The sequence below is a fragment of the Tachyglossus aculeatus genome, chromosome 1 (assembly GCF_015852505.1).
Source record: "Tachyglossus aculeatus isolate mTacAcu1 chromosome 1, mTacAcu1.pri, whole genome shotgun sequence".
Lineage (NCBI taxonomy): Eukaryota > Metazoa > Chordata > Mammalia > Monotremata > Tachyglossidae > Tachyglossus > Tachyglossus aculeatus.
In genome coordinates this window covers 10,510,475-10,654,653 of record NC_052066.1, presented here as the reverse complement: position 1 = coordinate 10,654,653, position 144,179 = coordinate 10,510,475, and the positions used below count along the sequence as shown (strand labels likewise).

Sequence of the window (144,179 nt, the reverse complement as noted above, 5' to 3'; positions counted from 1 at the left end):
GTAAGTGCTTTAAAAATACCATAGTTATTATTATTCAGTCAGTCAGTCAGTCAGTTGTATTTATTGAGCGCTTACTGTGTGCAGAGCAATGTACTAAGCGCTTGGAAAGTACAATTCGGCAACATATAGAGACGGTCCCTACCCAACAATGGGGTCAAAGTCTGGGCATCTTACTCCCCTCCTCAAAAATCTCCAGTGGCTGCATGTCAATCAATCAATCGTATTTATTGAGCGCTTACTATGTGCAGAGCACTGTACTGTGCTGCATTGGCTGCATGTCAACCTATTCATGTCAACCTATGAATCAAGCAAAAACTCCTCACCCTCGGCTTCAAGGCTGTCCATCCCCTCGCCCCCTCCTACTTCACCTCCCATCTCTCCTTCTCCATCCCAGCCTGCACCCTCCGCTCCTCTGCCACCATTCACCTCCTCACCGTGCCTCGTTCTTGCCTGTCCCGCCGTCAACCCCTGGCACACATCCTTCCCCTGGCCTGGAATGCCCTCCCTCTGCCCATCCACCAAGCTCGCTCTCTTCCTCCCTTCAAAGCCCTACTGAGAGCTCACCTCCTCCAGGAGGCCTTCCCAGACTGAGCCCCCTCCTTCCTCTCCCCCTCCTCCCCCTCCCCACCCCCCCCCCGCCTTACCTCCTTCCCCTCCCCACAGCACCTGTATATATGTATATATGTTTGTACATATTTATTACTCTATTTATTTATTTATTTTACTTGTACATATGTATTCTATTTATTTTATTTGGTTTATATGCTTTGTTTTGTTGTCTGTCTCCCCCTTCTAGACTGTGAGCCCGCTGTTGGGTAGGGACCGTCTCTATATGTTGCCAACTTGTACTTCCCAAGCGCTTAGTACAGTGCTCTGCACACAGTAAGTGCTCAATAAATACGATTGAATGAATGAATGAATGAATGGAAAGAGCCCGGGCTTGGGAGTCAGAGGTCGTGGGTTCTAATCCCAGCTCTGCCACTTATCAGCTGTGTGACTTTGGACAAGTCACTTCACTTCTCTGTGCCTCAGTGACCTTAAGACTGTGAGCCCCATGTGGGACACCCTAATTACATTGTATCTACCGCAGCGCTTAGAACACTGCTTGACACATAGTAAACACTTAACAGATACCATTATTATTATATGAATAAATAAATAAAATGAATTAGATATGTACAGTCTCGGGCTGTATCTACTAGGTCACGCTGCTCTCCTCCGTGATTCGTATCGTTGTTGAGAGCTCTGCTGGGAAGCCCTGCGAGAGGAGAGGAAGTGACAGGGTCAGGGTCACCGAGAAGCTTGGGAGGGCACAGTTTTGCTTTGAGGTCACGCTCTTGGCTGATGGGAAGGAGTTTCCTTTTGATGAGGTAAGAGATAATAATAATAATAATAATAATAATGGCATTTATTAAGCGCTTACTATGTGCAAAGCACTGCTCTAAGCGCTGGACTGGAGGTCTGTGAGGAGGGGGAAGACTTGGTCAATGACTCGTTTGCTGTGTGACCTCGGGTAGGTCACTTCACTTATCTGTGCCTCAGTTACCAAGTGAATAGAGCCCCAGGCCTGGGAGTCAGAAGGGCCTGGATTCTTATCCTGGTTTCACCACTTCTGTGTGACCTTGGGCAAGTCACTTTTCTGTGCCTCAGTTCCCTCATCTGTAAAATGGGGATTAAGACTGTGAGCCCCATGTGGGACAGGGACTGTATCCAACCTCATTAGCTTGTATCTAACCCAGTGCTTAGAACAGTGCTTGACACATAGTAAGGGCAAACAAATACCATCCTTATTCCCCCATCTGTAAAATGGGGATTAAGACTGTGAGCCCAACATGGGACAGGGTCAGTGTTCAACAGACTTACCTTGCATTTACCCCAGTGCTTAGTACAGTGCCTGGACCATCAGAAGTGCTTAACAAATGCCATTAGAAACAAAAAGGATAATGTTTTAGAAAAGTGACACAGGCAGAAGAGTGAAGTATAGACTAAAGTGGGGAGAGAAAGGAGGCAGGGTGGTCAGCGAGGAAGTTATTGCAGTAGAGAGGCAGTGTGGCCTAGTGGAAAGAGCACAAATCTGGGAGTCAAAGGACCTGGGCTCTAATCCCAGCTCTGCCAAGTATCTGCTGTGTGACCTTGGGCAACTCACTTCACTCCTCTGGACCTCAGTTACCTCATCTGTAAAATGGGGATTGAGGCTGTAATCCCCAGCAGGGACAGGGACCGTATCCCACCCGATTTGCTGGTATCCATCCCAGCACTTATTGCAGCGCTTGGCACATAGTAAGCTGAGGCTCAGTCACTTTACTTCTCTGGGCCTCAGTTCCGTCACCTGTAAAATGGGGAATGATACTATGAGCCCCACCTGGAACAGGGACTGTATCCAACCTGATTTGCTCATATCTACCCCAGTGCTTATGTAGCGTGGCTCAGTGGAAAGGGCCCAGGCTTTGGAGTCAGAGGTCATGGGTCCAAATCCCGGCTCCGCCACATGTCAGTAGTGTGACTTTGGCCAAGTCACTTAACTTCTCTGGGCCTCAGTTCCCTCATCTGTGAAACGGGGACAAAAGACTGTGAGCCCCCTCCCCCCCCCCCCCCGCCCCGTGGGACAACCTCATCACCTTGTAACCTCCCCAGTGCTTAGAACAGTGCTTTGCACAAAGTAAGGGCTTAATAAATGGCATCATTATTGTTATTATAAAAAGCACTTAACAAATGCCATAATTATTATTACTATTATTATTCTAGTCACACCCCTCTTTTCCTCTTTTTCCACTGCCTTCTCCATCACCCTGACCTGCTCCCTTGGTTCTTCCCCGCCTCCCAGCCCCACGGCACTGATGTCCAGATCCGTCATTTATTTACTTGTGTTGATATCTGTCTCCTCCCATCTAGACTGTAAGCTCATTGTGGGCAGGGAATGTGCTTGTTTATTATTGTGCTGTGCTCTCCCAAGTGCTTAGTACAGTGCTCCGCACCCAGTAAGCACTCAATAAATCCCATTGAATGAATGAATGAACAATGAACTGTCTGTCTCAGACAAACACTGAATTTTCATGAGACGCTGGTTTGGTACCTGCAACTTAAACTTTGTTAACATCGACATGAACATAAACTTCATGGAAGAAACTTCCCTTTTGGAAGGAATACACTTCTTTAGCTATTCGCATGCAGCAACTAGAACTTCCCTTTCTGGAGGGCTAAACTTATTCAGTGCAGAGAATTGAACTTTCCTCTCAGGAGGAATGCATTTAGCCCCACAGTGATCTCACCATTCTTCCTCTGCGTCTTGCCTCTGTCAGTACCCCAAGCTGTGCAATGCATTTGTGAGAAGTGAGAAAAGGGCAACCTTCTAGTTCCCCTTCTACTTCTTCCTGAGGGCAACTTCACCCCAGATGGTGAATTCATCTATCAAGCCAGTAGGATGGTTCCAATTTCGTTCAAACCAGTTGGCATCCCACCTAGGGGAATGGAGTCAGAAGGCCATGGGTTCTAATCCTGACTTTGCCACTTTCATTCATTCAATCGGATTTATTGAGCGCTTTACTGTGTGCAGAGCATTCATTCCTTCAATCATATTTATTGGGTGCTTACTGTATGCAGAGCACTGTATTAAGCACTTAGGAAAGTACAACAAAACAAAACAACAAAAACAGTGAGATTCCCTGCCCACAACAAGGTCACAGTCTAGAGGGGAGGAGACAGACCAATACAAATAAGTAAAATGACAGATATATACATACATGCTGTGGGGCTGGGATGGGGGGAAGAGGAAAGGGAGCAAGTCAGGGCTATGCAGAAGGGAGCAGGAGATGAGGAAAAGGGGGGCTTAGTTTGGGAAAGCCTCTTGAAGAAGATGGGCCTTCAATAAGGCTTTGAAGAGGGGGAAGAGTCATTGCCTGTGGGATTTGAGGAGGGAGGGTTTTCCAGGCCAGAGGTAGGACGTGGGCCAGGGGTCGTCGGCAGTGAGACAGGCGAGTTAGCACTAGAGGAGTGACGTGTGCGGGCTGTGTTGTAGAAGGAGAGGAGCAAGGTGAGGTAAGAGGGGCAAGGTGATGGAGGGCTTTAAAGCCAACTGTTGGGAGTTTTTGTTTGACTCAGAGGTGGAAATTTTTGAGGAGGGGGTGACTTCATGAACGTTTTTGTAAAAAGATGATCGAGGTGGCAAAGTGAAATATGGACTGGATTGGGGAGAGACAGGAGGTTGGAAGATCAGCAAGGAGGCTGATACGTCACCCAGGTGGGATAGGATGAGTGATCAGCCTCCTCTCCAATCTCCCATCCTCCTGTCTCTCCCCACTTCAATCCATACTTCATGCAGCTGCCTGGATTGTATCTGTGCAGAAACGCACTGGGCATGTTACTCCCCTTCTCAAAAATCTCCAGTGGCTACCAATCAACCACGCATCAGGCAAAAACTCCTCATCCTCGGCTTCAAGGCTGCCCATCACCTCGCCCCCTCCTACCTCACCTCCCTTCTCTCCTTCTCCAGCCCAGCCTGCACCCTCCACTCCTCTGCCACTAATCTCCTCACTGTGCCTCGTTCTCACCTGTCCCGCCGTCGACCCCCGGCCCACATCATCCCCCTGGCCTGGAATGCCCTCCCTCTGCACATCCGCCAAGCTAGCTCTCTTCCTCCTTTCAAAGCCCTACGGAGAGTTCACCTCCTCCAGGAGGCCTTCCCCGACTGAGCCCCTTCTTTCCTCTCCCCCACCTCCCCCTCCCCATCCCCCCGCCTTACCTCCTTCCCCTCCCCCCAGCACCTGTATATATGTATATATGTTTGTACGTATTTATTACTCTATTTATTTATTTTATTTGTACATATTTATTCTATTTATTTTATTTTGTTAATATATTTTGTTTTGTTGTCTGTCTCCCTCTTCTAGACTGTGAGCCCACTGTTGGGTAGGGACTGTCTCTATATGTTGCCAACTTGTACTTCCCAAGCGCTTAGTACAGTGCTCTGCACACAGTAAGTGCTCAATAAATACGATTGAATGAATGAATGAATGATTGTATTAACCTGGTAGAAATTTGGATGGAGAGAAAAGGGTGAATTTTAGCGATGTTGTGAAGGTTGGACCGACAGGATTTGGTGACGGATTGAATATGTGGGTTGAATGAGAGAAAGGAGTCAAGGATAATGCCAAGGTTACGGGCTTGTGAGATGGAAAGGATGGTGGGGCCGTCAACAGTGATGTGAAAGTCAAGGGGAGGGCAGGGTTTGGGTGGGATGATAAGGAGCTCTGTTTTGGACATGTTAAGTTTGAGGTGCTAGGAGGACAACCAAGGAGAGATGTCTTGAAGGCAGGAGATGTGAGACTGCAGGAGAAAGATCGGGGTGGAGATGTAGTATTGGTTATCATCTACATAGAGGTGGTAGTTGAAGCCAAAGGAGAGAATGAGTTCTCCAAGAGAGTGAGTGTAGATGGGGAATAGCAGGGGCCCAAGAACTGAACCATGAGGGATCCCCATAGTTATGGGGTGGGAGGCTGAGGAGGACCCTCCCTTCAAGGCCCTACTGAGAGCTCACCTCCTCCAGGAGGCCTTCCCAGACTGAGCCCCCTCCTTCCTCTCCCCCTCCTCCCCCGTCCATCCCTCCTGCCTTACCTCCTTCCCTTCCCCACATCACCTGTATATATATATATACACATATATATATATATGTGTGTGTGTGTGTGTGTGTGTGTACGTATTTATTACTCTATTTATTTATTTATTTTACTTGTACATACCTATTCTATTTATTTTATTTTGTTAATATGTTTTGTTTTGTTCTCTGTCACCCCCTTCTAGACTGTGAGCCCACTGTTGGGTAGGAACTGTCTCTATGTGTTGCCAAATTGTACTTCCCAAGCACTTAGTACAGTGCTCTGCACACAGTAAGCACTCAATAAATACGATTGATTGATTGATTGATTGATTGACCCCATGAAAGAGACTGAGAATGGGCAGCCAGAGTGATAGGAGGTGAACCAGGAGAGGACAGTGTCAGTGAAGCCGAGGTTGGATAATGTTTCCAGGAGAAGGCGGTGGTCCGTAGTGTCGAAGGCAGCTGAGAGGTGGAGGAGGATTAAGATGAGTAGAGGCCATTGGATTTGGCAAGAAGGAGATCATTGGTGACCTTTGACGGTCAACCAAACGGTTGCTGCCATTTCAGTACCTTCCCAGTGCCTGCTCTCCTTTCTTTATTCCCGGGTCATGATTAATCACTGATCCAGAACCATGGGAGACGTGGCTGTTCCTCCACAAAACCCCTGTAAGGCACTCTTCCCGGGGTCCACCTCTTGGGGTGGACAGTTCAAAATCGGCAGGGTCCCAGTTCCAGTCTCGTCAATCCGAAAGAAATTTGATTTAATTCCCACCTCATGAGAACAGAATGTTGGATCGGGAAACTTTTGTAAGAAGGAGAGGGGCAATAACTGGAGGGAGCCATGGAATCAAGGGAAGACTTTTGTGGACTAGGGGAGGGAGACATGAACATGTTTGAAAGCAGTGGGGAAGAAGCCATTGGAGAGCAAAGAGGTGAAGGTGATGGTCAGGGAAGGAAGAAGGGAGGGGGCAAATGTTGGAGAAGCAGCATGGCTTAGTGGAAAGAGCCCAGACTTGGGATTCAGAGGTCATGGGTTCCAATTCTGCCTCCACCACTTCTCAGCTGTGTGACTTTGGGCAAGTCACTTAACTTCCCTGTGCATCAGTTCCCTCATCTGCAAAATGGGGATGAAGACTGTGAGCCCCAAGTGGGACAACCTGATACCTTGTATCTCCCCCAGAGCTTAGAACAGTGCATGGCACATAGTAAGCGCTTAACAAATACCGTCATCACTATTATTATTATTTTGATGAGGTACAAAGGGATGGGGTATGATGTGCAGGTGGAGGGATTGGATTTTGAGAAAAGGCAGGAGATCTCTTCTCCTGAGATACTGCTGGGAAGGACGGGAGAGTTGAAGAAGGTTGGGGGAGGGTCTGGAGTGGGGCAGGGGAGATTTTACTTCCTGTCCCACATGGGGCTCACAGTCTCATTTTCCAGATGAGGTCACTGAGGCCCAGAGAAGTGAGGTGATGTGCCCAAAATCACACAGCAGGCAAGTGGCAGAGCTGGGTTTAGAACCCATGATCTTCTGACTCTGAATATTCACTACACCATACTGTTTCTCCAGTGTCAGTCACGGTGGCATCTCGATATTCATGCCCCGATTAGCATAGGGAGACCCAAGCATAGCTGCAGGGGGAGAGCACAAAGGGTGCTCAGCATCACCAGAAATAAGGGGCCTCCACAGCAAGCGGGAAGCAGCCTATTTTTCTAAAATGTGCTGGTTTCATGCACGGCATTAGAGGAAAATGTTCAGGCCATGTCTCCCCCTCCTCAAGACCCGCCAGTGGTTGCCCATCCACCTCCGCATCTAACAAAAACTCCTCACCATCTGCTTTAAAGCCGTCCATCCCCTCGCCCCCTCCTACCTCACCTTGCTGCTCTCCTCTTCCAACCCATCCCGCACATCTTGTCTATCTTGATCTTGTCTATCTTGTTGTGAGCTCGTTGTGAGGAGAGAATGTGTCTTATTGTTGCATTGTACTCTCCCAATGGCTTAGTACAGTGCTCTGCCCACGGTAAGCGCTCAATACATATGACTGAATGAATGAATGAAGGGAGGCTATGGGTGAGTCTTTGGGAAGTCTTCTCATTCATTCATTCATTCAGTCTTATTTATTGAGCGCTTACTGTGTGCAAAGCACGGTACTAAGCGCTTGGGAAGTACAAGTAAAAGTTGGCAATGTATAGACAGGCTCACAATCTAGAAGGGGGAGACAGACAACAAAACAAAACAAGTAAACAGGTGTCAAGTCATGAGAATAAATAGAAGTAAAGCTAGATGCACATCATGAACACTGTCATAATGGACTCCTCCAAGCATTTAGTACAGTGCTCTGCACATTAAGTGCTCAGTAAATACCACTCACTGATTTGCTTTAAGCTTCCTGGAAATCAGGACCAGCCCTCCCAACTACTTCGTCAGACTCTTGGTGTTACGCAGAAGTTAGGAAAGGGGTGAGAAAAAGAAAATCCATCCTCTTCAGAGACACAAAAAGGGCCAAAATTCTCCCAACCAAGTTCGGCATTTCCCCACAGTCCAGACTTCTGTGTTGGTTCTAGCTCTAGGAGATGTGAGCTTGTTGTGGGCAAGGAATGTGTCTGTTTGTGGTTGTGTGGTAATAATAATAATAATAATGACATTTATTAAGTGCTTACTATGTGCAAAGCACTGTTCTAAGGGCTGGGGAGGTTACAAAGTGATCAGGTTGTCCCACGGGGGGGCTCACAGTCTTCATCCCCATTTTACAGATGAGGTAACTGAGACACAGAGAATAATAATAATAATAATAATAATAATAATAATTGCATTTATTAAGCACTTACTATGCGCAAAGCACTGTTCTAAGCGCTAGGGAGGTTACAAGGTGATCAGGTTGTCCCATGGGGGGCTCACAGTCTTAATCCCCATTTTACAGATGAGGGAACTGGAGTACAGAGAAGTGAAGTGACTTGCCCAAAATCACACAGCTGACAATTGACAGAACCGGGATTTGAACCTATGACCTCTGACTCCAAAGCCCATGCTTAGCACAGTGGTCTGCACACAGTAAATGCTCAATAAATACGACTGAATGAATAAGATAAGGGCAAGATTCCTGGAGTTTGGTCAGTCTTCACCGGGGGCATTGCTTAATGGCTAAAGCCCGGGCCTGAGAGTCAGAAAGACATGGGTTCTAATCCCAGCGCACCACATGGCTGCTGGGTGACCTTGGGTGACTCACTTCACTTCTCTGGGCCTCAGTTACCTCATCTGTAAATTGGGGATTAAGACTATGAGCCCCTTGTGGGACAGGGACCGCGTTCCACCCGATTTACTTGTATCTACTCCGGCGCTTAGAACAGTGTTTGGCACATAGTAAGCACTTAACAAGTACCATTATTATCATTACTATTATTATTCCTTATCGATGGCCTTTCTCCTCCCAGGAACACAAATCAGGAGATCTTCGCATGCTAGATTGGTTATGTGCCACTGAGAACCCTCCTCGTTATTCTTCCACAACATTCCCCTTAGAAGTCCACCTCCTTCGTTCTTGCGCACGGATCATGAAGCATTGCTGGCGTAAATCCAAGATATCCGGCTGACCTCGTCCACTTCAAGTTCATCCTTGCAGGTTTTAACTCTGTCCTCTTCTCTCCACGGCAAAATTATTTCTCCATCCTTTTTGACACCCATTCCCACTGCTATGGAAAGTTGTTCCAGAAGTTTAACTTCCTCCACAAATCCCGTCCCCCCGTTTCCCTCATCCCTATGCCCCAGTGTACTGAGCAACTACTTTATTGAGAAAATTGAAACCATCAGCCCTGTTAGAGGAGCAGTATGGCATAGTGCATAGAGCCCTGACCTGGGAGTCAAAAGGTCATGGGTTCTAATCCTGGCTCCGCCACTTGTCTGCTGTGTGACCTTGGGTAAGTCATTTCACTTCTCTGGACCTCAGTTCCCTCATCTGGAAAAAGGGGTTGGAGACTGTGAGCCCCATATGGGACAGCGACTGTGTCCAATCATATCTGTTTGTATCCACTTAGTAAAGTGCCTGGCACTTAGTTAAGTGCATAACAAATACCATTATTATTATTATTATTATTATTATTATCATCATCATCATCATCATCTCCCTAAAATCTCCCCTGCTCCTTCCCAGCCCTCCCCCACCCTACCCCTCCTTCAGCTCTCCCATCTTTCCCAAAAATACCTCTAGAGGAAATCCCCTGCCTTCTCTCAAAATCCACCCCCTTCACCTGCACATCCAACTCCATCCCTTCACACCTTACCAAAACACGTGCCCACTCCCTTCTTCTCTCCCTGACCACCATCTTCAACTGTTCTCTCTCCAATGGCTCCTCCCTCACTGTTGGCAAATATGCCCATGTCTCCCCTAACCTAAAAAAAACCCTCATTTAACCCCAAGGCTCCCTCCAGTTATCATCCATCTCCCTCCTAACGTTCCTCTCCAACCCCTAGAGTGAGTTGTGTACACACACCATCTCAGGATCCTCTCCTCCAATTCTCTCCTTGATGCCCCTCCAATCTGCCTTCCATCCCCTTCACTTCACAGAAACCACCCTCTCAAAGGTCACCATTGATCTCCTTCGTGGCAAATCTAACGGCCTCTACTCCATCCTGATCCTCCTTGACCTCTCAACTGCCCTCGACACTGTGGACTGCCCCCTTCTCCTGGAAACATTATCCAACCTTGGCTTCCCTGACACGGTCCCCTCCTGATTCTCCTCCTATCTCTCTGGCCCTTCATTCTCAGTCTCCTTCATGGGCTCCTCCTCTGCCTCCCACCCCCTAATTGTGGGGGTCCCTCAAGATTCAGTTCTGGGTCTCCTTCTAGTCTCCATCTACACCAATTCCCTTGGAGAACTCATTCGCTCCCATGACTTCAACTACAACTCCTATGCAGATGATTCCCAAATCTCCATCTCCAGCCCTGATCTCTCTCCCTCTCTTCAGTTTCTCATTTTCTCCTTCCTTCAAGACATCTCTACTTGGATGTTCCACCATCACCTCAAATTTAACATGTCCAAAACTGAACTCTTTATCATCCCACCCAAACTTTGTCCTCCCCTGACTTTCCCATCACTGTAGACGGCACTACCATCCTTCCTGTCTCAAAAGCCCATAACCTTGACATTATCCTTGACTCCTCTCTCTCATTTAACCTACATATTCAATCCATCACTAAATCTTGTCAGTTCAATCTTCACAACATCAATAAAATCCACCCTCTCCTCTCCATCCCAACTGCTACCATGTTAATCTAAGTACTTATCCTATCCTGCCTCAAATAATATATCAGCCTCCTTGCTGAACACCCAGCATTCCATTTCTCCCCACTCCAGTCCATACTGCTGCCCAGATCATTTTTCTACAGAAATGATCCGGCCATGTTTCCCAGCTTCCATCTTCAACTGCTCACTTTCCACTGGTTCCTTCCCCTCTGCCTTCAAACATGCCCACGTCTCTCCCATCCTAAAAAAACCCTCTCTTGACCCCACCTCACCTTCTACTTATTGCCCTATCTCCCTCCTACCATTACTTTCCAAACTCCTTGAACGAGTCATCTACACGCGCTGCTTCGAATTCCTCAACGCCAACTCTCTCCTCGACCCCCTCCAGTCTGGCTTCCAACCCCTACATTCCACGGAAACTGCCCTCTCAAAGGTCACCAGTGACCTCCTGCTTGCCAAATACAACGGCTCATACTCTATCCTAATCCTCCTCGACCTCTCAGCTGCCTTTGACACTGTGGACCACCCCCTTCTCCTCAACACGCTATCTTCTCCTCTTATCTCTCCAGCCATTCATTCTCGGTCTCTTTTGCAGGCTCCTCCTCCCCCCCCCCCCATCCCCTTACTTTAGGGGTTCCTCAAGGTTCAGTTCTTGGTCCCCTTCTGTTCTCGATCTATACTCACTCCCTTGGTGACCTCATTCGCTCCCACGGCTTCAACTATCATCTCTATGCTGATGACACCAAAATCTACATCTCTGCCCCCTGCTCTCGCTCCCTCCCTCCAGGCTTGCATCTCCTTCTGCCTTCAAGACATCTCCATCTGGATGTCTGCCCGCCACCTAAAACTCAACACATCCAAGACTGAACTCCTTGTCTTCCCTCCCAAACCCTGCCCTCTCCCTGTCTTTCCCATCACTGTTGACGACACTACCATCCTTCCCATCTCACAAGCCCGCAACCTTGGTGTCATCCTCGACTCCGCTCTCTCGTTCACCCCTCACATCCGAGCTGTCACCAAAACCTGCTGGTCTCACCTCCGCAACATTGCCAAGATCCACCCTTTCCTCTCCATCCAAACCGTTACCCTGCTTGTTCAAACTCTCATCCTATCCCGTCTGGATTAATGTATCAGCCTCCTCTCCGATCTCCCATCCTCCTGTCTCTCCCCACTTCAAACCATACTTCACGCCGCTGCCCGGATTGTCTTTGTTCAGAAACGCTCTGGGCTTGTTACTCCCCTCCTCAAAAATCTCCAGTGGCTACCAATCAACCTACGCATCAGGCAGAAACTCCTCACCCTGGGCTTCAAGGCTGTCCATCACCTCGCCCCCTCCTACCTCACTTCCCTTCTCTCCTTCTCCAGCCCAGCCTGCACCCTCCGCTCCTTTGCCATTAATCTCCTCACCGTGCCTCATTCTTGACTGTCCCACCGTCGTCCCCCAGCCCACGTCATCCCCCTGGCCTGTATTGCCCTCCCTCTGCCCATCCGCCAAGCTAGCTCTCTTCCTCCCTTCAAGGCCCTACTGAGAGCTCACCTCCTCCAGGAGGCATTCCCAGACTGAGCCTCCTCCTGCCTCTCCCCCTCGCCCCCCCTCTCCATCCCCCCATCTTACTTCCTTCCCTTCCCCACAGCACCTATATATATGTACATATGTTTATACATATTTATTACTCTATTTATTTATTTTACTTGTACATATCTATTCTATTTATTTTATTTTGTTAATATGTTTGGCTTTGTTCTCTGTCTCCCCCTTCTAGACTGTGAGCCCACTGTTGGGTAGGGACTGTCTCTATATGTTGCCAACTTGTACTTCCCAAGCGCTTAGTCCAGTGCTCTGCACACAGTAAGCTCTCAATAAATATGATTGATTGACTGATTGATTGATCCTGCCTCGATTAATGTATCAGCCTCCTTGTTGAACTCCCAGCTTTCCATTTCTCCCCCCTCCAGTCCATACTGCTGCCCAGATCATTTTTCTACAGAAACGATCAGTCCGTGTTTCCCAACTCCTTAGGAATCTCCACTGGTTGTCCATCCACCACTACATCAAACAGAAACTCCTCACCATCGGCTTTTAAGCCGTCCACCACCTTGCCCCCTCCTACCTCACCTCGCTACTCTCCTACTACAAGCCAGCTCCCACACTTTGCCTCTCTAATGCCAGCCTTCTTCCTGTCCCTCCATTTCATCTATCTCACTGCCGACCTCTTGCTCATGTCCTGACTCTGGTCTGGAGTGTCCTCCCTCTTCATATAATAATAATAATGGTATTTGTTAAGTGCTTACTATGTGCCAAGCACTGTTCTAAGCACTGGGGTAGATACAAGGAAATCAGGTTGTCCCACGTGGGGCTCACAGTCTTAATCCCCATTTTACAGATGAGGAGGTCACTGAGGCCCAGAGAAGTGAAGTGATTTGCCCAAAGTCACACAGCAGACAAGTGATGGAGTTGGGATTAGAACCCACATCCTCTGAGTCCCAAGCCCATCCTCTAGCCACTGGGCCAGGCTGCTTCTGACAGACAATAACTGTCCCCCCTCCTTCAAAGCCTTACCGAAGGCCCATCTCCCCCAAGAAGCCTTCCCTGACTAAGCCCTCCTTTCCTCTTCTCCCACTCCCTTCTGCATCACCTTAACTTGCTCTCTTTATTTGTCCCCACTCCCGGCCCCACAGCATTTATGTCGCTTTCTGTAATTTTATTTATTGATTTTGATGTCTGTCTCCTCCTCTAAACTGTAAGCTCATCGTGGGCAGGGAATGAGTTGTATTGTTATATCGTACTCTCCCAAGCCCTTAGTAGAGTGCTCTGCACACAGTAAGTGCTCAATAAATATGATTGACTGACCCACTGACTGATAAGTGGGAAACTACTACTACTAATAATAATAATCATGTTGGTACGATGGTCAGAACGATCATCAGAACCATCAGAACGATGGTCAGCCTCCTGTGGCGTGGCCAACAATTGAGCCTAATTGGAACTTAAATGTGCAAAGTCCTACAAATTGCTAGTTGATATGGGTGCAACCTATTCAGCGCTCCCTTCCTTTCCTCCTGGCGCCTGAGGAAAGGAAAGGATACGTATAGTAGGGGTAGGAGGGAAAGTTCAAACTGTTTCTAGAACACAGCCCCTACAGTGCTGGTTACAGGGGATTTACATTCAGCACCCGCTTCTAATCATTCCTTCCACTCCATCTCCTTTAATGGGACGAGATCTATTATGCCGTTTGAATGTGACTTTGGTTTGTGATGATCAGGAAGGAATTGGCTTGACTCTAGGAAGCCTCCTGGGTAAACCTGATCCAGTGCACACTCCACCTGAACAGCTGAGTTCCCTCGTGGGACTCCTGGATGCGTCTCCCTGCACAGATGATCCCACTCTAAGGACATTGCCCCGACACTGTGGAGTCGTGGTCCGTCAGATGTAGGTTTTCTTCATGGGGCAGAGCCAGTTACAGTCACAGTCCGAGAGGACCGGGCACCTCCCCAAGTCAGACAGTATCCAATGTCTGCAGAAGGTAAAGCGGGTTTAAAGCCTTTGATATCTGCCTTTTCGCATGAGGGAATTTTGGCTGAATGTCGGTCTCCTTGTAATACTCCTGTGTTGCCTGTGCGAAAACCAGGCTCCCCTCCATCCTATCGGTTAGTCCAGGACTTGTGTGCAATTAACTCTTACGTTTTGCCTATGCATGCTGTGGTTCCTGGTCCCACGGCAGTAGTTAGCTCCGTGAGTCCCAAAGCAACCTGTTTTACTTGTATTGATCTAACTGGTGCTTTCTTTACTATTATTACTCTATTTATTTATTTATTTATTTTACCTGTACACATCTATTCTATTTATTTTATTTTGTTAGTATGTTTGGTTTTGTTCTCTGTCTCCCCCTTTTAGACTGTGAGCCCACTGTTGAGTAGGGACTGTCTCTATATGTTGCCAATTTGTACTTCCCAAGCGCTTAGTACAGTGCTCTGCACATAGTAAGAGCTCAATAAATACGATTGATGATGATGATATTCCGGTGTCCTGTGAGAGCCAGTACCTTTTTGCCTTTACCTGGGAAGGTCGTCAACTAACCTGGACGAGGCTTCCCCAGGGTTTTGTTCACTCCCCAACTACCTTTTCGAGAGAATTGTGCAGAGCCCTATCTCCCCTCAAATTACCCGAAGGGATCAGTATGTTCCAGTACGTGGATGACATCCTTATTGTTGGGGGCACCGAGGATCTGTGTGGGTCAGGTTCCCTCCAGGTCCTAGCTTGTTTGCATCAGCTTGGTCTTAAAGTTAGTCGCGAGAAACTGCAGTGGTGTCAGCCCCAGGTAAAATATCTTGGGTTCATGTTGCGGGCGGGAGGAAGAGCAATCGCCCCAAGCGAGCGAGCCTGATTCAACGCATGAGGTTTTCCTGGTGTGGCTGGGTTTTGTCGAGCCTGGATTCCAGAATTTGGGTTGTTAACCAGACCCCTTTTTGAGCTCCCACTATTGGGTAGGGACTGTCTCTATATGTTGCCAAATTGTACTTCCCAAGCGCTTAGTACAGTGCTCTGCACACAGTAAGCTCTCAATAAATACGACTGATGATGACGATGATGATGACCTCCCCAGAGCCCCTGGTTATTTTATTTTATTAATATGTTTGGTTTTCTTCTCTGTCTCCCCCTTCTAGACTGTGAGCCCACTGTTGGGTAGGGACTGTCTCTATATGTTGCCAACTTGTACTTCCCAAGCACCTAGTACAGTGCTCTGCACACAGTAAGCGCTCAATAAATACGATTGATTGATTGATTGATCGATTGGTATTTGTTAAGCTCTTATTATGTGCCAAGCACAGTTCTAAGCGCTGGGGTAGATACACAGTAATCAGGTTGTCCCACATGGGGCTCACAGGCTTCATCCCCATTTAACAGATGAGGTAACCGAGGCACAGAGAAGTTAAGTGACTTGCCCAAAGTCACACAGATGACAAGTGGCACAAGTGACATTAGAACCCACGACCTCTGACTCCCAAGCCCGTGCTCTTTCCACTAAGCCACACTGCTTCTCAGAGAAGGAGCGAGGGTGGGGTCATGTTTTTAAAATGCGTCCTCCGGTCCCCTGACTTTGATTTTCTAATTTCCATTCTCCACACACCAGTGGTTTGGGTCTACAGCTGCTCTTGACTCTCGTCCTCCAATCAGTGGCATCCACTGAGCATTTGCTGTGTGCAGAGCACTGTACTAAACTCTTGGAAGAGTATAATACAACAGAATTGGTAGAGGCATTCCCTGCCCACAGTGAACTTCCAGTCCAGTGGGGCGGGGAAATAGTAGAGAATGAGGAGATGGACTGTGAGCCCGCTGTTGGGTAGGGACTGTCTCTATATGTTGCCGACTTGTACTTCCCAAGCGCTTAGTACAGTGCTCTGCACACAATAAGCGCTCAATAAATATGATTGAATGAATGAAAAGTGCTGTGGGACTGGGGTGAAGATCAAAGAATTTAAGGGGTCCTCAGCTAGGGAGGAAACATTGCAGAGGGGAGGGTGGATAATAATAATAGTAATAATAATAATTATTATGGTATTTGTTAGAGAAGCAACGTGGCTCTGTGGAAAAGAGCCCGGGCTTTGGAGTCAGAGGTCATGGGTTCAAATCCCGGCTCCGCCACTTGTCAGCTGGGTGACTTTGGGCAAGTCACTTCACTTCTCTGTGCCTCAGTTCCCTCACCTGTAAAATGGGGGTGAAGACTGTGAGCCCCCCGTGGGACAACCTGATCACCTTGTAACCTCCCCAGTGCTTAGAACAGTGCTTTGCACATAGTAAGCGCTTAATAAATGCCATCATCATTTGTTAAGCACTTACTCTGTGCCAGGCACTGTTCTAAGCACTGGGATAGATACAAGATAATGGAGTTGGACACAGTCCCTGTCCCACATAGGGCTCACAGTCTTCATCCCCATTTTACAGATGAGGGAGCTGAGGCCTAGAGAAGGCAAGCATGAGTGACAACCAGGGGTGCAGGACAGACACAGAGAGAGAGAGAGAGAGATTGATTCATACTGATACTATTGATGCCTGTTCACTTGTTTTAATAATGATAATAATAATAATAATAATGGTATTTATTAAGTGCTACATGCAAAGTACTGTTTAAAGCGCTGGAAGAGATACAAGGTTATCAGGTTGTTCCACTTGGGGCTCACAGTCTCGATCCCCATTTTCCAGATGAGGTCACTGAGGCCCAGAGAAGTGAAGGGACTTGCCCAGAGTCACACAGCTGACAAGTAGCAGAGCTGGGATTAGAACCCACGACCTCTGATTCCCAAGCCCGGGCTCTTGCCACTAAGCTGTGCTGCTTCTCTTTTGGTGCCTGTCTCCCCCCTTCTAGACTGTGAGCCTGTTATGGGCAGGATTCGTGTCTATTCGTTGCTGAATTGTACTTCCCAAGCGTTTAGTCCAGTGCTCTGCAGACAGTAAGCGCTCAATAAATACGATTGAGTGAATGAATGAATCCCCATTTTGTAGATGAGGTAACTGAGTCACAGAGAAGTGAAGTGACTTGACCAAGGTCACACAGCAGACAAGTGGCAGAGCCGGGATTAGAACCGATGACCTTCTGACTCCCAAGCCTGGGCTCTAGCCATTAGGCCACGCATTCCAGAACTTGGCCATCCATGATGCAATTTTGCCGTTGGGTGTCGAGTCTGGTCTGTCAGCGAGACCGGCGGGAGCCGGACTTGAATGAATTAATTATTATTAATTGTCAAGGCCCTACTGAGAGCTCACCTCCTCCAGGAGGCCTTCCCAGACTGAGCCCCCTCCTTCCTCTCCCCCTCCTCCCCATCTCCATCCCCCCTCCTTACCTCCTTCCCTTCCCCACAGCACCTGTATATATGTCTATATGTTTGTACGTATTTATTACCCTATTTATTGATTTATTTTACTTGTACATATCTATTCTATTAATTTTATTTTGTTAATATGTTTGGTTGTGTTCTCTGTCTCCCCCTTCTAGACTGCGAGCCCACTGTTGGGTAGGGACCGTCTCTATGTGTTGCCAACTTGTACTTGCCAAGCGCTTAGTACAGTGCTCTGCACTCAGTAAGCGCTCAATAAATATGATTGATTGATTGATTGATTGATTGAGTATTATTAGAGTCTTCTGACTCCCAGGGCCTGTGTTCTATCCACTAGGCCATGTTGTTTCCCTGCTGGCCCACGGCCTACCTCTGGCCTCCTCTGCAGCTTGGTTTAGTGAAAAGAGCCTGGGATTGGGAGTCAGGGGTCATGGGTTCTCATCCAGGCTCTGCCAGTTATCAGCTGTGTGACTTTGGGCAAGTCATTTAACTTCTCTGTGCTTCACCTGTAAAATGGGGATTAAGACTTTGAGCCCCACGTGGGACAACCTGATCACCTCATATCTACCACAGTGAAAAAACAGGATAGAAAGAACAGCTATTCTGTTGAAATGTAGTGCTGGAGAAGGCTTTTGCCAATACCATGGACTGCCCGAAAGACAAACAAATGGATTTTAGAGCAAATTAAACCAAAGTGGTCTTTGGAAGGCCAAATGACTCAACTTAGATTAGCATATTTTCGGACACATCATCAGGAGGGCTAACTCTCTGGGGAAGACACTCATGTTAGGAAAAATCCAGGGAAAACGTGGAAGATGCAGACCAGCAGCTAGGTGGATAAAGAACATAACAATGATAATGGAAGAACCGTTAGAATCAATCAATCAATCGTATTTATTGAGTGCTTACTGTGTGCAGAGCACTGTACTAAGCGCTTGGGAAGTACAAGTTGGCAACACATAGAGACAGTCCCTACCCAACAGTGGGCTCACAGTCTAGAAGGGGGAGACAGACAACAAAAGAAAATATATTAACAAAATAAAATAGAATAGATATGTACAAGTAAAATAAATAGAGTAATAAATATGTACAAACATATATACATATATGCAGGTGCTGTGGGGAAGGGAAGGAGGTAAGGTGAGGGGGATGGAGAGGGGGACGAGGGGGAGAGGAAGGAAGGGGCTCAGTCTGGGAAGGCCTCCTGGAGGAGGTGAGCTCTCAGCAGGGCCTTGAAGGGAGGAAGAGAGCTAGCTTGGCGGATGGGCAGAGGGAGGGCATTCCAGGCCCCGGGGGATGACGTGGGCCGGGGGTCGATGGCGGGACAGGCGAGAACGAGGCACGGAGAGGAGATTAGCGGCAGAGGAGCGGAGGGTGCGGGCTGGGCTGGAGAAGGAGAGAAGGGAGGTGAAGTAGGAGGGGGCCAGGGGATGGACAGCCTTGAAGCCCAAGGTGAGGAGTTTCTGCCTGATGCGCAGATTGATTGGTAGCCACTGGAGATTTTTGAGGAGGGGAGTAACATGCCCAGAGCGTTTCTGGACAAAGACAATCCGGGCAACAGCATGAAGTATGGATTGAAGTGGGGAGAGACACGAGGATGGGAGATCAGAGAGAAGGCTGGTGCAGTAGTCCAGACGGGATAGGATGAGAGCTTGAACGAGCAGGGTAGCGGTTGGGATGGAGAGGAAAGGGCGGAGCTTGGCAAGGTTGCGGAGCTGAGACCGGCAGGTTTTGGTGACGGCTTGGATGTGTGGGGTGAATGAGAGAGCGGAGTCGAGGATGACACCAAGGTTGCGGGCTTGTGAGACGGGAAGGATGGTAGTGCCGTCAACAGAGATGGGAAAGTCAGGGAGAGGACAAGGTTTGGGAGGGAAGACAAGGAGTTCAGTCTTGGACGTGTTGAGTTTTAGGTGGCGGGCAGACATCCAGATGGAGACATTCTGAAGGCAGGAGGAGATACGAGCCTGGAGGGAGGGGGAGAGAGCAGGGGCAGAGATGTAGATCTGGGTGTCGTCAGCGTAGAGATGATAGTTGAAGCCGTGGGAGGGAATGAGGTCACCAAGGGAGTGAGTGTAGATCGAGAACAGAAGGGGACCAAGAACTGAATCTTGGGGAACCCCCACAGTGAGAGAATGGGAGGGGGAGGAGGAGCCTGCAAAAGAGACTGAGAATGAACGACCAGAGTGATAAGAGGAGAACCAGAAGAGGACGGAGTCTGTGAAGCTAAGGTCGGATAGTGTGTTGAGGAGAAGGGGGTGGTCCACAGTGTTGAAGGCAGCTGAGAGGTCGAGGAGGATTAGGATGGAGTATGAGCCGTTGGATTTGGCAAGCAGGAGGTCATTGGTGACCTTTGAGAGGGCAGTTTCCATGGAATGTAGGGGACGGAAGCCAGACTGGAGGGTGTCGAAAGTTTAGAAAGGTTGCAGATAATGGTAGAGGACAGCACGTTCTGAAGAAAATATATCCACAGAGTTACTATGAATCGGAAATGACTCGATAGCACATAATAATAATAATAATAATAATAATAATAATAATAATAATAATAAACCCCTTCACTTGGAATAGTGCTCGGCACATATTAAGTGCTTAACAAATACCATCATTATGAACCGTGCTTGGCGCATAGTAAGAGCTTAACAAATACCATTATTATTATTATTTTGGAGTCTCCTACAGGGACATTGTAGGAGTGACGAGTGACAGGCACCTCCTCCAGGAGGCCTTCCCAGACTGAGCCCCCTCCTTCCTCTCCCCGTCCTCCCGCTCCCCAGCCCCCCACCCTACCTCCTTCACCTCCCCACAGCGCCTGTATATACGTTTGTTCAGATTACTCTATTTATTTTACTTGTACACATTTACTATTCTATTTATTTTATTTTGTTAATATGTGTTTTGTTGTCTGTCTCCCCCTTCTAGACTGTGAGCCCGCTATTGGGTAGAAACCGTCTCTATATGCTACCAACTTGTACTTCCCAAGCGCTTAGTACAGTGCTCTGCACACAGTAAGCGCTCAATAAATACGACTGAATGAATGAATGAATGAATGAATGAATGAATGAATGAATGAATGAATGAATGAATGACATTGATCCTGGGTCTGCAGTGGCAACAGCTCTCCAGCAGGGGGCACCGATCCTGGCTGTGCAGTGGCAGCAGCTCTCCAGCAGGGGGCACCGATCCTGGGTGTGCAGTGGCAGCAGCTCTCCAGCAGGGGGCACCGATCCCACGTCTGCAGTGGCAGCAGCTCTCCAGCAGGGGGCACCGATCCTCCGTCTGCAGTGGCAGCAGCTCTCCAGCAGGGGGCACCGATCCTGAGTCTGACGTCACCGTGCTTCTAGATACGCTGATCTCAGATCTGCAGTGACCCTAGCTCGCCTGTAAGGGGCAGCAGTGTTAATAAAAATAATAATGATGCTATTTGTTAAGCGCTTCTTATGGGCCAAGCACTGTTCTAAGCGCTGGGGTAGAGAAAAGGTAGTCAGGTTATCTGTTACCAACAAGTAGGGTGCAAAATAAGTTAACCCGTGTAAATCAGCCGCAGGGTTCAAGAATCCAAGGTGGTGACGTAGGAAAAATGACTCAGAGACATGAGTTCAGATAGAGTAGTAAAGGAGGAAGGTGGCTACCTGCCCATTCACCTCCCGAGAGAAAGGTACGAGTGACAAGCAGCGTCATCCCGTTCCCACTGTTTCTTCCTCTTATCTCTCCGGCTGTTCTTTCTCAGTCTCTTTTGCAGGCTCCTCCTCCCCCTCCCATCCCCTTACTGTGAGGTTTCCCCAAGGTTCAGTGCTTGGTCCCCTTCTGTTCTCTATCTACACGCACTCCCTTGGTGACCTCATTCGCTCCCACGGCTTCAACTATCACCTCTACGCTGATGACACCCAGATCTCCATCTCTGCCCCTGCTCTCTCCCCCTCCCTCCGGGCTCGCATCTCCTCCTGCCTTCAGGACATCTCCATCTGGATGTCCGCCCGCCACCTAAAGCTCAACATGTCGAAGACTGAGCTCCTTGTCTTCCCTCCCAAACCTGTGGGACAACCTGATCACCTTGTATCCCCCCCAGCGCTTAGAACAGTGCTTTGCACATAGTAAGCGCTTAACAAATACCATTATTATTATTATTATTATTATTCAGTTTCTTATTTAGATTATTCTGATTTTGATTTTATTTTGATAGCAGTCCATAGGTCTGTGGTTTGACCAGCCTGCCCTGATACATTTCATTTTTAAGGACATTTATTAATCAGTCAGTCAATCCTATTTATTGAACATTTACTATGTGCGGAGCGCTTTACTTGGGAGAGGACAATACAACAGTAAACAGACACATTCCCTGCCCACGATGAGCTTACAGTCTAGAGAGGGAGACAGGCATTAATAGAAATGAATAAATGACAGATCTGGACCCAAGTGGTGTGGGGCCAGAAGCGGGGGAGAATTAAGGGAGCGAAGTTGGGGTGATGCAGAAGCGAGTGGGAGATGAGGAAAAGTGGGGATTAATCAGGGAAGGCCTCTCGGAGGAAATGCCTCTTAGAGAAGCAGCGTGGCTCAGTGGAAAGAGCCCGGGCTTTGGAGTCAGAGGTCATGGGTTCGAATCCCGGCTCTACACATTGTCAGCTGTGTGACGTTGGGCAAGCCACTTAACTTCTCTGTGCCTCAGTTACCTCATCTGTAAAATGGGGATTAAAACTGCGAGCCCCACGTGGGACAACCTGATCACCTTGTATCCCCCCCAGCGCTTAGAACAGTGCTTTGCACATAGTAAGCGCTTAACAAATGCCATTATTATTATTATTATGGGTTCAAATCCTGGCTCTGCACATTGTCAGCTGTGTGGCGTTGGGCAAGCCACTTAACTTCTCTGTGCCTCAGTTACCTCATCTGTAAAACAGGGATGAAGACTGTGAGCCCCCCATGGGACAACCTGATCACCTTGTAACCTCCCCAGTGCTTAGAACAGTGCTTTGCACATAGTAAGTGCTTAACAAATACTATTATTATTATTATTATTATTATTATTATTATTATTATTATTATGGGTTCAAATCCTGGCTCTGCACATTGTCAGCTGTGTGACATTGGGCAAGCCACTTAACTTCTCTGTGCCTCAGTTACCTCATCTGTAAAACTGGGATGAAGACTGTGAGCCCCCCATGGGACAACCTGATCACCTTGTAACCTCCCCAGTGCTTAGGACAGTGCTTTGCACATAGTAAGCGCTTAATAAATGCCATTATTATTATTATTATTATTATTATTATTATTATTATTATGGGTTCAAATCCTGGCTCTGCACATTGTCAGCTGTGTGACATTGGGCAAGCCACTTAACTTCTCTGTGCCTCAGTTACCTCATCTGTAAAACTGGGATGAAGACTGTGAGCCCCCCATGGGACAACCTGATCACCTTGTAACCTCCCCAGTGCTTAGGACAGTGCTTTGCACATAGTAAGCGCTTAATAAATGCCATTATTATTATTATTATTATAAATGGGCCCACAATAAGGCTTTGAAGGCGGAGAGAGTCATTGCCTGTGAGATACGAAAAGGGAGGGGATTCCAGTCCAGAGCACTGTTCCCAAGACCGTACTAAGCCCTGGGGTAAATACAGGTGAATCAGGTTGAACACAGTCCGTGTCCTGTCAGGAGCAGAATGTTTTCTTTCCTTTTGTAAAAATCTTCCAGAGGTAGGAGAATTCTAAACCTCTATCAGTAGCCTGCTCCATTGTTTAATCACCCTTAAGGTTAGGAAACTTGCATTTGGATCATTTGGTAAAATGGTATTTATTAAGCCCTTATTAGGTACCAAACCCCGGGGTAAATACAAGATAATCAGGTTGGATGCGGTCCGTGTCCCATGAGGGGCTCACCATCTACATCAGAAGGAGGAAGTTTTAATCTCCATTTTACAGATGAGGCAACTGAGGCCTAGAGAAGTGAAGTGACTTGTCCAGGGTCACACAGCAGACAAGTGGCGGAGCTGGGATTAGAAGCCAGGTCCTTCTGACTTCTAAGCCCTTGTTCTATCCACTAGACCACATTGTTTCCCTATAAATAGCTCTCTTCTGTCGACCCGTCTCCCCCTTTTAGACCGTGAGCCCACTGTTGGGTAGGGACCGTCTCTATATGGTGCCAATTTGTACTTCCCAAGCGCTTAGTACAGTGCTCTGCACCCAGTAAGCGCTCAATAAATACGATTGATGATGATGATGATGATTCTCCTTAAGCTTCATTCTGGCTTCATCTCGCCTCTCCTCAGAAACCTCTACCCTACACACTGAGCAAGAAATCCTGAGCAATGGTTTTGAGCCTCAGTGGTATTTATGGAGCACTCACTATGTGCAGAGCACTCTAGGAAGTGCTTGGGAATCATGGCTCAGTGGAAAAAGCATGGGCTTTGGAGTCAGAGGGCATGGGTTCAAAACCCGGCTCTGCCACTTGTCAGCTGTGTGACTTTGGGCAAGTCACTTAACTTCTCTGGGCCTCATCTGTCAAATGGGGTTGAAGACTGTGAGCCCCACATTGGACAACCTGATCACCTTGTAACCTCCCCAGTGCTTAGAGCAGTGCTTTGCACATAGTAAGTGCTTAACAAATACCACCATTATTATTATTATTACCATACAACCTTTTAGACTGTGAGCCCACTGTTGGGTAGGGACCGTCTCTATATGTTGCCAACTTGTACTTCCCAAGCGCTTAGTCCAGTGCTCTGCACACAGTAAGCGCTCAATAAATGCGATTGATGATGATACAACAGAATTAGCAGAAACGTTTCCTGCCCTTACAGCCTGATTATCCATTCTCCTCGCCTGCTCATAATAATAACTGCGGTATTTATTAAGCACTTACTGTGTGCCAGACGCTGTACTAAGCTCTGTGGTGGATACAAGCAAATCGAGTCGGACACAGTCCGTGTCTCAGTGGAGCTCCCAGTCTCAATCCCCATTTGACAGATGAGGGAACTGAGGCCCAGAGAAGTGAAGTGACTTACCCAAGGCACACAGCAGACAGGTGGTGGAGCCGTGATTAGAACCCATGGCCTTCTAACTCCCAGGCCTGGGCTCCATCCACTGCACCTAAATAAATAAATTACAGATATGTACACTGATATAATTATTGACAAGTTCAATCAATCAATAGTCTCTATCGGGCAGAGCTCTTCGCTTGGGAGAATACACTAGAAGAAGAACTCGATGACCACAAACAGGGAATTTACAATCTACGGGGGAAATCCATTACTTAATTTACAAACAGGAGGAAGTGTTCAAATAGCAGGGTCTGTAAAGTGAGATGTACTGAAGTGTAAGGAGAAGTAAGCCAAATTGCTGAGGTAATAACAGGAAGGATGTGAACTGGGGGGAGGAGAAATTTTAATGAGAGAAATTTCCCTGGAGGAGAAGCAGCTTGGCGAAGTGACTAGAGCCCAAGCCCGGAAGTCAGAAGGTCATGGATTCTAATCCCAGCTCCGCCAGTTGCTTGCTGTGGGGCCTTGGGCAAGTCACTTTACTTCTCTGTGCCTCAGTTCCCTCATCTGTAAAATGGGATTGAGACTGTGAGCCCCACATAAGAATAAGAATAATAATAATAATGGCATTGGTTAAGCGCTTACTATGTGCAAAGCACTGTTCTAAGCGCTGGGGGGATACAAGGTGATCAAGTTGTCCCAAGTGGGACTCACAGTCTTGTCTGCTGTGTGACCTTGGGACAGTCGCTTCACTTCTCTGGGCCTCAGTTTCCTCATCTGCAAAATGGGGACTAGACCGTGAGTCCCATGTGGGACAGGGACTGTGTCCAACTTGATTAGCCTTAGTACAGCCTTAGCCTTCGCCTGATTAAGTGCTTAGTACAGTGCTCTGCACACAGTAAGCGCTCAATAAATACAATTGATTGATTGATCGATTGATAAGCCTGTATTTAACTCAGTGGTTGGCACAATGCCCGGCTCCCAGTAAGCACTTTAACACTTTACAAACAAAACAAAAACCCAATCGTTTCCTTCTGTCGCTTTCAATGTCACATAGGACAGGGATTGGGTCCAACCTGGTTTACTTGTGTCCACCCCAGCACTTAGTTCAGTGCCTGGCACATAATGCCACTATTATTTGGGAAGCAGCATGGCCAAGTGGCTAGAGCACAGGTCTGGGAAGCAGAAGGTCATGGGTTCTAATCCTGGATCTGACGCTTGTCTATTGTGTGACCTTAGGCAAGTCACTTCACTTCTCTGGGCCTCAGTTCCCCCATCTGGAAAATGGGGATTAAGGCTGTGAGCCCCATGTGGGACAGGGATTTGTGTCCCATCAGTTACTACAGTGCTCTGCACACAGTAAGCGCTCAATAAATATGATTGAATGAACTACCTTGTATCTACCCCAGCACTTAGAACAGTACCTGGCACTTAGTAAGCACTTAACAAATACCATAATAGTTAATATTATGCTGCTGTCTGTCTCCTCCTTCTAGACTGTGAGCCCATTGTTGGGTAGGGACTGTCTCTATCTGTCTCCGAATTGTACTTTCCAAGCACTTAGTACAGTGCTCTGCACACAGTAAGCGCTCAATAAATATGATTGAATGAATAATAATTATTATTATTTTTATTAAGAGAAGAGGGATGAGTAGGGGAGAGAGAGAGAGAGAGAGAGAGAGAGAGAGAGAGAGAGAGAGAGAGAGCTAATGGAGTATCTTTTTAAAAAATGGTATTTGTTAGGTGCTTACTATGAGCCAGGCACTATACTAAGTGCTGGGGTAGATAGATGCTAGTTAAATTGGACACAGTCCCTGTCCCAAATGGAGCTCACAGTCTTAATCCCCATTGTAAAGATCATCATCATCATCAATCGTATTTATTGAGCGCTTACTGTGTGCAGAGCACTGTACTAAGCGCTTGGGAAGTACAAAAGATGACATAACTTTGTAAAGATGTAAAGATGACCTAGAGAAGCAGCATGGCTCAGTGGAGAAGAGCATGGGCTTTGGAGTCAGAGGTCATGGGTTCAAATCGTGGCTCCTCCAATTGTCAGCTGTGTGACTTTGGGCAAATCACTTAACTTCTCTGTGCCTCAGTTCCCTCATCTGGAAAATGGGGATAAAGACTGTGAGCCCCCTGTGGGACAACCTGATCACCGTGTAACCTCCCCAGCGCCTAGAACAGTGCTTTGCACATAGTAAGCGCTTAATAAATGCCATTATTATTATTATTATTATAACTGAGGCACAGATAAATTAAGTGGCTTGCCCCAAGTCACCCAGCAGATCGTGGCAGAGCAGGGATTAGAACCCATGACTTTGTGATTCCCAGGACCGTGCTCTATCCTCCTTGCCACGCTGCCTCTCTAAGTAGCAGGGAGAGTGCTGAGTGGGCGGGCATGAGGCGGAGTTAGAATTAGAACCCAGGACCTCTGATTCCCAGGCCCGAGCTCTTTCCACTAGACCACACTGCTTTTCATTAATAATTGATTTATTCTTGTCCTGCAACACTGTAGAGCCAAGGGAGCAGTGCAGCTTAGTGGCCCAGGCTCCAGGAATTCAGAGGACCTGGGTTCTAATCCGAGCTCCTCTGCTTGTTTGCTGTGTGAACTTATTAATAATAATAACAATCATAATCATAATTGTGATACTTGTTAAGCACTTACTATGTACCAGACACTGTACTAAGCGCTGGGGTGGATGCAAGCAAATCAGGATGGACAGAGTCCCTGTCCCACATGGGGCTCACAGTCTTAAATCCCCACTGAGCTTAGGTCAGTCATTCATTCAATCATATTTATTGAGCATTCCTATGTGCAGAGCACTGGACTAAGTGTTTGGGAGAGGACAATACAACAATATCCAGACACATTCCCTGCCCACAGTGAGCTTACAATCTAGAGGCACTTCACTTCCCCGGGCCTCAGTTTCCGCACCTGTAAAATGGGGGTTAAGTACCTGTCCTCCCTTCTCCTTTAACTGTGAGCCCCATGTGGGAGAGGGGACTGTGTCCAAACTGACTTTCTTGCTTCTCCCCCAGCACTTAGTATATAGTGTTTGGCAGCCCACTGTTGGGTAGGGACTGTCTCTATATGTTGCCAATTTGTACTTCCCAAGCGCTTAGTACAGTGCTCTGCACATAGTAACAGCTCAATAAATACGATTGATGATGATGATGAATTCATATTCCATCATATTTATTGAGCACTTATTGTATATAAAGCACTGCAGTAGGTGCTTTGCACTCTATTAAGCTCTTAGTACTGTATGTAGTAATTATTATTATTATAATGGTATTTGTTAAGCACTTACTATGTGCCAGGCACTGTGCTAAATCCCACTGTCTCAAATTCCTCTCCTCCAACTCTCTCGGACCCTCTCCAATCTGACTTCTGTCCCCTTCACTCCACTGAAATTGCCCTCTCAAAGGTCACCAGTGACCTTCTCCTTGCCAAAGCCAGTGGCTTCTACTCCATCCTGAACCTCCTCCACCTCTCAGCTGCCTTTGACACTGTGCACCTTTCATTCATTCATTCAATCGTATTTATTGAGCGCTTACTGTGTGCAAAGCACTGTACTAAGCACTTGGGAAGTACAAGTTGGCAACATAGAGAGACGGTCCCTACCCAACAGCGGGCTCACAGTCTAGAAGGGGGAGACAGACGACAAAACAAAGCATATTAGCAAAATAAAATAAATAGCATAACTATGTACAAATAAATAAATAAATAGAGTAATAAATACATACAAACATATATACAGGTGGTGTGGGGAAGGGAAGGAGGTAAGGCGGGGGGATGGGGAGGGGGAGGAGGGGGAGAGGAAGGAGGGGGCTTAGTTGCTCAGTCTGGGAAGGCCTCCTGGAGGAGGTGAGCTCTCAGGTGAGCTTTGAAGGGAGGAAGAGAGCTAGCTTGGCGGATGTGCGGAGGGAGGGCATTCCAGGCCAGGGGGATGACGTGGTCTGGGGGTCGACGGCAGGACAGGCGAGAATGAGGCACGGTGAGGAGATTAGCGGCAGAGGAGCAGAGGGTGCCGGCTGGGCTGGAGAAGGACAGAAGGGAGGTGAGGTAGGAGGGGGCCAGGGGATGGACAGCCTTGATGTTATCCAACCTTGGCTTCACTGACTCTGTCCTCTCCGGTTCTCCTCTTCTCTCTGCGGCCACTCATTCTCAGTCTCCTTCGTGGGCTCCTCCTCCCCCTCCCATCTCCTAACTGCAGGGGTTCCTCAAGGGTCAGTTCTGGGTCGCCTACTACTCTCCATCTACAGCCACTCCTGTGAGAACTCATTCGCTCCCCTGGCTTCAACTCCCACCTCCAGACCCCCAAATCTACATCACCAACCCTAATCTGTCTCCCTCCCTCCAGGCTGGCATCTCCTCCTGCCTTCAAGACATCTCTACTTGGATGTCCTCCCATCACCTCAAATGTAAAATATCCATAACAGAACTTCTTATCTTCCCACCCAAACGCTGTCCTTGCCCTGACTTTCCCGTCACTGTAGACGGCCCCAACATCCTTCCCGTCTCACAGGCCCGTAACCTCGGTGTCATCCTTGACTCCTCTCTGTCATTCAACCCACATATTCAATCTGTCACCAAATCCTGTCAGTCCCACCTTCGCAACATCGCTACAATCCTCCCTTTCCTCTCCATCCAAACTGCTACCACGTTAATCCGATCATTCATCCTACCCCACCTGGATTAGTGTATCAGCCTCCCCTGGTGCCGCTCACCTCCTCACTGGGCCTCGTTCTCACCTGTCTCACTGCCGACCCCTGGCCCACATCCTGCCTCTGGCCTGGAATGTCATCCCTGTTACTCTATTTATCTATTTATTTTATTTGTACATGTTTATTCTAGTTATTTTATTTTGTTCATATGTTTTGTTTTGTTCTCTGTCTCCCCCTTCTAGACTGTGAGCCCACTGTTGGGTAGGGGCTGTCTCTATATGTTGCCGACTGGTACTTCCCAAGCGCTTAGTACAGTGCTCTGCACACAGTAAGCGCTCAATAAATACGATTGAATGAATGAATGAATGAATATCCGACAATGACTCTCCCTCTCTTCCGTCAAAGCCTTACTGAAGGCCCATCTCCTCCAAAAGGCCTTCCCAGATTAAGCCCCCCTTTTCCTCAGCTCTCCCTCCCTTCCACCTCACCACTACTTGCTCCCTTTGGTCTTCCCACCTCTTCCTGCCCCATAGCACTTATATCCATAGCTGTCATTTTATTTATTTTATTGGGATTATTTATATAATATATTTATATATATTTATGTATTTATATTTGGATTATATATTTATTTATATTGATGTCTGTGTACTTGTATTGATGTCTGTCTCCCATCCTCTAGACTGCGAGCTCACTGTGGGCAGGTATTATCACTCTTTATTGCTGAATTAGACTTTCCCAAGCACTTGGTGCTCTGCACACAGTAAGCACTCAATAAATACGAATGAATGAATGAATAAATGAATGAATACTAAGCTCTGGGGTGGCTACAAGCGGCGTGGCTCAGTGGAAAGAGCACGGGCTTTGGAGTCACTGGTCATGGGTTCAAATCCCGGCTCTGACAATTGTCAGCTGTGTGACTTTGGGCAAGTCACTTAACTTCTCTGTGCCTCAGTTACCTCATCTGTAAAATGGGGATTGACTGTGAGCCCCCTGTGGGACAACCTGATCACCTTGTAACCTCCCCAGCGCTTAGAACAGTGCTTTGAATATAGTAAGCTCTTAATAAATGCCATCATTATTATTATTATTATTACAAGCAATAATGGGGCTCCCAGGCTCCATCCCCATTTTCCAAAGGAGGAAACGGAGGCCCAGAGAAGTGAAGTGACTTTCCCAAGGTCTGACAAGGTCAGACAAGTGGCGCGGAGGCTGGAATAGAACCCATGACCACCTGACTGAAGTAGGGAGGGGTTGGCTATAAGAAGCAGCATGGCTTAGTGGAATGAGCCCGGGCTGGGAGTCAAAGGATGTGGGTTCTAATCCCACCTCCGCCACTTGTCTGCTGTGTGACCTTGGGCAAGTCACTTCACTTCTCTGTGCCTCAATTCACTCATCTGTCAAATGAGGATTAAAAATGTGAGCCCCATGTGGGACAACCTGATTACCCTGTATCTACCCCGGTGCTTAGAACAGTGCCTGGCACATAGTAAGCGCTTAACAGTAATAATAATGGTAATTATTATTATTTCCTCTATCTGTTGCTGAATTGTACTACTACTAATAATAATAATGTTGGTATTTATTAAGCTCCTACTGTGTGCAGAGCACTGGACTCCTCCCCCCGCCCCCTCCCCATCCCCCTCGCCTTACCTCTTTCCCCTCCCCACAGCACCTGTATATCTATCTATATATATATGTATATATGTTTGTACATATTTATTACTCCATTTTGCTTGTACTTATTTATTCTATTTATTTTATAGAATGAATGATCATTCTGAATGATTGAATGAATGAATGAGTGAGTGAATGAGTGAGTGAATGAATGAATAATAATAATAATGATGGCATTTATTAAGCACTTACTACGTGCAAAGCACCATTCTAAGCGCTGGGGAGGTTACAAGGTGATCAGGTTGTCCCATGGGGGGCTCACCGTCTTCATCCCCATTTTCCAGATGAGGGAACTGAGGCCCAGAGAAGTTGTGACTTGCCCAAAGTCACACAGCTGGCAAGTGGCGGGGTCAGGATTTGACCCCATGACCTCTGACTCCAAAGCCCGGGCTCTTTGCACTGAGTGAATGAATGAATGAATGAATGAATGAATGAAGACTGTGAGCCCACTCTTCTAGACTGTGAGCCCACTGTTGGGTAGGGACCGTCTCTATATGTTGCCAACTTGGATTTCCCAAGCGCTTAGTCCAGTGCTCTGCACACAGTAAGCGTTCAATAAATACGATTGATTGATTGATTGATTGATTGAATGAATGAATGAATGAATGAATGAATGAATGGAGTTAGGGTGGGGGGAGGGGGGTCACGAAGACGTCACGGCTGGGGGGGGGGAGTACGAAGGCGCCTGCAGGGCCCCGCCCCGCCCTCTAGAGGGCGCGGCAGCGCCGGGAGGGGGAAGGGGGCGTGGCCTGGGCGCGCGCGGGGCGGGAGGCGGTGCCTGCAGGGCCCCCTCCGCCCTCTAGGGGGCGCGGCAGCGCAGGGGGGCGTGGCCTGGGCGCGAGCGGGGCGGAAGCGGCCTTGGACGGGGGGGGGGGGAGGTTCCTGCAGGGCCCCGCCCCGTCCTGTAGGGGGCGCGGCAGCGCCGGGGTGTGGGGGAGAAGGGGGCGTGTCCTGGGCGCGCGCAGGCCGGAAGCGGCCTTGGACGGGGGGGGGGAGGAGGTTCCTGTAGGGCCCCGCCCCGCCCTCTAGGGGGCGCGGCAGCGCCGGAGGGTGGGGGAGAAGGGGGCGTGTCCTGGGCGCGCGCAGGGCGGAAGCGGCCTTCGAGGCGGGAAGGGGGGAGGAGGTTCCTGCAGGGACCAGCCCCGTCCTGTAGGGGGGCGCGGCAGCGCCGGGGTGTGGGGGAGAAGGGGGCGTGTCCTGGGCGCGCGCAGGGCGGAAGCGGCCTTCGAGGCGGGAAGGGGCGAGGGCAGGGCTTCTAATCCCAACTCTGCCAGTTCATTCATTCATTCCATCCTATTTATTGAGCGCTTACTATTCATTCATTCATTCAATCGTATTTATTGAGCGCTTACTGTGTGCAGAGCACTGGACTAAGCGCTTGGGAAGTCCAAGCTGGCCACACACAGGGACGGTCCCTACCCAACAGCGGGCTCACAGTCTAGAAGGGGGAGACAGACAACAAAACAAACATATTAACAAAATAAAATCGATAGAATAAATATGTACAAGTAAAATAAATAAATAGAGTAATAAATATGTACAAACATTCATTCATATTTATTGAGCGCTTACTGTGTGCAGAGCACTGGACTAAGCACTTGGGAAGTACAAGTTGGCAACATAGACGGTCCCTACACAACAGTGGGCTCACAGTCTAGAAGAGGGAGACAGAGAACAAAACAAAACATATTAACAAAATAAAATGAATAGAATAAATACATACAAGTAAAATAAATAGAGTAATAAATATGTACAAACATATTCATTCATTCATTCACTCCCCCTCGTCCCCCTCTCCATCCCCCCATCTTACCTCCTTCCCTTCCCCACAGCACCTGTATACATGTATATATGTTTGTACACATTTATTACTCTATTTATTTTACTTGTACATATCTAGTCTATATATTTTATTTTGTTAGTATGTTTGGTTTTGTTCTCTGTCTCCCCCTTTTAGACTGTGAGCCCACTGTTGGGTAGGGACTGTCTCTAGATGTTGCCAACTTGTACTTCCCAAGCGCTTAGTCCAGTGCTCTGCACACCGTAAGCGCTTAATAAATGCGATTGATTGATTGATTGATTCATATTTATTGAGCGCTTACTGTGTGCAGAGTACTGGACTAAGCACTTGGGAAGTCCAAGTTGGCAACATCTAGAGACGGTCCCTACCCAACAGCGGGCTCACAGTCTAGAAGGGGGAGACGGACAACAAAACAAACATATTAACAAAATAAAATCAATAGAATGAATATGTACAAGTAAAATAAATAGAGTAATAAATATGTACAAACATATTCATTCATTCATATTTATTGAGGGCTTACTGTGTGCAGAGCACTGGACTAAGCGCTTGGGAAGTCCAAGTCGGCAACACACTGGGATGGTCCCTACCCAACAGCGGGCTCACAGTCTAGAAGGGGGAGACAGACAACAAAACAAACATATTAACAAAGAAAATAAATACAATAAATATGTACAAATGAAAAAAATAGAGTAATAAATATGTACAAACATATTCATTCATTCATTCATTCATTCACTCCCCCTCGTCCCCCTCTCCATCCCCCCATCTTACCTCCTTCCCTTCCCCACAGCACCTGTATATATGTATATATGTTTGTACGTATTTATTACTCTATTTATTTTACTTGTACATACCTATTCTATTTATTTTATTTTGTTAGTATGTTTGGTTTTGTTCTCTGTCTCCCCCTTCTAGACGGTGAGCCGACTGTTGGGTAGGGACTGTCTCTGTATGCTATATGTTGCCAACTTGTACTTCCCAAGCGCTTAGTACAGTGCTCTGCACACAATAAGTGCTCAATAAATACGATTGAATGAATGAATAACTATATACATACACACACATATACAGGTGCTGTGGGGAGGGGAAGGAGGTAAGGTGGAGGGGGAGAGGAAGTAGGGGGCTCGGTCTGGGAAGCCAATTGTCAGCTGTGTGACTTTGGGCAAGTCACTTAAACTTCTCTGGGCCTCATTGACCTCATCTGTAAAATGGGGATGAAGACTGTGAGCCCCCCGCGGGACAACCTGATCACCTTTTTAAAATAGCGTAGCTCAGTGGAAAGAGCCTGGGCGTTGGAGTCAGAGGTCATAGGTTCATTCATTCATTCATTCAATAGTATTTATTGAGCAATTTACTCAATTGCTCAATTGAGTAACTGACACACATGCCCATTGCCCCCGCCAGCTCTTCCGTACATTCAACTCCTGTCTCAGGCCCCTGGTTCCTCCCCCTTCTCCTTCCCTCACCCCCAACGATCTGGCCTCCTACTTCATTGACAAAATTAAATCCATCAGGTCCGACCTCCCCAAAGTCACTTCCCCCCCTTCTCCAACCCCCCGGCTCTCAACACTCTCTGCTACTCTCCCATCCTCTCCCATCCTACTCTCCCTAGAGAAGCAGCGTGGCTCAGTGGAAAAAGCCCGGGCTTTGGAGTCAGAGATCATGGGTTCAAATCCCGACTCCACCACTGTCAGCTGTGTGACTTTGGGCAAGTCACTTCACTTCTCTGGGCCTCAGTTCCCTCATCTGTAAAATGGGGATGAAGACTGTGAGCCCCACGTGGGACAACCTGATCACCTTGTAAATTCCCCAGCGCTTAGAACAGTGCTCTGCACATAGTAAGCGCTTAATAATTGCCATCATTATTATTATTATTATTATTATTATTATCCTTCCCAGCAGTATCCTCAGAGGAGCTCTCATCCCTCCTCTCAAGTGCTACTCCGGCCACCTGTGCTTCTGACCCCATTCCCTCTCATCTCATGAAATCTCTCGCTCCATCCCTTCTCCCCTCCTTAACTTCCATCTTCAACCGCTCACTCTCCACTGGTTCCTTCCCCTCTGCCTTCAAACATGCCCATGTCTCTCCCATCCTAAAAAAACCCTCTCTTGACCCCACCTCACCTTCTAGTGATCGCCCCATATCCCTCCTACCATTCCTTTCCAAACTCCTTGAACGAGTTGTCTACACGCGCTGCCTCGAATTCCTCAACAACAACACTCTCCTGGACCCCCTCCAGTCTGGCTTCCGTCCCCTACATTCCACAGAAACTGCCCTCTCAAAGGTCACCAATGACCTCCTGCTTGCAAAATCCAACGTCTCATACTCTATACTAATCCTCCGCGACCTCTCAGCTGCCTTCGACACTGTGGACCACCCCCTTCTCCTCAACACGCTATCTGACCTTGGCTTCACAGACTCCATCCTCTCCTGGTTCTCCTCTTATCCCTCCAGTCGTTCATTCTCAGTCTCTTTTGCGGGCTCCCCCTCCCCCTCCCATCCCCTTACTGTGGGGGTTCCCCAAGGTTCAGTGCCTTGTCCCCTTCTGTTCTCTATCTACACGCACTCCCTTGGTGACCTCATTCGCTCCCACGGCTTCAACTATCATCTCTATGCTGATGACACCCAGATCTACATCTCTGCCCCTGCTCTCTCCCCCTCTCTCCAGGCTCGCATCTCCTCCTGCCTTCAGGCCATCTCCATCTGGATGTCTGCCCGCCACCTAAAACTCAACATGTCCAAGACTGAACTTGTCTTCCCTCCCAAACCCTGCCCTCTCCCTGACTTTCCCATCTCTGTTGACGGCACTACCATCCTTCCCGTCTCAAGAGCCCGCAAACTTGGTGTCTCGTTCACCCCTCACATCCAAGCCGTCACCAAAACCTGCCGGTCTCAGCTCCGCAACATTGCCAAGATCCGCCCTTTCCTCTCCATCCACACCGCTACCCTTCTCGTTCAAGCTCTCATCCTATCCCGTCTGGACTACTGCATCAGCCTTCTCTCTGATCTCCCATCCTCGTGTCTCTCCCCACTTCAATCCATAGTTCATGCTGCTGCCCGGATCGTCTTTGTCCAGAAACGCTCTGGGCATGTTACTCCCCTCCTCAAAAATCTCCAGTGGCTACCAATCAATCTGCGCATCAGGCAGAAACTCCTCACCCTGGGCTTCAAGGCTGTCCATCACCTCACCCCCTCCTACCTCACCTCCCTTCTCTCCTTCTCCAGCCCCCCCACACCCTCCGCTCCTCTGCCGCAAATCTCCTCACCGTACTTCATTCTCGCCTGTCCCGCCATTGACCCCCGGCCCACGTCCTCTCCCGGGCCTGGAATGCCCTCCCTCTGCCCATCCGCCGAGCTAACTCTCTTCCTCCCTTCAAGGCCCTACTGAGAGCTCACCTCCTCCAGGAGACCTTCCCAGACTGAGCCCCTTCCTTCCTCTCCCCCTCGTGCTCCTCTCCATCTCCCCGCATCTTACCTCCTTCCCTACCCCTCAGCACCTGTATATATGTATATATGTTTGTACATATTTATTACTCTATTTATTTATTTATTTTACTTGTACATATCTATTCTATTTATTTTATTTTGTTAGTATGTTTGGTTTTGTTCTCTGTCTCCCCCTTTTAGACTGTGAGCCCACTGTTGGGTAGGGACTGTCTCTATATGTTGCCAACTTGTACTTCCCAAGTGCTTAGTACAGTGCTCTGCACACAGTAAGCACTCAATAAATGCGATTGATGATGATGACGATGATCACCTTGTAACCTCCCCAGCGCTTAGAATGGTGCTTTGCACATAGTAAGCGCTTAATAAAAGCCATCATTATCATCATTAGAACACCCATAGTAAGCACTTAGAGAAGCAGTGTTTCTCAGTGGAAAAGAGCCCGGACTTTGGAGTCAGAGGTCATGGGTTCAAATCCCGGCTCAGCCAATTGTCAACTATGTGACTTTGGGCAAGTCGCTTTACTTCTCCGGGCCTCAGTTCCTTCATCTGTAAAATGGGGATGAAGACTGTGAGCCCCCAGTGGGACAATCTGATCACCTTGTAACCTCCCCAGCGCTCAGAACAGTGCTTTGCACATAATAAGCACTTAGTAAAAGCCATCAGTATTTTTATTAGAACACCCATAGTAAGCACTTAGAGAAGCAGTGTGGCTCAGTGGAAAAGAGCCCGGACTTTGGAGTCAGAGGTCATGGGTTCAAATCCTGCTCCGCCAATTGCCAGCTATGTGACTTTGGGCAAGTCCCTTCACTTCTCTGTGCCTCAGTTACCTCCTCTGTAAAATGGGGATGAAGACTGTGAGGCCCCAGTGGGACAACCGGATCACCTTGTAACCTCCCCAGCGCTCAGGACGGTGCTTTGCACATAGTAAGCCCTTAATAAATGCTATTATTATTATTAATATTAATATAAATATTGATCAATGTCATGATTGTGGGGGAGGAGGGGGCGTGGCCTGGGCGCGGCGCGGGGTGTGGAGAGGAGGGAGGAGGCGCCTGCAGGGCCCCGGCCCGCCCTCTAGGGGGCGTGGGGGGAGGAAGGGGGCGTGGCCGGGGCGCGCGCGGGGCGGAAGCGGCCTTCGGGCGGGGCCGGCCGCGGGCGCGCGCGCACGCACGCTCTTGCCGGCGAGGGCGCCCGCGGGCACGCGCGCGCACGCACGCTCTTGCCGGCGAGGGCGTCCGCGGGCACGAGCGGAAGTGAGGCAGTGAGGGAGCGGGCGGGCGGGCGGCGGCCGGCTGAGGAGGCGGTGAGGCGAGGCGAGGCGAGGCGAGGCGGCCAGCACAGCGGCGGGCAGTGTGAGAGCCGGCCGGCCGGCCGGGCGGGACCCGGGCCTCCTCCTCCTCCTCCTCCTCCTCCTCCTTCCTCCTTCCTCCTCGGGCCTCCTCGGGCCTCCTCCGCCCCCGCCGCCGCCATGATCCTGCTGGAGGTGAACAACCGCATCATCGAGGAGACCCTGGCCCTCAAGTTCGACAACGCCGCCGCAGGGTGAGTGAGGCCCGACGCCACGGCCTCACGGGCTCGGACGGACGGACGGGCGGAGGGAGGGCGGCAGGCCGGGGGACCGAGGGGCAGGGGGAGGGGAGGCCCGGGACCGGCCACACAAACACCCCCCCCCCCCGACCCGCTGAGAGAAAAACTGCCCTCACCTCCTCCCCCCCGACCTCCAGCCTGACTTTCTCCCTGACCTCTCTCCTGCCCTCCTCCCTCCTGCTCATTCTGCCCTCCTCCCTTCCCTCCTGCCCTCCGCCCCTCCTGCCCCTCCTGCCCTCCTCCACCCTCTCTCCTGCCCTCCTCCACCCTCTCTCCTCCCATTCTGCCCTCCTCCCTCCCCTCCTGCCCTCCTCCCTCCTCCCCATCCTGCCCTCCTCCGTCCTCCCTCCTCCCTTCCTCCCTCCTGCCCATTCTGCCCTCCTCCCTCCCCTCCTGCCCTCTGCCCTCCTGCCCCTCCTGCCCTCCTCCACCCTCTCTCCTCCCCATTCTGCCCTCCTCCCTCCCCTCCTGCCCTCCTCCCTCCTGCCCATCCTGCCTTCCTCCCTCCTGCCCATCCTGCCCCTCCTGCTCTCTTCCATCCTCCCTCCTGCCCATCCTGCTCCTCCTGCCCTCTTCCATTCTTCCTCCTGCCCTTCCTGCCCTCCTCCCTCCTGCCCTTCCTGCTCTCCTCTCCCCTGCCCCTCCTGCCCTCCTCCGCCCTCCCTCCTCTGCCCTCCTCCCTCCTGCCCATTCTGCCCTCCTCCCTTCTCCCTTCCCCTTTCCCTCCTCCCCTCCTCCCCATGCTGCCCTCCTCCTTCCTGCCCTCCTCTGTCCTCCCTCGTGCCTTCCCTCCTTCTGCCCATCCTGCCCTCCCCCCCTTGCCCTTCCCCCTCCTGCCCTTCCTGCCATCCTGCCCTCCTCCCTTCTGCCCTCCATCCTGTCCCTCCTGTCCTCCTGCCCTCCATCCATCCCGCTTCCCCCGCCAAACCCTCCACCCAGGGAGGACCAGAGGGTCAGACCCTCCCCCCCCCCCCCCCGTTGTCCTCTCCCAAGTCCTCAATCAGTCCTGTTTACTGAGTACTTACTATGTGCAGGACACTGCTAAGCACTTGGGAGAGGACAGTGTAGTAGACTTGGGGGACACATTCTAACTCGCCCCCCCTCCCCAACGCTTTCCAAACAGGAAAAACTCTACCCATCTTGGGGTGCATTTCCTCTCCCAAGGGCTCTTCCCTGCCCCACTCCCCAGGTTTCCCCCCCCTTATTCGCCCCCCACCACCCATTCGATCGTTCAGTCGCATTTATTGAGCACTTACCCTGTGCTGAGCACCAGACTAGGCGCTTGAAATGTACAATTCAGCAAGAGAGAGAGAGACAGTCCCTGCCCACAACGGGCTCACAGTCTAAAAGCGGGGAGACAGACATCGAACCAAGTCATCAGGCTTTTGTTGACTAGCATCAGTGTCAATAAATAACTCCCCTCCTACAGCTCGGAGTCAATAGCATCAGTATCAATAAATAACTCCTCTCCTACAGCTCCAGGCACCCACTTCTAATAATGGTGGTATTTGTTAAACGCCTGCTCCGTGCCAGGCCCTGTACTGAACGCTGGGGTGGATACAGCTTCTGGTCAGCCACTAGACTGTGCACTCGTTGTGGGCAGGGGATGTGTCTGTTGTGGTTGTATTGTACTCTCCCGAGCGCTTAGTACAGGGCCGCTTGGTGCACAGTAAGCGCTCAACAAATATGATCGAATGAAGGAATGTATCTGCTAACTCTGCTGTATTGGACTCAACCAAGCGCTTAGTACTGTGTTGTGCGCACAGTAGGCGCTCAGTAAATATCACTGGTTGATCAGTTGATTGATTGGGGGTTTTTAGGACCCCGTCGCATCCCCCTCAGCTGGGAGTCCCTGTACCCGGAGTCTGTCAGGTTTCTGGGTGTCACGTTCCCATCTGGGGGACAGGAATCGAGACTAATCTCCTGCTTTTTCTTGGCCTGAGTGGTCACGTACACCTCGATTTTTCTTGTATCCACCCCCGTGGTTAGTACGGTGCTTAGCACATAGCGCTTAACAAATGCCCCAATGACTATTATAATTATTGGGTCACTTTCTGGGCAAATAGAGTGGGTGACCATCACGGCCTAGTGACGGGGCCATCAGAAGGACCTAGGTTCTAGTCCCAGCTCCGTCACCTGTTCTGCTTTGGGACCTTGGGTCACCTCATCTGTCAAATGGGGATGAAGACTTTATTGGCCTGCGTCTACCCCGGCGCTTAGTACAGCGCCTGGAGCATAGGAAGCATCGAACACATATCAAAAACACCAATTTCCAGACCTTTGCGGCCTTTGTCAAGATGCTGTGAGCACCTCCCTCCTTCTGCTCTAAGTCCAGGGCCTTGCCTTACCTTCCCCGGATGAGGAAATGGATGTGGGAAACACCCCGCCTCCCCTCCTCCCCACACAGCAGTCAATCACTGGTAATTTTTTTTTTTTTTGGCTGTTTCATTTTGCTTTCTGTGATATTTAAGCGCTTCCTATGTGCCAGGCGCTGTACTGAGCACTGAGGTAGATCCCAGCTAATCAGAACGGACCCAGCCCCCGTCCCACGTGGGACTCCCGATCTCCCCGTTTCCCAGATGAGGGAGCTGAGGAAGTAAAGGGACCCATCCAAGGTCCCCCAGCAGAGCCGGGAGTAGAGCCCAGGTCCTTCCGACCCCCAGGCCCGGGGTCTATCCACTAGCCCACACTGCTTCCCTGAGTTATTTATTGAGCTCTTACTGTGTGCAGCGCCCTGTGTGTGCTTTGAGATCCCCCAGGAGGCTTTCTGTCTAGCCGGAGTGCAGCCCGTGGCGTTGGTGACCAGCAAATAGGGTAGTTATACCCTATTTATACCCATGCAAATAGGTCACAATCCCGTGGCTTAGCGGCAAGAGCCCGGGCTCGGGAGTCGGAGGTCATGGGTTCTAATCCCGGCTCCACCGCTTGTCAGCTGGGTGACTTCGGGCGGGTCACTTCACTTCACTGGGCCTCAGTTCCCTCATCTGGAAAATGCAGGTGAAGACCGTAAGCCCCACGTAGGACAACCTGATGACCTTGTATCTCCCACAGTGCTTGGCACATAGTAAGTGCTTAACAAACACCTTCATCATCATCATCAATCGTATTTATTGAGCGCTTACTAAATACGGTTGAATGAGTGATTGAATATTTTTAGGACGTGGCTTTAGTCCGCCCAAAGCACCGTGCACGGTGACCCTAGGAGAAGGCCACTTCTTTCCCCCCAAGCCTCTCTCCCGGGCAAGTCACTTCACTTTTCTGGTCCTCGGTTCCCTCATCTGGAAAATGGGGATGGAGACGGTGAGCCCCACGGGGGACAGGGATCGTGTCCAACCCGCCGAACTTGTATCCACCCGGGCGCTCAGGGCAGCGCTTGACACACTGCAAGCACTTAGCGGGTACCCTAATGCCTCCCCCGCATTTCACCGATTCAAGAAGCGGATCGGCCCGAGTTCTTTCGCCTTGTTCGTGTCTGTGGTGTTCGTGAAGCGATGAACGTGCCGCACGCTGTTCTAAGCGCTGGGGTAGATCCAGTTCGTCCGTCGGTCCGACCCAGGGCCCTGTCCCACGTGGAGGAGGAGGGAGAACGGGTGTCGCGTCCCCATTTTACAGTCGAGGCAGCCGAGGAACGGAGAAGCGAAGCCACCTGCCCGCGGTCACCCGGCAGGCAAGCGGCGGAGCCGGGATTCGAACCCGGCGCTCGCTCCGGGTGACCGCTGGATCCCGGAGCTAGCCGGCCCCTGGGAGGAAGTCGGCCTGCGACTTCTGCATTTTTATCCCCGTGTGGTGTGGTGGCCGGGGCTGCCTCGGTTGCCGGGGGGGTGGGGCGGCCTCCTCTCCGCTCCGGCTGCCGGGACGGCCGCGTGGGAGGGGATTTGCATCCGATCGGCTGCTGTTCCCCCCAGGATTTCCAAATGGGTCCCCATCATGCCAACTCCAGCTGACTCGCCTCCTCCCGGAAAGCCACAGCCTAGTGCGGAGTGTTCCTGGCTGGAGCCCCGGGAGAGTCGGGCCCTTGCGGAAGGTTGCGGGGGGCTGGGGGCGGTGGGGACGGGGGACAGAGGGGGCACCACGTGAGCCCCTCCTTCCCTTCCCCACAGCACCTGTATATATGTTGGTACATATTTATTACTCTTTATTTATTTTACTTGTACATATCTATTCTGTTTTATTTTGTTAGTATGTTTGGTTTTGTTCTCTGTCTCCCCCTTTTAGACTGTGAGCCCACTGTTGGGTAGGGACTGTCTCTATATGTTGCCAATTTGTACTTCCCAAGCGCTTAGTACAGTGCTCTGCACATAGTAAGCGCTCAATAAATACGATTAATAATAGTAGTAATAATAATAATCCCCCCCAGCGAGCCCACTGTTGGGTAGGGACCGTCTCTATATGCTTCTTATGAGAAGCAGCGTGGCTCAGTGGAAAGAGCACGGGCTTTGGAGTCAAAGGTCATGGGTTCAAATCCAGGCTCCACCAATTGTCAGCCGTGTGACCTTGGGCAAGTCACTTCACTTCTCTGGGCCTCGGTTACCTCATCTGGAAAATGGGGATTAAGACTGTGAGCCCCCCGTGGGACAACCTGATCACCTTGTAACCTCCCCGGCGCTTAGAACGGTGCTTTGCACATAGTAAACGCTTAAGAAATGCCATCATTATTATTATGTTGCCAACTTGTACTTCCCTAGCGCTTAGTATAGTGCTCTGCACACAGTAAGCGCTCAATAAATACGATTGATTGGTTGATTGAGCCTGACACAAGCTAGTGGTTCTGGTCTGGGCAGGAGGACTCAGCCTGGCCCCCTCGGGGTGAGGCGGAGGCGGGTTGACGGGAGCTGAATCCCGGAGGCTTCTGGAAAACCGGTTGGCTCATCGGTTAGGGTGGAGGAGGACGAGGCCCAGCCCCGGGCGAGGCCGCCCGCCCGTGGGGGAGACATATGAGATGTCTCGCTACCCCTGAACCTGAGACCAGGGTATGATCCCCCCCCACACACACACACACAAAAAAAAACCCCACCGGAGACATGGGCCGGGCTGTTGGGTGCTGCCCAGCCTGTCGTCTGAGGGGAGCCCATTGTTGGGTAATAATAATAATAATAATGATAGCATGTATTAAGCGCTTACTACGTGCAAAGCACTGTTCTAAGGTCCGGGGAGGTTGCAGGGCAATCAGGTTGTCCCACAGGGGGCTCACAGTCTTAATCCCCATTTTACAGATGAGGGAACTGAGGCCCAGAGAAGTTGCTGCCCAGCCTGTCGTCTGAGGGGAGCCCGTTGTTGGGTGATAATAATAATAATGATAGCGTTTATTAAGCGCTTACTACGTGCAAAGCACTGTTCTAAGGTCCGGGGAGGTTACAGGGCAATCAGGTGGTCCCACAGGGGGCTCACAGTCTTAATCCCCATTTTACAGATGAGGGAACTGAGGCACAGAGAAGTTGCTGCCCGGCCTGTCATCTGAGGGGAGCCTGTTGTTGGGTAATAATAATAATAATGATAGCATTTATTAAGCGCTTACTACATGCAAAGCACTGGTCTAAGGTCTGGGGAGGTTACAGGGCAATCAGGTGGTCCCACAGGGGGCTCACAGTCTTAATCCCCGTTTTACAGATGAGGGAACTGAGGCACAGAGAAGTTGCTGCCCGGCCTGTCATCTGAGGGGAGCCTGTTGTTGGGTAATAATAATAATAATGATAGCATTTATTAAGCGCTTACTACATGCAAAGCACTGGTCTAAGGTCTGGGGAGGTTACAGGGCAATCAGGTGGTCCCACAGGGGGCTCACAGTCTTAATCCCCATTTTACAGATGAGGGAACTGAGGCACAGAGAAGTTGCTGCCCAGCCTGTCGTCTGAGGGGAGCCCGTTGTTGGGTAATAATACTAATAATGATAGCATTTATTAAGCGCTTACTACGTGCAAAGCACTGTTCTAAGGTCTGGGGAGGTTGCAGGGCAATCAGGTGGTCCCACAGGGGGGCTCACAGTCTTAATCCCCGTTTTACAGATGAGGGAACTGAGGCACAGAGAAGTTGCTGCCCAGCCTGTCGTCTGAGGGGAGCCCGTTGTTGTGTAATAATAATAATAATAATGATAGCATGTATTAAGCGCTTACTACGTGCAAAGCACTGTTCTAAGGTCTGGGGAGGTTACAGGGCAATCAGGTTGTCCCACAGGGGGCTCACAGTCTTAATCCCCATTTTACAGATGAGGGAACTGAGGCCCAGAGAAGTGAAGTGACTTGCCCAAAGTCACACAGCTGACAAGTGGCGGAGTCAGGATTCGAACCCATGACCTCCGACTCCGTGCTCTTTCCACTGAGCTACGCTGCTTCTCTATCTGTAGGGACCGTCTCTATCTGTTGCCGAATTGTACTTTCCAAGCGCTTAGTACAGTGCTCCGCACGCAGTAAGCGCTCAGTAAATATGATTGAATGAATGAGGGTAAAGTGGTCCCAAGATTTCCCATCAGCACTGATAATCAGCCAGTCAGTGGTATTTATTGAGCGCATACTATGCGCAGAGCACTGGACTAAGCGCTTGGGAGAGGACAACAGAACAATAGACTAGACACGATTCCTGCCCACAATGAGAAGCGGCAGAGCTTAGGGGATAGAACCGGGTCCTGGGAGTCAGAAGGTCGTGGGTTCTAATTCCGGCCCCGCCACTTGTCTGCCTCGTGACCTTGGGCAAGTCACGTTATTTCTCCGGGCCTCAGTTCCTTCATCTGTAAAATGGGGATTGAGACTGTGAGCCCCACGTGGGACAAGGGCTGCGTCCAACCTGATTGGCTTGGATCCACCCCAGCTCTTAGCACAGTGCCTGGAACATAGTAAGCGCTTAACAAATATCATTATTATTATTATTATTACTATTATTATTATTACGAGGTTACAGTCTAGAGGAGAAAATATAGAGCTCCAGCTGCATGCTCAGCTCCCCGCCCCCTCCCCGCAAAGAACAGGTGGGCAAGGAGCGTGGCTCAGTGGAAAGAGCCCGGGCTTTGGAGTCGGAGGTCATGGGTTCGAATCCCGGCTCCACCACGGGTCTGCTGTGTGACCTTGGGCAAGTCACTTAACTTATCTGAGCCTCAGTTACCTCATCTGTAAAATGGGGATTAAGACTGTGAGCCCCCCGTGGGGCAACTTGATCACCTTGTATCCCCCCCCAGCGCTCAGAACAGTGCTTTGCACATAGTAAGCGCTTAACAAATGCCATCATCATCAGGAGGTGGGGCTTCCATACGGGGAGACGTAGTGAGTCAGTCAGTTGTATTTATTGAGCGCTTACTGTGTGGGGAGCACTGGACTAAGCACTTGGAAGAAGACAATGCAACAATAAGCAGACACATTCTGATTTGAGGTTGTTGTGTTCCATTAGTGGTGTTTATGGAGCCCTTACTATTTGCAGGGTGCTGTACTAGATACTTAGGAATAGCACAGCATCAGAAGGACCTGGGTTCTAGTCCCGGCTCCACCACTTGTCTGCCGGCTGACCTTGAGCAAGTCACTTCACTTCTCTGCGCCTCAGTTCCCTCATCTGGAAAATGGGATTAAGATCATGAACCCCACATAGGACAGGGGCCATGTCTGACTCGATTTGCTTGTATCCACCCCAGGGCTCAGGACAGTGCTTGGAACATGGTGAGCGCTTAGCAAAGACCATCATTAGTATTATTATTCTCTGAGCCTCAGTTCCTTCATCTGTAAAATGGGATTAAGATCGTGAACCCCACATAGGACGGGGTTATGTCTGACTCGATTTGTTTGTATCCACCCCAGGGCTCAGTACAGTGCTTGGCACATGGTGAGCGCTTAACAAAGACCATCATTAGTATTATTATTCTCTGAGCCTCAGTTCCTTCATCTGTAAAATGGGGATTAAGACTGTGAGCCCCACGTGGGACAGGGACTGTGCCCAACCCCATTTGCTGATGTCCACCTCCGTGTGTACCTGGCACATAGTAAATTCTTAACTAATACTACAATTATTTTATTCTTCGTAGTTGTGGTAATACTAATAATAATAATGGCATTTACTATGTGCAAAGCACTGTTCTAAGCGCTGGGGCAGTTACAAGGTGATCAGGTTGTCTCATGGGGGGGCTCACAGTCTTCATCCCCATTTTCCAGATGAGGTAACTGAGGCCCAGAGAAGTGAAGTGACTTGCCCAAAATCACACAGCTGACATTTGGCAGAGCTGGGATTTGAACCCATGACCTCTGACTCCAAAGCCCGTGCTCTTTCCACTGAGCTTTCTCAATAATAATAATGATGGCATTTGTTAAGCGTTTACTAGGTACTGTACTAAGAGCTGGGTTGGACACAAGCAAATTGGGTTGGACAAAGTCGCTCGCGGGGCTCGCAAACCCAGTCCCCATTTTATAGATGAGGGAACTGAGGCCCAGAGAAGTGAAGTGACGTGCCTGTGGTCACACAGCAGACAAGTGGCAAAGTTGGGATTAGAACCCATGATCTTCTAACTCTCAGGCCCAAGCTGTGTCCACTACTCCATGGTCCCACAGGGAAATGAAGACCCCTCTCTGCCTCTTCTCCTCCCTCCCCGTTCCCCATAGGGAAGATTCTGTCACCCGGGGTGGGCAGAGGCTATTTCTCCCAACGGGCTCCTTGAAGCGGGCGACGGCAGGGCGGCACCCGTCTCCAGCTTCCTTGGATACCTGTGCCCCCCTCCCCGGGGCCCGGCCCAGCCCCCAACCCCTTCTCCCTCCGGCTTTTTGTTTGGCAACGCCCTGGGCCAGCTGAAAATAATAATAACGATGGCATTTGTTACGCCCTTACTATGTGCCAGCCACTGAGCTCAGTGCTGGGGTGGATCCAGGCAAATCGGGTTGGACCCTGGCCCTGTTCCATTTGGAACTCACAGTCTCAATCCCCATTTTACAGATGAGGGAACGGAAGCCCGGAGAAGTGAAGTGACTCCCCCAGGGTCACACAGCAGACAAGCGACAGTCAGGATTAGAACCCAGGCCCTGGCCCTACCCACTGCCCCGAGCGGCGAGGCTGCTCTCCCTAGCCCCCGTTGACTCTCTCCGGGAGCGGAGCCGGGCCCTGGCGCTTGGCCAGATCTAGAGTTAGTCGGTCCGTCGTATTTATTGAGCGCTTACTGTGTGCAGAGCATTGGACTAAGCACCTGGGAGACACCAATACAATACATCAGTCATTCATTCATTCAATTGTATTTATTGAGCGCTTACTGTGTGCAGAGCGCTGTACTAAGCACTTGGGAAGTACAAATTGGCAACATATAGAGACGGTCCCTACCCAACAGCGGGTTCATAGTCTAGAAGGGGGAGACAGACAACGAAACAAAACATATTAACAAAATAAAATAAGTAGAATAAATATGTACAAGTAAAATAGAGTAATAAATATGTACAAACATATATAGATATATATAGGTGCTGTGGGAAGGGGAAGGTGGTAAGGCGGGGGGGGATGGAGAGGAGGAGGAGGGGGAGAGGAAGTAGGGGGCTCAGTCTGGGAAGGCCTCCTGGAGGAGGTGAGCTCTCAGTAGGGCCTTGAAGGGAGGAAGAGAGCTAGCTTGGTGGATGGGCGGAGGGAGGGAGGGCATTCCGGGCCAGGGGGAGGACGTGGGCAGGGGGTCGACGGTGGGACGGGCAAGAACGAGGCCTAACGGTGAGGAGATTCGCGGCAGAGGAGTGGAGGGTGTGGGCTGGGCTGGAGAAGGAGAGAAGGGAGGGGAGGTAGGAGGGGGCGAAGGGATGGACAGCCTTGAAGCCGAGAGTGAGGAGAGTCGTATTTATTGAGTGCATCCTGTGTGCGGTGTGCTATGCTAATAGCTTAAGAAAGTGTTATACTCTTCTGTTGGATTCTCCCTAGAGCTTAGTACAGTGCTCCGCACACAGGAAGCGCTCAATAAACACGATCGAATGAAGGAATAAGCCCCCTCTTGACTATCAGCTCTTTGTGGGCAGGGAATGTGCCTGTTCTATTGGACTCACTCTAGCGCTTAGTACTCTGCACACAGTTAGTGCCAAATAAAGATGATTGACTGGCTGGCTGATGTGGGGAAGAAGGGACGCAGCGACCATCTCGATAATAATAATACTATTATTAATATAATGATGGTATTTGTTAAGCGCTTACTGTGTGCCAAGCATTCATTCATTCATTCAATCGTATTGAGCGCTTGCTGTGTGCAGAGCACTGGATTAAGCACTTGGAAAGTACAAATCGGCAACATATAGAGACGGTCCCTACCCAGTAACAGGCTCACGGTCTAAAAACACCGTTCTGAGCACTGGGGGAGATGCATGGTAATCAGGTTGTCCCACGTGCGGCTCACAGTCCCAATCCCCATTTTCCAGGTAAGGGAACTGAGGCACAGAGAAGTTAAGTGACTTGCCCAAGGTCACACAGCTGAATAAGTGGCGGAGCCGGGATCAGAACCCACGACCTCTGACTCCCAAGCCTCGATCCTGGGCCGGATTTGTCAGAAAGGGCCGGATTCTGCGTGGGTGGCCCCGGCCTGACCATTGCATTGCTCGGGGTCTCCGTTTCCCCCGGGGCTCCCCCAGAGGGACCCATTGGGGCTTAGTGATAAAAGTCATAATAATCATCAATCGTATTTATTGAGCGCTTACTGTGTGCAGAGCACTGTACCAAGCGCTTAGCACTGTACTAAGCGCTTACTATGTGCCAGGCACTGTACAGAGAGCTGGGGGAGATACAGACTATCAGATTGGAGGCATCGCCCTCTCCCTCTTCTCCTCCTTCTCCCTCTCTTTTATGGTATTTGTTAAGCACTTACTATGGGCCCAGCACTGCACTAAGCACTGGACAGTATCCAAGTTAATCAGGTTTTGCTTCACTTAATTGATTAACTTGAATGCCGGAGAAGCAGGATGGTCTGGTGGATAAAGCCCGAGAGTGGGAGGCAGAAGGTCAAGGGTTCTAATCCTGGCTCTGCCACTTTGCTGTGTGACTTAGGGCAAGCCACTGCCCAAGTGACTCGAGAAGTGCCTCGGTTCCCTCATCTGTGAAACAGGGATTGAGACTGTGAGCCCCATGTGGGACAGGGACTGTGTCCAACCCGATTTACTGGTATCCACTCAGTCAGTCATATTTATCGAGCGCTTACTGTGGTAGAGCACTGTATTGAGCGCTTGGGAGAGGACAATACATTTAACAGACACGTTCCCTGCCCACAGCGAGTTGACAGTCTAGAGGGGGGAGACAGACATCAATCCAAATAAATAAATGACAGCTATGAACATAAGTGCTTTGGGTCTGGGAGCGGGGAAGAACAAAGGGAGCAAGGCATAGCTTAGTACAGTGTCTGGCATGTAGTAAGCACTTAAAAAGTACCACAATTATTATTATGTCAGACACAGTCCATGCCCCACACAGGGTTCACAGCCTTAATCCCCATTTTTCCGATGAGGGAACTGAGGCCCAGAGAAGTGAAGTGACTCACCCAAGGTCACCCAGCAGGCACGTGGCCGAGCCGGGATTAGAACCCACGTGCGGTGACGCCCATCCCCGGGCTCTTTCCACCGTCCCCCAAGCAGTGCTTAGCACAGCATGGCGTCTAAATAAATGCCACCGATGGACTCAACTGGAGGAGGAGGGAACTTGAGGAAGGCCGAGTCCGCCCTACGTACCGTAAGCGCTCAATAAATGTGACGGAATGAATGAGAGTGGGCGCGTGAATGAATGAGTGGGCGCATGAATGAATGGCAGCACAGCCACCCAGGCTGCGGAAAGATGGGGCGGGGGAGAGGGGCAACTCCTTCGAGCCGGCAAAGTCTGAAGGGAAAGAAGCAGGAGGCCGGAGGAGAAGAGATTTGGGAAGGAGAAGAATCTCCCCGGAGAGGAAGGGGCTGGAATGCCTCTTCCGGAGAAGCAGAAAGGAGAAGCGGTGAGGTCTAGTGGTTAGAGCACATGCCTCTGAGTCACAGGACCTGGGTTCTAATCCCAGCTCCGCCACCGTGACCTCGGGCGAGTCATTTGTTCGTTCGGCCGTATTTACCGAGCGCTGACTGTGTGCAGAGCACTGTGCTGAGCGTGTGGAAAGTGCAGCAGTGTGGCTTAGTGGAAAGAGCTCCGGGCTTGAGAGTCAGAGGATGTGGGTCCCCTCTAGACTGTGAGCCCACTGTTGGGTAGGGACTGTCTCTATATGTTGCCAACTTGTACTTCCCAAGCGCTTAATACAGTGCCCTGCACACAGTAAGCGCTCAATAAATATGATTGAATGAATGAATGAATAATCTCGCCTCCGCCACTTGTCTGCTGTGTGACCTTGGACAAGTCACTTAGCTTCTCTGGGCCTCTAGTTACCTCATCTATAAAATGAGGACTAAAAGTGTGAGCCCCTTGTGGGGCAACTTTATTGCCCTGTATCTACTCCAGTGCATAGAACAGTGCTTGGCACATAGTAAGTGCTTAACAAATACTATTATTATTATTGCAGTACAGCAATAGAGAGAGACAATCCCTGCCCACAACGGGTTCACAGTCTAGGGAGGGGGGAGACAGACATCAACACAAGTAAACAGGCATCAATAGAAATACATATATATATATGTTTTATATATATATATTATACATATGTGTATATATATGTATATGTATGTATATATATATATATGTATATACATGTATGAAAGTGGGGCGAGGCTGGGCGGGGGGGGAGAGTAAAGTCCATTTACTCATTCAATCGTATTGAGTGCTGACTGTGTGCAGAGCACTGTACTAAGCGCTTGGGAAGTTCAAGTTGGCAACATAGACGGTCCCTACCCAACAGTGGGCTCACAGTCTGGAAGGGGAAGACAGAGAACAAAACAAAACATGTGGACAGGTGTCAAGTCGTCAGAACAACTCGAATTAACACTAGATGCATATCATTAACAAAATAAATAGAATAGTAAATATATACAAGTAAAATAGAGTAATAAATCTGTACAAACATATATACAGGTGCTGTGGGGAGGGGAAGAGGAAAAAGGGGGCTCAGTCTGGGAAGGCCTCTTGGAGGAGGTGAGCTCTCACTTCTCTGGGCCTCAGTTTCCTCATTTGTCAAACGGGGATGAGGACGCTGAGCCCCGTGTGGGACAGGGACCGTGTCCAACCTGACTAGCTCGTATCTACCCCAGTGCTTAGTACAGTGCTTGGCACAGAGTAAGCACTTAACAAATACCATTTTAAAAAAAGGAGTGGGGAGGGGGCTGGCCTGAGGTGGCAAGGGTCCAGCTGGGCTGCGACCCAGTAGCGGGGAAACGACACGTGATCTTGTCAGATCTCGTGGCCGGGGCGGGGGGATGAAGCACCCGATGCTCATCGTGGGCAGGGAATGGGTCTGTTTACTGTTGGATGCTCCCAAGCGCGTAGTACAGTGCTCTGCCCCCAGGAAGCGCTCAGTAAATACGGCTGAATGAAGGAATGAATGTTGGGATGGCTCTTAGTGTGTGCAGAGCCTTGGACTAAGTGATTTCAGGATTCCTCATCAGGCGTGGAGGGAACCGTCAGCTCCACACTCGGAATGAGCCGGGTCAATTGGGGACCAGCCCTCTAGACTGGAAGCTCCTCGTGGGCAGGGAAATGTGTCTGTTTATTGTTGTATTGGACTTTCCCAAGCACTTAGTACGGGGCTCGCCACACAGGATGGTCTCCATAAATATCACTAATTGCTCTAGACTGTAAGCTCATTATGGGCAGGGAATGTGTCTGTAATTCATTCACTCAATCGGATTTATTGAGCTCTTACTGTGTGCTGACTGTCTCTGTCTGTTGCCGACTTGTACTTCCCAAGCGCTTAGTACAGTGCTCAGCTTCAAGGCTGTCTATCACCTCGCCCCCTCCTACCTCACCTCCCTTCTCTCCTTCTCCAGCCCAGGCTGCATCCTCCACTCCTCTGCCGCTAATCTCACCGTGCCTCGTTCTCTCCTGTCCCGCCGTCGACCCCCGGCCCACGTCATCCCCCTGGCTTGGAATGCCCTCCCTCTGCACATAATAATAATAATAATAATAATATTAATAATAATAATGGCATTTATTAAGCATTTACTAAGTGCAAAGCACTGTTCTAAGTGCTGGGGAGGTTACAAGGTGATCAGGTTGTCCCACGGGGTGCTCACAGTCTTAACCCCCTTTTTACAGATGAGGTAACTGAGGCACAGAGAAGCTAAGTGACTTGCCCAAAGTCACACAGCTGACAATTGGCCGAGCCTAGATTCGAACCCATGACCTCTGACTCCAGAGCCCGGGCTCTTTTCCACTGAGCCACACTGCTTCTCAAGCTAGCTCTCTTCCTCCCTTCAAGGCCCTACTGAGAGCTCACCTCCTCCAGGAGGCCTTCCCAGACTGAGCCCCCTCCTTCCTCTCCCCGTCCTCCCCCTGCCTTACCTCCTTCCCCTCCCAACAGCACCTGTATATATGTATATATGTTTGTACGTATCTATTACTCTATTTATTTGATTTGTACATATTTATTGTATTTATTTTATTTTGTTAATATGGCTTTTTTCTGTTCTCTGTTTCCCCCTTCTACACTATGAGCCCACTGTTGGGTAGGGACCGTCTCTATATGTTGCCAACTTGTACTTCCCAAGCGCTTAGTACAGTGCTCTGCACACAGTAAGCGCTCAATAAATATGATTGAATGAATGAATGAATCTCGGGCAAGTCACATCACTTCTCTGGGCCTCAGTTCCCTCATCTGTAAAATGGGGATTAAGACTGTGAGCCCCACGTGGTCCAGGGACTGTGTCCAACCCAATTTGCTTGTATCGACCCCAGCGCTTGGAACAGTGCTTGACACATAGCGCTTAACAAATACCATAATTATTATTATGATTATTATTTGGGAGAGGAGACCCAGCATGCAGGTGTGAGGCTCTGGTTACCCCGTCATTCATTCATTCAGTTGTATTTTTTGAGCGCTTACTGTGTGCAAAGCATCGTACTAAGCGCTTGGAAGTGTACGGTGTAACAACAGGCACATTCCTGCCCACAAGGAGCTCACAGTCTAAAGGGGAGACAGGCATTGATATAAATGAGTAGATTAAATGAGTTACAATATATTTATATGTGCTATGGGGCTGAGAGGGAGGATCAATCAATCAATCGTATTTATTGAGCGCTTACTATGTGCAGGGCACTGTACTAAGCGCTTGGGAAGTACAAATTGGCAACATATAGAGACAGTCCCTACCCAACAGTGGGCTCACAGTCTAAAAGGGGGAGACAGAGAACAAAACCAAACATACTAACAAAATAAAATAAATAGAATAGATATGTACAAGTAAAATAAATAAATAAATAGCCTAATAAATATGTACAAACATATATACATATATACAGGTGCTGTGGGGATGAATGAAGGAGCTAGTCAGAGCCGCGCAGAAGGGAGTGGGAGAAGAGGAAAGGAGGGCTTAGTCAGGGAAGGCCTGTGGGTCTCTATATGTTGCCAACTTGTACTTCCCAAGCGCTTAGTCCAGTGCTCTGCACACAGTAAGCACTCAATAAATACGATTGATTGATTGATTGAGGAGTTGGGCCTTCAATAAGGCTTTGATGAGGGGGAGAAGCATTGTCTGTTGGGTGTGAGGAAGGAGGGCGTTCCGGGCCACGGGCAGGATGTGGGCAAGAGGTCGGCGGCAAGATAGATGAGGTGGAGCCCAGCGAGAAGGTTGGCATTAGAGGGGCCAAGTGTGCGGGCCGGGCTGGAGAAGGAGAGCAGCGAGGTGAGGTAGGAGGGGGCGAGAGGATGGACGGCTTTAAAGCGGACGGTGAGGAGTTTCCATTTGACGCGGAGGTGGATGGGATGCGGTTAGGCTGAGGGGCCTGGCCTGCAGCGGGACGCTGTGGTCGCCCGGTCGGGCAGGGGGGATCTCGTGTGCAGGTGTGAGGCCGTGGTTGCCCAGTTAGGGAGTGGGGGGTCCACAACTCCCCAGACTGGCTCGGATTCAGCCCCCTTTGGGGGATCTCAGGCGGAATAATAACGATGGTCTTCGTTAAGCACTTCATATGTGTCAAACACTGCGCTAAGCGCTGGGGTAGATATAAGCAGCGTGGCTCGGTGGAAAGAGCCCGGGCTTTGGAGTCAGAGGTCACGGGTTCCAATCCCGGCCCCACCAATTGTCAGCTGTGTGACTTTGAGCAAGTCACTTCTCTTCTCTGGGCCTCAGTGACCTCATCTGTAAAATGGGGATTAAGACTGTGAGCCCCCCGGGGGACAACCTGATCACCTTGTAACCTCCCCAGCGCTTAGAACAGTGCCTTGCACATAGTAAGCGCTTAATAAATGCCGTTATTATCATCATTATTATATAAGGTAATCGGGTCAGACACAGTCCCTGTCAATCAATCAATCGTATTTATTGAGCGCTTACTGTGTGCAGAGCACTGTACTAAGCGCTTGGGAAGTACAAGTTGGCAACATATAGAGACAGTCCCTACCCAACCGTGGGCTCACAGTCTAAGAGGGGGAGACAGAGAACAAAACCAAACATACTAACAAAATAAAATAAATAGAATACATATGTACAAGTAAAATGAATAGAGTAATAATAAATAAATAGAGTAATAAATAAATAGAGTGATAAATAGAGTGATAAATAGAGTAATAGTTATCTCAATTACGATTAACTCAATCGTAGTTATTGAGCGCTTACTGTGTGCAGAGCACTGGACTAAGCGTGTGGGAAGTACCACATGGGCACACAATCTCAATCCCTAGTTTACACGTGAGGGAACTGAGGCCCAGAGAAGTGAAGTGACTTGTCCAAGATCACCCAGCCGACAAGTGGCAGAGCCAGGATTAGAACCCGGATCCTTCTGACTCCCAGCCCGGGCTCTATCCACTAGGCCATGCTGCTCCATGTGCAGAGGGAATGCAGTAGTGGCCGGAGAAGCATTGTGGTCTGGTGGCTAGCGCCCAGGCCTGGGAATCAGAAGGACCTGGGTTCTAATCCCATCTCCACCATTTGTCTTCTGCGTGACCTTGGGCAAGTTCACTCATTCAGTCGTATTTATGGAGTGCTTGGAAGAGGAGGTATAACAATAAGCAGACACATTCCCTGCCCACAAGGAGCCGACAGGCAAGAGGGGAAGATAGGAATAGAAATAAATGACGGATATGGATTTGAGTAGTGTGGGGCTGAAGCAGCGTGGCTCAGTGGAAAGAGCCTGGGCTTTGGAGTCAAAGGTCATGGGTTCAAATCCCAGCTCCGCCAACTGTCAGCTGGGTGACTTTGGGCAAGCCACTTAACTTCTCTGTGCCTCAGTTCCCTCATCTGTAAAATGGGGATGAAGACTGTGAGCCCCCCCGTGGGACAACCTGATCACCTTGTATCCTCCCCAGCGCTTGGAACAGTGCTTTGCACATAGTAAGCGCTTATTAAATGCCATTATTATTATTAAGGGGGGTGAAGAAAGGGAGCAAGTCCGGGCGATGCAGAAGGGAGTGGGAGTTGAAGAAAAGTGGGGCTTAGTCAGGTAAGGCCTCTTGGAGGAGACGGGCCTTCAATAAGACTTTGAACATCATCATCATCATCATCAATCGTATTTATTGAGCGCTTACTATGTGCAGAGCACTGTATTAAGCGCTTGGGAAGTACAAATTGGCAACATCTAGAGACAGTCCCTACCCAACAGTGGGTTCACAGTCTAAAAGGGGAAGACAGAGAACAAAACCAAACATACTAACAAAATGAAATAAAATAAACAGGAGAGGAGAGTCGTTTTCTATCGGTTATGAGGAGGGAGGGCGATCTGGGCCAGAGGCAGGACGTGGGAGACAGGATGGCGGTGAGGTGGAGGCACAGTGAGAAGGTTGGCGTTAGAGGAGCAGAGTGTCCGGGCTGGGTGAGAGTAAGAGAGGAGCCAGGTGAGGAGAGTCATATTTATTACTCTATTTATTTATTTATTTATTTATTTATTTTACTTGTACATATCTATCCTATTTATTTTATTTTGTTAGTATGTTTGGTTTTGTTCTCTGTCTCCCCCTTTTAGACTGTGAGCCCACTGTTGGGTAGGGACTGTCTCTATATGTTGCCAATTTGTACTTCCCAAGCGCTTAGTACAGTGCTCTGCTCATAGTAAGCACTCAATAAATACGATTGATGATGATGATGGCCTAGTGGAAAGAGCCCGGGGCTGGGAGTCACAGGACCTGGGTTCTAATCCCAGCTCTGCCACTCGCCTGCCAGTTGACCGTGGGCAGATCGCTTCACTTCTCTGGGCTTCGGTTTCCTCGACTGTAAAATAGGGATTCAATACCTGTTCTGAAGCAGCATGGCTCAGTGGAAAGAGTCGGAGCTCATGGGTTCTAATCCCGGCTCTGCCACTTGTCAGATGGATGACTTTGGGCAAGTCACATGTTGCTGACTCGTAATAATAATAATGGCATTTATTAGGCACTTACTGTGTGCAAAGCACTGTTCTAAGCGCGGGGGAGGTTACAAGGTGATCAGGTTGTCATCATCATCATCATCATCAATCGTATTTATTGAGCGCTTACTATGTGCAGAGCACTGTACTAAACGCTTGGGAAGTACAGATTGGCAACATATAGAGACAGTCCCTACCCATCAGTGGGCTCACAGTCTAAAAGGGGGGAGACAGAGAACAAAACCAAACATACTAACAAAATAAAATAAATAGAATAGATATGCACAAGCAAAATGAATAAATAAATAAATAATTTATAATAGTTTATAATGTTTATATTAATAAATTAATAAATTTATAATAAATAGAGTAATAAATATGTACAAACATGTCCCACGGGGGGCTCACAGTCTTAATCCTCATTTTATAGATGAGGTCCCTGAGGCCCGGAGAAGTTAAGTGACTTGCCCCAAGTCACACAGCTGACAATTGGCGGAGCTGGGATTTGAACCCATGACCTCTGACTCCAAAAGCCCGTGCTCTTTCCACTGAGCCACGCTGTTGTACTTCCCAATCGCTTAGTACGGTGCTCTGCATACAGTAAACGCTCAATAAATACGACTGAATGAATGAATGAACTTCTCTGTGCCTCAGTTACCTCATCTGTAAAATGGGGATTAAGACTGAGCCCCATGTGGGACAACCTGATTACTTTGGATCCCCCCAAGCGCTTAGAACAGTGCTTGGCACATAGTAAGCCCTTAACAAATGCCATCGTTTATTAATTACTCAAACCGTGAGCCCCATGCAGGATTGGGTCTGACCAAATTCACTTGTACCTACCCCAGTGCTTAGAACAGTATTTGACACCGTAAGCGCTTAAAGGATACCATTATTTTTAAAAATTGGGTATTTTTTCATTCATGACACTGGTGCCGGCTGATCTCTCAAAGACTGAAATTCCTTGCTGTTAGGTAGCAGGGCCAAACTGTTAATGTAAGCTCGTTGTGGACGGGGAATTTACCTGTTTATTGTTCTGTTGCCCTCTCCCAAGCACTTAGTACTGTGCTCTGCACACAGTAAGCGCTCAATAAGTAGGAATGAATTAACAGATACCATCATCTGTTAATAATGAGCTTAGGACTCACGGGCTTGGGAGTCAGAGGTCTCGGGTTCTAATCCCGGCTCCGTCACTCGGCAGTTGTGTGCCTTTGGGCAAGTCACTTTGCTTCTCTGTGCCTCGGTTCCCTCATCTGTAAAATGGGGATTAAGACTGTGAGCCCCACGTGGAACAGCCTGATTACCTTGTATCCCCCCCCGCCAATGCTTAGAACGGTGCTTGGCACATAGTAAGCGCTTAACAAATGCCATCATATCCCGGCTGCAGCAGTTGTCAGCTGTGTGACCTTGGGCAAGTCACTTCACTTCTCAGGGCCTCAGTTCCCTCATCTGTCAAATGGGGATGAAGACTGTGAGCCCCCTGTGGGACAACTTGATCACCTTGTATCCTCCCCAGCGCTTAGAACAGTGCTTTGCACATAGTAAGCGCTTAACAAATGCCATCATTATTATTATTGTTATTATAATTATTATTTTTAGAAAATTGGGGATTCCTTCACCTCGTGACTGTGGTGCTGTAAGATCTCGATATGACCAAAGCCCGTTGCTGTTAACTAGCAGCTCGTTGTGGGCAGGAAATCTATCCGTTTATTTTTCCGTTGTCCTCTCCCAAGTCCTTAGTACAGTCCTCTGCATGCAGTAAGCATTATGTTGCCAATTTGTACTTCCCAAGCGCTTAGTACAGTGCTCTGCACATAGTAAGCGCTCAATAAATACGATTGATGATGATTCAGTAAATATGAATGAACGAATGCACTTAACAGATTATTTTTTAAAAAAATTGGGTAGCACTTCGCTTTGTGACAACGATGCCGTTCAATCTCGAGGAGACTAAACCTCGTTGCTGGTAACTAGCAGCTCGCTGTAGCCAGGGGATGTGTCTGTTTATGGTTGTATTGTCCTCTCCCAAGCGCTTAGTACAGTGCTCTGCGCCCAGTAAGCGCTCAGTAAATATGATTGAATGAATCCGAGTGGGATTCGCTCATGAGTGGGAAGAGGATTTTTTTGTCCCCCCCATGGTTTTCCCGGTGGGCCCACGGTGTATCAGGTGGAGAGGCTTGGGTTGGGCTGGGGAGAGGGAAAGGAGGTGCGGGGGGATTCCAGGGGAAACCGAGGCTGGGAGAACCAGAGCGTTGGAAAAACCCACCCCCTTACCAGCCTGGTCAGCTTGCCTCGGAAACCCCCCTGGGAGCCGGACGGTGTGGGATGGCACTCAGTAAGTACGCCTGCTTTCATTCATCCGTTTAGTCGTACTTATTGAGCGATTACTGTGCGCCTAGCACTGTACTAAAGTACTAAAGTTCAGCGCTTAGAACAGTGCTTTGCACGTAGTAAGCGCTTAATAAATGCCATCATTATTATTATTATTACTAAGCACTTGCGGGAGGATAATAGAACACTTACCAGACTCATTCCTTGCCCACAACCAGCTTACAGTCCAGAGAGGGAGACAGATGTGAATAAAAGTAGATAAATAAATTACAGCTGTAAACAACCGAGATTTATTGACTTGACTCTGACCACCGTTTGTGTTTTTCAGAAACAAGCCCGAGGCGGTCGAAGTGACGTTTGCAGGTGAGTGTCCGTGTGCTCCGTTTTCTTGTCTGGGAACGGGGCAGGAATGCCAACAACCCAAATGACTGCTACTTATTATTTCTTTCTAGACTGTGAGCCCACTGTTGGGTAGGGGCCGTCTCTATATGTTGCCAACTTGTACTTTCCAAGCACTTAGTACAGTGCTCTGCACACAGTAAGCGCCCAGTAAATGAATGAATGAATTCAATTTTATTTATCCAGAGCTGTACTAAGCTCTTGGAAAGTACAATTCAGCAACAAGTAGAGACAGTCCCTGTCCACAACGGGCTCACAGTCCAGGAGGGGGGAGGCAGACATCAAAACAAATAAATAAGCATCAGTAGAAATAAAAAGAATTATAGATATATACACATCCTTAATATAAATAGAATTATAAATTTGTACATATATGCAAAAGTGCTATGCAGGGGTGGAGAGCGGTAGACAAAGGGAATTAGGGTGATGGGGGAGGGGGAGCAGAGGAAAAGGGGGGCTTCACCTGGGGCTTCCTCCTACTATGTTGAGTCAGAAGGACCTGGGTTCTAATCCCGGCTCCACCCCTTGTCTGTCGTGTGACCTTAGGCAAATCACTTCACTTCTGTGCTGCCCCAACTTGTTCTGCAAACTGTGAGGGTGGTTTTCCGACTTCAGCGAAGCATTTCAATCCTGGAGCCCCCCTCCCCCTTTACATCTGACAGACCACCACCCTTCCCACCATCAAAGCCTTTTTAAAATCCCATCTCCTCCCAGAGGCCTTCCCCAACTAAGCCCTCCTTTCCTCTTCTCCCACTCCCTTCTGCTCCCTTCCTCCATTCCCACTCCCAACCCCATGCCACTACTCCCTCCAGGAGGCCTTCCCAGACTGAGCCCCTTCCTTCCTCTCCCCCTCGTCCCCCTCTCCATCCCCCCCATTTTACCTCCTTCCCTTCCCCACAGCACCTGTATATATGTTTGTACATATTTATTACTCTATTTATTTTACTTGTACATATCTATTCTATTTATTTTATTTTGTTAGTATGTTTGGTTTTGTTCTCTGTCTCCCCCTTTTAGACTGTGAGCCCACTATTGGGTAGGGACTGTCTCTATATGTTGCCAACTTGTACTTCCCAAGCGCTTAGTACAGTGCTCTGCACACAGTAAGCGCTCAATAAATACGATTGATGAATAATAATAATAATAATAATAGTATTTGTTAAGCGCTTACTATGTGCCAAGCACGGTTCTAAGCACTGGCGTAGATACGAGGTAATGAGGTTATCCCACATTGGGTTCACAGTCTTAATCCCCATTTTACAGATGAGGGAACTGAGGCTCAGAGAAGTTAAGTGACTTAAAGTCACCCAGCTGATGTGGCAGAGTCGGGATTAGAACCCAAGACCGGGCTCTTGCCACTAAGCCATACTTCTTCTCTATGTACTTAGGCACATATGTACATACCACTTATGTACGTATCCATCATTTATATATTCATGTGTCTCACCCTCTAGTACGTAAGCTCCTTTTTTAAGTCTTTTTTTTTAAAAAAAAACAACAAAAATTGAAGCGCTTACTAAAGGTCAAGCACTGCCCTATGTGCTGGAGTGGATACATGTTAATCAGGCCGGACGCAGTCTCTGTCCAACACGGGGTTCACAGTGGGAAGGGGAACAGGGATTGAATCCCTATTTTGCCTTTGAGGAAACTGTGGGCCAGAAAAGCGAAGTGACTTGCCCAAGGTCACACAGCAGGCGAGCGGTGGAGCCCGAAATAGAACCCAGGTCCTCTGCTTCCCAGGCCCGTGCTTTGCTGTGTGACCTTGGGCAAGTCACCTAACTTCTCGGTGCCTCAGTTCCTTCATCTGTAAAATGGGGATTAAGACTGTGAGCCCCATGTAGGACAGGGACTGTGTCCAACCTGATGACCTTGTATCTCCCCCAGCACTTAGAACAGTGCTTGGCAGGTAGTAAGCGCTTAACAAATATCATCATCATCATTATTATTATTATATTATTATTACACCAGGCCACATTGCTTCTCCTTTTAGGGAACAGGTCTGCTAACTGTTGTGCTGTACTTCCCCAAGCGCTTTAATTCAGTGCTCTGTGCACAGTAAACACTTAATAATAATAATAATAATGATAGTATTTATTAAGCGCTTACTATGTGCAAAGCACTGTTCTAAGCGCTGGGGAGGTTACAAGGTGATCAGGTTGTCCCACTGGGGGCTCCCAGTCTTAATCCCCATTTTACAGATGAGGGAACTGAGGCGCAGAGAAGTGAAGTGACTTGCCCAAAGTCACACAGCTGACAGTTGGCGGAGCTGAGATTCGAACCCATGACCTCTGACTCCAAAGCCCGGGCTCTTTCCAGTGCTTCTCCAGCATTGACTGATTGCTTGTCTTGGTAAAGTACCTTGTAACAGATCAATTCCATCCAAACATCCTCTTCCCACCTTTGAACCCCTCTCTCCATCTAATTTGTCTTGGAACAATTTTATAAATTCATTTATTCCTTTAAATTTGATGCAAGCCTTCTAAATCTAGACAGCTCACTGTGGGCAGGGGATGTGTCAACGCTTAGTGCAGTGCTTTGCACACAGTAAGCTCTTAATAGAATTGAATGAATAATAATAATAATGATGGTATTTGTTAAGCGCTTACTATGTGCAAAGCACTGTTCTAAGCGCTGGGGGGGATACAAGGTGATGAGGTTGTCCCATATGGGGCTCACAGTCTTCATCCCCATTTTACAGGTGAGGTAACTGAGGCTCAGAGAAGTGAAGTGACTTGCCCAAAGTCACACAGCTGACAGTTGGTGGAGCCGGGATTTGAACCCATGACCTCTGACTCCAAAGCCCGGGCTCTTTCCACGGAGCCACGCTGCTCCTAAAATCTTAGCTGGCTGTGCAGAGACCATAACTTCACCTGTATGTTCAGTGCATGAGAAGCAGGGTGGTCTAGTTGGAAGGACTCCCAGCGTGGGAGTCAGAGGTTCTGGGTTCTAATCCCCGCTCTGCTGCTTGTCTGCTTTGTGACCTGGGGTGAGTCACTTCACTTTTCTGGCCTCGGTTCCCTCATCTGTAAAATGGGGATGAAGACTGAGCCCTGTGTGGGACAGGGACTGTGTCCAACCTGATGAATGTATATCGTGGCTCAGTGGAAAGAGCCCGGGCTTTGGAGTCAGAGGTCATGGGTTCAAATCCCGGCTCCGCCACTTGGCAGCTGTGTGACTTTGGGCAAGTCACTTCACTTCTCTGGGCCTTAGTTACCTCGTCTGTAAAATGGGGGTGAAGACTGGGAACCCCACTTGGGACAACCTGATCACCTTGTAACCTCCCCAGCGCTTAGAACAGTGCCTTGCACATAGTAAGCGCTTAATAAATGCCATCGTTATTAGAGAAGCAGCGTGGCTCAGTGGAAAGAGCACGGGCTTTGGAGTCAGAGGTCATGGGTTCAAATCCTGCCTCCGCCAATTATCAGCTGTGTGACTTTGGGCCAGTCAACTTCTCTGATCCTCAGTGACCTCATCTGTAAAATGGGGATGAAGACTGTGAGCCCCACTGTGGGACAACCTGATCACCTTGTAACCTCCCCAGCGCTTAGAACAGTGCTTTGCACATAGTAAGTGCTTAATAAATGCCGTCATCATCATCATCATCATCATCTTTACAGTGCTCTGCACACAGTAAGCGCTCAATAAATACGATTGAATGAATGAATGAATACATAGTAATTGCTCCATAAACACCATTGATGATGTAAGCAATCAAGCATATTGAGCAGTTACTCTGCACCAAGCACTGTACTAAGCACTTGGGGGAGTACAAGAGGGTTAGCAGAAGATGAGAGGAGAGTGGATTACTTGTCCCTTGGAGAATTAATTCGCTCCCATGGCTTCAACTACCTCCCCTATGGGGGTGATACCCAAATCTCCCTCTCCAGCCCAGACCTCTCTCCTCCTCTGCAGTCTCGCATTTTCTCCTGCCTTCCAGACATCTCTATGTGATGGTCCCGCCAACACCTCAAATTGAACGTGTCCCAAACTGAACTAATTATTTTCCCACCTGTCCTCACCCTGTCTTTCCCATCACTGTAGACAACGCCACTATCCTGCCTGCCTCACAAGCCCATAACCTTGGTGTTATCTTCTACTCCTTTCTCTCCTTCCACCCACATATTCAAGGCCCTACTGAGAGCTCACCTCCTCCAGGAGGCCTTCCCAGACTGAGCCCCTTCCTTCCTCTCCCCCTCATCCCCCTCTCCATCCCCCCATCTTACCTCCTTCCCTTCCCCACAGCACCTGTATATATGGATATATGTTTGTACATATTTATTACTCTATTTTACTTGTACCTATCTATTCTATTTATTTTCTTTTGTTAGTATGTTTGGTTTTGTTCTCTGTCTCCCCCTTTTAGACTGTGAGCCCACTGTTGGGTAGGGACTGTCTCTATATGTTGCCAATTTGTACTTCCCAAGCGCTTAGTCCAGTGCTCTGCACATAGTAAGCGCTCAATAAATACGATTGATGATGATGATGATATTCAGTTCATCACCAAATCCCGTCGGTCTACCGTGGCGACATTGCTAAAATCCACCCTTTCCTCTCGATCCAAACTGCTTCCACGCTCATCCAAGCACTTATCTATCCCGCCTTGACTATTGCGTCTGCCTCCTGGCTTCCTGTCTGTCCCCACGCCAATCCATTCTTCCCTCTGCTGCATGAATCCATTTATCAACAGCATCGTTCAGTTCACGTCTCCCCACTCCTCAAGAAGCTCCAATGGCTACCCATCCACCTCCGCATCGAACTGAAGCTCCTCACCGTCAGCTTTAAAACCCTCAATCAGCTCATCCCATCCTACCTGACTTTGCTGATCTCCCCCTGCCCAGCCCGCACGCTCCGCTCCTCTAGCGCTGGCTTACTCGCTGTGTCCCAATCCCATCTGTCTGGCTCCCAACCCCTTTCCCGTATCCTCCCTCTGTCTTGGAACTCCCTCCCCCTCCATATCCACCACCCTCTCCACCATCAAAGTACAACTGAGGTCACAACATCTCCATGGTCCCTTCCCAGATGAAATTAAGCGGGTCTTGCCACAGGCACCGAAGCTAATAATAAAAAAATGCGCCCATTATATCATCATCAATCATATTTATTGAGCGCTTACTGTGTGCAGAGCACTGGACTAAGCGCTTGGGAAGTACAAATTGGCAACATATAGAGACAGTCCCTACCCAGCATTGGGCTCAGCAGGAAGCTGGCGAGATAAGTAATGAGACTGGTTTTTGATGCAGTGGCATTTATTGAGCACTCACAGGGTCCCGACCACTAAGTGCTTGTATGTATATATGTTTGCTGTATGTATATATGTTTGTACAGTAAGCGCTCAATAAATACGATTGAATGAATGAATGTTGGGTAGGGACCGTCTCTATTTGTTGACAACTTGTACTTCCCAAGCGCTTAGTATAGTGCTCTGCACACAGTAAGCGCTCAATAAATACGATTGAATGAATGAATGTTGGGTAGGGACCGTCTCTATTTGTTGCCAACTTGTACTTCCCAAGCACTTAGTACAGTGCTCTGCACACAGTAAGCGCTCAATAAATACGATTGAATGAATGAATTAATGAGGCCTACCCTGGTTAAGCCTTCCTTTCCCCAGCTCTCTCTCTCCCTTCCGTATCATCCACGCAGTTCGACCTTGGACATTTGACATTCACCCCCCCCCCCCAACCCCTGTACATATCTTTACATTGTATATATTATTCATATTAATGCCTGTCTCCCCCTCTAGACTGTAAGCCCCTTATGAGCAGGGAATGTGCTGCTAACTCTCTTGTATTGTACTTTCCCAAGAGCTTAGTGCAGTGCTCCACACATAATAATAATAATAATAATAATAATAATGATGGCATTTATTAAGCGCTTACTATGCGCAAAGCACTGTTCTAAGCACTGGGGGGATACCAGGTGATCGGGTTGTCCCACGGGGGGGGCTCACAATCAACCCCCATTTTACAGATGAGGTAACTGAGGCCCAGAGAAGCGAAGTGACTTGCCCAAGGTCACACAGCTGACAATTGGCGGAGTCAGAATTTGAACCCACGACCACTGACTCCAAAGCCTGTGCTCTTTCCACTGAGCCACGCTGCACAAATCCGCCAAGCTAGCTCTCTTCCTCCCTTCAAAGCCCTACTGAGAGCTCACCTCCTCCAAGAGGCCTTCCCAGACTGAGCCTCCTTTTTTCCTCTCCTCCTCCCTCTCCCCACAGCACCTGTATATATATTTGTCCAGATTTATTACTCTATTTTACTTGTACATATTTACTATTCTATTTATTTTGTTAATAATGTGCATTTAGCTTTAATTCTATTTATTCTGATGACTTGACACCTGTCCACATGTTTTGTTTTGTTGTCTGTCTCCCCAGTCTAGACTGTGAGCCCGTTGTTGGGTAGGGACCGTCTCTGTATGTCGCCAACTCATACTTCCCAAGCGCTTAGTACAGTCTTCTGCACACAGTAAGCACTCAATAAATACGATTGAATGAATGAATGAATAATAAGCCCTCAGTAAATACAATCAATCAATCATATTTATTGAGCCCTTACTGTGTGCAGAGCACTGTACTAAGCGCTTGGGAAGTACAAGCTGATGGATTGATTATCCAAAAGGAGCTTACAGTTAATGGGGAAAGGCAGACAATAAAGCAAATTACAGATAAGGACTTAAGTGCTGCGGGGCTGAGGGCGGGGTGAATAAAAGGTACAAATCCAAGTGCAAGAGAGATGCCAAAGGAAGAGGGGGAAGAGGAAATAAGGGCTAAGTTGGGGAAGGCCTCTTGGAAGAGGTGGAAAGTCTTTGGGATATAAAGTGGGGAGAAATTTCAGCCCAGAGGCAGGTCATGGGTGAGGGGTCGGTGGCGAGATAGGCGATAATTGCCTCTCCGTAATTAAGCATCCCCTCCCTGTGCTCCGCTCGCAGACTTCGATGGCGTCCTGTATCACATCTCCAACCCCAACGGGGACAAGACGAAAGTGATGGTGAGCATCTCATTGAAGTTCTACAAGGAGCTGCAGGTCCATGGCGCCGATGAGGTGAGTGAGCAGACGCCGCGTTTCCCGAGAGCATCCAGGCCCACGGCCTGCCCCGTCCCCCTACGGCTGGCCCCCGGGCCGCTCCGGCCACGAACGACCAGCTGCCGGCCGCGGAGGCTGATCTGGAGTCCGGTGACCTCCCCAAGTCGGTCAGTCAGTCGTATTTATTGAGCGCTTTCTGTGTGCGGAGCACTGGACTAAGCACTTGGAAAATATGGCTTGGCAACAGAAACAATCCCTACCCAACAGCGGGCTCACAGTCTAGAAGTGGGGAGACAGACAACAAAACAAAACAGCAGTTAGGATGCCCCTGGAGGGGTTCTGAAAGCAAAGGATGTCAGCTCTGAGCCTGTCTCCTTCTTGCACCGCCCCCCCCATTTTTTAAAATGTTTATTAAGCTCTTAAAATAATAGTACTGATATTCATTAAGCACTTACTATAATAATAGTGGTAGTTAAGCATTTGCTGTAATAATAATAATGATAATCACGGTATTTGTTAAGCACTTACTATCATAATAGTGATATGTTTAAGCACTTACTGTAATAATAATGGTATATAAATCAGTTGTATTGATTGAGCACTATAGAGAAGCAGCGTGGCTCAGCGGAAAGAGCACGGGCTTTGGAGTCAGAGGTCATGGGTTTGAATTCCGCCTCCGCCACAAGTCTGCCGTGTGATCTTGGGCAAGTCGCTTAACTTCTCTGGGCCTCAGTTACCTCAGCTGTAAAATGGGGATGAAGACTGTGAGCCCCACGTGGGACAACCTGATCAGCCTGTATCCTCCCCAGCGCTTAGAACAGTGCTTTGCACATAGTAAGCGCTTAACAAAAGCCAATTATTATTATTATTATAGGAGAGTACAGTATAACAATAAACAGGCACATTCCCTGCCCACAGTGAGCCTGCAGTATAGAGGGGGAGACAGCTATTAATATACATAAGTAAATTGCAAATATGTACATAAGTGCTGGGTGGCTTGGGGTTGGGGGTGGGTGAATAAAGGGAGCAAATCAGGGTGACACTTAACAAATAGTTGTCATCATCATCATCAATCGTATTTATTGAGCACTTGCTATGTGCAGAGCACTGTGCTTGTATTTGTTAAGCACTTACTGTAATAATAGTAGTGGTATTTTTAAGCACTTACTGTAATAATAATGGTGTATCAATAAATTAATTGTATTTATTGAGTGCTTACTGTGTACAGGGCACTGTACTAAGCACTTGGGAGTGTACAATAGAATAATAAACAGACACATTCCCTGTCCACAACAAGCTTACAGTATAGAGGGGGAGAGAGATATTAATATACATAAATAAATGACAGATATGTACATAAGTGGTGTGGGCCTGAGGGGGGTGAATAAAGGGAGCAAGTCAGGGCGTCACCGAAGGGAGTGGAAGAAGAGGGAAGGGGGGCTTAGTCAGGGAAGGCTTCTTGGAGGAGATGGGCCTTCAATAAGGCTTTGAAATGGGGGGGAGAGGAATTGTCTGTCGGATCCAAGGAGGGAGGGCGTTCCAGGCCAGAGGCAGGGTGTAGGCGAGGGGTCGGCAGAGAGATAGACGAGATCGAGCCACAGTGGGAAGGTTGGTGTTAGAGGAGCAAAGTGTGCAGCTGGGCTGAAGTAGGAGAGTGGTGAGGTAGGAGGGGGCGAGGGGATGGACGGCTTTAAAGCCAATGGTGACGAGTTTCTGTTGGATGCGGAGGTGGATGGGCAACCCCTGGAGGTTCTTGAGCAGCGGAGAAACATGGCCCAAACGTTTTTGAAGAAAAATGATCCGGGCAACAGAGTGAAGTCTGGACTGGAGTGGGGAGACAGGAGGCCGGGAGGTCAACGAAGAGGCTGATGCAGGAATCCAGGCAGGAGAGGATAAGTGATTGGATTACACGGTAGCGATTTTGGTTGGAGAGGAAAGGGTGGAGTTTAGCGATGGTGTGAACGTGGAACCGACGGGATTTAGTGATGGATTGAATAGGTGGGTTGAATGAGAGAGAGGAGTCAAGGAGAACACCAAGGTTATCATCTTGTGAGACGGGAAGGATGGTGGTGCCGTCTACAGTGATGGGAAAATCAGGTGGAAGGCAGGGCTTGGGAGGGAAGATAAGGAGTTGTGTTTCAGCTGTGTTTGGCTTGTGGTGATGGGAGGACATCCAAGAAGAGACATCTTTAAAGCAGGAGCAAATGCGAGACTGAAGAGAGGGAGAGAGATTCGGGCTGGAGATTGGGGTGTCATCGGCACAGAGGTGGTAGTTGAAGCCATGGGAGTGAGTGAGTTCTCCACAGGAGCGGGTGTAGATGGAGAACAGAAGGGGGCCCAGACCTGAACCTTGGGGGACCCGCACAGTTAGGGGGTGGGAGGCAGAGAAGAAGCCCATGAAGGAGACTGAGAATGAATGGCCAGAGAGAGGAGAACCAGAAGAGGACGGTGTCAGTGAAGCCAAGGTTGGATAAAGTTTCCAGGAGAATAATAATAATAATAATGATGGAATTTGTTAAGCGCTTACTATGATGTGCAAAGCATTGTTCCAAGGGCTCGGGGGGGGTGGGGTACAAGGTAATTAGGTTGTCCCACATGTGGGGGGCCAGGGGGCCTGAGGAGGGAGTTAAATATCTGGAACAACTGGCGAGGGTGTTGGGCACAGGTGTCACTAAGAGTGGAGAAATAGTTTTGCCCAGCAGAGGAGAGGGCAGCATTAAAGCAGGAAAGGATAAATCTGAGGTGGATGAGGTCGACCTGATAGGTAGATTTCCGCCAGCAGCGCTCTGAGGCTCGAGCGTAAGAGCGAAGGAGGCAGGCTAGGCCGGTGAGCCATTGAGGTGGGTTAGTCGTCAGAGGTGGAAAAAGAAATAGGGGAGCAAATAAGTTGAGTTCAGGAGAAAGGATGGGGTTGAGTGTGGTATGTTAGCCACTTACTATAACAGTAATTCTAGTGGTATTTGTAAAGCACTTTTAATTATAATGCTAGTGGTATTTGTTAAGCATTTACTGTGTGCCAGGCACTTTTCTAAGCCCTGGGGTAGATGCTAATATTAATTATGGTATTTTTTAAGCACTTACTATGTGCCAGGCACTGTACTAAGCACTGGATAGAACGCTAATCAGTTTGGACCCAATCCCTGTCCCACGTGGGGCTCCCGGCCTTCATCCTTGGTCATGGTCATGGGTTCTGATCCCAGCTCCGCCACATATCTACTGTGTGACCTTGGGCAAGTCGCCTAACTTCTCTGAGCCTGAGTTCCCTCATCTGTAAAATGGGGATTATTATTAATAATAGTAGTAACATGTATTAAGCGCTTACAATGTGCAAAGCACTGTTCTAAGTGCTGGGGAGGTCACAAAGTGATCAGGTTGTCCCACGTGGGGCTCACAGTCTTCATCCCCATTTTACAGATGAGGTAACTGAGGCCCAGAGAAGTTAAGTGACTTGCCCAAAGTCACACAGCGGACAATTGGTGGAGCCGGGATTTGAACCCGTGACCTCTGACTCCAAAGCCCGGGCTCTTTCCACTGAGCCACGCTGCTTCCCTAGGACTGTGAGCCCCCCGTGGGACAACCTGATCACCTTGTGTCCCCCCAACGCTTAGAACAGTGCTTGGCACACAGTAAGCGCTTAACAAATGCCATCATCATTATTATTATTGTTATTATTATCCCCATTTTCCGGATGAGGGAACTGAGACCCAGAGAGGTGAAGTGACTTGCCCAAGGTAACACAACAGACAAGCGGCAGTAGCTGGAATCAGAACCCAGATCCTTTAGACTCCCGGGCCAGGAGTCTGCACCAGTCCATGCTGCTTCTGAAAGTAGTTTCGGGGGGTGTTTTTTGGTAATATTTTAGAATTGGCATCTCGCCCTCCCCCCACCTCCGGCCACAGAGGAGGAAGTGAAGCCACAGGTCGGGTCCTGTGCGGCGCAGTCGTCTAGCTGTGGGGAGGGAGGGAGGGCCATTTATGGAAGAAATTACGGGCCTTTCCGGGAGCGGCCAACGCCGTGGCCGCCGCTCCGGCTTGGGGCTGGGCTCCCCATGGCCCCGGACCAGGAAGCCTGACTCACTTCCTGACTCAGTTTTCAAATAGCTCAGCCTGACCGACCCACCAACCGACCGCGGCCGCCCTGCCACCGGCCTCGGCCGATCAAGCCCCTTGTCTCCTCCTTCGCTTTCCCCCTCCCTCTCTCCCTCTCTCTCTCCCTTTCTCTCTGCCTCTTCTCTCTGTTTCTCTTCTTTGTCCCTTACTTTCTCTCTCTGTCTCTTCTCTCCCTCTCTGCTTCTCTGCTTTCTCCCTCACTCTTCTCTCCCTCTCTGTTTCTCTTCTTTGTCCCTTACTTTCTCTCTCTCCACCTCTTCTCTCCCTCTGTTTCCCTTCTTTGTCCCTTATTTTCTCTCTCTGTCTCTTCTCTCCCTCTCTGTTTCTCTGCTTTCTCCCTCTGTCTCTTCTCGCCCTCTCTGTTTCTCTTCTTTGTCCCTTACTTTCTCTCTCTGCCCCTTCTCTCCCTCTGTTTCTCCTCTTTGTCCCTCACTTTCTCTCTCTCTCTCTTCTCTCCCTCTCTGTTTCTTTTTGTCCCTCACTTTCTCTTTCTCTCTGCTTCTCTTTCTCCCTCACTTTCTTCCTCTCTCTCTTCTTTCCTTCTCTGTTTCTCTTTTCTCCCTCGCTTTCTCCCTCACTTTGTCTCTGTCCTCCCTGCCTTCTCTCTCTTTCCATATCTTTCTCTGTTTCTCTGTCTTCTCTCTCCTCTCTGTCTTTTTCTGACTCCTCCTGTGCCTGTCTCTTCTCTCCCTCTTTGTCTCTCTTCCTCTCTATTTCTGTCTCCTCTCTCTGCCTTTTCTCTCCCACTCTGCCCTTCTTCCCCTCTCTGTCTCTCCTCTCTCCCTCTGTCTCTTTATCTCTCTCTGTCTCCTCTCTCTACCTCTATCTCTTCCTCTCTCTATTTGTCTCCTCTCTTTGCTTCTGTCTCTCTCCTCCTCTGTCTCTCTGTCCTCTCTTTCTCTCTCTTCCTGTCCTCTGTCTCTCTTTTCTGTCCTGTCTTTCTCCCTCTCTCCGTCTCTCTTTCTCTCTGTCTCTCCCTCTCTCTCCTCCCTCCCTCCCTCCTCTTTTGTTCAGCACTTACTATTTGCCAGGCACTGTCCTAAGCACTGGGATAGATACAAGATAATCAGGTTAGACACAGTCCCTATCCTACTTGGAGCTCACAGTGTTATTCCCCCATTTTACAGATGAGGAACAGAGGCCCAGTTAAGTGACTTGCCCAGGGTCACACAGCTGACAAGTGGCAGAGCTGAGATTTGAACCCAGGTCCTCCTCCAGTGAAAGGGAAATGGCAGCTGAATAATTGAATGTGGAGCCTGAAGAATAATAATAATAATTATGAGAAGCAGCATGGCCTAGTGGAAAGAGCACAGGCCTAGGAGTGAGAGGACCTGGGCTCTAATCCCAGGTTTGCCAGTTGCCTGCTGTGTGACCATGGCAAGTCACTGCACTTCTCTGGGCCTCGGTTTCCTCAGCTGTAAAATAGGGATTCAATACATAGACTGTGAGCTCCATGGGGGATAGGGACTGTGTCTGACCTGATTACCTTGTGTCTACCCCAGTGCTTAGTACAGTGCTCAACACATAATATGCGCTTAAGAAGAAGCAGTGTGGCTCAGTGGAAAGAGCACAGGCTTTGGAGTGAGAGGTCATGGGTTCAAATCCTTGCTCCGCCACTTGTCAGCTCTGTGACTTTGGGCAAGTCACTTCACTTCTCTGGGCCTCAGTTCCCTCATCTGTAAAATGGGGATTAAGACTGTGAGCCCCCCCTTGGGACAACCTGATCACCTTGTAACCCTCCCGGCGCTTAGAACAGTGCTTTGCACATAGTAAGCGCTTAATAAATGCCATTAAAAAAAAGAAATATCATTTAAAAAAATATACAGTACTCGTTCAGCCCTTACCGTGTTCACGCACTAAGCATTGGAATGGATACAAGCTAATCAGGTTGGACAAAGTCCCTGTCCCACATGGGGCTCACGGTCTAAGCTCGTCATGGGTGGGGAATGGCTGTGTTTATTGCTGTACTGAACTCTCCCAAGCGTTTAGTCCAGTGCTCTGCACACAGTGAGCGCTCAGTAAATACGATTGAATAAATGAATGCAAGTAGGAGGGAGAACAGGCATTGAATCCCCATTTTCCAGGTGAGGCAGCTGAGGCCCAGAGAAGTGAACTGATCTACTCAAGGCCACGTGTCGGACAGGCGGCAGAGCCAGGATTAGAATCCAGGTCCTCTGATGCCCGGGCTCTGTCCACTAGGCTTCAATAAACGATCGCCGGTTGCACACAGTAAGCGCGCAATAAATACGACTGAATGAAGAACGGGGTCTAAACCTTCCCGATGACGAGGGGTCTGGGGAGGAGGAGTCGGGGGGGGTGTCGTGACTTGAACCGTGACACCAGAGAACTAGTTCCTCAGGAAGCCCCGCCACGGGCCCTTCCTTTTGAAGGTGAAATGCCCTTGCGCTTGCCCAACCGTGGTTAGCGTTAGCTGTTGGTGGCATCAAACGTTATTACCACATTCATTCATTCAGTCAGTCATGTTTATTGAGTGCTTATTGTGTGCAGAGCACTGGACTAAGCGCTTGGGAAGGCCAAGTCGGCAACAAATAGAGACGGTCCCTACCCAGCAACGGGCTCACAGCCTAGAAGGGGGAGACGGACAACAAAACAAAACATGTAGACAGGTGTCAAGTCGTCAGAACAAATAGAATTAAAGCTAAATGCATATCATTGACAAAATAAATAGAAGAGTAGATATGAACAAGTAAAATAGAGTAATAAATCTGTACAAACATATATACAGGTGCTGTGGGGAGGGGAAGGAGGTAGGGCGGGGGAGGTGGGAAGCCGTCTCCTCACCGGAACATCGCTCCTCCGGGCGGGATACCGGGGGGCGGAGGGGAGAACGAACGGCGGTGGGAAACCCCGACAGCCTCTAGGGAAGCCTTCCTGGAGGAGGTGGAATTCGACTGGGGCTGGAGGGTGGGGAGAGCCGCGGTCGGCCTGATGTGCGGTGGGATGCTCTGGGTGCTGGGAGATCAATCAGGGAAGGCTTCCCGGAGGGGTGGGCTTTGAGGAGGGCTGCGGAGGTGAGGAAAGCCGCTCTCAGTTTGACGGGAGCTGGGAGGTCAGTCGGGGAAGGCTTCTTGGAGGGGGTGGGCTTTGAGGAGGGCCGGAAGGCGGGGCGAGCTGCGGTCCGGCTGATGGGAGGTGGGAGGCTCTGGGTGCCGGGAGGTAAATCAGGGAAGGCTTCCTGGAGGAGGAGGGCTCAAAGGTGGGGAGAGCTGCCGTCTGTCTGAAGTGGGGTGGGATGCTCTGGGTGATGGGCAGTAAATCAGGGAAGGCTTCCTGGAGGGGTGGGCTTTAAGGAGGGTTGGAAGGCGGGGAGACCTGCGGTCTGTCTGCCTTGGGGTGGGTTGCGCTGGGGACTGGGAAATCATCATCATCATCATCAATCGTATTTATTGAGCGCTTACTGTGTGCAGAGCACTGGACTAAGCGCTTGGGAAGTACAAATTGGCAACATATAGAGACAGTCCCTACCCAACAGTGGGCTCACAGTCTAAAAGAATCAGGAAATCAAGCAGGGAAGTCTTCCTGGAGAAGGTGGGCTTTGAGGAGGGCTGGAAGGCGGGGAGAGCTGCGGTCTGAGCTCGGGTGGGACGCTCTGGGTGCTAGGAGATTAACCGGGGAAGACTTCCCGGAGGAGGTGGGCTTCGAGGGGCCTTGGAAAGTGGGGAGAGCTGCGATCTGCCTGACTTTAGTATGAACCCCCTGGGTGCTAGGAGATCAGTCAGGGCAGGCTCCCCAGAGGAGGTAGGCTTTGAGGAGGGCTGGAAGGCGGGGAGAGCTGCGGTCTGTCTGACATGGAGAGGGAACCCCGGGGGGCTGAGAGATCAATCAGGGCAGGCTTCCTGGAGGGAGCTGGGCGGGCACAGTGAAGGTTTTGTGGATGAGGTAAAACCAGAGTCAGGCAGGGCTGCATCCCGACCGGATGCTGGGAGACCACGGCGGAGGACGGACCAGCTCCGCGCGCGCACGCGCTGCCGCCTCCAGGGGGGCCTCCCAAGGACAAGCAGTAAGGCCTAGAATCATCATCACCATCATCATCATCATGGCATTGGTTAAGTGCTTACTATGTGCAAAGCACTGTTCTAAGCGCAGGGGAGGATACAAGGTGGTCACGTTGTCCCACGTGGGGCTCACAGCCAAGAACACAGGTTTGGGAGTCAGGTCCTGGGTTCCAATCCCGCCCCACCACTTGTCTGCTGTGTGACTTTGGGCAAGCCACTTAACTTCTCTGTGCCGGTTACCCCGTCTGTAAAATGGGGATTAAGACTGTGAGCCCCACATGGGACAACTGATCACCTTGTACCCCCCCCCAGTGCTTAGAACAGTGTTCTGCACATAGTGAGCACATAACAAATACTATTATTAATTATTATTAATAATAATAATCCCCATTTTACGGATGAGGTCACTGAGGCTGAGAAGTGAAGTGACTTGCCCAAGGTCACAAAGCAGAAGTGTGGGAGCCGGGATTAGAATCCATGACTTCTGACTCCCAAGCCCGTGCTCTTTCCACCGAGCCACACTGTAGTGAGTAGAGCCCGGGCCTGGGTTCTAATCCCAACTCTGCCATTTGTCTGCCAAGTGACCCTGGGCCAGTCACTTCACATTCATTCATTCATTCATTCGTATTTATCGAGCACTTACTGTGTGCAGAGCACTGGACTAAGCGCTTGGGAAGTACAAGTCGGCAACATGTAGAGACGGTCCCTACCCAACAACAGGCTCACAGTCTAGGAGGGGGAGACAGACAACGAAACAAAACATGTAGTCAGGTGTCAAAATCATCAGAACAAATTTAATTAAAGCTATAAATAGAATTAAAGGTATAAATAGAATTAGAGCAATAGAATTCACTTCTCTGGGCCACAGTTCCCTCATCTGGAAAATGGGGATTAAGAGTCTGAGGCCCATGGGGGACAAGGGATTATGTCCCCTATAAGGGACATATGTACCTGTATATATGTATATATGTTTGTACATATTTATTACTCTTTATTTTACTTGTACATATTTATTCTATTTTATTTTGTTAATATGTTTTGTTTTGTTGTCTGTCTCCCCCTTCTAGACTGTGAGCCCACTGTTGGGTAGGGACCGTCTCTATGTTGCCAATTTGTACTTCCCAAGCGCTTAGTACAGTGCTCTGCACACAGGAAGCGCTCAATAAATATGATTGAATGAATGAATGAAAGGGATTATTTATTCTGGTAACTTGACACCTGTCCACATGTTTTGTTGTCTGTCTCCCCCTTCTAGACTGTGAGCCCGTTGTTGGGTAGGGACCGTCTCTTTATGTTGCCAACTTGGACTTCCCAAGCGCTTAGTCCAGTGCTCCGCACACAGTAAGCGCTCAATAAATACGATGGAATGAATGAATGATTAACTTGTAGCTCCCCCAGCTCTTAGAACAGTGCTTGGCCCATAGTAAGCACCAAACGAGTACCAAGATGGTTATGATTATTACTACTCTCTCGAATCAAAGTCTTCGTGTGGAAAGAAAGATGAGGGGGCCAGAGAGAAAACAACGCCAGCCCTCCCATCATCCAGCATGACAATACCACAAAAGACGACATTTTTGTGTGTCCAACGTGGCGGAGGCTGTGGGTTCCATATTGGCTTCACTCACTGTGGGCAGGGAACGTGTCTGTTTATTGTTCATTTATTCATTCATTATATTATTCATTTTATTGATTGATTCAATTCATTCAATCGTATTTATTGAGCACTTACTGCTTGCAGAGCACTGGCCTGAGAGCTCGGAAAGTACAATTCGGCAACAGAGACGGTCCCTACCCAACAACGGGCTCACAGTCTAGAAGGGGGAGGTAGACAACAAAACAAGTAGACAACAATATTGTTGTGCTGTACTCTCCCTAGGGCTTAGTACAGTGTTCTGCACACGGTAAGCGCTCAGTAAATACAATCGACTGCCTTTTTCAGGTACACACATACCCACGGGTGAACATTACAATTAGTGGTGGCTTCTCACAATGCAAAGGATGGCTATAGAGAAGCTCGGGGGTAAATAATTGCACATAGTAATGCCATTAAAAAAAAAAAAAGCTCATTGTGGACAGGGAGTGGGTCTACCAATTCTGTTGTATTGTACTCTCCCAAGCGCGTAGTACAGAGAAGCAGTACGGCATAGTGGCTAGAGCCCGGACCACGGAGTCAGAAGGTCATGGGTTCTAATCCCGGGTCCTCCACTTGTCTGCTGTGTGACACTGGGCCAGTTACTTCACTTTTCTGGGCCTCAGTTCCCTCATCTGGAAAATGGGGATGGAGACCGAGCCCCACGTGGGACAAGGGCTGTGTCCGACCCGATTGGCTTGGATCCGCCACAGTGCTTAGTATGGTGCCTGGCATGTAGTAAGCACTTAACAAATACCGTGATTATCATTATTATTATTATTATTATTATTGCAGTGCCCTTCCCACACCCAAAAAATGTCCCGATTGATACGAGATAATCCAATTGGATGCAGTCCCCGTCCCCCACCGGGCTCGTGATCAAAGAGGGAGAGATAGCAGGGATCTTATCCCTGCTTTCCAGGTGAGGAAACAGAGCAGCGAAGTGACTTGCCCAAGGTCACACAGGCGGGTGGGGTGGAACCAGGACTAGAGCCCCCTGATCACAAGCCCCCAGGCTCTTTCTCCTCGCCCCCCTGCAGAGCTCTGGCCTGGGAGTCAGAAGGCCATGGGTTCGAATCCTAGCCCCCGCACTTGTCTGCTGTGTGACCTTGATCCTGTCACTTCACTTCTCTCCTTCAGTTCCCTTATCTATAAAATGGGGGTCGAGGCTGTGAGCCTCATGTGGGACAGGGATTCTGTCCAACTGGATTTGCGTGTATCCACCCCAGCGCTCAGTCCAGTGCCTGGCACATAATAAGCACTTTACAAATACCATTATTATTATTATTATTATTATTATGCCTGTGGGCAGCGAGGGCGGGAGCAGCCAGGGCCTCAGAGGGGGCTGAGGGAGAAATTCTTCGCGACCGACAGGCCTTTCTGCTTTTGTGTTTCCAGTTGCTGAAGAGGGTGTACGGGAGCTTCTTGGTCAATCCGGAATCAGGTGAGCCCATTGTGTGTATGAGAGTGTGATTGTAGGGGGGGGGTGTGTGTGTGTGTGCGCACCCAAGTAGGGCCTGTGGCTCCAGGTCCGCCGTGGTGGCTAACGTTGGTCGCCTAGGCTCCCAGTCCAAAGGCTGGCCCCAGCCCCGGGCCGCCGCCGCCCAGATGGCCTTCCGGGTCAATTGAGCAAACATTGATTTTTCCGGGTGCAGCTTCTCTTCTTCCCTAGACGGGCCTCCGCCTGCTGATGGGGTGGAGTGGGGAGGGAGGGAAGAAGGGAAGAGCCCAGACACAGGCATGCTCGGCCCCTGCTGCTTCATCCTCCTCCTCCTCCACCACCTCCTCCTGCTTCTCCTCCTCTCCCTCCTCTTCCTTTCCCTCCTCCTCCTCCTCTCCTTCCTCCCTTCCTCATTCAGTCAGTCAGTCATATTTATTGAGCACTTACTGTGTGCAGAGCACTGTACTAAGAGCTTGGGAAGTGCAAGGCAGCAACATATAGAGACGGTCCCTACCCAACAGCGGGCTCACAGTCTGGGGGGGGAGACAGACCACAAAACAAATAGACAGGTGTCAAAACCGTCAGAATACATAGAATTAAAGCTCTATGCACATCATTAACAAAATCAATAGAATAGTAAATATGTACAAGTAAAATAAATCGAGTAATAAATCTGTACAAATATATATACAGGTGCTGTGGGGAGGGGAAGGAGGAGAGGAAGAAGGGGACTTAGTGTGGGAAGACCTCTTGGAGGAAGTGAGCTCTCAGTAGGGCTTTGAAGGGAGGAAGAGAGCTAGCGTGGCGGATGTGTGGTGGGAGGGCATTCCGGGCCAGGGGAAGGACGTGGGCCGGGGGTCGATGGCGGGACAGATGAGAATGAGGTACAGTGAGGAGGTTAGTGGCAGAGGAGCGGAGGGTGCGGGCTGCGATTTAGAAGGAGAGAAGGGAGGTGACGGAGGAGGGGGTGAGGGGGTGGACAGCCTTGAAGCTGAGAGTGAGGAGTTTTTGCTTGATTCGTAGGTTGACAGGCAGCCACTGGAGATTTTTGAGGTTGGATTTTCCTCCTCTCCCTCCTCCTCCTCCTGCTTCTCTTCCTCCCCCTTCCTCCTCCTCCTCCTCTCCCTCCTCCTCCTTCCTCCTCCTCCTCTCCCTCCTCTCCCTCCCTTCCTCCTCTTCCTCCTCTCCCTCCTCCTGCTCTTCCTCCTCCTCCACCTGCCCCCTGCCCATCACCTCTAGACCAAGGCACCTCAGCCTTCTTCCCCAAGGCTTTCTGCCCTGCACAGGGCTGTGAGTCTGGGCAGGGACTATCGAGTCCGAGTTAGGCATTTTCCTCCCAGAGGCCCCCCGGGGTGGGCAGCCTAGGGAACCAGGTTTTAAGTGGTGTTCGTTAAGGGCTTACGCTGTGCCAGGCACTGTACTAAGCGCTGGGGAAGATACAAGCTAATTAGATTGGGCACAATCCCTGTCCCACACAGGGCTCACAGTCAGTCCCCATTTTTAAAGATAAGGCAACTGTGGCCCAGAGAAGTGAAGTGACTTGGCCAAGGTCTCACAGCAGACATGCGGCGGAACCGGGATTAGAACCCAGGTCCCTTAGACTCCCAGGCCTGGCCTCTAGCCACTAGCCCACACTGCCCCCCTCCCCACACCACCACCACCACCATAATCAATCAGTGCTATTTATTGAGCGCTTGCCGTGTGCGGAGTACTGTACTAAGCATTTGGAAGAGCACAATACGGTAGAGTTGATAGACACGATTACCTTGTCTCTCCCTCAGCGCTTAGAACAGTGCTTGGCATATAGTAAGCACTTAACAAATGCCAAAAAAAAAAAAAAAAACTTACAGTCTACGGGAGAATCATCATGGTATTTGTTAGGCGCTTACTAGGTGCCAGCACTGAACTAAGCGCTGGAATTGATACCAGCTAATCAGTTTGGACCCAGTCCCTGGCCCACATGAAGCTCACAGTCCAGCGCTGAGAACAGTGCTTGGCGCATAGTAAGCAGAGGAGCAGCGTGGCTCAGTGGAGAAGAGCCCGGGCTTTGGAGTCAGAGGTCATGGGTTCGAATCCCGGCTCCGCCACACGTCTGCTGTGTGGCCTTGGGCAAGTCGCTTAACTTCTCTGAGCCTCAGTTCCCTCATCTGTAAAATGGGGATTAAGACTGTCAGCCCCACGTGGGACAACCTGATCTCCTTGTAACCTCCCCAGCGCTTAGAACAGTGCTGTGCACATAGTAAGCGCTTAATAAATGCCATTATTATTATTATTATTATAGTAAGCACATAACAAAAACCAATCATTATTATTTTTATTATTATTATTAGAGAAGCAACATGGTCTAGTGGGTAGAGCCCAGGCCTGGGGTCCAAAAGGACCTGGCTTCTAATCCCAGCTCTGCCATTTGTCTGCTGTATGACCTTGGGCAAGTCACTTCCCTTCTCTGAGCCTCAGTTAACTCATCTGTAAAATGGGGATGAAGACTGTGAGCCCCACTTGGGACAAGGACTGCATCCAACCTGATTAGTTTGTATCTACCCCAACGCTTAGAACAGTGCTTAACACGTAATGTGAGCTTAACAAATACCCATCAATCAATCAGTCAGTCGTATTTATTACTGTGTGCAGAGCACTGTACTAAGCGCTTGGGAAGTACAAGTTGGCAAAATATAGAGACGGTCGCTACCCAACAGTGGTCTCACAGTCTAGAAAGTAGTATTATAAAGTAGTATATCAGTAGTATTATAAAGGGGGAGGGAGAAAAGGTATCATTCCCCATTTTTCAGATGAAGAAACTGAGGAGGTAGTGAAGTGATTCGCCCAAGGCCACCCTGGGTCGCCTTTCAGCTCCACCCCTTTGGCCTCCAGTGGCTAAGAGAAGCAGTGTGGCTCAGTGGGAAGAGCTCGGGCTTTGGAGTCAGAGGTCACGGGTTCAAATCCCTACTCCGCCAATTGTCAGCTGTGTGACTTTGGGCAAGTCACTTCACTTCTCTGGGCCTCAGTTCCCTCATCTGTCAAATGGGGATTAAGACTGTGAGCCCCACGTGGGGCAACCTGATCACCTTGTAACCTCCCCGGCGCTTAGAACAGTGCTTTGCACATAGTAAGCACTTAAATACCATCATTATTATTATTATTATTACCAGGGGCTCACTGGGGTGGGGTGATGATCAAGTCTTTATGGATTTTGAGCCCACTGTTGGGTAGGGACTGTCTCTATATGTTGCCAACTTGTACTTCCCAAGCGCTTAGTACAGTGCTCTGCACACAGTAAGTGCTCAATAAATACGATTGATTGATTGATTGATTGATTTTTCGGTGACTGCAGGAGGGCGACAAGATTATTATAGTAATAATAATAAGAGTTACAGTATTTGCTAAGCGCTTACTGTGTGCCAGGCCCTGTACTAAGCGCTGGGGTGGATCCAAGCAAATCGGGTTGGACACAGTCCCTGTCCCACGTGGGGCTCACGGTCTCGATCCCCATTTTGCAGGTGAGATAACTGAGGCCCAGAGAAGTGAAGTGATTTGGCCAAGGTCACACAACAGACAGGTGGTGGAGCCGGGATTCGAACGCATGACTTCTGACTCCCAGACTCAGGCGCTATCCGCTAGGCCACACTGCTCCTCCAGAAATAACGCTAATAATAATGGTATTTGTTAAGCGCTTCCTATCTGCCAATACAAGGGGTAAAGACAAGGTAATCAGGTTGTCCCATGTGGGGCTCAGTCTCAATCCCCATTTTACAGATGAGGTAACTGAGGCACAGAGAAAAGTGACTTGCCCGAGGTCGCACAGCTTGCCAATGTCAGAACCGGGATTAGAACCCAGAGCCTCTGACTCCCAAGCCCGGGCTCTTTCCACTAAGCCATGCTGCTTCCTTAAAATAATCATAATACTAATAATAATGGCATTTGTTAAGCACTTACTATGTGCTAAGCACTGGAGGGGGATACAAGGTGATCAGGTTGTTCCACGTGGGGCTCACAGTCTTAATCCCCATTTTACAGGTGAGGTAACTGAGGCCCAGAGAAATTAAATGACTTGCCCAAAGTCACACAGCTGACAAGTGGTGGAGCCGGGATTAGAACCCATGACCTTTGGCTCCCAAGCCTGGACGCCTTCCACTAAGCCACGCTGCTTCCTTAATGATGGCATTTATTAAGTGCTTAACTATGTGCAAAGCACTGTTCTAAGCGCTGGGGAGGTTACAAGGTGATCAGGTTGTCCCACGGGGGGCTCACAGTCTTCATCCCCATTTTACAGGTGAAGTAACTGAGGCAAAGAGAAGTGAAGTGACTTGCCCAAAGTCACACAGCTGAAGCAGCGTGGCTCAGTGGAAAGAGCCCGGGCTTTGGAGTCAGAGGTCGTGGGTTTGAATCCCGGCTCCGCTACATGTCTGCTGTGTGATCTTGGGCAAGTCACTTCACTTCTCTGAGCCTCAGTTACCTCATCTGTAAAATGGGGATGAAGACATTGAGCCCCATGTGGGGCAACCTGATCACCCTGTATCCTCCCCAGTGCTTAGAACAGTGCTTTGCACATAGTAAGCGCTTAACAAATGCCAATTATTATTATTATTATTATTATTATCATTATCATTATCATTATTATTAATCGGCAGAGCCGGGATTTGAACCCATAACCTCTGACTCCAAAGCCCGTGCTCTTTCCACTGAGCCACGCTGCTTCTCTAAAGAATCAGGTTGTCGCACGTGGGGCTCACAGTCTTCATCCCCATTTTTCAGATGAGGTAACTGGGGCCCGGAGAAGTGAAGTGACTTGCCCTGAGTCACACAGATGATAAGTGGCGGAGCCGGGATTAGAACCCACGACCTCTGACTCCCAAGCCCGGGCTCTTTCCACGGAGCCACGCTGCTTCTCTTAAAAATCGGGTGTTCCCGCCAGCAGTGGATGGGATTTGGGGGGCTTCCCCGAATGGCTCGTGAGGGGCAGGGCAGGGCTGCCCCAGGCAGGCAGAGGAGATGCCGAGTACAGTGCTCTGCACATAGTAAGCGCTCAGTAAATACGATTGATTGATTGATTGATTGAGTAGTCGGTTCATCACGTAGGGACCGTTCTGTTCCGGCACACAGCTCAGAAGACGCAGCCCATCTTTGAATTGCGGCCGTCTCCACTGTTTCCAGCCTTAGCAACATCAGGAAGACGGGTGAAGCAGGGTGGCCTAGTGGGAAGGCAGGCCCGGGAGTCAGGAGGACCTGGGTTCGAATCCCGGCTCTGCCGCCGATCTGCTAGGAGACCTTGGGCAAATCACTTCTCATCCCCCGGGCCTGGAATGCCCTCCCTCTGCCCATCCGCCAAGCTCGCTCTCTTCCTCCCTTCAAGGCCCTACTGAGAGCTCACCTCCTCCAGGAGGCCTTCCCAGACTGAGCCCCTTCCTTCATCATCATCAATCGTATTTATTGAGCGCTTACTATGTGCAGAGCACTGTACTAAGCGCTTGGGAAGTACAAATTGGCAACATATGGAGACAGTCCCTCCCCAACAGTGGGCTCACAGTCTAAAAGGGGGAGACAGAGAACAAAGCCAAACATACCAACAAAATAAAATAAATAGGATAGATATGTACAAGTAAAATAAATAAATAAATAGAGTAATAAATATGTACAACCATATATACATATATACAGGAATATATATATATATTCCTATGTATATATATATACATATATACAGGAATATATACATATATATATATTCCTTCCTCTCCCCCCCCGTCCCCCCTCCATCCCCCTCATCTTACCTCCTTCTCTTCCCCACAGCACCTGTATGTATGTTTGTACATATTTATTACTCTATTTATTTTACTTGTACATATCTATTCTATTTATTTTATTTCGTTAGTATGTTTGGTTTTGTTCTCTGTCTCCCCCTTTAAGACTGTGAGCCCACTGTTGGGTAGGGACTGTCTCTATACGTTGCCAACTTGTACTTCCCAAGCGCTTAGTACAGTGCTCTGCACACAGTAAGCGCTCAATAAATACGATTGATTGATTGATTGATTCTCCGCGCCTCAGTCTCCTCATCTGTGAAACGGGGATGAAGACAGTGAGCCGCATGTGGGACAGGGACTGCGGCCAACCTGATTTGCCTGGATCCACCCCAGTGCTTAGAATAGTGGCCGGCAAATAGTAAGCACTTACCAAATGCCACCATTGTTATTTCTGTTATTTATGGAACACCTACTGGGTACAGAGCACTGTACTAAGCACTTGTGAGAGTACAGCACAGCAATCAGACACATATTCCCTGCCCACAGGGAGCTTACAGTCTAGAGGGGGAGACAGACGTTAATTGAAAGAAAGAAATTGCTGGTACACACATGAGTGCGATGGTTCCTCCCTTCCCCTGGGTCTCTAAGACCAGACATCTCCAGGGCATAGGAATCATCCGCTTCCCCCCTACCCCATCTTCTCTCCTCTCTCCTCCTCCTCTTCTTCCTCCTCCTCCTCCTCTCTTCTCTTCCTCCTCCTCCTCCTCTTCCTTCTCCCCTCTTCTCTTCCTCCTCCCCCTTTCTCTCTCCTCTTCCTCCTCGCTCTTCTCCTTCCTCCTCCTCTCCTCCTCCCCTCCTCCTCTTCCTCCTTTCTTCCCTTCCTCTCAACTCCTATCTCTTCTCCCTCCTCCCCTCTTCATTCAGTCATCCATTCCATCGTCTTTATTGGGCGCTTACCGTGCGCAGAGCACTGGACCAAGCGCTTGGGAAGTACAAGTCGGCGACAGACGGAGACGGTCCCTACCCAACAACGGGCTCACAGTCTAGAAGTCTAGTCTTCTTTCCTCTCCCCCTCGTCCCCCTCTCCATCCCCCCGTCTTACCTCCTTCCCTTCCCCACAGCACCTGTATATATGTATATATGGTTGTACATATTTATTACTCTATTTATTTATTTATTTATTTTACTTGTACATTTCTATCCTACTTATTTTATTTTGTTGGTATGTTTGGTTCTGTTCTCTGTCTCCCCCTTTTAGACTGTGAGCCCACTGTTGGGTAGGGACTGTCTCTATGTGATGCCAATTTGTACTTCCCAAGCGCTTAGTACAGTGCTCTGCACATAGTAAGCACTCAATAAATACGATTGATTGATTGACTGATTGATTAGAAGGGGGAGACAGACAACAAAACAAAACGTGCAGACAGGTGGCAAAACCATCAGAATAAATAGAATTATAACCATAATTCTCTCTCCTAAAGCTATACTCCTCTCTCCTCCTCTTCTTCCTCTCCTCCTCTCTTCTCTTTCTCCTCCTCTCCTCTTCTTTCTCCTCTCTCCTCTTCTGCTCCTCCTCCTCCCACTCCTCCTCTCCTCTTCCTCCTCTCTGCTTGCCTTCTCCTCCTCCTTTCTTCCCCTCCTCCTCTCTCTGCGCCTCTCACCTCTTCCTTCTCCTCTTCCTCCTCCTCCTTCTCTTCTGTCTCCTCTCTCCTCCTCTCCCTTCTCCCCTGTGCCCCCCGCCCAGCGGGCCAGGCTTGGTGAGCCTCCGCGTGGGGTGGGGTGGGGTGGGGGCGTGTTGACCGGCGGGGTTTCCTTTCTCAGGCTACAATGTATCCTTGCTGTACGACCTGGAGAACCTGCCCGCGTCCAAAGACTCCATCGTGCACCAGGCCGGCATGTTGAAACGCAACTGCTTCGCCTCCGTCTTCGAGAAGTACTTCAAGTTCCAGGAAGAGGGCAAGGAGGGAGAGAACAGGGCCGTCGTCCACTACAGGGACGACGAGACCATGTGAGTCGGGCCCCCGGGGACCCCCAGGTGGGCCCGGTCACCAGCCGCTCCTCAGAGGGGGAGGTGGGGCCCCGGGAGAACCCCCCCACTGGCTGGGAAAAGGTGGGCATGATAATAATAATGATAGTATTTGCTAAGCGTTTACTGTGTGCCGAACACTGTTCAAAGCGCTGGGGTAGATACAAGGTAATCAGGTTGTCCCACGTGGAGCTCATGGTCTTCATCCCCGTTTTACAGATGAGGTAACTGAGGGACAGAGAAGTTTCGTGACTGGCCCAAAGTCGCACAGTTGTTAAGTGACAGAGCTGGGATTAGAACCCACGACCTCTGACTCCCAAGCCTGGGCTCTTTCCAATAAGCCACTTCAGGCATCTTCATTCTCACCGTATCCTGGAATCTGGAGGGTTTTGGGGGGGGGGCGGGGTGAGGGGGGTTGGTGTGTTTTTTGTTTTTGTTTTTTAAAAGGTCTCCGTTAAGCGCTTACTATGTGACAGGCACTGTACTAAGCATTGCGGTAGAGACAAACTAATCAGGTCGGATACGGTCCTTGTATTAGTAATAATAATTATCGTACCTCTTAAGCACTTACTATGGGCCAAGCTCTGCTCTAAGCGCTGTGGTAGAGACAAGCTAATCAGGTTGGATACAGTCCCTGTAATATAATAATAATGGTAATAATAGTCATACTTGTTACACGCCTTCCTGGGGCCAAGCATTGTTCTAAGCGTTGCGGTAGAGACAGCTAATCAGGTTGGACAAAGTCCCTGTCTGACATGGGGCTCACGGTCTTCATCCGCATTTTACACATGAGGTCACTGAGGCCCAGAGAAGTCAAGCAACTTGCCCAAAGTCACACCGCAGGCAAGTGGCATCGCCAGGATTAGAACCCAGGTCCTAATAATAATAATAATGATGGTATTTGTTAAGCGCTTACTATGTGCAAAGCACTAAGTGCTGGGGGGGATACAAGGCAATCAGGTTGTCCCACGTGGGGCTCACAGTCTTCATCCCCATTTTACAGATGAGGGAACTGAGGCACAGAGAAGTTCTTGACACTTAATGACCTAATAATGACATTTGTGGTATTTGTTAAGTCCCATATGGGGCTGACAGTCTAAATAGGAGGAAGACGAGCTATCGAATCCCCATGGTACAGGTCAAATCGAGGTGTAAAGAAGCCAAGTGATTTATAAATCACTTATACGATTTATAAATCGTATAAATAAATACGATTGATGATGATGATGATTTGCCCAAGGTGACACAGCAAGCATTTAGCAGGGCCGGGATTGGAACTCAGATCCTCTGATTCCCAGGCCCTTCCCCACCAGTGCTTAGAACAGTGCTTGGCACTTAGTAAGCGCTTAACAAAGGCCATCATTATTATTTTTATTAGTATTATTTCCATTAGGCCACGCTGGTTCTTAAAAAAAGAAAAATGCTGCTGGAAAAAAACGTCCAATTTAAGGGGATTTTTGAGACCCTAATCCCCCCTCTCCCCAGCCCCCGGCTCCCCGGAGCTGTGGCCTCCTCTCCCCCCATCCCTCTGTGTGGGAGAGGACCGCAGTTGACTCATCGGTCTGATTTCCCAGGTTTGCCCATTCAGTCAATCAATCAATCGATCAATCAGTGGTATTTATCGAACACTTCCTGAATTTAAGAGCCCTAGAATTAAGAACGTGGAAGAAACAGAATTTCAAGGGAGAAGCAGCGTGGCCCTGTGGTTAAAGCACAGGCCTGGGAGTTAGAAAGATTCATTCATTCATTCATTGTCATATTTATTGAGCGCTTACTGTGTGCAGAGCACTGGACTAAGCGCTTGGGAAGTACAGATCGGCAACAGAGACGGTCCGTACCCAACAACGGGCTTACAGTCTAGAATGTCACTCAGTCGGTTAATCATATTTATCGAGCCCCTGTTCCTTCATTGATTCAGTCTTATTTATTGAGCGCTTACTGTGTGCAGAGCACTGTACTAAGCGCTTGGGAGACTGTGAGCCCGCTGTTGGGTAGGGACCGTCTCTATATGTTGCCAACTTGGACTTCCCAAGCGCTTAGTACAGTGCTCTGCACACAGTAAACGCTAAATAAGTACGATTGAATGAGTGAATACAAGTTGGCAACATATAGAGACGGTCCCTACCCAACAGCGGGCTCGCAGTGTGCAGAGCACTGTACTGAGCGCTTGGGAGAGTACAGTGCAACGATATAACAGAAGAACTGGGAACTTGAGGCCCAGAGAAGTGAAGTGACTTGCCCAAGGTCACACAGCAGGCGTGTGGCGGAGCTGGGATTAGAACCCATGACCTTCTGGCTCCCAGGCCCGGGCTGTAGCCACTAAGCCACGCTGCTTGTCACTTTACTTCTCTGGGCCTCAGTGACCTCATCTGTAAAATGGGGATTAAGACGGTGAGCCCCATGTGGGACAAGCCCTGTGTCCAACCTGGCCACCTTGTAATAATAATAATGATAAGGATGGTATTTATTAAGTGCTTACTATGGGCCAGGCACTGTACTAAGCGCTGGGGTAGGTGCAAGGTAATCGGGTTGTCCCATGTGGGGCTCACAGTCCTAATCCCCATTTTACAGGTGAGGGAACTGAGGCCCAAAGAAGTGTAGTGACTTGCCTAAGGTCACCCAGCAGACAAGTGGAGGAGCCAGGATTAGAACCCATGACCCTCTGACTCCCTTCTGGCTCTAGCCACTACACCATGCTGCTTCCCTACCTACCCCAGCGTTTAGAACAGTGCTTGGCCCATAGTAAGCGCTTAACAAGTACCAGAATCACTACTATTATTACAAACAAATCGGGTTGGACACAACCCAGCGAGGCTCAGTGGAGAGAGCACGGGCTTGGGAGTCCAAGGTCAAGGGTTCGAATCCCAGTTCCGCCACTTGTCTGCTGTGTGACCTGGGGCAAGCCACTTAACCTCTCTGCGCCTCAGTTCCCTCATCTGTAAAATGGGGGTGAAGACCGTGAGCCCCCCGTGGGACAACCTGATCACCTTGTATCCCCCCCCAGTGCTTAGAACATTAGAACAGTGCTTTACCTATAGTAAGCGCTTAATAAATGCCATTATTATTATTGTAAGTGTTTAACAAATGCCATCATCATTATTATTATTAACCCCGTGGGCTGACCTCCACCCACCCCAGCGCTTAAAGTGCAGTGCTTTTCACATAGTAAGCGCTTAACAAAGATGACGATTATGAATGATGATTATAATTAGGTACGTGGAGTCCAAGAAGGATCGGGTCACGGCAGTGTTCAGCACGGTATTTAAGGACGACGATGACGTGGTCATCGGGAAGGTTTTCATGCAGGTACAGCGGGCTCCCCGGGGGCAGGGGGAAGGGGCGGGGGTGAAGCCACCCTCGGTCGGGGAGGGTTTCGTGGGACGTATTGGGAAGACGAGCTCGGCCCGGAGCAGAACCCAGATCCACGATGGCTTCCCCGCCGCTGGGAGCTCACAGTCTTCATCCCCATTTTACAGATGAGGTCACGGAGACCCATTCATTCATTCATTCATTCATCCAGTCATATTTATAGAGCGCTTACTGGGTGCCGAGCACCGTAATAAGCCAAAACAAGTAAACAGGCATCAGTGTCATCAGTATAAATGTCATTATTATTATTATTATTATTATTATTATTATTATTATTATTATTATTATTATTATAAATAGAATTATAGATATATGCACATCATTAATAAAATAAATAGAATTATAAATATGTACATATACACACACAAGTGGGGTGGAGCGGGGAAGGGGGTAGAGCAGAGGGGGGGGGGGGCGATGGGGAGGGAAGGGGGAGCAGAGGAAAAGGGGGGGGGTTTAGTCCAGGAAGGCCTCCTGGAGGAGGTGAGCTTTCAGGGAGGTTTTGAAAGCTAATTTGGCGAATTTGAGGAGGGAGGGTGTTTCAGGCCAGAGGTAGGGCGTGGGTCAACGGCGGTGACCCCTGCTCCACGTCGGGACAGGCGAGATGGAGGCCCAGTGAGAAGATTAGTGAGCCCACCTTTTATCATCATCATCATCAATCGTATTTATTGAGTGCTTACTATGTGCAGAGCACTGTACTAAGCGCTTGGGAAGTACAAATTGGCAACATATAGAGACAGTCCCTACCCAACAGTGGGCTCACAGTCTAAAAGGGGGAGACAGAGAACAAAACCAAACATACTAACAAAATAAAATAAATAGAATAGATATGTACAAATAAAATAAATAGATAAATAGAGTAATAAATATGTACAAACATATATACATATATACAGGTGCTGTGGGGAAGGGAAGGAGGTAAGATGGGGGGGATGGAGAGGGGGACGAGGGGGAGAGGAAGGAAGGGGCTCAGTCTGGGAAGGCCTCCTAGAGGAGGTGAGCTCTCAGCAGGGCCTTGAAGGGAGGAAGAGAGCGAGATTGGCGGAGGGGCAGAGGGAGGCCATTCCAGGCCCGGGGGAGGACGTGGGCCGGGCGTCGATGGCGGGACGGGCGAGAGCGAGGTACGGTGAGGAGATCAGCGGTGGAGGAGCGGAGGGTGCGGACTGGGCTGTAGAAGGAGAGAAGGGAGGGGAGGTAGGAGGGGGCGAGGGGATGGACAGCCTTGAAGCCCAGGGTGAGGAGTTTCTGCCTGATGCGCAGATTGATTGGTAGCCACTGGAGATTTTTGAGGAGGGGAGTAACATGCCCAGAGCGTTTCTGGACAAAGACGATCCGGGCAGCAGCATGAAGTATGGATTGAAGTGGAGAGAGACACGAGAATGGGAGATCAGAGAGATGGCTGGTGCAGTAGTCCAGACGGGATAGGATGAGAGCTTGAATGAGCAGGGTAGCGGTTGGGATGGAGAGGAAAGGGCGGATCTTGGCAATGTTGCGGAGCTGAGACCGGCAGGTTTTGGTGACGGCTTGGATGTGAGGGGTGAATGAGAGAGCGGAGTCGAGGATGACACCAAGGTTGCGGGCTTGTGAGACGGGAAGGATGGTAGTGCCGTCAACAGAGATGGGAAAGTCAGGGAGAGGGCAAGGTTTGGGAGGGAAGACAAGGAGCTCAGTCTTCGACATGTTGAGCTTTAGGGGGCGGGCGGACATCCAGATGGAGATGTCCTGAAGGCAGGAGGAGATGCGAGCCTGGTCTGTGAGCCCACTGTTGGGTAGGGACTGTCCCTATATGTTGCCAATTTGTACTTCCCAAGCACTTAGTACAGTGCTCTGCACACAGTAAGCGCTCAATAAATACGATTGATGATGATTAGTGGCGGCAGAGGAGTGGAGTTCGCAGGCTGGGAGGGAGAAGGGCAGGAGGGAGGTGAGGGAGGAGGGGGCGAGGGGATGGATGGCTTTATAAAGCCAACAGTGAGGAGTTTTGGTTTGCCATGGAGGTGGATAGACAACTACTGGAGATGTTTGAGGAGTGTTTCTGTAGAAAGATAATCCGGGCAGCAGAGTGAAGTATAGACTGAAGTGTGGATTGACAGGAAGTTGGAGAAGTGAAGTGACTTGCCCAGGGTCACACAGCAGATATGTGGCCGAGCTGAGATTAGAACCCAGGACCTTCTGACTCCCAGGCTCAGGCTCTGTAAGCCTCTAAGTTGTATTTATTGCGCACTTATTGTGTGCGGACCATTATACTAAACGGCCGGGGGAGTCCAATAGAACAATAAACAGATACATTCCCTGCCCACAATGAGCTTGCAGTCTAGAGGGGAAGACAGATACACTAATAGAAGTAAATAAATGAGGGGTGTGGACATGAGTGGTGTGGGGCTGGGACGGGGGATGAAGAAAGAGAGCAAGTCAAGGTGACGCAGAAGTGAGGGGGAGAAGAGGAAAGGAGGGTTTAGGGAAGGCTTCTTAGAGGAGATGGGCCTTCAATAATAATAATAATAATGGCATTTGTTAAGCGCTTACTATGTGCAAAGCACTGGGGAGTTTACAAGGTGATCAGGTTGCCCCACGGGGGGCTCACAGTCTTCATCCCCATTTTGCAGATAGGGAACTGAGGCCCAGAGAAGTGAAGTGACTTGCCCAAAGTCACCCAGCTGACAAGTGGCGGAGCCGGGATTTGAACCCCTGACCTCTGACTCCAAAGCCCGGGCTCTTTCCACTGAGCCACGCTGTAAGGCTTTGAAGACAGGGAGAGTCATTGTCTGTTGGGTGTGAGGAGGGAGGGCGTTCCGGGCCAGAGGCAGGACAGGGGCGAGAGGTTGGCGGAGAGAGAGGCGAGATGGAGGCCCAGGAAGAAGGTTGGCATTAAGGAGCAAAGCGTGCGGCGGACTGGGTTGGCGTGGGAGAGTGGCGAGGTGAGGAAGGAAGGGGCCAGGTCATCGGGCAGAGAAGCAGCGTGGCTTAGTGGAAAAGAGCACGGGCTTTGGAGTCAGGGGTCATGGGTTCAAATCCCGGCTCTGGGCAAGTCCCTTCACTTCTCTGGGCCTCAGTTCCCTCATCTGTAAAATGAGGATGAAGACTGTGAGCCCCACGTGGGACAACCTGATCACCCTGTAACCTCCCCAGCGCTTAGAACAGTGCTGGGCACATAGTAAGCGCTTAATAAATGCCATCATCATCATCGGGCCACACCACTCGAGGTCTGAGTGGGCCTGAGAGCACTGACGCTCTGAGCGTGGCGGGTGTGTCCCCGGGCCACACGGGTGAGGGCTAATTGGGGGGCCCTCTGCCCCAAGGCAGGGGATAATAATAATAACAATAATAATAATGGCATTTATTAAGCGCTTACTATGTGCAAAGCACTGTTCTAAGCGCTGGGGGGATGCAAGGTGATCAGGTTGTCCCACGTGGGGCTCACAGTCTTAATCCCCATTTTACAGATGAGGTAAGTGAGGCACAGAGAAGTGGCTTGCCCAAGGTCCCACAGCTGACAAGCGGCGGAGCAGGGATTCGAACCCATGACCTCTGACCCCAAAGCCCGTGCTCTTTCCACTGAGCCACGCCGGATGGACCGAATGACCTCTGAGGGGATGGCAGCGCAGGAGGCAGCGGGTGCCAGGCGACCCATTCGGGGTGGCCGGGGGGGAGGAGAGGTTTCTGGGATCACCAGACCAGGGGGCACCTCTTCCCTCCCCCCGGCTCTCTGGGAAGTGGACCCTCCGGGCCCGGCCAGAAAGTCAGGGTCAATCAATCAATCAATCAATTGTATTTATTGAGCGCTTACTGTGTGCAGAGCACTGGACTGAGTGCTTGGGAAGTACAAGTTGGCAACATCTAGAGGCGGTCCCTACCCAACAGTGGGCTCACAGTCTAGAAGGGGGAGACAGGCAACAAAGCAAAACATATTAACAAAATAAAATCAATCAGTCAATCGTATTTATTGAGTGCAGAGCACTGTACTAAGCACTTGGGAAGTCCAAGTTGGCAACATATAGAGACAGTCCCTACCCACCAGTGGGCTCACAGTCTAGAAGGGGGAGACAGAGAACAAAACCAAACATATTAACAAAATAAAATAAATAGAATAGATACGTACAAGTAAAATAAATAGAGTAATAAATATGTACAAACATATATACGTATATACAGATGCTGTGGGGAAGGGAAGGAGGTAAGATGGTGGGGATGGAGAGGGGGACGAGGGGGAGAGGAAGGAGGGGGCTCAGTCTGGGAGGGCTTCCTGGAGGAGGTGAGGGGGTGAGGGTCGTGTTCCACCCGTCTGCCTCGTGCACCGGGCCAGAGCTGGTGGTGCCCGCAGAGGGGGTGGTGTGGTCTAGTGGTTAGCGCCCAGACCTGGAAGTTAGGAGGACCTGGGTTCTAAACCCTCAGAAGCAGCATGGCCTAGTAGATAGGGCCTGGGTGGCAGAAGCAGCATGGCTCAGTAGAAAGAGGCTTTGGAGTCAGAGGTCATGGGTTCAAATCCCAGCTCTGCCAATTGTCAGCTGTGTGACTGGGGGCAAGTCACTTCACTTCTCTGGGCCCCAGTTATCTGTCAAATGGGGATTGAGACTGTGAGCCCCCCTATGGGACAACCTGATCACCTTGTAACCTCCCCAGCGCTTAGAGCAGTGCCTTGCACATAGCGCTTAATAAATGCCATCATTATTATTATTAGAAGGCCCTGGGTTCTAACCCCGGTTCCATCACCTGTCTGCTGCGTGACTTTGGCCAAGTCGCTTCACTTCTCTGAGGAGCAGCGTGATCCTAGTGGATTGGGCCTGCACCTGGGAGTTCAAAGGACCTGGGTTCTTATCTCGGCTCCACCATCATCATCATCAATCGTATTTATTGAGCGCTTACTGTGTGCAGAGCACTGTACTAAGCGCTTGGGAAGTACAAGTTGGCAACATATAGAGACGGTCCCTACCCAACAGTGGGCTCACAGTCTAAAAGGGGGAGACAGAGAACAAAACCACTTGTCTGCTGGGTGACCTTGGGCAAGTCACTTCACTTCCCTGGGCCTCAGTTCCCTCATCTGTAAAATGGGGATTAAGATTAAGATAACCTTGTATCTACCCCAGCTCTTAGAACAGTGCTTGGCACATGTGAGCGCTTAACTAATACCGTAATTATTATTATTGTTATTATTATTCATCATCATCAATCGTATTTATTGAGCGCTTACTATGTGCAGAGCACTGTACTAAGCGCTTGGGAAGTACAAATTGGCAACATTATTAAGACAGTCCTGTGTGGGACAGGGATTATGTCCAACCTGATTATCTTGTCTCTACCCCAGCGCTTAGAATAGTATTCATTCATTCAGTCGTATTTATTGAGCTCTTACTGTGTGCAGAGCACTGGACTAAGCGCTTGGGAAGTACAAGTCGGCAACATATAGAGACGGTCCCGGCCCAACAACGGGCTCACAGTCTAGAAGGGGGAGACAGGCAAGAAAACAAAACATGTAGACAGGTGTCACAGTTGTCAAAACAAATAGAATTAAAGCTATATGCATATCATTAACAAAACAGAATAGTAATATGTACAAGTAAAATAAATAGAGTAATAAATCTGTACAAGTATATATACTAGTGCTGTGGGGAGGGGAAGGAGGTAGGGTGGGGGGGACATAGTAAGTGCTTAACAAATACCACAATTATTATCATTATTTTTGTTTTTATTATCATTATGCTGTACACACAGAAGGTGCTCAGTAAATACAACTGATTGATTATAATTATTATTCTCTGGGCCTCAGTGACCTCATCTATCGAATGGGGATGAAGACTGTGAGCCCCACTTGGGACAACCCGATGACTTTTGATCTACCCCAGTGCTTAGAACAGTGCTTGGCACATAGAGCTTAACAGATACCATCATCATCATTGTCGTCAACATCTTTCCAATGGGGATTAAGACTGTGAGCCGCCACGCAGGACAGGGACTATGTCCAACCTGATTCAGCACTTAACAAATACCAGAATTATTATTATTAGCTTGTATCTCCCCCATTGCATAGAACAGTAACTGGCACCTTGGAAGTGCTGAACAAGTGCCACAGTTATGATGATGCTGATTATTAGGGAGCGGTGAGAAGTGGTTGCAGGGGAAGGAGGAGGGAGCAGGCTGGGGTCCCCAAGGGCCCCCAGAGAGCCCGCAGAAAGCCCAGCCCAAAACCCCCGAGCAGCCCCCTCGGTGCTGCCGCCCGCCAGGGCGTTTCCCGGGGGCCGGGGCAGGAACGGAACACCTCACAGATGTTGAGGGTGGGAACTCCTGCCCCTGCCTCCTCCTCTCCCTCCTCCTTTCCCCTCCTCTCCCTCTTCCTTCTCTCTTGCCCTCCTCCTCCCCTTCTCGTCTCCCTCCTCCTCCCTCCCCCCTCCTCTTCCCCTCCTCTCCCTCTTCCTCCTCTCTTGCCCTCCTCTTCCCCCTTCTAGTCTCCCTCCTCCTCCCTCCCCCTCCTCCCCCTCCTCTTTCCCTCCCTTCTCCTCTTCCTCCTCCTCCCTCCCCCTCCTCCCCCTCCTCCTCTCCTTCCTCCCCCTCCTCTCCTTCCTCCCCCTCCTCTCCTTCCTCCTCTCTCCCCCCTCCTCCTCCCTCCCCCTCCTCCTCTTCCCTCCTCCTTCTCTCCCTCCCCCTCCCCCTGTTCGCCTTCTCCTCCTCTCCCTCCTCCTCCTCTTCCCCTCCTCCTCCTCTTCCCCTCCTCCTCCTCTTCCCCTCCTCCTCCTCTTCCCCTCCTCCTCCTCCTCTTCCCCTCCTCCTCCTCTTCCCCTCCTCCTCCTTCTCCTTCTCCTCTTCCTCCTCCTCTCCCTCCCCCTCCTCCCTCCTCCTCCTCCTCCCTCCTCCTCCTCTTCATCCTCCTCCTCTCCCTCCCCCTCCTCCTCCTCCCTCCTCCTTCTCTCCCTCCTCCTCCTTCCCCTCCCCTCCTTCTCCTCCTCCTCCCTCCGCCTCCTCTCCCTACTTCTCCTCTTCCTCCCTTCCCCTCCTCCTCCTCCTCCTCCTTCTCCTCCTCTCCCCCACCTCTTTATCCTTCTCTTTAGAGAAGCAGCGTGGCTCAGTGGAAAGAGCCCGGGCTTTGGAGTCAGCGGTGATGGGTTCGAATACCGGCTCCGCTGCTTGTCAGCTGTGTGGCTCTGGGCGAGTCACTTCACTTCTCTGGGCCTCAGTTCCCTCATCTGTAAAATGGGGATGAAGACTGTGAGCCCCCTCTGGGACAACCTGAGCACTTTGTAACCTCCCCAGCGCTTAGAACAGTGCTTCGCACAAAGTAAGCGCTTAATAAATGCCATTATTATTATTATTATTCTCTTCCTCCTCCTCCTCCTTCCCCTCCTCCTCCTCCTCCTCTCCCCCTCCTCTTTATCCTCTTCCTCCTCCTCCTCTCCCAGCCGGGGTGGTTTTCTGGTTCCTGGTCCCCTGATGGTCCCCTGGTTGAGCTGAGGGGGGTTGGGGGGTGGGTGGGAGGGCAGATAGAAGTCCATCTTCCCCTGGGGTGGGCGGGCGGGCAGGCTCACTGCCCCTGGATCTAACCCCAGCCCCGCCACCTGGCTGCTCTGTGACCTGGGGCCAGTCACTTCACCTCTCTGGGCCTCAGTTCCCTCTTCTGAAAAATGGGGGTGAAGACTGGGAGCCCCAAGTGGGAAAGGGGCCGCATCCAACCCAATTATCTTGGATCCACCCCAGCGCTTAGAGCAGCACCTGCCACATAGTAAGCGCTCAGTGAACGCCACAGTTATCGTTGTTATTCCCTGGCATCCGTCTGATACCGATTGATGATGATGATGGCAGAAACACCTGACCCTGCCTCCTCCTCCTCTCCCAGCTGGGGCCCTGGCAGCGCCAAGGTGGTTTTCCGATGCCCCTTCCCCTGGTCAGACCGAAGTCCACCTTTCCCCAAGCTTCCCTCCCCTGTTTTTTCTTAAAATATTATTATTTTCTATTATTCGTTATTTTATTGTTTTTATCTGGGGGGAGGTTAACCATTTTTTATGGTATCCGTGAAGCGCTTACTACGTGTCCGACCCCATGGTGGACTGGGGTCTGGCGTTAGATTTCCCTCCCCGTCAGCCCTGGGCTGGGGGCAGTGCCCCCCGCCCCCTGCCCTCTCCCCCCTACACGCTGGGGCTGGTTGACCGCCCCTCTGGGAGGCGGGGGCTGAGTAATAATAAGAAGAAGAATTGTGGTATTTCTGAAGCCCTCACTATGTGCCAGGCACTGTACTAAGCGCAGGGGTGGACACAGGCAGATCAGGTTGGACACATTCCCTGTCCCACGTGGGGCTGCCAGGCTCAATCCCCATTTTACAGATGAGGAAACTGAGGCACAGAGTAGTGAAGCGACTTCCCTGAGGTCGCAAAGCAGGCAGGTGGCGGGGCCGGGATGAGAACCCGCAACCTTCTGATTCTCAGGCCCGCGCACTGTCCACTCCACCATGCAATCGATAGCGTTTATCGAGCGCTCAACTGTGTGCAGGGCACTGTACTAAGCGCTTGGGAGAGTACAGTCCATCAGTGTTGGCATGCATGTTTCCTGCCCACAAGGAGAAGCTCCCTTTTAGACTGTGAGCCCACTGTTGGGTAGGGACCGTCTCTAGATGTTGCCAACTTGGACTTCCCAAGCGCTTAGTCCAGTGCTCTGCACACAGGAAGCGCTCAATAAATACGATTGATGATGATGATGAGAAGCAGCGTGGCCTCGTGGCTAGAGCCCAGGACTGGAAGTCAGAAGGACCTGGGTTCTAATCCCGGCGGCGCAGCTTGTCTGCCGGGTGAACTTGGGCGAGTCACTGCACTTCTGCTGACATCAGTTGCATCATCTGTAAAATGGGGGTTGAGACCGTGAGCCCCATGTGCGACAGGGACTGGGTTCTACTCAATTACTTTGTATCTACCCTAGCACTTAGTACAGCGCCTGGCACATAGTAAGCGCTTTACAAATACTAGGTTATTAATTATTAAGGAGCTTCCAGCGTCGAGGGATATCAATCAGTCTGCAAGAGGTATTTATTGAGTGCTTGCTGTGCGCAGAGCACTGGAATAAATGCTTGGGAGAGTACAATATAATAGAATATATACAGTGTTAAATATTTTTATAGCGTGGCTCAGTGGAAAGAGCACGGACTTTGGAGTCAGAGGTCATGGGTTCGAATGCCAGCTCCGCCACATCTGCTGTGTGACCTTGGGCAAGTCACTTCACTTCTCGGAGCCTCAGTTACCTCATCCGTAAAATAGGGATGACGACTGTGAGCCCCAGGCGGGACAACCTGATCACCTTGTATCCCCCCAGCGCTTAGAACAGTGCTTTGCACATAGCGCTTAACAAATGCCATTATTATTATTATTGTTAATGTACTATATAAAGCATACTATACAAAAATAACAAATATTGTAATACAATCATATGCGGACACATTCCCTGCCGTGAGCCCCACGTGGGACAACCTGATCACCTTGTATCCCCCCAGCGCTTAGAACAGTGCTTTGCACATAGTAAGCGCTTAACAAATACCATCATTATTATTATCATTATTATTATTATTATAGTGCCTGGCACAGTAAGCGCTTAATAAATGTCATCATTATTATTAGAGGGGGAGACCGATATAGAAATCAAGACGAATAAGTTCATTCATTCAATTGTATTTATTGAGCGCTTACTGTGTGCAGAGCACTGTACTAAGCACTTGGGAAGTACAAGTTGGCAGCATATAGAGACGGTGCTTACCCAACAATAGGCTCACAGTGTAGAAGGGGGAGACAGATGACAAAACAAAACATATGGACAGGTGTCAAGTTGTCAAAACAAATAGAACTAAAGCTAAATGCACATCAGGGCCCTACCGAGAGCTCACCTCCTCCAGGAGGCCTTCTCAGACTGAGCCCCCTCCTTCCTCTCCCCCTCCTCCCCCTCTCCATCCCTCCCGCCTTACCTCCTTCCCTTCCCCACATCATCATCATCATCAATCGTATTTATTGAGCGCTTACTACGTGCAGAGCACTGTATTAAGCGCTTGGGAAGTACAAATTGGCAACATCTAGAGACAGTCCCTACCCAACAGTGGGCTCACAGTCTAAAAGGGGAAGACAGAGAACAAAACCAAACATACTAACAAAATAAAATAAATAGAATAGATATGTACAGGTAAAATAAATAAATAAATAAATAGAGTAATAAATATGTACAAACATATATACATTTATACAGGTGCTGTGGGGAAGGGAAGGAGGTAAGATGGGGGGGATGGAGAGGGGGACGAGGGGTAGAGGAAGGAAGGGGCTGAGTGTGGGAAGGCCTCCTGGAGGAGGTGAGCTCTCGGTGGGGCCTTGAAGGGAGGAAGAGAGCTAGCTTGGCGGATGGGCAGAGGGATTGGGGGCATTCCAGGCCCGGGGGATGACGTGGGCCGGGGGTCGAAGGCGGGACGGGCGAGAACGAGGTACGGTATATACAGCACCTGTATATATGTTTGTACGTATTTATTACTCTATTTTACTTGTACATATTCTATTTTATTTTGTTAATATGTTTTGTTCTGTCTCCCCCTTCTAGACTGTGAGCCCACTGTTGGGTAGGGACCGTCTCTAGATGTTGCCAGCTTGTACTTCCCAAGCGCTTAGTACAGTGCTCTGCACACAGTAAACGCTCAATAAATATGATTGAATGAATGAATTAATTAATTAACAAAATCATCATCAATCATCATCAGTCGTATTTATTGAGCGCTCACAAGCCCGCAACCTTGGTGTCATCCTCAACTCCGCTCTCTCATTCCCCCCTCACATCCAAGCCGTCACCAAAACCTGCCGGTCTCAGCTCCGCAACATTGCCAAGATCCGCCCTTTCCTCTCCATCCATACCGAAGTAAAATCCAAAATAAACAGAATAGTAAATGCGTACAAGTAAAACAAGTAGAGTAATAAATCCGTATATACAGGTGCTGTGGGGAGGGGAAAGAGGTAGGGCGGGGAGGATGGGGAGGAGCCCACTGTTGGGTAGGGACTGTCTCTAGATGTTGCCAACTTGTGCTTCCCAAGCGCTTAGTACAGTGCTCTGCACACAGTAAGCGCTCAATAAATACGATTGATGATGAGGAGAGGAAAAAGGGCTCAGTCTGGGAAGGCCCCTTGGAGGAGGTGAGTTCTCAGGAGGGCTTTGAAGGGTGAGAAGCCAGGCCCCCCTGCCTCCCAAGAGGCGGCTGGGACGTGGTTGCCGAGGTCCGTGCTGACGGAAGCTTCTCCCTCCCTCCTTCCTTCTCTCCCTCCGCCTTTCCGCCCGCCGCGGCCCCCCAGGAATTCAAGGAAGGGCGCCGTGCCAGCCACACAGCCCCCCAGGTCCTCTTCAGCCACCGGGAGCCGCCCCTGGAGCTCAAAGACACGGACGCCGCCGTCGGGGACAACATCGGCTACATCACCTTCGGTGAGCCCGGCCGGGGGGTGCGCGGGGGTGGGACAGGCCCCGCCACGGCCACGGACCCCAGCGGCGAGGGGACTCGGAGCCCGCCGCATTCAGTCATTCATTCAATCGTATTTATTGAGCGCTTACTGTGTGCGGAGCACTGTACTGAGCGCTTGGGAAGTACAAGTTGGCAACATCCAGAGACGGTCCCTACCCAACAAGGAGCTCACGGTCTAGGAGAAGCAGCGTGGCTCAGTGGAAAGAGCCCGGGCTTTGGAGTCAGAGGTCATGGGTTCGAATGCCGGCTCCACCACAGGTCTGCTGTGTGACCTTGGGCAAGTCACTTAACTTCTCTGAGCCTCAGTTACCTCATCTGTAAAAATGGGGATTAAGACTGTGAGCCCCACGTAGGACAACTTGATCACATTGTATCCCCCCCCAGTGCTTAGAACAGTGCTTTGCGCATAGTAAGCGCTTAACAAATGCCATCATTATTATTATTATTTTAGAGGGGGAGACAGACATGAATACAAATAGATACAACAGTAAATTACAGATATATATATAGATAGGTACATATGTGCTGTGGGGAGTCATTCATTCAATCGTATTTATTGAGCGCTCACTGTGTGCGGAGCACTGTACTAAGCGCTTGGGAAGTACAAGTTGGAAACATATAGAGACGGTCCCTACCCAACAACGAGCTCATGGTCTAGAGGGGGAGACAGACATTAATACAAATAGATACAACAATAAACTACAGATATGTACAGATAGATACATATGTGCTGTGGGGAGTCATTCATTCAGTCGTATTTATTGAGCGCTTACTGTGTGCGGAGCACTGTACTAGGCCACATGGGACGGAGCGAGCCCACCCGCCACCGGGGCTGGAGGGGGGGGACCCCCTGTGCCACGAAGCCCGGATGGCCCAGTGGTCAGCGGGGACGTCCTTGGGCCCGGCCTGGGAAAATCCCCCTCCGGAAGGTCACCGGGGGCGGCTTCTGCGGGACCGTGGCGGTCATCCGACCGGGCATGCCGGCCCATCATCATCATCAATCGTATTTATTGAGCGCTTACTGTGTGCAGAGCACTGGACTAAGCGCTTGGGAAGTACAAGTTGGCAACATATAGAGGCAGTCCCTACCCAACAGCGGGCTCACAGTCTAACCTCTGGCCTTCCCGAATCAGAGGGTGGAGAAAGTGTGGGGACGAGGCGGGCGCGGTGGGCAGCCTGGCAGATCCACCGCCCCGAGATGGCCCGGCCCTTAGTGGCCCCGGCCCTGTGCCCCGGGGGCCTGGGGCAGCCTGAGGAGAGATACTCTCCACTCATCATCATCATCATCAATCGTATTTATTGAGCGCTTACTATGTGCAGAGCACTGTGCTAAGCGCTTGGGAAGTACAAATTGGCAACATATAGAGACGGTCCCTACCCAACAGTGGGCTCACAGTCTAAAACTCCCCTCTCCTCCCCTCCCCACAGCGGGGTCGAGCCGTTAGAGCCCAAGTCTCGGAGTCAGAAGGAACCGGGTTCTCATCCGATGGTACCTCGGGCAAGTCCCTTCTCTGGACCTTGATGACCTCATCTGTATAATGGGGATGAGACTGTGAGTCCCATATGGGCCTGGGACTGCGTCCAACCCGATTATCTTGTATCTACCCCAGAGCTTAGAACAGTATTTGACATCATCATCATCAATCATATTTATTGAGCGCTTACTATGTGCAGAGCACTGTACTAAGCGCTTGGGAAGTACAAATTGGCAACATATAGAGACGGTCCCTACCCAACATTGGGCTCACAGTCTCAAACTCCCCTCTCCTCCCCTCCCCACAGCGGGGTCGAGCCGTTAGAGCCCGAGTCTCGGAGTCAGAAGGAACCGGGTTCTCATCCGATGGTACCTCGGGCAAGTCCCTTCTCTGGACCTCGATGACCTCACCTGTAAAATGGGGTTGAGACTGTGAGCCCCACGTGGGCCTGGGACTGCGTCCAACCCGATTATCTTGTATCTACCCCAGAGCTTAGAACAGTATCCGACATCATCATCATCAATCGTATTTATTGAGCGCTTACTGTGTGCAGAGCACTGTACTAAGCGCTTGGGAAGTACAAATTGGCAACATATAGAGACAGTCCCTACCCAACATTGGGCTCACAGTCTCAAAGACTGCCTAAAAGTCAGACTAAGTCTCACAGTCTAAAAGACACAAAGTAAACGCTTAACAAACACCGCGATTATTATCGCTATCGTTAGTTTTATTGCCTGGCTTCCCCGGCCCCCAACCCAGCGGGGGCAGTTGATTTCTCCCGTTTGCCCTACGACCCTTTCCTTCATCATCAGTCGTATTTATTGAGCGCTTACTGGGTGCAGAGCACTGTACTAAGCGCTTGGGAAGTACAAGTTGGCAACGTATAGAGACAGTCCCTACCCAACAGTGGGCTCACAGTCCCAACTACATGCCAGGAACTGTACTAAGCGCTGGCGTGGACACGGTCCCTGTCCGCCGTGGGGCTCCCGGTTTCCACCCCCATTTTCCAGATGAGGGAACTGAGGCCCGGAGAAGTAACTATTTTTTTTTTTGGATCAATCAATCAATCAGTTGTATGTATTGAGCACTTACTGTGTGCAGAGCACTGGACTAAGCGCTTGGGAAGTCCAAGTTGGCAGCATAATCCCAACCCCCTCCTCAATCGTTGAGGAAAGCTAGCAGCTCAGGTTGAGCTAGGGCAGGCAGAGGGATTCCAGGTCCTGGATCCAGCTAGATTTGAACTCAGCACCTGGGGGTTCCGCGGAATGAGGGGGCGGGAGATCCGCAGGGGGTAAGAGACGTTGAGCGTGGGGGAGGAAGGGAGCAGGGGCGAGGGCGACGAGCAGGGGAAGGAAGAGGAGTGGAGGTTGGGCCGGGTGGGGAGGGGGAGCAGACCCAAAGGTCGTGAGTTCTAATCCCTGCTCTGCCACTTGTCTGCTGTGTGACCTTGGGCGCCTCACTTGGCTTCTCTGGCCCTCGTCTGGAAAATGGGGATGGAGACTGTGAGCCCCACGTGGGACAGGGACTGTGTCCAATCAATCAATCAATCGTATTTATTGAGCGCTTACTGTGTGCAGAGCACTGTACTAAGTGCTTGGGAAGTACAAGTTGGCAACGTATAGAGACAGTCCCTGTCCTGAGGTCTCCAGGGGACGTGCCAGGAAGCAGGGTGCCTCACCTTTCACCCGACTTTTCACCTCCAGCGTGCCCGCTGACGCCCCAGGAGGACCCGGGTTCGGGGGATGCCTCGGCCTCCTGCTCGTCTGGGCCCGAAGCCGCTCCTGTCGGCGTCTGTCCCTACCCCCGTCCCCTCCCCGTCCCCCTGTTTGGGCTGGCAGGGCGAGAGGATCGTGACGGCTGTCTGTCTGTCTCTCCTTCTCTCCATTTTTCCATCTGTCCGCACCTTCGCTCCCCAGTGCTGTTTCCCCGCCACACCAACGCCAATGCCAGAGACAACACCATCAACTTGATCCACACGTTCCGAGATTACCTGCACTATCACATCAAATGCTCCAAGGTGAGGGGAGGGGGCACCGCCGCAGACCCCCCGGGCCCCGGGGAGGAGGCCGGGCGCGGGGCCGGAGAGGGGCCGCCTCTGGAAGGGGGGGATACGTGGTGAGGGGAAGGGGCTGAGTCGACCAGGAAGACCCCAGCCCACGAGGGAGACGGAGACGGGGGGCACCCGGCGGGAGGGAGGGCGAGACCCAGAGGAAACAGTTGAGAGAGGTTAGTTGGGGCCTGGAGAACTCGAGAAGTCATCACTCGATCGGATTTAGTCCCTTCCCGACGATCGATGGGGTGGGCGGAGCGTGGGAACAAAAGCTTTTAATAAGAATGATCGGATTAAGCGCTTACTACGTGCCCAGCACCGTTCCAAGCACTGGGGTAGTGACAGGGTCGTCAGGTTGCCCCACGTGGGGCTCACAGTCTTTGTCCCCGTTGTACAGATGAGGTCACCGAGGCCCCAAGAAGTGGCTTGCCCAAGGTCACCCAGCAGACGAGTGGCGGAGCCGGGACTCGAACCCACGCCCTCTGGCTCCCAAGCCCGGGCTGTTGCCGCTAAGCCACGCTGCTTCTTTTGGGCGTTGAGGGGGGTGCCCCCTTTGCAATGCCTTTGGACAGGTGGGAGAGAGGAGGAGGCCCGCCCCCTAATAATAATAATAATAATAATGATAGCATTTACTAAGCGCTTACTATGTGCAAAGCACTGTTCTAAGCGCCGGGGAGGTTACAAGGTGATCAGGCTGTCCCGGGGGGGGGCTCACAGTCTTGATCCCCATCTTCCAGATGAGGGAACTGAGGCCCAGAGAAGTGAAGTGACTTGCCCAAAGTCACCCAGCTGACAAGTGGCGGAGTCGGGATTTGAACCCATGACCCCTGACTCCAAAGCCCGGCCTCTTTCCACTGAGCCACGCTGAGCCCTTTGGGGAGCATTTAGGACAGAGGGGAGGACAACGGGACTGTCTCCCTGCCTCCGAGGCCCCGTCAGGAGCTCCCCGGCCCGAAGGGCCGCCCGGCCGGGGCACCAGGAGGCTGCCCTTGGCCACAGTGGCCAGCCAAGCTGACCCTCCTCCCTCCCGTGCTTTGTATCTCTCTCTCCTCCTCCTCCTCCCTCTACCTCCCTTCTCCCTCCTCCTCCTCTCTTCTTCCTCCTCCTCCTCCTCCTCCTCCTCCTCCTCCCCCCCCTCCTCCTCTTCTTTTCTTCTTCTCTTCTTCTTCTCCTCTCTTCTCCTTCCTTCTCCTTCCTTCTCCTTCCTTCTCCTTCTCCTTCTCCTTTCTTCGTCTTCTTCCTTCTTCTTCTTCTTCTTCTTCTTCTTCTTCCTCCTCCTCCTCCTCCTCCTCCTCCTCCTCCTCCCCCTCCTCCTCCTCCTCTTCTTTTCTTCTTCTCCTCTCTTCTCCTTCCTTCTCCTTCCTTCTCCTTCTCCTTCTCCTTTCTTCTTCTTCTCTTCTTCTTCTTCTTCTTCTTTTCTTCTTCTTCTTCTTCTTCTTCTTCCTCCTCCTCCTCCTCCTCCTCCTCCTCCTCCTCCTCCTCTTCTTCTTTTCTTCTTCTTCTCTTCTTCTTCTCTTCTTCTTCTCTTCTTCTTCTTCTCTTCTTCTCCTCTCTTCTCCTTCCTTCTCCTTCCTTCTTCTCCTTCTCCTTCTCCTTCTTCTTTCTTCTTCTTCTTTCTTCTTCTTCTTCTTCTTCTTCTTTTCTTCTTTTCTTCTTCTTTTCTTCTTCTTCTTCTTCTCTTCTTCTTCTCTTCTTCTCCTTTCTTCTCCTTCCTTCTCCTTCCTTCTCCTCCTCCTTCCCCTTCTTCTCCTTCTTCTTCTTTCTTCTTTCTTCTTCTTCTTTCTTCTTCTTCTTTCTTCTTCTTCTTTCTTCTTCTTCTTCTTCTTCTTCTTCCTCCCGCCCCCCAGGCCTACATCCACACGCGCATGCGGGCGAAAACGTCCGACTTCCTCAAGGTGCTGAACCGTGCGCGCCCAGATGCCGAGAAAAAGGAAATGAAAACAATCACGTGAGTCGGGGACCCCTGGAGCGAGGTGGAGGAGGGTCAGGGCGGCGGGAGGGAAGGCACTCACCTAGGAGGGGAAACGAGCGGCGTTCCTCCTCGCCGCCGTCCCCCAAATCGGTGCTTTGCACATAGTACGCATTTAATAAATGCCATTATTATCCCCCTTTTAGACTGTCCCCCCCCCCCCCCCCCCTTTTAGACTGTGAGCCCACTGTTGGGTAGGGACTGTCTCTATACGTTGCCAATTTGTCCTTCCCAAGCGCTTAGTCCAGTGCTCTGCACACAGTAAGCACTCAATAAATACGATTGATGATGATGATGATGATGAAATCAAGGCCTGCTGAGAAAGCCAACCCACCTGCCCACCAGATGCTCAGAGAATCAACTCTCTGGCTTGGGTGGTGCCCAGCGGTCTGCCCCATGGTTAAAAATAATAATAGTAATAATAATAATAATGATAGTACTTAATAATAATAATGATGGTATTAAGTTCTTACTCTGTGCCAAGCACCGTTCAGAACACTGGCACAGATACAGGGTAATCAGGTTGTCTCACGTGGGGCTCACAGTAGAGAAGCAGCGTGGCTCAGTGGAAAGAGCACGGACTTTGGAGTCAGAGGTCAGGGGTTCGAATCCCGGCTCCGCCGCGTGTCTGCTGTGTAACCTGGGGCAAGTCACTTAACTTCTCTGAGCCTCAGTTACCTCATCTGTAAAATGGGGATTAAGACTGTGAGCCCCATGTGGGACAACCTGATCACTTTGCATCCCCCCCAAGCGCTTAGAACAGTGCTTTGCGCATAGTAAGCACTTAACAAATGCCATCATTATTATTATTATTATTATTGCACCTCATTTTACAAAATAGGGAACTGAGGCACGGAGAAGTGAAGTGGCTTGCTCAAAGTCACACAGCAGGCAAATAGAGAAGCGGCGTGGCTCAGTGGGAAGAGCGTGGGCTTGGGAGTCGGAGGTCGTGGGTTCGAATCCCAGCTCCGCCACTTGTCAGCTGTGTGAGTCTGGGTAAGTCACTTAACTGTTCTGGGCCTCAGTGACCACATCTGTAAAATGGGGGTGAAGACTGTGAGCCCGACGTGGGACAACCTGATAAACGTGTATCCCCCCCAGCGCTTAGAACAGTGCTTTGCACTTAGTAAGCGCTTAACAAATATCGTTATTATTATAAGTGGCGGAGCTGAGATTAGAACCCGTGACTCTGACTCCCAAGCCTGGGCTCCTTCCAGTAAGCCACGCTGCTTCTTTTGGGGCCTGAGGGGGTGCCCCCTTGCGATCCTTGTACTTCTCAAGCGCTTAATACAGTGCTCTGCACACAGAAAGCGCTCAATAAATACGATTGATTGATTGATTGATCCCTTTAGACAGGTGGGAGAGAGGAGGAGGCCCCCTTCCCCTTTCCCGCTTGTGTGTCTAGCGCTGTTCTAAGTACTGGGCTGGATTCTGGTTCATCAGGTTGGGCCCAGTCCCTGTCCCACCTGGGGCTCCCAGTCTCCATCCCCATTTTCCAGAGGAGGGAACTGAGGCCCAGAGAAGTGAAGTGACTTGCCCAAGGTCACACAGCAGACAAGTGGCAGAGCCGGGATGAGAACCCTGGTCCTACCGATTCCCAGTCCCGAGTCCTGCCCACAAAGCCACGTGGTTGGAAGGGCAGAACAGTCAGTCAGTGGTATTTATTCATGCAGCGTGGCTCAGTAGGAAAGAGTCAGAGTCAGAGGTCATGGGTTCAAATCCTGGCTCCGCCAATTGTCAGCTGTGTGACTTGGGGCAAGTCACTTCACTTCTCTGGGCCTCAGTTACCTCATCTGGAAAATGGGGATTAAATCTGTGAGCCCCACGAGGGACAACCTGATCACCTTGTAACCTCCCCAGCCCTTAGAACAGTGCTTTGCACATAGTAAGCGCTTAACAAATGCCATCTTTATTATTATTATTATTCATTCGGCCGTATTTATCGAGCGCTTACTGTGTGCAGAGCACTGGACTAGGTGCTTGGCAATTTGGCAACAGATAGAGACGGTCCCTACCCCACAGCGGGCTCACAGTCTAGAAGGGGAGAGAGACAACGAGACAAAAGGAGTAGACAGGCATCAATAGCATCCAAATAGATAAACAGAAGTATTTATTGAGCTCTTACTACTGTGTGCAGAGCACTGTACTAAACTCTTGGGAAGGGACCATGGGACACTATAGCAGCCTGTTGGAGGCCCAGGGCGGCTCCCATCCTCCTCCTCCGCAACAGGCTGTGCCCCTTTGGCCCCCACCCAGGCTGGCTGCAGCGGGCCAGTGCCCAGGGCGGGAGTCCGTCAATCAATCAATCAATCAATCGTATTTATTGAGCGCTTACTGTGTGCAGAGCACTGTAGTAAGCGCTTGGGAAGTACAAGCTGGCAACATATAGAGACAGTCCCTACCCAACAGCGGGCTCACAGTCTAAAGGGGGAGACAGAGAACAAAACCAAACATACTAATAAAATAAATAGAATAGATAGGTACAAGTAAAATAGAGTAATAAATCTGTACAAACATATATACATATATACAGGTGCTGTGGGGAAGGATAGGAGGTAAGATGGGGGGGATGGAGAGGGGGACGAGGGGAAGAGGAAGGAAGGGGCTCAGTCTGGGAAGGCCTCCTGGAGGAGGTGAGCTCTCAGTAGGGCCTTGAAGGGAGGAAGAGAGCTAGCTTGGAGGATCATCATCATCAATCGTATTTATTGAGCGCTTACTGTGTGCAGAGCACTGTACTAAGCGCTTGGGAAGTACAAGTTGGCAACATATAGGGACGGTCCCTACCCAATAGTGGGCTCACAGTCTAGAAGATGGGTAGAAGTCTAAAAGGCGGATGGGCAGAGGGAGGTCATTCCAGGCCCCGGGGGAGGACGTGGGCCGGGGGTCGACGGCGGGACAGGGAGGCTGAGTAGGTGCGAATGAGGTTGCCCGATTCAGCCGTCCGACTGTCAGCCTTCCCCGGGATCCCGGCAGGAAGCGCTCAGACAGCGGAAGCCCGCGGAGACAGAATTATCGCCCAGTTCCCCTTGCCGCCCTAAAGCTCGCGGGCCTTGAGCGGACGGTCCCCGCCACGGAAATCTCTCGGGGCCCGTCGGCCCCTGTGGGGGTGGCCACGGGGGTCAGGGCGGCTTTGGGAAATCAATCAATCAATTGTATTTATTGAGCGCTTACTGCACTGGACTAAGCGCTTGGGAAGCACAAGTTGGCAACATAGACGGTCCCTACCCAACAGTGGGCTCACAGTCTAAAAGGGGAAGCAGGGGGCGGGAGGGGGCCAAGTGGGGGCGAGGGTCTTGCCCGCCGTCGGGGGAGCCGGGAAGGGGCAGGAGAAGCCGGGGGGATCTGGGGCTGGGGATGGATGAGCCTTCCCCGGGCAAGCAGGGAGGTGACCTTGGGACTGCCTCTATATGTTTCCAATTTGTCCTTCCCAAGCGCTTAGTACAGTGCTCTGCACACAGTAAGCGCTCAATAAGTACGATTGATGATGATGGTGATGATGACGTGGGCCTCCCCTCTCCTCCTCCCCAACCCCCCCGCCTTACCTCCTTCCGCTCCCCGCAGCACTTTCATTCATTCATTCATTCATTCAATCGTATTTATTGAGCGCTTACTGTGTGCAGAGCACTGTACTCAACGCTTGGGAAGTCCAAGTTGGCAACATATAGAGATGGTCCCTACCCAACAACGGGCTCACAATTTGTACAGATTTATTGCTCTTTATTTATTTTACTTGTACACGTTTACTACTCTATTTCTATTTATTCTGTCTCCCCCTTCTAGACTGTGAGCCCACTGTTGGGTAGGGACCGTCTCTCTATGTGGCCAACCTGGACTTCCCAAGCGCTTAGTCCAGTGCTCTGCACACAGTAAGCGCTCAATAAATACGATTGAATGAAGGAATTTATTTTGTTAATGATGTGCATGTACCTTTAATTCTATTTGTTCTGACGATTTTGACACCTGTCTACGTGTTTTGTTGTCTGTCTCCCCCTTCTAGACTGTGAGCCCGCTGTTGGGTAGGGACCGTCTCTCTATGTTGCCAACTTGTACTTCCCAAGCGCTTAGTACAGTGCTCTGCACACAGTAAGCGCTCAATAAATACGATTGAATGGATGAATGGAGGGCAGGGACAGCCCCAAGTGTCACCCCTGACCCCCTTGGGCACCTTCCCCAGTCTTCTAGACTGTGAGCCCGTTGTTGGGGAGGGATTGTCTCTTTATCTGTTGCCTAATTGTACTTTCCAAGCACTTAGTCCAGTGCTCTGCACACAGTAAGCGCTCAATAAATAGGATTGAATGAATGAATGAGAGGCGAAGGGCCAGGGCCGGGAGAAAGAGGTGGATCGGGATCTGTCGGGGAGGGAGGCCGATTCCGAGGCCCCCGGATCGGCCCGTGCCGGAGGGTCCGGGAAGGGGACGCCCGTGATCCAAGTCAGAGCAGGACCTGGAAGCAGGACCGTCCAAAGCAGCTTCTCCCCACCTGGGAGTCTCATTCCTCATCATTCACTCAGTCGTATTTACTGAGCGCTTACTGGATGCAGAGCCCTGGACTAAGCGCTTGGAAAGTCCAGTTCAGCAATAAAGAGAGACAATCCCTGCCCACGCCGGGCTTACAGGCCAGAAGGGGGAAGACAGACAGCAAAAGGAGGAAACACAGGCATCAATAGAAATCAATCATATTTATTGAGCGCTTACTGTGTGCAGAGCACTGTACTAAGCGCTTAAAAAATAATAAATACGACTGATTGATTGATCTCAGGTTGTCCCACGGGGGGCTCACAGTCTTCATCCCCATTTTACAGATGAGGGAACTGAGGCGCGGAGAAGTTAAGTAACGTGCCCAAAGTCACACAGCTGACAATCGGCGGAGCCGGGATTTGAACCCATGACCCCTGACTCCAAAGCCCAGGCTTTTTCCCACTGAGCCACGCTGCTTCTCTGCCATATAATATATAATTATATAATATAATATATAATATAATTATAATTATATAATATAACATATGATTATATGATATATTATATTTTATATAAATAAAATTATAGGTCCGTGCACAGCAAAGCGAGTAAACGGGCATCAATAGAAATAAATAGAATGATAGATATATACGTGTATTCATTCATTCATTCATTCAATCGTACTTATTGAGCGCTTGCTGTGGGCAGAGCACTGGACTAAGCGCTCGGGAAGTACAAGTCGGCAACATAGAGAGACGGTCCCTACCCAGCAACGGGCTCACAGGCTAGAAGGGGGGAGACAGGCAAAAAAAACCCAAACCAAAACAAGTAGATCAATAAGTATCAGTACCATCAGAATAAATAGAATTATAGCTATATACAGATCATTAATAAAATATAGTAAATATATACAAATAAAATACAGTAATAAATATGTAGAGATATATACAGGGGCTGTGGAGAGGGGAAGCGGGTAGGGCAGAGGGAGGGAGTGGGGGCGATGGGGAAGAGGAAAAAATGGGGGGCTCGGTCAGGGAAGGCCTTCTGTGGGGTGGGGAGAGGGGGAAGAGCAAAGGGAGGGAATTGGGGTGACACGGAAGGGAGGGGGAGCTGAGGAAAAGGGGGGCTTAGTCTGGGAGTCTCCCCAGCTCGACTCTTGGCTCCTCGGGGGCGGGCCTCATGTCTACTAACATTGTCATTCAGTTGTCATCCCGGCTCCACCGACTGTCAGCCGTGTGACTTGGGGCAAGCCACTTCACTTCTCTGGGCCTCAGTTCCCTCATCTGTAAAATGGGGAGGAAAACTGTGAGCCCCCCGTGGGACAACCTGATCACCTTGTAACCTCCCCAGTGCTTAGAACAGCGCACGTAGTAAGCACCAATACCATCATTATTATTATTATTATTGAGAAGCAGCGTGGCTCAGTGGAAAAGAGCCGGGCTTTGGAGTCAGAGGTCATGGGTTCAAATCCTGACTCTGCCAATTGTCAGCTGTGACTTTGGGCAAGTCACTTCACTTCTCTGGGCCTCAGTGACCTCAGCTGTAAAAATGGGGATTAAGACTGTGAGCCCCCCAACCTGATCACCTTGTAACCTCCCCAGCGCTTAGAACAGTGCTTTGCACATAGTTAAGCGCTTAATAAATGCCATCACTTTAGGCAAGTCACTTCACTTCTCTGGGCCTCAGTTCCCTCAGCTGTAAAAACGGGGATTAAGACTGTGAGCCCCCCAACCTGATCACCTTGTAACCTCCCCAGCGCTTAGAACAGTGCTTTGCACGTAGTAAGCGTTTAATAAATGCCATCATCATCATCATCATTATTGAGCACTTAGCACATAGCACAAATTCCATCATTATTATTATTATTATTCTTGAGCTCTGACTCTGTACTAAGCACTTGGGAGAGGATCAATAAATGCCGTCATCATCATCATTATTGTTGAGCACTTAGTAAGCACATAGCACAAATTCCATCATTATTATTATTATTGAGCTCTGACTCTGTACTAAGCACTTGGGAGAGGATCAATAAATGCCGTCATCATCATCATTATTATTGAGCACTTAGCACATAGCACAAATTCCATCATTATTATTATTATTATTATTATTATTATTATTGAGCTCTGACTCTGTACTAAGCACTTGGGAGAGGATCAGTAAATGCCATCATCATCATCATCATTATTATTGAGCACTTAGCAAGCACATAGCACAAATTCCATCATTATTATTATTATTATTGAGCTCTGACTCTGTACTAAGCACTTGGGAGAGGATCAATAAATGCCATCATCATCATCATTATTATTGAGCACTTAGCACATAGCACAAATTCCATCATTATTATTATTATTGAGCTCTGACTCTGTACTAAGCACTTGGGAGAGGATCAATAAATGCCGTCATCATCATCATTATTATTGAGCACTTAGCACATAGCACAAATTCCATCATTATTATTATTATTATTATTGAGCTCTGACTGTACTAAGCACTTGGGAGAGGATCAATAAATGCCATCATCATTATTATTGAGCACTTAGCACATAGCACAAATTCCATCATCATTATTATTATTATTCTTGAGCTCTGACTCTGTACTAAGCACTTGGGAGAGGATCAATAAATGCCATCATCATCATCATTATTGAGCACTTAGTAAGCACATAGCACAAATTCCATCATTATTATTATTATTGAGCTCTGACTCTGTACTAAGCACTTGGGAGAGGATCAATAAATGCCATCATCATCATTATTATTGAGCACTTAGCACATAGCACAAATTCCATCATTATTATTATTATTATTCTTGAGCTCTGACTCTGTACTAAGCACTTGGGAGAGGATCAATAAATGCCGTCATCATCATCACTATTATTGAGCACTTAGCAAGCACATAGCACAAATTCCATCATTATTATTATTCTTGAGCTCTGACTCTGTACTAAGCACTTGGGAGAGGATCAATAAATGCCATCATCATCATCATCATCATGATTATTGAGCACTTAGCAAGCACATAGCACAAATTCCATCATCATTATTATTATTATTCTTGAGCTCTGACTCTGTACTAAGCACTTGGGAGAGGATCAATAAATGCCATCATCATCATCATCATTATTATTGAGCACTTAGCACATAGCACAAATTCCATCATCATTATTATTATTATTCTTGAGCTCTGACTCTGTACTAAGCACTTGGGAGAGGATCAATAAATGCCATCATCATCATTATTATTGAGCACTTAGCACATAGCACAAATTCCATCATTATTATTATTATTGAGCTCTGACTCTGTACTAAGCACTTGGGAGAGGATCAGTAAATGCCATCATCATCATCATTATTGTTGAGCACTTAGCACATAGCACAAACTCCATCATTATTATTGAGCTCTGACTCTGTACTAAACACTTGGGAGAGGACAGTACAACAGTAGATACATTCCCTGCCCACAACGAGCGGACAGTTTAGCTGGGGGAGGACCGAAGCGCTCAGTCCAGTGTCCTGCACACAGTAGACCGCCGGCTCTTGGAGGGCAGGGGAAAGTGGCTGCTAACTCCGTTGGACTCTCCCAAGCGTGTAGCAGAGCGCTCCGCACCCGGCGGGCACCCACTAGGCCTCACCGGTCGATTTTCCCGACTTATCCTTTAAAAGGGGGAAGACCTTCTCGTCCCGCTAACGTCGGGAGCAGGAGGAGGAGCAGGGAAGAGCAGGAGGCGGTGACGGACGGGTCCCGCGGGCCGGAGCGCACACACACACTGCCGGAACATCCTAGCTTGGGAAGCGGCGCCCCTCCAGATTCCCAAGAAAGACACCCCCCGCCCCGGCCCATCCCTCCCCCCGGCCCCGATCCCGTTTTGTACTCGTCCGGAAAATAATCTGCAGAATCGAGCAGTGCTTGCAAGGACTTCAGAATTCCCGAGAATTTAAAAAGGAAAAAAAAAAACCACCCAAGGGGGGGGAAAAAATGATCTCACTTCGAATCAATTCCTTTTCTTGATCTCTCCCCCCCGTCCCCACTCCCTCTTTCCGAGCTGTTTCGCTTGCGCAGTACGTTACTGGTAATGAGTTGCAGGAAAATACGCGTCGACTTGTGTTCTCTTGAAGTATTTCGAGTCCCAAACCCCTGTATCCGGAGGATCGCGGTTGGGTCGTTAATAAAGGAGATCTTTCTATCTTACCGGACGTGGCGGCTGCTTCCTTGGGGAGGTGGGGAGTTGGCACGGATGGGGCGCCTCTCTGATGATAATTATTGTGATATTTGCTAAGCGCTTACTATAACGGATAACAAATTTACCAGGTCAGACACAGTCCCTGTCCCACGTGGGGCTCACAGCCTCCACTCCCATTTGACAGACGAGGGAACTGAGGCCCGGAGAATCTATTCTATTTATTACATATCTATCATTTCGTTAGCATGTTTGGTTTTGTCCTCTGCCTCCCCCTTTTAGACTGTGAGCCCACTGTTGGGTAGGGACCGTCTCTTTATGTTGCCAACTTGGGCTTCCCAAGTGCTTAGTACAGTGCTCCGCACACCGTAAGCGCTCAATAAATAAGATTGATGATGAAGTGACTTGCCCAAGGTCACACAGCAGACAAATGGTGGAGCTAGGATTAGAACCCATCACCTAACGCCCAGGCCCAGTTTCCATCAATCAATCAATCGTATTGAGCGCTTACCGTGTGCAGAGCACTGTACTAAGCGCTTGGGAAGTCCAAGTTGGCAACATAGAGACAGTCCCTACCCAACCGTGGGCTCACAGTCTAAAAGGGCTCACTTTCCAGATGAGGAAACTGAGGCACAGAGAAGTGAAGTGACTTGCCCGAAGTCACCCAGCAGGCAAGGGGCGGAGCCGGGATGAGAACCCGGGTCCTCTGACTCCCATTAATTCATTCATTCAATCGTATTTATTGAGCGCTTACTGTGTGCAGAGCACTGGACTAAGCGCTTGGGAAGTACAAGTTGGCAACATGTAGAGACGGTCACTACCCGCCAGCAGGCTCACAGTCTAGCCCAGGTCCTAGGCTCTTTCAATCAATCAATCAATCAATCAATCGTATTTATTGAGCGCTTACTGTGTGCAGAGCACTGTACTAAGCGCTTGGGAAGGACAAGTTGGCAACATGTAGAGACGGTCCCTACCTGACAGCGGGCTCACAGTCTAGCCCAGGTCCTAGGCTCTTTCAATCAATCAATCAATCAATCGTATTTATTGAGCGCTTACTGTGTGCAGAGCACTGTACTAAGCGCTTGAATAATGGTATTTTTAAGCACTTACTATGTGCAAACCACTGGGGAGGTTACAGGGTGATCAGGTTGTCCCATGGGGGGGTCAAGGAAGAAGCAGCATGGCTCAACGGATAGAGAATTGTTCTGGGAATCGGAAAGACCTGGGTTCTCATCCTGCCTCTGCCACTTGACTGCTGTGTGACCTTGGGTAAGTCGGTTCACGTCTCCGAGCCTCAGTTCCCTCATCTGGAAAATGGGGATGAGGCGTGCGAGCCCCGTGTGGGACGGGGGCGTGTCCAACCTGATTTATGATTTACTTGGATGTACCCCAGCACTTAGGACGGTGCTTGGCGCAGAGCGTGGCTCAGCAGAAAGAGCCCGGGCTTTGGAGTCAGAGGTCAGGGGTTCGAATCCCGGCTCCGCCACACGTCTGCTGTGTGATCTTGGGCAAGTCACTTCTCTGAGCCTCAGTTACCTCATCTGGAAAATGGGGATTAAGACTGTGAACCCCATGAGGGGCAAGTTGATCACCTTGTATCCCCCCCCAGCGCTTAGAACAGTGCTTTGCACATAGTAAGCGCTTAACAAATGCCATTATTATTATTATTATTATTATTATTATCATTATTATCATCATTATTATTATTATTAATAAGTACCATAATTATTATTTGGGCCCGAGCCGGGCTGCGGAAGAAAAGCCAGATGAGCCCCTGGCTCACGTCCACACGGCAGGGTGAGGAGGAGTTATTTCATCAGCAGAGAAGCAGCGTGGCTCAGTGGAAAGAGCCCAGGCTTTGGAGTCAGAGGTCAGGGGTTCGAATCCCGGCTCCACCACGTCTGCTGTGCGACCCTGGGCCAGTCACTTACCTTCTCTGAGCCTCAGTTACCTCATCTGTAAAATGGGGATTGACTGTGAGCCCCACGTGGGACAACCCGATCACGTTGTATCCCCCCCCAGCGCTTAGAACAGTGCTTTGCCCGTAGTAAGCGCTTGACAAATGCCATCATTATTATTATTATTATTATTAGTCATATTTATTGAGCGCTCACTATGTGCAGAACACTGTACTAAGCGCTTCACCGCCAAGCAGGCCAGCGGTTTGGAGCAGTGAGGGTGGCAGTCGGAGCCCCTTGTTGCCTGGAAATGGAGCCCTTGGCATCATGTCACTTCACTTCTCTGGGCCTCAGTTCCCTCACCTGTAAAATGGGGATGAAGACTGTGAGCCCCACGTGGGACAACCTGATCACCCTGTATCCTCCCCAGCGCTTAGAACAGTGCTTTGCACATAGTAAGCGCTTAACAAATGCCAATTATTATTATTATTATTATTTCTCCTAGGGGTTCAGGGCAGGGCGCTGCCCCCGGGGTCACCCAAAGGAGCTAATAGTGTTTCTGGGGTTGGGGTGGGAACAATCAATCAATCAATCAATCAATATTTATTGAGCGCTTACTGTGTGCAGAGCACTGTACTAAGCGCTTGGGAAGTCCAAGTTGGCAACATAGAGAGACGGTCCCTACCCAACAGTGGGCTCACAGTCTAAAAGAAGAAGTGGGGTGGCCCCTGCTCATGAGCACTGTGGGGTGGGAGTGAGGGAGCACTGCCACCCCCCACCCCCCACCGAGGATGCTTTGGGAGCACCGACACCCTGGTTGACGAGCCCGAGGGGTCATGGGTTCGAATCCTGGCTCCGCCACGTGTCTGCTGTGTGACCTTGGACAAGTCACTTAACTTCCCTGAGCCTCAGTTCCCTCATCTGTAAAACGGGGATGAAGACTGTGAGCCCCCCATGGGACAACCTGATCACCTTGTAACCTCCCCAGTGCTTAGAACAGTGCTTTGCACATAGTAAGCGCTTAATAAATGCCATCATTATTATTATTATATATGTTTGCACACATTTATTACTCGATTGATTTATTTATTGACTTCTACCTATCCTATTTATTTTATTTTGTTAGTATGGTTGGTTTTGTTCTCCGTCTCCCCCTTTTAGACTGTGAGCCCACTGTTGGGTAGGGACCGTCTCTAGATGTTGCCAACTTGGACTTCCCAAGCGCTTAGTACAGTGTTCTGCACACAGTAAGCGCTCAATAAATACGATTGATTGATTGATTGATTGATCTGAGGAAGGAGCCGACCTCTCCCACCCGCTACCTCGCCTGTGGGGCCTCCACTGTGGGATACTTAACCAGCTGGTCAGTCATCTTTATTGAGCACTTACTGATTCTAAGCGCTTGATAGAGGACAATAAACACACTTTCCCTGCCCGCAGTGAGCTTACAGTCTAGTAATAATAATAATTATTATTATTATTGAGAAGCAACGTGGCTCAGTGGAAAGAGCCCGGGCTTTGGAGTCGGAGGTCACGGGTTCGAATCCCGATTCCACCACATGTCTGCTGTGTGACCTTGGGCGAGTCACTTAACTTCTCTGAGCCTCAGTTACCTCATCTGTAAAATGGGGATTAAGACAGTGAGCCCCACGTGGGACAACTTAATCACCTTGTATCCCCCTCCAGCGCTTAGAACAGTGCTCTGCACATAGTAAGCGCTTAACAAATGCCATTATTATTATTATTATTATTATGGTATTCATAAAGTGCTTACTATGTGCCAGACACTTTACTAAGTGCTGGGGTGAATCCAAGCCAATGGGGTCGGACACGGTCCCTTTCCCATGTGCGGCTCGCCGTCTCCATTCCCGTTTTCCAGAGGAGGGAACTGAGGCCCAGAGAAGTGAAGTGACTTGCCCAAGGTCACCCAGCGGGCAAGTGATGCAGCTGGGATTAGAACCCAGGACCTCCTGACTCCCAGGCCTGAGGGGGGTCTAGAAGTGAGAGACAGACCATTAATAGAAATAAAAGAACGACAGATGTGGACACAAAATGGGGAAGCAGCGTGGCTCGGTGGCAGGAGCCCGGGCTTTGGAGTCAGAGGTCATGGGTTCAAATCCCGGCTCTGCCAATTGTCAGCTGTGTGACTTTGGGCAAGTCGCGTCACTTCTCTGGGCCTCAGTTCCCTCATCTGTAAAATGGGATGAAGACTGTGAACCTTGTAACCTCCCCAGCGCTTAGAACAGTGCTTTGCACATAGTAAGCGCTTAATAAATGTCATTATTATTATTATTAAGACTGAGCCTCATATAGGACAACCTACCTTGTATCTACCCCAGTGCTTCGCACTTAGTAAACGCTTAACAAATTCCCTTTTTATCATTATTGTTAATAATAATAATATTGGTGTTTCTTAAGCATTTACTATGTGCCAAGCACCGTTCTAAACACTGGGGCAGATACAAGGTAATCAGGTTGTCCCACGTGGGGCTCACACTCTTAATTCCCATTTGATAGATGAGGTGACTGAGGCACAGCGAAGGTAAGTGACATGCCCAAAGTCACACAGCTGGTAAGTCTACGTGTTTTGTTTTGTCGTCCATCTCCCCCTTCTAGCCTGTGAGCCCGTTGTTGGGTAGGGACCGTCCCTCTATGTTGCCGACTTGTCCTTCCCAAGCGCTTAGCACAGTGCTCTGCACACAGTAAGCGCTCGATAAATATGAATGAATGAAAGTGGCGGAGTTGGGATTAGAACCCACAACCTCTGACTCTCAAGCCCGGGCTCTTTCCACTAAGCCACGCTGCTTCTCAATTATTCAAGTACTTCTCGAGAATTATTGTTTATTACCATTGTAAATACTGGGGTGAGCTCGCTCTGGGCAGGGAATTGTGTATTGTGTATTGTTGTACACAGCATTCAGTCCAGTGCTCTGCACACAGTGAGCGCTCAATAAATACGATTGACTGTGGGACTATAAGATCATCAGGTCAGACACAGTCCTTGAAAACAGCGTGTGGGGCTGGGAGGGGGGATCATCATCATCATCAATCGTATTTATTGAGCGCTTACTGTGTGCAGAGCACTGTACTAAGCGCTGGGGAAGTCCAAGTTGGCAACATATAGAGACGGTCCCGACCCAACAGTCTAAAAGGGGATGAAGAAAGGGGGAAAGTCAGGGTGACGCGGAAGGGAGTGGGAGAAGAGGAAAAGAGGGGCTTAGTCTGGGAGGGCTTCTTGGAGGAGGTGGGCCTTCAGGAAGGCTTTGAACAATAATAAATAATGACGGTATTTGTTAAGCGCTTACTATGTGCCAAGCACTGCTCTAAACGCTGGGAAGGATACAAGGTGATCAGATTGTCCCGCGGGGGGGCTCACAGTCTTAATCCCCATTTTACAGATGAGGGAACCGAGGCCCAGAGAAGTGAAGTGACTTGCCCAAAGTCACACAGCTGGCAAGTGGCGGAGGTGGGATTAGAACCCGTGACTTCTGACTTAATAATGATAATAATGGCATTTATTAAGCGCTTACTATGTGCAAAGCACTGTTCTAAGCGCTGGAGAGGTTACAAGGTGATCAGGTTGTCCCACGTGGGGCTCACAGTCTTCATCCCCATTTTACAGATGAGGTAACTGAGGCCCAGAGAAGTGAAGCGACTTGCCCAAAGTCACACAGCTGACAGTTGGCAGAGCTGGGGTTTGAACCCATGACCTCTGACTCCAAAGCCCAGGCTCTTTTCCACTGAGCCACGCTGCTTCTCATAATAATGGCATTTATTAAGCGCTTACTATGTGCAAAGCACTGTTCTAAGCGCTGGGGAGATTACAGGGTGATCAGGTTGTCCCACGGGGGGCTTACAGTCTTCATCCCCATTTGACAGATGAGGGAACTGAGGCCCAGAGAAGTGAAGCGACTTGCCCAAAGTCACCCAGCTGACAATTGGCGGAGGCGGGATTTGAACCCATGACCTCTGACTCCAAAGCCCGGGCTCTTTCCGCTGAGCCACGCTGTGGGGAGAGAGTTGGATTTGAGAAGGGAGGCCGTTCCAGGCCAGAGGCAGGAGGTGGACTGGAGTTTGGTGGTGAGATGGACGAGATGGAGGCCTAACGGTGAGGAGGTGAGCGGCGGCACGGGAGCGGAGGGCGCGGGCTGGGCTGGGCTGGAGAAGGACAGAAGGGAGGGGAGGGAGGAGGGGGCCAGGGGATGGACGGCTTTCAAGCGGTTAATTAATTAATAACGGCATTTATTAAGCGCTTACTATGTGCAGAGCACTGTTCCAAGCGCTGGGGAGGTGACAAGGTGATCAGGTTGTCCCACGGGGGAGCTCACAGTCTTCATCCCCATCTTACATATGAGGTCACTGAGGCACAGAGAAGTGACTTGCCCAAAGTCACCCAGCTGACAGTTGGCCGAGCCGGGATTTGAACCCATGACCTCTGACCCCAAAGCCGGGGCTCTTTGCACTGAGCCAGGCTCCTCTCTTCCCTCTCCTCTCCCCTCCTCATCCCCGTCCTCCCTTCCCCCTCCTCGCCCCCTCCTCCGGCAGGTGGGAGTTGGAGGCAGCCTTGGTGGTCCCAGAGAGAGGCCCCCCCCCCGCCCGGCTTCCCCGACACAGAGGACCAGCCCGAGCCGGCTGGACCAATCGATCAATCAATCGTATTTATTGAGCGCTTACTATGTGCAGAGCACTGTACTAAGCGCTTGGGAAGTACAAATTGGCAACACATAGAGACGGGCCCTACCCAACAGCGGGCTCACAGTCTAAAAGGGGGAGACAGAGAACAGAACCAAACATACCAACAAAATAAAATAAATAGGCTAGAAATGTACAAGTAAAATAAATAAATAAATAAATAAATAAATAAATAGAGTAATAAATATGTAATAAATAATAAATATGGACCGGCAAGCCTGCTGACCTGGGAGTCCTTCCCCGGGCCCAAATCCCAGAGGTCATCTTGTCCTGCCCCCTGCCTCCGGCCTGGACTATCCTCCCCTAGCTCCCACACGGGGTGGGAGATGTAATCCTTCCCATCCTCCCTCCCTCCATTCCTCTCTCCCTCCTCTCTCTCTCTCTCTTTATCTCTCTCCTTACTCTTTCTATCTCTCCCTCCTCTCTCCATCTTTTTTCCCTCCTCTCTCTCTCTACCTACCTCTCTTTACTCTATCTCTGTCTGTCTCCTCTCTCCACTTCTCTCTCTCTCTTTACTCTTTCTATCTTTATCTTTCTCCCTCCTCTCTCTTCATCTTTCTCTCTCCCTCCTTCTCTTTGTTTACCCATCTTTATCTCTCCTCCCCTCCTTCTCTCTTTCATCTCTTTCTCTGTCTCTCTTTACTCTCTCTCTATCTTGCCCTCCTTCCCTCTCCCTCCTTCTCTCGCTCTTCATCTTTCCTCTCTTTCCTCTTTCTGTCTCGGTTTCTCTCCCTCTCTCCCTTCTCAGAGAAGCAGCGTGGCTCAGTGGAAAGAGCCCGGGCTCTGGAGTCAGGGGTCAGGGGTTCAAATCCCGGCTCTACCGATTGTCAGCTGGGTGACTTGGGGCGAGTCACTTCACTTCTCTGGGCCTCAGTTCCCTCATCTGCAAAATGGGGATGAAGACTGTGAGCCCCCTGTGGGACAACCTGATCACCTTGTAACCCCTCCAGCGCTTAGAACAGTGCTTTGCACATAGTAGGTGCTTAATAAATGCCATTATTATTATTATTATTATTCTCTCTCTCTTTACTTCTTCCCTCCTTCTCTCTCTCTCTCTCTCTCCCCCCCCTTTATCTCTCTCTCCCTCTCCCCCCACCCCCCAATTCCTAGGTCCCTGCCCATCCCCCGGACAAGGATGTTGTCCCATCCCTCCTGCTGCAGGCTGGGGTGGTCTCCCCTTCTTCTCCCCTGGGAATCTCCGAATTTCCAACCTCTGGACCGCTCCCCGACCTGGTGGCTGTCCAATCAATCAATCAATCGTATTTATTGAGCGCTTACTATGTGCAGAGCACTCCCAGGACCTCCCCCCAACCCCCTCCTCAATCATTGAGGAAAGCTAGCAGCTCAGGTCGAGCTAGGGCAGGCAGAGGGACTCCAGGTCCTGGATCTGGCTAGATTCGAACTCAGCACCTGGGGGTTCCCCAGAATGAGGGGGCGGGAGATCCGCAGGGGGTAAGAGACATTGAGCGTGGGGGAGGAAGGGGGCAGGGGTGGGGGCGACGAGCAGGGGGAAGAAGAGGAGTGGTGGGGAGGGGGAGCAGACCCAAAGGTCGTGAGTTCTAATCCCTGCTCTGCCACTTGTCTGCTGTGTGACCTTGGGCGCCTCACTTGGCTTCTCTGGCCCTCGTCTGGAAAATGGGGATGGAGACTGTGAGCCCCACGTGGGACAGGGACTGTGTCCAATCAATCAATCAATCAATCAATCGTATTTATTGAGTGCTTACTGTGTGCAGAGCACTGTACTAAGCGCTTGGGAAGTCCAAGTTGGCAACATATAGAGACAGTCCCTACCCAGCAGTGGGCTCACAGTCTAGAAGGGGGACACAGAGAACAAAACCACTTGTACTCACCCCAGCGCTAGACACAGTGCCCGGCACATAGTAAGCGCTTAACAAATACTACTAATAATGACGGGATTTGTTAAGCGCTTACTATGTGTCAAGCACTGTTCTAAGCGCAGGGGTAGATACAAGGTCATCAGGTTGTCCCACGTGGGGCTCACAGTCTTAATAATAATAATAATAATACTGGTATTTGTTAAGCGCTATGTGCCAAGCACTGTTCTAACTGCTGGGGAGGTTACAAGGTGATCAGGTTGTCCCACGGGGGGCTCACGGTCTTAATCCCCATTTTACAGATGAGGGAACTGAGGCCCAGAGAAGTGAAGTAATAATAATAATAATAATAATAATAATAATGGCATTTATTAAGCGCTTACTATGTGCAAAGCACTGTTGGGGAGGTTACAAGGTGATCAGGTTGTCCCTCGTGGGGCTCACAGATTCAATCCCCATTTTCCAGATGAGGTAACTGAGGCACGGAGCAGTGAAGTGACTTGCCCAAAGTCACCCAGCTGACAACTGGCGGAGCCGGGATTTGAACCTGACTTGCCCAAAGTCACACGGCAGGCAGGTGGCGGAGCCGGGATTAGAACCCACGGCCTCTGACTCACAAGCCCGGGCTCTTGCCACTGAGCCACACCGCTTCTCAACTAATAATAACACCATTATCATTAACATTGCAATAAAATGAAACATTAATATAAAATATTAGAATAGGATATTAAAATAATAAAGTATTATTATTGCGTGGACGAAGCCGTGAGGCCTTGGATCATCATCACCATCAATCGTATTTATTGAGCGCTTACTATGTGCAGAGCACTGTACTGAGCGCTTGGGAAGTACAAATTGGCAACATATAGATCCCCTGGGCTTGGCGGGGCAGGGGAGGGGAGGGAAGGCGACAGAAATCTAGAACCGACAAGGAGTGGGGGGGGGTAAACTGAGGCCCAGAGAGAGTCAGGGCCAAGCTTAGCACCACACAGCCCAAGAGGGACACAGACACCCTAACCCCCACCTCACCTGAGTGCAAAGTCTTGACCACGTTGGCAGGGGGAAGGGGTTCCTTTCCCTGTGGTCTTCCTTCCCCCCCCCCTCCAAAAGGTCCTGGGTTCCAATCCCGCTCCACCGCGTGTCTGCCGTGTGACCTTGAGCAAGTCCCTTGACTTCTCTGGGCCTCAGTTCCCTCCTCTGTCAAATGGGGATGGAGACGGGGAGCCCCGTGGGGGACAGGGACTGGGTCCAACCCCACCGGCTTGGATCCACCCCAGCGCTTAGTACAGTGTCTGGCATTCATTCAGTCATTCAATCGTATTTATTGAGCGCTTACTGTGTGCACAGCACTGTACTAAGCGCTTGGGAAGTCCAAGTTGGCAACATAGAGAGACGATCCCTACCCAACAGCGGGCTCACAATCTAGAAGGGGGAGACAGACAACAAAAAAAAAACATGTGGACAGGTGTCAAGTCATCAGAATAAATAGAAATAAAGCTAGATGCACGGCATTAACAAAATAAATAGAATAGTAAATATGGACAAGTAAAATAGAGTAATAAATCTGCACAAAATCTGCCACATAGTAGGCGCCGAACAGATCCCAGAACTATTATCCGGGCGCGTTCCGGGGTTGGAGAGGGAGCGGAGCCAGGTTTTTTGGGCGGCCGGGGAGGGGGCAGGGATTAATTATTTTCAATCAATAAATACGATTGAATGAATGAATGAACAGTGCCTGGCATTCATTTATTCATTCGTCTTTATCGAGTGCTTACTGTGTGCAAAGCGACGTACTAAGCACTTAATAAATACCATCATTACTATCATTACCTCGACGCTTAAAAAAAATAAAATAATGATAGCATTTGTTAAGCGCTTACTATGTGCCAAGCCCGGTGTGGGCAGGGATTGTCTCTCTTTACTGCTGACTTGTACTTTCCAAGCGCTTAGTACAGTGCTCTGCACACAGTAAGTGCTCAATAAATACGATTTAATGAATGAATGAACGGTGCCTGGCACATAATAAGCACTTAATTAATACCATCATTATTATGATTACCCCAGCATGGGCAGGGATTGTCTCTATTGCCAAATTGTACTTCCCAAGCGCTTAGTACAGTGCTCTGCACACGCTAAGCACTCAATATATACGATTGAATGAATGAATGAACAGTGCCTGACACATTCATTCATTCAATTGTACTTATTGAGTGCTTACTCATCATCATCATCATCATCAATCGTATTTATTGAGCGCTTACTGTGTGCAGAGCACTGTACTAAGCGCTTGGGAAGTACAAGTCGGCAACACATAGGGACAGTCCCTACCCAACAGCGGGCTCGCAGTCTAGAAGGGGGAGACAGAGAACAAAACCAAACATACTAACAAAATAAAATAAATAGAATAGATATGTACAAGTAAAATAGAGTAATAATAGAGTAATAAAATAGAGTAATAGAATAAATAGAATAGTAAATAGGTAGAAGTAAAATAGAGTAATAACTCTACAAATATATGCAAGCAATGATGGCATTTATTAAGCGCTTACTATGTGCAAAGCACTGTTGTAAGCGCTGGGGAGGTTACAATAATAATAATAATAATGGCATTTATTAAGCACTTACCATGTGCAAAGCACTGTTCCAAGCGCTGGGGGAGATATAAGGTGATCAGGTTGTCCCACGTGGGGCTCACAGTCTTCATCCCCATTTTACAGATGAGGGAACTGAGGCACAGAGAAGTGAAGTGATTTGCCCAAGGTCACACAGCTGACAAGGGGCAAAGTGGGGATTAGAACCCATGACCTCTGACTCCCAAGCCCGGGATCTTTCCACTGAGTCACGCTAAGCGCTTAATAAATACCATCATTATTATTATTACCTCAACCCTTAGAGGTGAACCTGGCACATTGTAAGAAAATACCATCATTTTAAATAATAATAATAATAATGGCATTTATTAAGCGCTTACTATGTGCAAAGCACTGTTCTAAGCGCTGAGGAGGTTACAAGGTGATCAGGCTGTCCCCCTGGGGGGCTCACAGTCTTAATCCCCATTTTACAGGTGAGGGAACTGAGGCCCAGAGAAGTGAAGTGACTTGCCCAAAGTCACACAGCTGACAGTTGGTGGAGCTGGGATTTGAACCTGTGACCTCTGACTCCACAGCCCGGACTCTTTCCACTGAGCCACGATGCTTCTCTAATAATAATAATGATAATATTAGATTATTATATTATAGTAATTATTATTATTCTATTCATTCATTCGATTGTATTTATTGAGCGCTTACCGTGTGCAGAGCACTGTACTAAGCGCTTGGAAAGTACAATTTGGCAACAGGTAGAGACAGTCCCTACTCAATAATGGGCTCACAGTCTTAATAATAACAACAATGATGGTATTGGTTAAGCGCTTACTATGTGCAAAGCAATCAATCAATCGTATTTATTGAGCGCTTACTGTGTGCAGAGCACTGTACTAAGCGCTTGGGAAGTACAAGCTGGCAACATATAGAGACAGTCCCTACCCAACAGCGGGCTCACAGTCTTAATAATAACAACAATGATGGTATTGGTTAAGCACTTACTATGTGCAAAGCAATCAATCAATCGTATTTATTGAGCGCTTACTGTGTGCAGAGCACTGTACTAAGCGCTTGGGAAGTACAAGTTGGCAACATATAGAGACAGTCCCTACCCAACAGCGGGCTCACAGTCTTAATAATAACAACAATGATGGTATTGGTTAAGCGCTTACTATGTGCAAAGCAATCAATCAATCAATCGTATTTATTGAGCGCTTACTGTGTGCAGAGCACTGTACTAAGCGCTTGGGAAGTACAAGTTGGCAACATACAGAGACGGTCCCTACCCAACAGTGGGCTCACAGTCTAGAAGGGGGAAGCACTGTTCTAAGCGCCGTGGAGGTTACAAGGTTATCACGTGGGCCTCACAGTCTTCAGTGTGGCTCAGTGGAAAGAGCCCGGGCTTTGGAGTCAGAGGTCACGGGTTCGAATCCCGGCTCCGCCAATTGTCAGCTGTGTGACTTTGGGCAAGTCACTTCACTTCTCTGGGCCTCAGTTCCCTCATCTGGAAAATGGGGATGAAGACTGTGAGCCCCCCTGTGGGACCACCTGATCACCTTGTAGCCTTCCCAGCGCTTAGAACAGTGCTTTGCACATAGTAAGCGCTTAACAAGTGCCATCATCATCCCCATTTTCCAGATGAGGGAACTGAGGCCCGGGGAAGTGAAGCGACTTGCCCAAGGTCACACAGCTGACAAGTGGCAGGGTCAGGATTAGAACCCACGACCTCTGACTCCCAAGGCGGGGCTCTTTTTGCTAAACCACGCTGCTTCTCATTAGCTGAGTAATATTACTCTTTGTTGATTGATTGAGCGAGCCTCCTTGGCGGGTGGCGTCCTCTTAGGCCTCCTCTGCAGCGGGAGGGATGGAGGTTAGACCGGGAGCATGGGAGCGGGAGGGATGGGACGCCGGGGGCCACTTGGGCCGTGACCTTGGGCCTTTCCAGGCCCCTGGGGGCCTCTTCCTTTGGGCGCTTAGTCAGTCCCATCGCATTGTTTGAGCGCTTATCGGGTGCTGAGCACTGGGCTAAGCGCTTGGGAGCATCCAGTACAACTGGGTCCAATCTGATTACCTTGCATGGACCCCAAAACAGAGCCCAGCGCTTAGAACAGTGCCTGGCACATAGTAAGCGCTTAATACCATCATTATTAATAGTACCCCAGCGCTTAGAACAGGGACTGGCACATAGTAAGCGCTTAATAAATACCATCATTATTAATAGTACCCCAGCGCTTAGAACAGGGCCTGGCACATAGTAAGCGCTTAATAAATACCATCATTATTAATAGTACCCCAGCGCTTAGAACAGGGCCTGGCACATAGTAAGCGCTTAATAAATACCATCATTATTAATAGTACCCCAGCGCTTAGAACAGGGCCTGGCACATATAGTAAGTGCTTAATAAATACCATCATTATTAATAGTACCTCAGCGCTTAGAACAGGGCCTGGCACATAGTAAGCGCTTAATAAATACCATCATTATTAATAGTACCCCAGCGCTTAGAACAGGGCCTGGCACATAGTAAGCGCTTAATAAATACCATCATTATTAATAGTACCCCAGCGCTTAGAACAGGGCCTGGCACATAGTGAGCGCTTAATAAATACCATCATTATTAATAGTACCCCAGCGCTTAGAACAGGGCCTGGCACATATAGTAAGCGCTTAATAAATACCATCATTATTAATAGTACCCCAGTGCTTAGAACAGGGCCTGGCACATAGTAAGCGCTTAATAAATACCATCATTATTAATAGTACCCCAGCGCTTAGAACAGGGCCTGGCACATATAGTAAGTGCTTAATAAATACCATCATTATTAATAGTACCTCAGCGCTTAGAACAGGGCCTGGCACATAGTGAGCGCTTAATAAATACCATCATTATTAATAGTACCCCAGCGCTTAGAACAGGGCCTGGCACATATAGTAAGCGCTTAATAAACACCATCATTATTAATAGTACCCCAGCGCTTAGAACAGGGCCTGGCACATAGTGAGCGCTTAATAAATACCATCATTACTAATAGTACCCCAGCGCTTAGAACAGGGCCTGGCACATAGTAAGCGCTTAATAAATACCATCATTATTAATAGTACCCCAGCGCTTAGAACAGGGCCTGGCACATAGTAAGCACTTACGAAATACCATCATTATTAATAGTACCCCAGCGCTTAGAACAGGGCCTGGCACATATAGTAAGCGCTTAATAAATACCATCATTATTAATAGTACCCCAGCGCTTAGAACAGGGCCTGGCACATAGTAAGCGCTTAATAAATACCATCATTATTAATAGTACCTCAGCGCTTAGAACAGGGCCTGGCACATAGTAAGCGCTTAATAAATACCATCATTATTAATAGTACCCCAGCGCTTAGAACAGGGCCTGGCACATAGTAAGCGCTTAATAAATACCATCATTATTAATAGTACCCCAGCGCTTAGAACAGGGCCTGGCACATAGTAAGCGCTTAATAAATACCATCATTATTAATAGTACCCCAGCGCTTAGAACAGGGCCTGGCACATAGTAAGCGCTTAATAAATACCATCATTATTAATAGTACCCCAGCGCTTAGAACAGGGCCTGGCACATATAGTAAGCGCTTAATAAATACCATCATTATTAATAGTACCCCAGCGCTTAGAACAGGGCCTGGCACATAGTAAGCGCTTAATAAATACCATCATTATTAATAGTACCCCAGCGCTTAGGACAGGGCCTGGCACATATAGTAAGCGCTTAATAAATACCATCATTATTAATAGTACCCCAGTGCTTAGAACAGGGCCTGGCACATAGTGAGCGCTTAATAAATACCATCATTACTAATAGTACCCCAGCGCTTAGAACAGGGCCTGGCACATAGTAAGCGCTTAATAAATACCATCATTATTAATAGTACCCCAGCGCTTAGAACAGGGCCTGGCACATAGTAAGCGCTTAATAAATACCATCATTATTAATAGTACCCCAGCGCTTAGAACAGGGCCTGGCACATAGTAAGCGCTTAATAAATACCATCATTATTAATAGTACCCCAGTGCTTAGAACAGGGCCTGGCACATATAGTAAGCGCTTAATAAATACCATCATTATTAATAGTACCCCAGCGCTTAGAACAGGGCCTGGCACATAGTGAGCGCTTAATATATACCATCATTATTAATAGTACCCCAGCGCTTAGAACAGGGCCTGGCACATAGTAAGCGCTTAATAAATACCAGCATTATTAATAGTACCTCAGCGCTTAGAACAGGGCTTGGCACATAGTAAGCGCTTAATAAATACCATCATTATTAATAGTACCCCAGCGCTTAGAACAGGGCCTGGCACATAGTAAGCGCTTAATAAATACCATCATTATTAATAGTACCCCAGCGCTTAGAACAGGGCCTGGCACATATAGTAAGCGCTTAATAAATACCATCATTATTAATATCACCCCAGCGCTTAGAACAGGGCCTGGCACATAGTAAGCGCTTAATAAATACCATCATTATTAATAGTACCCCAGCGCTTAGAACAGGGCCAGGCACATAGTAAGCGCTTAATAAATACCATCATTATTAATAGTACCCCAGCGCTTAGAACAGGGCCTGGCACATAGTGAGCGCTTAATAAATACCATCATTACTAATATCACCCCAGCGCTTAGAACAGGGCCTGGCACATAGTAAGCGCTTAATAAATACCATCATTATTAATAGTACCTCAGCACTTAGAACAGGGCCTGGCACATATAGTAAGCGCTTAATAAATACCATCATTATTAATAGTACCCCAGCGCTTAGAACAGGGCCTGGCACATAGTAAGCGCTTAATAAATACCATCATTATTAATAGTACCTCAGCGCTTAGAACAGGGCCTGGCACATATAGTAAGTGCTTAATAAATACCATCATTATTAATAGTACCTCAGCGCTTAGAACAGGGCCTGGCACATAGTAAGCGCTTAATAAATACCATCATTATTAATAGTACCCCAGCGCTTAGAACAGGGCCTGGCACATAGTAAGCGCTTAATAAATACCATCATTATTAATAGTACCCCAGCGCTTAGAACAGGGCCTGGCACATAGTAAGCGCTTAATAAACACCATCATTATTAATAGTACCCCAGCGCTTAGAACAGGGCCTGGCACATAGTAAGCGCTTAATAAATACCATCATTATTTATAGTACCCCAGCGCTTAGAACAGGGCCTGGCACATAGTAAGCGCTTAATAAATACCATCATTATTAATAGTACCCCAGAGCTTAGAACAGGGCCTGGCACATAGTAAGCGCTTAATAAATACCAGCATTATTAATAGTACCTCAGCGCTTAGAACAGGGCTTGGCACATAGTAAGCGCTTAATAAATACCATCATTATTAATAGTACCCCAGCGCTTAGAACAGGGCCTGGCACATAGTAAGCGCTTAATAAATACCATCATTATTAATAGTACCCCAGCGCTTAGAACAGGGCCTGGCACATAGTAAGCGCTTAATAAATACCATCATTATTAATAGTACCCCAGCGCTTGGAACAGGGCCTGGCACATAGTAAGCGCTTAATAAATACCATCATTATTAATAGTACCCCAGCGCTTAGAACAGGGCCTGCCACATAGTAAGCGCTTAATAAATACCATCATTATTAATAGTACCCCAGCGCTTAGAACAGGGCCTGCCACATAGTAAGCGCTTAATAAATACCATCATTATTAACAGTACCTCAGCGCTTAGAACAGGGCCTGGCACATATAGTAAGTGCTTAATAAATACCATCATTATTAATATCACCCCAGCACTTAGAACAGGGCCTGGCACATAGTAAGCGCTTAATAAATACCATCATTATTAATAGTACCCCAGCGCTTAGAACAGGGCCTGGTACATAGTAAGCCCTTAATAAATACCATCATTATTAATAGTACCCCAGCGCTTAGAACAGGGCCTGGCACATATAGTAAGTGCTTAATATGTGAAGCAGTGTGGCTCAGTGGGAAGAGCACGGGCTTTGGAGTCAGAGGTCATGGGTTCAAATCCCGGCTCTTTCATTCATTCATTCAATCGTATTTATTCATTCATTCATTCAATTGTATTTATTGAGCGCTTACTATGTGCAGAGCGCTGTACTAAGCTCTTGGGAAGTACAAGTTTGCAACATATAGAGACGGTCCCTACCCAACAGCGGGCTCACGGTCTAGAAGGGGGTTTTTCTATTATTATTATTATTGTTAATAAATACCATCATTATTAGAGAAGCAGCGTGGCTCGGTGGAAAGAGCGCGGGCTTGGGAGGCAGAGGTCATGGGTTCGAATCCCACCTCCCCCACGTCTGCTGTGTGACCTTGGGCAAGTCACTTCACTTCTCTGCGCCTCAGTTCCCTCATCTGTAAAATGGGGATTAAGACTGTGATCTCCTCATCTCCTTGTGTTCCCCCAGCGCTTAGAACAGTGCTTTGCACATAGTAAGCGCTTAACAAATACCAACATTATTATTATTATTATAATTATTGTTACCCCAGCACTTAGAACAGTGTCTGGCACATATAATAATAATAATGATGGCGTTTGTTAAGCGCTTACTATGTGCAAAGCACTGTTCTAAGCGCTGGGGAGGATACAAGGTGCTTTGCACATAGTAAGTGCTTAATAAATGCCATCATCATCAAGGTGATCAGGTTGTCCTACGTGGGGCTCACAGTCTTAATCCCCCTTTGACAGATGAGGTCACTGAGGCCCAGAAAAGTGAATAATAATAACGGCATTTGTTAAGCGCTTACTATGTGCCAAGCACTGTTCTAAGCGCTGGAGTAGATACAAGGTCATCAGGTTGTCCCACGTGGTGCTCACAGTCTTCATCCCCATTTTACAGTTGAGGGAACTGAGGCCCAGAGAAGTGAAGTGACTTGCCCAAAGTCACACAGATGACAATCGGCAGATCCGGGATTGGAACCCATGACCTCTGACTCCCAAGCCCGGGCTCTATCCACTGAGCCACGCTGCTTCTCTAGTAAGCGCTTAATAAATATTATCCAGTGGAAAGAGCCTGGGCTTTGGAGTCAGAGGCCATGGGTTCAAATCCCGGCTGCGCCAATTGTCAGCTGTGTGACTTTGGGCAAGTCACTTAACTTCTCTGGGCCTCAGTTACCTCATCTGTAAAATGGGGATTAAGACTGTAAGCCCCCCGTGGGACAACCTGATCGCCTTGTAACCTCCCCAGCGCTTAGAACAGTGCTTTGCACACAGTAAGCGCTTAATAAATGCCATTATTATTATTATTATTATTATTATTATTATTATTATCCCAGCGCTTAGAACGGTGCCTGGCACATAGTAATCACTTAACAAATACCATCGTTATTAGTATTACCCCAGCGCTTAGAACAGTAGCTGGCAAACAGTAAGCGATTAATAAATACCATCATTATTATTATTACCCCGGCGCTTAGAACGGGGCCTGGCACAGAAAATAAGCACTTAATAAATACCATCATTATTATTATTATTATTTCCCCAGCCCTTAGCCCGGTGTGGGCAGGGATTGTCACTCTTTATTGCTGAATTGTACTTTCCAAGCGCTTAGTCCAGTGCTCTGCACACAGTAAGCATTCAATTCGATTGAATGAATGAATGAACAGCGTCTGGCACATAGTAAGCGCTTAACAAATACCATCATTATTATTATTATTACCCCAGTCCTTAGACCCGTCCTTGGCACATAGTAATCACTTAACAAACACCATCGTTATTATTATTACCCCAGCGCTTAGAACAGTAGCTGGCAAATAGTAAGCGCTTAATAAATACCATCATTATTATTATTACCCCAGCGCTTAGAACAGGGGCCTGGCACATAAAATAAGCACTTAATGAATACCATCATTATTATTATTATTTCCCCAGCCCTCAGCCCGGTGTGGGCAGGGATTGTCACTCTTTACTGCTGAATTGTACTTTCCAAGCGCTTAGTCCAGTGCTCTGCACACAGTAAGTGCTCAATAGATACGATTGAATGAATGAATGAACAGCGTCTGGCACATAGTAAGCGCTTAACAAATACCATCATTATTATTATTATTACCCCAGTCCTTAGAACAGTCCTTGGCACATAAAATAAGCACTTAATACCATCATTATTATTATTATTTCCCCAGCCCTTAGCCCGGTGTGGGCAGGGATTGTCACTCTTTACTGCTGAATTGTACTTTCCAAGCGCTTAGTCCAGTGCTCTGCACACAGTAAGCATTCAATAAATACGACTGAATGAATGAATGAACAGCGTCTGGCACATAGTAAGCGCTTAACAAATACCATCATTATTATTATTATTACCCCAGTCCTTAGAACCGTCCTTGGCACATAGTAATCACTTAACAAATACCATCATTATTATTATTACCCCAGCGCTTAGAACAGTAGCTGGCAAACAGTAAGCGCTTAATAAATACCATCATTATTATTATTACCCCAGCGCTTAGAACGGGGCCTGGCACATAAAATAAGCACTTAATGAATACCATCATTATTATTATTATTATTTCCCCAGCCCTCAGCCCGGTGTGGGCAGGGATTGTCACTCTTTACTGCTGAATTGTACTTTCCAAGCGCTTAGTCCAGTGCTCTGCACACAGTAAGTGCTCAATAGATACGATTGAATGAATGAATGAACAGCGTCTGGCACATAGTAAGCGCTTAACAAATACCATCATTATTATTATTATTATTACCCCAGTCCTTAGAACCGTCCTTGGCACATAGTAATCACTTAACAAATACCATCATTATTATTATTACCCCAGCGCTTAGAACAGTAGCTGGCAAACAGTAAGCGCTTAATAAATACCATCATTATTATTATTACCCCAGCGCTTAGAACGGGGCCTGGCACATAAAATAAGCACTTAATGAATACCATCATTATTATTATTATTATTTCCCCAGCCCTCAGCCCGGTGTGGGCAGGGATTGTCACTCTTTACTGCTGAATTGTACTTTCCAAGGGCTTAGTCCAGTGCTCTGCACACAGTAAGCATTCAATAAATACGACTGAATGAATGAATGAACAGCATCTGGCACATAGTAAGCGCTTAACAAATACCATCATTATTATTATTATTATTACCCCAGTCCTTAGAACCGTCCTTGGCACATAGTAAGCACTTAATACCGTAATTATGAACAATAATTAACATTCCTTGCCCACAACGAGCTTCCAGTCTAGAGGGGCAGACAGAAATGTAAATAAATTAATATTTATTTCCTTTCCTCATCTCCCCCTTCCTTCTGCGTTGCTCCTTTCCTTCATCTCCCCTCCCAAACCCACCCCACTCAGGTTCCCCTCCCTCCTTTACTTATTTCTATTAATATGTCTCCCCCCTCTAGACTGTCAGCTCGTTGTGGGCAGGGAATGCGTCTGCTTATTGTTCCGTTGCCCTCACCGCAGCGCTTAGTACAGTGCTCTGAACACAGTAAGCGCTCGAGAAATACGATTGACTTCTCCTTCTACTAAGCGCTTGGGCGCTCACTGTGTGCAAAGCACCATACTAAGCACTTGGGAGAGGACAGTCTAACAATAAACAGACACATTCCCTGCCCACAGTGAGCTTATTTATTGAGCGCTGACTATGTGCAGAGCGCTGGACTAAGCGCTTGGCCTCCCTTTCCTCTTCACCCCCTTCTCTAGACTGTGAGCCCGCTGTCGGGTAGGTACTGTCTCTATGTGTTGCCGACTTGTACTTCCCAAGCGCTTAGTCCAGTGCTCTGCACACAGTAAGCGCTCAATAAATACGATTGATTGATTGATTGAACGCGATTATAAATAAATCAGGGTAAACTCTGACACCCCCGCCCCCAGCGCGTCGAAGGGACAGCCGTCGTTCATTCGTATGTATTAAGCGCTTCCCGAGTGCAATTTATCTGTTGGGTAGGGATTGTCTCTTTTTGTTGTTGATTTGTTCTTCCCAAGTGCTCTGCGCACAGTCAGTGCTCAATAAATACGATTGAGTGAATGAATGAATGAATGTAATTGATTATATCTGTAATTGATTTATATTAATAAGAACATTATGGTACTCGTTAAGCTCTTACTATGTGCCGAACACTGTTCTAAGCCCTTGTCTGTGCCCCCAACTTCTAGACAGTAAGCTCGTTGTAGGCAGGGAATGTATCTGTTTGTTGTATTGTCATCTCCCAAGTGCCTAGTATAGTGCTCTGCACACAGTAAGCGCTCAATAAATACGATTGATTGATCGAACGCGATTATAAATAAATCAGGGTAAACTCTGATGCCCCCGCCCCCAGCGCGTAGAAGGGACAGCCGTCGTTAATTCGTATGTATTAAGCGCTTCCCGAGTGCAATTTATCTGTTGGGTAGGGATTGTCTCTCTTTGTGGTTGATTTGGACTTCCCAAGTGCTCTGCGCACAGTCAGCGCTCAATAAATACAATTGATTGACTGAATGAATGTAATTGATTATATCTGTAATTGATTTATATTAATAAGAATATTAATTATGGTACTCGTTAAGCTCTTACTATGTGCGGAACACTGTTCTAAGCCCTTGTCTGTGCCCCCCACTTGTAGACTGTAAGCTCGTTGGAGGCAGGGAATGTGTCTGTTGTATTGTCATCTCCCAAGTGCTTAGTATAGTGCTCTGCACATGGTAAGCGCTCAATAAATGTGATAGAATTGAATGAATGAGTGAATGAATGCAAAGCACTGAACTAAGCTTGTGTCTACACCGTAAGTTCGTTGTGTGCAGGGAATGTGTCTGTTTGTTGTATTGTCATCTCCCAAGTGCTTAGTATAGTGCTCTGCACATGGTAAGCGCTCAATAAATATGATAGAATTGAATGAATGAGTGAATGAATGCAAAGCACTGAACTAAGCTTATGTCTACACCGTAAGTTCGTTGTGTGCAGGGAATGTGTCTGTTTGTTGTATTGTCATCTCCCAAGTGCTTAGTATAGTGCTCTGCACATGGTAAGCGCTCAATAAATATGATAGAATTGAATGAATGAGTGAATGAATACAAAGCACTGAACTAAGCTTGTGTCTACACCGTAAGTTCGTTGTGTGCAGGGAATGTGTCTGTTTGTTGTATTGTCATCTCCCAAGTGCTTAGTATAGTGCTCTGCACATGGTAAGCGCTCAATAAATATGATAGAATTGAATGAATGAGTGAATGAATGCAAAGCACTGAACTAAGCTTGTGTCTACACCTTAAGTTCGTTGTGTGCAGGGAATGTGTCTGTTTATTGCTGTATTGTCCTCTCCCAAGTGCTCAGTACAGTGCTGTGTGTGCAGTAACTGCTTATTAATAATAATAATAATAATAGTAGCATTTGTTAAGCGCTTTCTAGGTGCGAAGCACTGTTCTAAGCGCTGGGGGGATACAAGGCGATCAGGTTGCCCCACGTGGGGCTCACAGTCTTCATCTCCATTTTACAGATGAGGGAACTGAGGCCCAGAGAAGTGAAGTGACTTGCCCAAAGTCACGCAAATATGATAGAATTGAATGAATGAATGCAAAGCTCTGTACTAAGCTCATCTCTAGACTGTAAGTTTGCTGTGGGCAGGGAATGTGTCTGTTATTGCTGCATTCTCCTCTCCCATGTGCCCAGTACAGTGCTCTGTGCACACTAAGAGCTCAATAACTATGATAGAATTGATTGAATGAATGAATGTAAAGCACTGTATTAAGGTCATCTCTAAACTGTAAGTTTGCTGTGGGCAGGGAATGTGTCTGTTTTTGCTGTAGTCTCCTCTCCCATGCACTCAGCACAGTGCTCTGCACTCAGTAAGAGCTCAATAAATAGGATAGAATTGATTGAATGAATGAATGCAAAGCGCTGTACTAAGCTCGTCTCTAGACTGTCAGCTCATTGTGGGCAGGGATTGTGTCTGTTTATTGTTGTACTGTAATAATAATAATTATGGTACGTGATAAACACTCAGTATGTGCCAGGCACTGTGCTAAGCGCTGTGGTGGACACAAGCAAATCGGGTTGGAATCAGCCCCTGTCCCACGCAGGGCTCACCGTCTCCATCCCCATTTTCCAGATGAGGTCACTGAGGCCCAGAGCAGTGAAGGGACTTGCCCAAAGTCACCCATCTGACAGGTGGCGGAGCCGGGATTAGAACCCACGACCACTGACTCCCAAGGCCGGGCTCTTCCCGCTGAGCCACGTGGCTTCTCCCCATGTGCGGCACAGGCCTGACAGTCAGAGGACCTGAGTTCTAATCTCCCCTTAGCCACTCGTCTCCTGTGTCACCCTGGGCAAGCCCCTTCACTTCTCTGGGCCTCAGTTCCCTCATCCGTAAAAAGGGAATTAAGACTATGAGCCCCAGGTGGGACAGGGACAACGGGATAAAGTCTCCAGTGGCTGCCTGTCAACCTATGCATCAAGCATCATCTGTAAAATGGGGATGAAGACCGTGAGCCCCCCGTGGGACAACCTGATCACCTTGTAACCTCCCCAGCGCTTAGAACAGTGCTTTGCACAGAGTAAGAGCTTAATAAATGCCAATAAAAAAAAAAGCAGAAAATCCTCACTCTCAGCTTCAGGGCTCTCCATCCCCTGGCCCCCTCCTCCCTCACCTCCCTTCTCCATGGCCCGGAATGCCCTCCTACCTCACATCCACCAAGCTAGCTCTCTTCCTCCCTTCAAAGCCCTACTGAGAGCTCACCTCCTCCAGGAGGCCTTCCCACACTCAGCCCCCTTTTTCCTCTCCTCCTCCCCATCCCTCCTGCCCAACCTCCTTCCCCTCCCCACGGCACCTGTATATATATTTATACAGATTTATTACTGTATTTTACTTGTACATATTTACTATTTATTTTAATGATGTGCCTATAGCTTTAATTCTATTTGTTCTGCCGATTTTGACCCCTGCCTACATGTTTTGTTTTGTCGTCTGTCTCCCCCTTCTAGACTGTAAGCCCACTGTTGGGTAGGGACCATCTCTATATGTTGCCAACTTGTACTTCCCAAGCGCTTAGTCCAGTGCTCTGCACACAGTAAGCGCTCAATAAATGATTGAATGAACTACACCTGTGTTTAGAACATCATCATCATCAATCGTATTTATTGAGCGCTTACTGTGTGCAGAGCACTGGACCAAGCGCTTGGGAAGTCCTTAGCATAGAGTAAGTCTAACAAATACCATTACTGTTATTTTACAGACGAGGTAACTGAGGCCCAGAGAAGGGAAATAAGAAGGTACGGTCATAATAATAATAATAATGACATTTGTTAAGCACCATGTGCCGAGCACTGTTCTAAGCACTGGGGGGGATACAAGGTAATGAGGTTGTCCCACATGGGGCTCGCAGTCTTCATCCCCATTTTCCAGAGGAGGTCACTGAGGCCCAGAGAAGTGAGGTGACTTGCCCAAAGTCACACAGCAGACAGGTGGCGGAGTCGGGATTAGAACCCACGACCACTGAGCCCCGCTGCTTCTCTGCTGCGCCCAGCACACGAGGGGCGGAGCCGGGATGCTACTTTCCCCAGCGCTTAGTGCAACTGTCAGCTGTGTGACTTTGGGCAAGCCACTTCACTTCTCTGCGCCTCAGTTCCCTCACCTGTAAAATGGGGATGAAGACTGTGAGCCCCCCCGTGGGACAACCTGATCCCCTTGCAACCTCCCCAGCGCTTGGCACCGTGCTTTGCACGTAGTAAGCGCTTAATCAATGCCATTATTATTATCATCAGTACAGTGCTCTGCACACGGTAATCGCTTAACAAATGCCATGATTATTATTATTATTATTATTTAATCGATACGATTGAATGAATTAATTGGAACTCGTTCGGCCTCTCAGGCCACGTGGCTTCTCAAGGCAGAGGGCAGGGGAACTGCGGGCAACACCGGGGCATCCGCTCGGGGGTCCCCGAAGCCCAGGCCTCTCTCCCTCAGCACCCCCGAGGGCACTGACCGCTGCACCCCCAGACCCTCGCCGCCCCCGAAACCGCGACTTCCCCCGCACGCCCGATCTGGGAAGGATATTTTTATTTACATTTTCTGTAAAACATCTGCCAGCCCCGCTACCCCGTCCCCCCCGGGGGGAATGGGAGAGGGTGACCCTCCCAGCCCGCCCCAACCCACGGGCTCGAGGACACCGGGGTGAAGGGGAGGCCGGAGGCGCCCCCGACCCCAGGTGGGGGTGGAGGGGACTTGTTGGGACGCCCCCCCGGCCGGAAAAACGGGAGTCACGAGCCTCGACGGCTAGCGGTCGGGCCTCTGGACGCAGAACACTTTGGCTTTGTGGTCTCCGGACGTGGTCACCACCAAGGAGGCGTCCCTGGGGGGAGACCGGGGGGTGAGCCGGCGGAGCCGGGGGCGGGGGGGGGGGAGACCCCCGCGTCCCGGAGGCGTGGGAGGGGGGTCTCGGCCCAGCCCCCCGCCGTCGAGGGCGCTCACTTGCTGAGGGCGAAGTCCAGAATCTCGGCGGTGTGGCCGCGGTAGTCGTTGAGCAGGCGGCCCGTGCGGGCGTCCCACAGCCGGACGGCCCCGTCCAGGCTGCACGTGTACACCACCGCGGCCCCCTCCTCCCACAGCAGCTGAACGATGCCCGACTGCGGCAGGAGGAGGAGACGGAGGAGGCGAGGGAGGGCCCCCGCCCCCCCCGGCTCCAGCTCGGTGCTTGGAGATCACCCCCGCTCCCACCAGGACCGGCCCGGGGACACGGGGACCCCCGCCGCCGCCGCCGCCGCCGCCGCCGCCGGGGCTCCCCCCTTACCTCATGTTGGCACCGGTGCCGTAAGCTCTGGGTGGGCAGGTCATAGATGGCCAGCGTCCCGTCCAGGTAGCCCACCGCGGCCAGGGGCAGCCTGCTCAAGGGTTGGAGGGTGGGGAGGGCTGTCCTCAGGGCACCGCCTCACACCCCTGACCCCTCTCCCCTCAACTGTCACCATGGAGGGGCACATAGTGGGACGGGGAGGGTGGGAAAAGAGGGCCAGGCACCTCTGTCATCCCCTTCGGGGTGGGGGGAATAATAATAATAATAATGATAGTAATAATGATGGCATTTGTTAAGTGCTTGCTATGTGCCAAGCACTGTTCTAATAATAATAATGATGATGATGGCATTTGTTAAGCACTTACTATGTGCCAAGCACTGTTCTTATAATAACAATAATAATGATGATGAGGGCATTTGTTAAGCGCTTACTATGTGCCAAGCACTGTTCTAATAATAGTAATGATGATGGCATTTGTTAAGCACTTACTATGTGCCAAGCACTGTTCTAATAATAACAATAATAATGATGATGATGGCATTTGTTAAGCGCTTGCTATGTGCCAAGCACTGTTCTCATAATAATAATGATGATGATGATGGCATTTGTTAAGCGCTTACTATGTGCCAAGCACTGTTCTAATAATAACAATAATAATGATGATGATGGCATTTGTTAAGCTCTTGGTATGTGCCAAGCACTGTTCTAATAATAATAATAATGATGATGATGGCATTTGTTAAGCGCTTACTATGTGCCAAGCACTGTTCTAATAATAACAATAATAATGATGATGATGGCATTTGTTAAGCGCTTGCTATGTGCCAAGCACTGTTCTAATAATAATAATAATGATGATGATGGCATTTGTTAAGCGCTTGCTATGTGCCAAGCACTGTTCTAATAATAATAATAATAATGATGATGATGGCATTGGTTAAGCGCTTACTATGTGCCAAGCACTGTTCTAATAATAATGATGATGATGGCATTTGTTAAGCGCTTGCTATGTGCCAAGCACTGTTCTAATAATAACAATAATAATGATGATGATGGCATTTGTTAAGCGCTTGCTATGTGCCAAGCACTGTTCTAATAATAACAATAATAATGATGATGATGGCATTTGTTAAGCGCTTGCTATGTGCCAAGCACTGTTCTAATAATAACAATAATAATGATGATGATGGCATTTGTTAAGCGCTTGCTATGTGCCAAGCACTGTTCTAATAATAATAATAATGATGATGATGGCATTTGTTAAGCGCTTGCTATGTGCCAAGCACTGTTCTAATAATAATAATGATGATGATGGCATTTGTTAAGCGCTTGCTATGTGCCAACCACTGTTCTAATAATAATAATAATGATGATGATGATGGCATTTGTTAAGCGCTTGCTATGTGCCAAGCACTGTTCTAATAATAATAATAATGATGATGATGGCATTTGTTAAGCGCTTGCTATGTGCCAAGCACTGTTCTAATAATAATAATAATGATGATGATGGCATTTGTTAAGCGCTTACTATGTGCCAGGCACTGTTCTAATAATAATAATAATAATAATAATGATGATGATGATGGCATTTGTTAAGCGCTTACTATGTGCCAAGCACTGTTCTAATAATAATAATAATAATAATAATGATGATGATGATGATAGCATTTGTTAAGCGCTTACTATGTACCAAGCACTGTTCTAAGCGCTGGGGGGGATACAAGGTGATCAGGTTGTCCCCCGGGGGGCTCCCAGTCTTCATCCCCATTTTAGAGCTGGGGTAACTGAGGCCAGGAGAATGATAATGACGGTACTTGTTAAGCGCTTACTATGTGCCAAGACTATTCTAAGCGCTGGGGGAGATACAAGGTGATCAGGTTGTCCCCTGTGGGGCTCAGAGTCATCATCCCCATTTGACAGATGAGGTCGCTGAGTCCCAGAGAAGCGAAGCGACTCGCCCAACGTCACCCAGCTGACGGGTGGCGGAGCTGGGATTAGAACCCACAACCTCCGACTCCCAAGCCCGGGCTCTTGACACTGAGCCCCGCTGCCTTCAGGGGAATGGTAAGCGCTTAGTACAGTGCTCTGCACACAGTAAGCGCTCAATAAATACGATTGATGATGAATGGTAGTGGGGCGTCCCACCCACCCTCCCCATCCCTCCAGTCTTCCTGCCACCCCACGCTTCACGCCCCTTAATAATAATAATAATGATGGCATTTGTTAAGCTCTTACTATGTGCCAAGCATCGTTCTAAGTGCTGGGGGGGATACAATCAATCAATCAATTGTATTTATTGAGCGCTTACTGCGTGCAGAGCACTGTACTAAGTGCTTGGGAAGTCCAAGTTGGCAACATATAGAGACAGTCCCTACCCAACAGTGGGCTCACAGTCTAAAAGGCGATCACATTGTCTCACGTGGGGCTCAGCCTTCACCCCCATTTTACGGACGAGGTCGCTGAGGCTCAGAGAAGCGAACCGACTTGCCCAAGGTCACATAGCCGACATCATCATCATCATCAATCGCATTTACTGAGCGCTTAGTGTGTGCAGAGCACTGTACTAAGCGCTTGGGAAGTCCAAGTTGGCAACATCTAGAGACAGTCCCTACCCAACAGTGGGCTCACAGTCTAAAAGGCGATCACGGTGTCTCACGTGGGGCTCAGCCTTCATCCCCGTTTTACGGACGAGGTCGCTGAGGCTCAGAGAAGCGAACCGACTTGCCCAAGGTCACATAGCCGACATCATCATCATCATCAATCGCATTTACTGAGCGCTTAGTGTGTGCAGAGCACTGTACTAAGCGCTTGGGAAGTCCAAGTTGGCATCATCTAGAGACAGTCCCTACCCAACAGTGGGCTCACAGTCTAAAAGGCGATCACGGTGTCTCACGTGGGGCTCAGCCTTCACCCCCGTTTTACGGACGAGGTCGCTGAGGCTCAGAGAAGCGAACTGACTTGCCCAGGGTCACACAGCCGATACGTGGGGGGGTCGGAATTAGAACCCACGACCTCTGACTCCCAAGCCCGGGCTCTTTCCACCGGGCCACGCTGCTTCTCCCCTTGTCCCCGGCCCGCCCCGGCTCACTCACACGCTGCAGAAGCCCAGGGACTCCACCGAGTTGGACTCGCTCTCCTCCTCTTCCTCCTCCTCGTCGTCCTCTTTGTCCCCCAGGCGGGGCGGGGGCCCCGCGGGCTCCTCCGGCCGGAACACGGCCACCACCTGGACGGGGGAGAGGAGGCCCGGCCCGTCAGCCCCGCGAGCCGGGGCCCGGCGGAGGGGGCGCGGGGGCCGCGCGGCTCACCTTGCCCGTGGCGGCGTTGATCAGCTTGGCCTGGCAGTCCACGGAACCCGTGAGGACCAGGCTGCCGTCGGGGTTGGCGGCCACGCACGTCAGGGGGCCCTGGTGCCCGTCGGCCCCTGGCCGCGGGAGGGGAAACTGAGTCAGGGGGAGGCCGGGGCGCGGCGGGCAGCGCCCCCGGGCCCCCTCGCCCTCCGCGCCGGGGGGCTACCTTTGAGCACGTGGAGCGGGCTGCCCAGCCGGAGGTCCCACACCCGGACGGAGCCGTCTTCGTAGCCGACCACGGCCTTCTTCCCTGTGGGCGCCGGACATCAGGACCCCCCGGCCGGCCGCCATCCCCACCCAGGACGTGGCCATCGGGGGGGGGGGGGGGGGCACTCAGGCCAGAGGGCATCGCTGACCTCCTCATCCCACCGTATTCCCCCCCTCTGGACCATGAGCTCGGTGTGGGCGGTCCTACTGTCCTCTCCCAGGAGCTCAGTACAGTGCCCCGCACGCAATAAGCTATGACTGAAGGCCCGAATTAATTCATCCGGCGCTTACCGTGGGCGGGAGCGCTTCATTCCGGGGAGGAGGGAGGAGGGTGAGTGGCGGGGGTCGGAGGGGAGCCCCGATTCTCATGGTGAGGGGTTGGGGGGCAATCATGCTCACCACGGGGGAGGGAGAGGCGACCCTATATCAGGGAGGGGGGTGGGGGAGGTGGGCTAGGCCCCCCCCCCAATTGTCCCCATCAAAGAGGGGCAAATAGGGGGAAGGGGGGAAAAGGGGGCTGGGCACTGCCATCCTCGCCATCAGTGGGGGCAAACGGGGGGCCGGGGGAGGGGGCTGGTCAGGACCCGTCCTCACCGTCAGGGAGGATGTGGCCACAAGTGGCCGGGCAGCTGGGGCCCGGGAAAGTCCTGCAGTCGCCGCCGGGCACCTTCCACATCCAGGTGTTTCCGTCGGCCGTGCCCGCCAGCAGGATCGGGGCCCGCGGGTGCCACTCCATCCACTGACCGTGGCCGGGACGGGGAGACGGGGGGGGGGTCAGCGGGTGGCCGAGTCCGGGCCGGCCCAGCCAGGGGACGGGGGCAAAGGGCGGCTGGCCCAGCTCCTTGGCCACCGCGGGGGCTGCCGGGACCAGCCTAGGGGATGAACCTGCCGCTTCCCGCCGCCCCCCGGCCCCCCCCACAGCCTCTCACCTCCAGGTCCCCGACTTCAAAGGACCAGACCTCCTCCTTGGCTTCCACCCTCCACACCTTGAGCAGGCCGCTCATGT

General features: G+C 49.4%; 2 protein-coding genes across 2 annotated transcripts in view; one reads left to right on the top strand and one right to left on the bottom strand.

Moving 5' to 3' along the window:
• Nucleotides 1–37,651: 37,651 nt before the first annotated feature.
• Nucleotides 37,652–113,873, top strand: ARPC2 (actin related protein 2/3 complex subunit 2). Its single transcript, XM_038743717.1, has 10 exons — nt 37,652–37,780; nt 58,854–58,888; nt 65,858–65,970; nt 77,106–77,151; nt 84,708–84,894; nt 88,125–88,218; nt 99,564–99,690; nt 103,119–103,219; nt 105,100–105,200; nt 113,348–113,873. The coding sequence occupies exons 1-10, from the start codon at nt 37,707–37,709 to the stop codon at nt 113,370–113,372; spliced, it is 903 nt and encodes a 300-aa protein (XP_038599645.1). The 5' UTR covers nt 37,652–37,706; the 3' UTR covers nt 113,373–113,873.
• A 25,027-nt stretch (nt 113,874–138,900) lies between these two features.
• Nucleotides 138,901–144,179, bottom strand: part of LOC119925814 (angio associated migratory cell protein) — a 13,235-nt gene continuing 7,956 nt past the window's right edge. Inside the window, exons 4-11 of the mRNA XM_038744288.1 lie at nt 144,103–144,179; nt 143,768–143,912; nt 143,133–143,216; nt 142,925–143,040; nt 142,712–142,842; nt 139,619–139,709; nt 139,300–139,454; nt 138,901–139,180 (exon numbers count right to left, since the gene is read on the bottom strand). The exon at nt 144,103–144,179 is cut by the window's right edge and continues 63 nt beyond it. Coding sequence (XP_038600216.1) covers nt 139,105–139,180; nt 139,300–139,454; nt 139,619–139,709; nt 142,712–142,842; nt 142,925–143,040; nt 143,133–143,216; nt 143,768–143,912; nt 144,103–144,179 — 875 coding nt within the window. The 3' untranslated portion in view covers nt 138,901–139,104. The remainder of the gene's footprint in view (nt 139,181–139,299; nt 139,455–139,618; nt 139,710–142,711; nt 142,843–142,924; nt 143,041–143,132; nt 143,217–143,767; nt 143,913–144,102) is intronic.

Coding starts and splice junctions, on each gene's coding strand:
- ARPC2 (XM_038743717.1), top strand. CDS start 37,707: ATGATCCTGCTGGAGGTGAACAACCGCATCATCGAGGAGACCCTGGCC. Junction 88,219..99,563: donor TCGGGAAGGTTTTCATGCAG/GTACAGCGGGCT, acceptor GCGGCCCCCCAG/GAATTCAAGGAAGGGCGCCG. Junction 105,201..113,347: donor AAGGAAATGAAAACAATCAC/GTGAGTCGGGGA, acceptor ATCCTTTAAAAG/GGGGAAGACCTTCTCGTCCC.